We start from the raw sequence: 144179 nt of genomic DNA, 5'->3' as shown, positions 1-144179 counted from the left end.
GTGAAACTTCCTCTCCATCTTGGAAATTGTATTTCGGTGACGCCTTCAGCTCCTTCACTTGCCGTATGATTCCTTCACCCAGAAGTAGACCCTCACACTAAATAAATAAAAGATGGTAGAAACTTCTGTCGGAGTTAATTTCGCTCCGCTCAATTATACAAAGGCCCGCATATTGAAAAGTTTGAGCCGAGGACGATTCTAATAAATTTGAGCTTTAACACAGGGCATTTAATATCAGCACTCCTTAATGGGGTCTTGGTGCTGAATTATCTATAGGACTTCTGTGATTCAAAAAGGACCATCAAAACCCCCTGAACTTGAGAGCTCTGTCTTGTAATTGAATAATACATTACATGTGGCAATTATTTTAGTTAGTGCCAGACGGAGAAAATCAATAAGCAGAGGGGCAGATCAGTGGCTGCTGCGCTCTTGTCTTTTCCCCTTGTGGCCAATTACATCATCACAGTCCTAAACACCTGCACGGTGTCCACACGCCAAGTGTTAGGAGAATGGCAGATGAGTGTGGCCTCACTGTGGGAGGATGAAGAGAATTGTTGAAAAGGGCTTATTTCTGATTGTTGGTTGCAGAAAGAATCTGTGCTGCTTTACAAAGTCTTCTTGTCACAGTTATCTTATTTTGTTGAAGTTAAAGGTTGGTGGTAAAGGTTCTTCTTTACTGCTATTTCCGGATTTTTTTGTTCATCTATGTTCTCTGCAGAGGCAGACCTATTAGTCATATTAGTGACTGGCATTACCTGGTTGGGTAATTGAGTAAAATTGGGGAGGACAATTCAGTAAAAACAACAAAAAATAAAGCCAACCAGTAAACCAGAAACAAAGGGCAAGGCAAAAGATGAAAAATTACACAGGAAACACTCAGGTAAAAATAGCAGGCAAACCATGCTCAATTTTCGAAGAATAAGACTACTAAACAAACAGGCTCATATACACAGGTGAACATTAGTATTCAAATGACAAAGATCTGGAAAATGTGTGATTATGTGTGGATAGAGAGTGATTGAGAGGTGCATTTTAGGAAAGTCCAGACAGTCAACAGTGTCAGTTTGAGAAAGGGCAGGATCGGGAAGTGGAGGATATAATTGTTAGTCTGTATTTCTGTAATCTGTGCTGGTCTGAATTGTTTTTTTTTTCTATATACCTATATATTCTACAATAAATATGAATATATTACTTTTTAATGTATTGCAATGGAATATGTTACTGAATATATTTGGAACAGTGTATTTAGCACCCATCCATCCATCACCAAATTCTATCCAGCTCTGTACACAAACTGTCAGCTTTATGATAAAGTGTGTTTTTGTAATATTAGCAGTTATTTAAAAGTTAAAGGGCTAAAGGGTACTGTGTCACAGCTAAACCCTACAGACATGCAAACTGTTCTCCAGGGAGAAAAGGTTAATTATGAAAAATTATCAATGCAAATCTGTGTTATTTTGTTTCTAAAATAGATCAATATCAAAATGTCAATAAAATAATTGATTTTATGCTTAAATTACTATTTGACACTGCTGGTCCCATTAAGCCCTATAATCCTTTTCTAGGAATTTGTCGATAGATTTTGAAGGGAAGCCCAATGTCTAAGAAACACAAAGCTTTTTACTCTTTTTATGTTCAGGGACAAACCGTGAGTTGGGCAGAATTACTCTGGTAGAAGTACTATGGTATTTGACAACTTTTTTATTGCATATCTTAATGCAATGTTATATGTCTCCAATTTGATATGTCAAATGGATATGTCTCCAATGTCTTCAATTTGATATAACAGTGCCTCATATTTTCCTCAGATATATTTTTCATAAGTAATATTTAAAGCTGTAGGTAAAATGCCACTTGTATAATTTACATTCCACGTTTTTAGAATCAAGTTCACCTCCATGGAAGGTTTTAGTAGAATTTACATTTACGACTCACTAGCTGCATGACTCAAACATCCATTTACAGACGTATCTAAAGCTTGGCTAAATAAGGAAAGGAAAAAGGAAATCACACTTTACCGCTATTGCAAAGCAGTACAACAGAATTCAATCTTTACATTTAACCCATCAGTGGCAGTGAACACTGCCACAGTCCCGATTAAAATTACCATCCAGTCCCCTTTGGTATTTATAAATACATAAATAAAGTATAAAGTATAAAGTGTTGATGAAGTGTGATGTTGTTAATATTGGAGAGCAGCTCACGACCACCAGACTGCTTGTTATCGGAATATGGATTTCCATGCAAACCAGGTCTTGATACCACCTGGCTTTTCCTGTGTCAGCGTACGCAGAAGAGAAGCTCAAACTGGAAACAAACAGAGATAAAACCTAAAAGCTAATGCTAGCCGACTAACTTATACCATCTTTTTTTGTTTCAAAACTAATTGAGGAAACAAATCTCAACCAATTACCAGTAATTAGTTTCCAGTAAGACTCGAGAAAGCTAAACCTGGAGAAACAAGTAGGGGCAAGGCAAAAAGCTGTCCCAGGTATAATCTCTTTAGTTTTCTAACCACACAGTGTACTGAGAGGACACAATGAGAGGAAATTAGTGTTTTTGTTACAAAGTTTGTTATGGTTAAAAATATGCTATTTGTGGCGCCAGTGAGCCATTACAGTGATGAAAAACAGTCAATAAAAACAGTGCTTTCCTTTTTCCCCACAAGTCCACTGTAACACGAAAACCATTGAGACAAAAATAACAGGGTGGTATATAGTCTCGGGCCACACTTTCACCCCGACCAAAGGGAATTAAATGGGAAGGCTGATACAATAACATATTTTAAAGTAACACACTGCCTTTCCTTTTTTTATTCAAATATAAAGGAAGGGAGCACAAGCATGTTTTTGTCCTCCTCCATAAAAGTATGGGTTTAGATGCTCCATTTGGCCCATTAATTATGTACGTATATACTGCTATAGGTATATATCTTTTTACATTTTTTATAACATTTACATTTTTTGCAAGAATGCAAAAAGGTGGATCAAGTTATCAAGTGCAACAAGAATGAGGAGATGTGTATCTTTAATAGAAAAATAGATGCTAGTTGCTGGAGCACTAAATCATACATATGTATTTAGCCCCAGGCAGTATTCAGCCATGACGTATGGTCATTTGACTGAGTGGGATTAAGAGAGGCCTGTGCAACGAACAACCACCTTTAAATGAAGCAGCATGCATAAACAACATGTATTAGTTGTGTGTGTGTGTATGTGTGTGTGTGTGTGTGTGTCCCCAACCTGGCTTAGCGCCTCTGTGCAGCAAGGCGTTCTGTTGGTGTAACAAATGCAATTTGCTTTTGTCTGAAATATTCACGGCTATTAAAAAGCAAGATATCAGGTCTCATTAAATGTTGATGTGACTTGTGGGTGAAGAGACCACTGGCTGCATCAAAGGCTGGCTTGGTCAGTTGAATACTAATAGCTGCTACCCATTTCTGGTCTCCCAGCAGCCGTCAGCTGTTTTGAGTCTGTTTTGAGCTGTTTCAGATGCCAATGCCTGGCTCTAGCTTTATCATGATACTCTTGTGGCTATGCTATGGTTATTTCATAACCAGGCTTGTGTAGCAGTAAAGGAATACGCGTATCAGCATTGAGAACTGTGTTTGGTTACCATTAAAAAGATAAAGATAAAAATAACACAAGTACTAGAAGATTTTACTATTTGTGAACTTTTGCAGGAAATACAAACTCACCCCACCAGCCACTGTTGTCAGTGTAGTTGGCATAGCATAGCATAGCATAGCATAGAGTATCGTCTTGGCTCATCAAACCATGCAGTTTTCCAGTTTGCGTCATCTTGTTGAAATTAGTTTTTACCATTTTCAACAATTTCTCACAACTGCATAATTAAATGGCTAAAGATATGTAGTTTAGTGGTTTGATGCAAAGTGCTCAATTCTAAGTACCAGGCAAAATTGTTATAATTCTATAATTCTAAAAAACACACCACATTAAGCTGTTTCATGAAATGGTTATGAGTGTATTATCAGACAAATTGCCCTAAGAATTGTTTTCTACCACTTTTTTCTACCATTATCAACATTACACATATAAATGTTTACTGGCTGTTTTGAACAACTTTGCTTACATCTCAGTGCTTTCATTTTAAAACAAAAAGTATTGTTAATTTTGTTGTTTTCATATAATTATATGACTTTAAAGAGAACCCCAATTCAAGAGCAATGGATTTTACACTTTATTATACAGTAATCGTTTGTGTTAGGCAACGGTAAAGGCCCCTCCAACCATGCTTATGACTGGCCTGGATATATATAAGTGCAGCCAACACTGGAATGGAAACTTAAATGAGTCATTCTTTTATCCAAGTTGAACTTCTACCAAGCAGCGGGTTCTCAAAGCAATTTCTCTTGATTTCATACTATGTAGTTTACGGCGTCATCTTGCAGTCTGCATATGTTCCGCAAGGACGAGGTGTTCCTATCTCCTCTTCTTGTTTAGATGCGCCGAATGTCAAAACAGTTTGACAGGCACAGTTTGAGATGCTCTCATATTTTTGCCACAAAGAAAATTGCTTAAGAGAAAGTGTCAGAAAGAGAGTGAGACATTCCCAGGGCAGAAATGAACACTGAATCAGGACAAATGAGCACCACCCAGCCACACATCTCTCCTGCAAATGCTCCTGCTGCACTGGGTCTCTGTACAAGCTAGAATTGGGCACTCACTAACAATGCAGTTGAATCAGCTATAATTAAATTGGGACATTTTAAGATCAGAACCATATCATCATATCATCCATCTGTTTTACAAGTTTATCTGGGAGAAATAGGCATTTTTATAATGTTAAAGACAGCTGTGGTTTTAAGATGTACATGTCTGGCTGTAGACTGTAAATGAATAGCATACTTCACTACAAAGTTTTTGAACAAACAGATATTTTACTTAAATAGTTACGACTTTACTTGAGAATTAACTGTTTAATTATTCAGTTTAAAGGAATTTCTAGACTAAACATTTGCAGGTTACAGTGTACCTGAGTTGAAACATTGAAATCTGTTTTGAGTGAGTGGTTAAAAATCATTAACAATCGCCAAACATTTTCAAACATTTACAAACATTTACAAACATTCCAAACATTTCTTGCAGTCTTTTATTTATTTATTTATCTATTTATTTATTTATTTATTTATTTAAGCCAGCATGTTTTCATTGTAATTACTCTACTTATGAAATAATACAGGGTTCATCTTGATTCTTTTTTTTCCATTTTAAAAACTACATTTTGTTATAGCGGTATGAATTAATGAAATTATCAGAATGCATACACATATAGTTTATTCCTTAGGCCCCATTTACACCTGACATTAACTTGCGTCTGGCGTGATCTGATCATAAGTGGCCAGCACAAAGTACAGGTGTGAACGGGGTACAATGTGTATCAAGGACAAGTTGTAATCTGATCAATCAAACCACATTCAGAAATAGTGAGAGATGCACATAACTACATTATTCTTATAGTGCGAACACCAAAGCGTCTCGTTGCATCCCAACAGCATCATTCCAGCCGAAAACGATATACATATATACATACACCGTCCACTGTGCGCACGTGTTAGCTGAGCACAGTATAATAACAAACTAACTTTGGATAAAGGAGATACTTGTGGATGGTATTATAATTATTATTATATTATTCTATTGGTATATGAATGTATACCATACCCCTCCTCTGTTGGAAATTCTGTGAGAAATCAAATCACAAGCGGCCACAGGAGACACCTTTAAAATGGCAAGTGTGTACGACTAGGCTTTTTGGTGATCGGATCACCCGAGACGCATGTTAATGTCAGGTGTAAATGGGGCCTAATGAATAAACTACTGTATGCATTCTGATTATTTAATTAATGCATACAGCTATAACAAAATGTTATGTTAATGCCAGGTGTGAACAGGGCCTTAATGCTAATGCCAAAAATGATCTGATCTTTGTGTTTGTATAAACAATCCAGCCACACAGTGTAGATGAGATGAGCTGCTAATAAATACTGAAGTAAAATCCAAAATCATTATTTTAAGTAACAGTTTCTATAATGAAATATTCTGGACTGATTGATTTAATTTAGTAGACTTTTCTTAAAATGGCTGTTTTATAGTGTGTTTAATATTTTATCAGCTCCCTGTTCCTTTAAAGCACTGCAGTCAAGTTACTTTGTGTATGTGTGTGTGTGTGTGTGTGTGCATCTGTGTGTGCAGTGATACACACTCTGGACTGGTATGCTTATGGTCAGTAGAGCTGAGAAAATGGACAATGAGTGTAAAAAACAAGGGTTAATGTAATGGCTGACTGCATACAGAACACAATCAACTATTTTTGTTAACAATGTGTTAACAGTGTTCAAATAAATATTACCATTAATAATTTATGATGACAGCACTATTCCATGCAGTCACTTTCTCAGCAGAAAGGTAAAACAAAAGCCCAGGCAGCAGGACAAGGTGCATGGAGTGAATGCTTCCCAAATTAATGGAACTGTTGACAACACCACTCCAGTGACCAGTAATATATCCCTTTTCTTCTGAGAGTAAAACTGTTATTAACATAATATTCATAATGGTCTTTTAGATAGAGCTTGGAATTCTTAAATTACATATTTTCTGTAGGAAATCACCTGGTGAATCATTGGAGACTCAGGTATAAATGTTATATGGTATAAAACCTGGTTACGGAAGATTTTCTGTTTATATTATGTATTTTGTAATAAAGTTATCATCTGCAGTTTTCTATACTATGGAAAGACACACAATCATACAAAGAGTCTGAGGTTAAGCAGGTTTGCTTCAGCTTTTGACCATGAGTGTAATTATGGAGGTTGTGACTCAGTAGGATCGGAGCCCTGCGAAACACCAATAGAGCAACAAAGGCTTCCAAGAGTGTGGTGTCTAAGGTGGAGGACAGTGAGATTCTGCTGTGGGCAGCGCTGAACAGAGGAGAGAAGGGAGACTCATGAAATAAAAATCAGGGGCCAGACTGCGGCACCGCATTGCTCTGATGTAGAGAGCAGAAGAGAGAGGGAGTGAAACAGAGGGAGAGAGAGAGAGAAGGAGAGACATTGGAGAGAGTTTTAGAGAAGGTTAAAACATCCACGGGCTACTTGAATGAAGACATGCACAACCAAAGGAGTTAACATCAAAAGAACCTGTGTTTTCAGCTATTCTGTGTGGTGCCTTTGCTTTGCATATTTTATGAAGTGTGGGTTCATGTTCTTGCTCCTTGCTGTATTGGCACAGGCACAAACCTTGTTACAGATCATCTGGCGGTGAGGGGAACAAAAAAAAAAACTTTTCTTGTAGCATCCCAATTGTTTAAATCTCAGCGAGGAACCAAAACAACAAGTGGCTCCTCGACCATGATATGTACACAGGCCTGAAGGGCTGGAGAAGAAAGAGAGGACCCTGGTCTGGTATCTCCACATAAAAGAATTCAAATGACCTATAGTTGTGGCCAGGGCTTTAAAGAAACAATCAAAAGGACAAATGTGACCAGGGCTCCCACATGACCCCGCGGCACGGCAGCGAAACGGCCCTGGTGGTTCTGTGAAGTCTTTGACCTGCTAGTTCAAAGCTGCCGATGGACCTTTGGACCTCACTCGGCGTCCCTCGAACAAAGGCTTTGTTCATACTTAAGCAAAATGCCGGCATTGTTCCCTTTGAGCCAAGCAGCACCTGCAGAAATCAGGCAGACGGTATTGACGGGAATGTGGGGCTCCTAGACACAAAAGCGCTGTCTCACCTGGCGGGAATGCCAAGTTGACCTTCAGTGCATCCTGATGGATGCCTGTTTTTTTTACTCTTCAATCTCAGAGAGTCCAGTGATTTTGAATGATGCACAACTATGTTCCAGTGATGAACTTTTCCTGTCCCCCCTCCTCACTGTCTAATGTTTATTTAGTGTAATACATCCCCTTCAGCGTGGCCTTGACAAGATCGGATTCAAAGCCGCAAATTATGAATTATCCTGATAATCAAGAAATTTGTCTGCACCAAAGGGAGTGCTTGCTCTTTTTGATGTCTGTGGTGCTAAGCATAAATCTAAGAGTCTGTCAGGGGAAAACACAGACATTCATCAAAATACCTGTCATAACAAAACCAGACCATCCAGACAGCATTCAGAGCATGAAACCCCATCACTATAAACTCTTAGGAGCCACTGTCATCTGCATCAGCTTCTAGAAGTCTTGGATGTCGCTGGTGGTAGCAAAAAATTCAGGTATAATTTGATGCTTGTTGTTTCTCACTAGTTGCTGGATGTTTATAGCTGAATGCTGAAGCTATAACATTTCACAAAACAAAAATATTATCTTCGCTTTAAAAGATTTCTGTCTCCATGAAGTCGTGTACTGTAACTGTAAGTCATCAAAGCTAGAATCAGATTTTTTATTGCCAATTCTTTCTTGCAGACAAAGCTTTTTAGAGGTTTATTCATATATCTTTACCGATGTTTAGATTGGGGAACTGTGAAGGGCCTTGTGCCTCAAGTTTTGCCTCTTAAGTAGTCCATTATGGATTTCGAGGTGTGTTTAGGACTGTTATCCTGCTGTAAAAAGCACCTTCTTTACACCGCCAGCTTTTTTACAAACTGTGCAATGTTTGTTTTCAGAATTTGCTGGTATTTAATTGAACCTATTTAATTAAAATTGAACACATTTTCTTGAAGGTCATATTTGTGCAGGTGTTGCACAGTAGAATTGTGCGCCACCACTCCATGATCTTTTTGTAGTCAAAAGGGTTTGATTTGCTGTTGTAGCAATCTCCAACGCCACAGACCAAACTGAGAAAACAGCTAAAATGTTTTATGTTTAATTGTTAACATTGCTAGGCAGCTGCTTAATGGAGTCCATGGATGCTGATTGTTGTTGTTTGAGGAGTGTTTATAAAACTTTGGAATTGGCATCACCTGGCCTTGCATGTTATTTTTCTTTTTACTTTAAAATTGTATGAAATCAAGATAATACACTAATCTTGCTTACAGTGGAAAAAAATGAAACATTTAGATCTGTTTATCTGTTTATTTTCCATTCACTTAAGTAACCTAACTCTAACCTTAACCATAACCTAACCTTAACCTAAACTTAACCTAACTCTTAACCTAACTCTAACCTTAACCATAACCTAACCCTAAACAAAACTTAACCTAATCCTTAAAACTTAAACGTAACCCTAACCTAAACTTAACATAACTAAACTTGACCTAACCCTAACTTTAACCATAACCTAAACATAACCTTAACCTAAACCTAACCATAACCTAAACCTAACATAACACTAAACTTAGCCTAACCCTAAACTAAACCTAACCTGACCTAACCTAACCTAACCTAACCTAACCTAACCTAACTTAACTCTTACCCATAACTTTACCTTTACCCTAACCATAACCTTAAACTTAACCATAACATAATCTTAACTAGACTCCTACCCTAACCCTACCCTTAACCTTAATACTAAACATGACCATAATAGAATGTGAAATTTCTACACTTTCCTATAGGGTTTCTGTCCATTAATACATTTTTAGAATCTTCTTAACAGAGAAGGGCTGCAGAAAGCTATGCTGCTGCTGTTTTCTAATTTCTACATGACAGGCTGGGCTGTGTGTATTTGACAAAACAGCAACACCAGTAGACAGGAGCTGCTTTTTTGAATTGTAAAATATGTACAAAATCTTGGACACAGCTTCTTCTTAATTGTAAAGTCTGTACAAAATTCTTGGGGTAATATCTTTCACAGAAAGATATTGTTGTCACAGACACCTATTAACTTTTATTTTATACCACATCTGTATTGTAAGTAAAAGAGGCAATTCTGGATGATTTGAAAGTGATGAAAAGTTATTGATGAGTCTGGATTTCTAAAAAAGAAAAGAGGCTCAGTTTGTAAATCGGATGTAAATGTAAGTAGTTGCAGAAATTACTATGTGATAAAATACATAATTCGGAAATTTGATTAGTACAGCAAAGAGTAATTAATAACTCTTGACTTCTAAGGGTTACATTCCCTCCTGGGTGGTCATCCACGTATATAAAACCTGGACCTGTGGCTGCATTTTTTAAACACAACCTATAGTATTCCCTATAGTATTCAGTCAACCTGCGAACAAGTGGTGCTTTGTGAAAGGGGTGTACAAGCACACCTCTGTATGCTTAGTGACAGTGTGCTGGGGAGAGGAGTCAGAATTTCAGCTACAGGACGTCTAGTATACTTGTGGCTTTGGTAGCCTCCGGTGATAGTTAGCCATGTCAAAGAAGCAAGACACAGCTGAGCTCTGTTCAGGAGCTTCGGTTGCACTGCCCCTGTTTCTCCAGAGACACTGTCCGTTTGATGTTAAAAGTGTGGCTGGAAGACAATACGGAGTGCATGTGATCTTCACAGCTCTTTTGGTCTTGCTGTGGGTGAATAAAGGTACGACAGGCAGGCTCCCTACTAATGATCTTCTGTAGTTCAAATTCAAAGACAAAGAGGAAAGGTCTGGGTGTACACCGAACCACTATTTCATCATGGCAGCATAAAAAAAGTGTCCTTACTAGGGGTGGGACAAATTCGATACAGTATCAGCATATTGAAAAACAGACATTGGGTATTTCACTATAATATTATATTTTGGTATTTGAATAAGGCGTTTAAAATGTGAATATTAAACCATGTAAAGCACCTCATGGACTTGGCCTGAGTAAAAGTTTCCATCACACTAAAGCATGCTGCAATGGGTTCTTTGAGGAATGCCATTGAAGAACTATGTGTGCTTCCATAAAGGACCATTTTGTGAAAGAGACATACACTATATGTCCAAATGTTTGTGGACAACCTTCTAACAAGATGTGAAACTTTACACACAGCAGAATAAACCATTTTTAATAATAATTTTAATTTCAGAAGAAACAATGAATGAGCAGGTGTCCCAGTACTTGTGTCTACATAGTGTATGTGTAAATAACTTTTTGAGTTAAGGTTGAAAGGAGTAAATGTTATTGGCCACCCTTATTAGGACACCCTATGAAAACTTTTTAAACATATGAACATTTGATCTTCACCTCAGCAATATTGGAAGATGGAGGAAATATAAATAAACACTTAAAAGTCTAAATAAATGTATTTAAATAATAATTAATAACAATAATAATTAATAAAAAATAATACAAATCATAATTATTTAAAAAGGAGGAAAATGTTAGGACACCCTTACATTTATTACTACTTCAAATGCCTAAAAGCAGCTGTGAAGCCTGGAGATGAAAATGTCATTGTTTGAGGCTGCTTTTCTGCAGTAGGGCCTGGAGAGCTCTCTAACATAGAGTAAAGTATTTTTACATTAAGTAAAAAGATGGTCTCTCAGTCTAAAAAGTAAAGCTAACATGTCACACAGCTGAAAGAATTCTGCATGGAGAAGTGGGAAAACCTTTCTAAGAAAATTGCATTTCATTTAATTATACTTTCTCTAATGTTATGTGTTTAGTTATATTACCTCCATCTCTTAATAGTGTGTAGATGCAAATGTCCATATGTTTAAATATATTTGACTGTACATCACATAATTGTATATTTTAATGTGCTACTTTGTTCCATAAAGAATTAAAATTTTTGTAAAAAGAGATGCAAGTGTGGGAAACATTTAAATTGTAAAAGAACTTTCTAGATTTAGAGAGAGCACAACTGACTGTGCTCTCTTGGGGTGGGTAGAAGGTGCTCTCTCCCATCGTCAATCTTAGTGATGTTGGCTAGCACAGTCGTCAGTTAGCTGGTGTGGTTGAGCCAGTGGCGGTTCTAGACTATTTCAGCTGGGGGGCAGTCTGAGTCTACTGCAAATCAGTCTAAGTGGTTATGTCACAGGGGCTGATTGCTTTTTAGCTTATGATGCTTTGCAGGCATTAAAAAACTATTGTATACATTCAATATTATTCAGTTTAGTTCAGTTAGAATTTCACATTTTACAATTTTGAATAATCTGAAGGTGATGTTTCACCTTAAAAAATGATCACTTTTTAATGTCTTTTATATGATTTACAATGTTCAGTTTCATATTTCTTTTATATCAGCTGTCTTCTATGGTTTGTATGTTTTCTTGCCAACAGAATTCTTACAGGTTATTTTCCCACATCTTATCCTAACAGATTAACAAAAATCACCCTTTAAATAACTACAGAGCAAAAAACAATTGTTAAGCCACCACTACGAAGGGATTGCTGTGTTAGCTTTGCTTTTATTTCCTTCTGGATCAATAAAGTATCTATTTAGCTAGATAAACATTAAACACATAGCTTTGTGTTTTAATGACTTAATATTCAACACATTTTCAAAAACACTATCCTAATTATAACTAACAAAGCAGGATTAGATGAACAGTTTTGACAAAACATTTTACTTACTTTTACTTAACCTACAGCTACTTCACTGAACATAGTGGCACAAGTCAAAATAGTTAGATTCAGAAGGTTTTTTTTTTGTTTGTTTTTTTTTAAATGATTTTATAGTTGTATGATATGTGGTCATAGGGAATTCTGGGTGCTGTTAAGCAGGGAGGTTTTATGGGTTTTACCTACACCATGTTTCATATATGGTTACATGGTTTGCTATGTCTTTTGTGCCATATTGCACTTAGGCAGATATTTTGGGTCAGTTACCGCTTATAGAAAGCCTGTTCCAGTTTTGTGAGTCAGCGTTTAATGAGTCAGCCACCTTCTGATTCACAGTCTGACATGAGTTGAGGCATTCCACCCAGCTTCATTAAAAGGGCTCTTTGTTTCCAACCAAGCACGGCTGTTTGAGTTTTTACTAGCGTTACAGTATATTCTCACTGAAATGTATGAAAATGAGAAGAAATGAAAGTTGGATAAGTCTGATTAAATATGCTTGGGTTGCTGTCAGTATACTATTGGGGGGATAGCCTGTGTTTGGTAAATACTGCATATTTTACATTCTTTACATTCTTTTAATCTGTTAGTGTCCATGTATTCCTTTTGAAATGAGATTTAAATCTTTTTCAAACTGCTGCAACATCATTTATTAATGATTTATTGGATCTTCAGGCTCTGTTTGTTCCTCAGGACACTACATGAGGCAGTGTGTTCCTTTTAATTTATTTTTTTTAATTTTATTTATCTAGGTAATTAAATATCAGCAAATATCAGCTCATAGGATTAATAGCAGCAGCAGTAAACACAATAAAAGCAACAATGGAAAATAAAGGATTAAACAATGATAACAATTGTATGTTTTAAGAACAAACTATTTGCATAGCACACTTTAAATGCTCTGTATATGCATTATAACTAACTTAAATTCAGCTATTACATTCAAGCGTTTAAATATGAACCTCACTCCAACTTTAAATGCAATTCAGAACCCAAGCTTAGTCCAAAGTGTTCGTATATTTTAGTGGCTTCCAAAAACATAGTGCTGAATTTTCACTGTAACACCATAACATTCCCAGAATGGACCACAATAAGAACTTTACAATTGACACTAACGGACATGGAATACCCAAAACGCTTTGCATTGTTTTGTTTGAAGATTTGAAGCTTCTCTGCTGAGACCTTATGCACATGTAATAAGGTGCCAGAAATCGTTCACTACCTTGTAGATTGTGTTCCTTATAATAGTGCTCTATATAGTGTCTGGATTTTAGTAGGTAGGGAATAGTGACTAGTGGATTAGTTTAATTCCCTCAGTTTAATTTAAGACACAGCTGAGTGTTAAACAACTTTTAAAGTTTAACACAGCTTAAGGCTTATATATATATATTTTTTATTAAGTTTAATTTTATTAAATCTGTTAACACTTCACATACAGTTAAAGCTGCCCCCCACTGACCACCTTGCACATTTGTCACAAAACCCTAAAATAGTTGCAACATGTAACATATTATAAAATAATAACTCTTATTTCATATTTAAGGAAGCGTGGAGATGTGGCTAACCTGAAAGCAAGGTGAAAAAGTGAAAAACCTAACTAACTTTTGCTGGTACCATCACAGATAATAGAGTTGAAATCTCATTGTTCAAAATGTAAAAATGTACTTTTTTAAGCAGACAGTTTCATTATCAAGACTTTCAAAATATAAACTGGAATCATTTTGATGGATTAAATCTTGACCTAAAATGTAATTTGTACCAAACCTTGTACCAATATGTAGCAACCCTAGTCCTGACTAAGGCACACAGGCAATAGATATATTACATATTTTCTAAGCAAAAGAGACACTGGAATTTCTCACATCAATAACATAATTTTGTAACTAATTTCAAACTAGTGCCAAGTGCTAGTCCAGCAGCATGATCAGACAGCTATGGTCATGTCTCAGCCTAACAGGCAGCTAGGACTGGCCTTAATGCATGTGTGATCACAAGAGCCTCTCTCACAGCCCAACGGTCAAAGCATCACAACCGATTCATTATCAGCACAGGCATCGATAGAGGCCTGCTCTAATGAGAAAGCCCGGACAATTAGACCCGTGCCTCTCGAAGAACGCTTCAAGACTTCAGGACCTCCAGAGGCCAGAATGATACAGGCCACATCGGTTATGGCTGGGCTATATCAGAGATGGTGTAATGTACATCATACAGTAAGAATCTCTATGGACTGCCTCAGTATATAGAGAATCAGTGTATATTACATTACTTCATCAGAGTGTGTTGGAAGTTCTACTTTTATGCTATTTTCTTTTGTGCTAATTGTTTTTAATGCAAAGAAGGGTCATGTTGCTGTAATTGCCTGATTATTGAGTGAACTGTATTGATGGCTATAATAGCTACATGAATGTCAATGTGTCAGATAGAAAGTGAAAAAAATCAGCAGCAGCTGCAGTCAGAGAGAGCACAATTGCGGTGCGGTGGAGCTGGGGACCCGTCACTTTCCTCTGAAGGTGTCAGCTGCCCCACAATGCCACATCAGCAGTTTGAAAAGAGCCAATGGCTTTGCATGTATCCGAGGATACACATGTTAAGTCCTTACCCTCCTCGTTTCAGGATCATTTACTTTGAAACATGAACTGTTTTATGCCAGAGAACCTTGCATGACCTGTAACATGCAAAACACTTGGTTTGATTTTATGCAGTATATAATATGTATTGTGCCAGCAATAAAAATATAAATGACGCCAAACACCTGCAAGCACAATTACTTTTAATGTGACGTTGGCGCGGTAGTGGCACGATGGTGTTTACCACTGTATGAAGTTATTAAGCACAACAGTGCTGCTGGTGTTTTTACACATGTTGGTGTCTAGTTGTGTCTAAGCTTAGAGGTGTCTTTGAAATTCTATTCTATTCAAACTAGCTAACGTTATTAGGTAAATAGTGAAGCACTAAATGCCGTAAATGTAAATGTAATGTAAAATGTGACAAGTGATGGATTATTACAGGTTGATAGTGGTTCCTCACCCAAAATATCTAACCCAAGTTTCTCTTTGGTCCCCTATGAGCATTGATGAAGTACTAGAAGAGGCTGACAGTGACTGAGCTTGGGAACAGATGTGTATACTGTGCACCAGTAAGGTGGACAGGGCTTAAGTTAGGATTTAGGATTTCTAATAAAGTGGCATGTGTGTATTAAGCAATGTTGGCTTTACACCAAATAACTTTTAAGGCGATATCACTTTTTTTTGGAGGGTTAAATTTTTTTCTACACAAACGAATGTACACATAAGAGCAGCTGTGGCCAATAGCTGCTCTGTTTGCTGTTCTCTTATTATACGTCTTTATAAGGAGCATGATGGGAAATACTCTCAAAAGGAATCTAGCTGCAGTCTTGTTAATTGTGATCCTGCAAGATTCTCAGTCTTTGCAAAATCATTTGGAGCAATGACAGATTATCTCTAGATGTGAGAAAGTGTCAGACTTTAGTTTTATAACAGGATATTTAAAGTCTGTGTATGTGGTTAGTGTAAGTTGGAGTTAGCAGGCATTATGTAGTCCTCTATAGTTCCATACACCAGTCAGTGAGTCTTGAATGCTCTGAAACATGGTTCTTTGCTGCTATCTTGAGGTCACTGCAGGGAATTGCAAAGAAAATGGCAATGTCCCACAAAGCCATAATTTAACTGCTTAAATTCTTTTGGTGTCTGTATTAAAGTCTGTACTATAGACACTCAAGGAAAACTGTAAACCTAATGTCACTTTATGAATTTGTTTGCTAATGTAAACTGCAGTGCTCTAATGAAAGTGACAATAAATGATTTCATGAATCCAATATATACACAATTTAGAACTGACCTTCTCCTAAAACAGCTGTTAGATACAACATCTTTGATGCAAACCCTTTTTTATCTTCTGGAGTTTACTGTGTGAGTTATATGTTCAATCTTGACATCCCTTTCAAATGAAAGGTTTTGTTGATTTTTAAAAAATGAAAGTAAGTGTATATAAAATGTTTTTCATTCTGTCATGCATTTTTCTTCCACTATATGGTAAAATTATCAAATACTATAAATTATAAATGTGTATTAAAATGTGCAGAAGTGTTCTTTGTAAGTGTTTTTTTAATTTAAATGACATTTATTTTATCTTAGTGTGCTTATGTTCACTTAAAATACCATGTTTAAGCATACATTTGTTTCAAGGGTGAGAGAGATACACACAAAGACGTATATAGTTCACCATTTACATTAACTATAGTACATTTTCATTCAATTAAATATTTTTCTCTTTAATTGCTTTTATAAATGGATTTTTTTTTTTAACAAAAAATATAAAACAAATGATAAAAAAAAATCAACAGTTCTACAAAGTAATGTAAATTTAAAAAAAAAATGTATTAAAAAAAATTAGGGATTGCTTAAATATTCAACCCATTTAAAGTCACTGACCTAATTCAACATTAGTTCAGGCACTTGGTGCTAGTAGTTTCACAGTTAGTAAAATAAAGATCACCTAAGTGCAGTGAATGTGTCTAAAGTGATTGTAGAATAAAGACATCTGTCTAGATGGTTCAGTCACTGCCTAATCAGTATTCCTGACTACAAATACACCATGAAAACAAAAGAACACTCCATGCGTGAATATTGTTTTTGTAAACTCTTGCATAAATAAAAGCAGAGTATATTGATCATGATTCCATTTATAAAAGCAATAAGTGAGGAAAACATCCAAGGGGGGGAGGGGGGGTACTTTTTATAGGCACTGTATAATTATTTTTTGTAAATATCTCGAGATGTTTTTGGGAACATTAGATATAAGATAATCCCTTTGCAGAAGAAATGGTTCTCCATTTAATGAAAATAAGTAAAAACAAACAAAGTAACATTTGGATTGGGAGAAATTCAGAGAAATTACTCCTAGCAACCATGCAAGCCCTGGTTTGAACCAAAAACTTTCTTCCTTCAGAGCTGAATGTGAATTCCACATTAAAGAAGCTTTAACTGAGAACAGAAAACAAAAATAATGTAATGAATAAAATTACTAAAACTGTTTTGTTCTTAGAACAATACAAGCCCAAAAACCCAGACCTCAACATCATTTACTGTGTTTGGGATCAAACTACTATTCATTTTATAACACAGTCAGAAGTCACAGAGATGTCTTTAAGCTTTAATAAAGCACACTATATAGAGGCTCTAGATTGTTACATTAATTTCAGAAAATCCTGCTTCACTGTACAGCATTATGAATATAATATGAATATGGTGTATAATTGAATGGGATTCTCTCACATATGTGGAATACTGAGTAGTAGAGGCTGGTGGAATGAAGAGTGGATTATCTGTGAGTCTTAGATGCAAAGAAATGGGGGGAAAGCAGGTTTTAAATAAGAAAATGATTGAAATAATTAGATCATTTTTGAATGATAAACACTGGCAGATTAAAGAAAATATGTTGTATTGAGTTGTGCAGATGTGTTAATGAGATTTTAGAAAGCATCCCATCGCAGAAAAGCACATCTGAACATCCTTGCATGCATTCATCATGTAGCGAAGATCAAAGCTATGTTGGTTTTACATGATACACATTGAGTTAAAAAGGAGAAATGTATGCATGTTAAAAAGCTTTATTGCAACATCTCTACTTGCGCGCACACACACACACACACACACACACACACACACGCTCACACATGTTCATCCGTCCAAAATATGTTTCTGAAACAGCTTATCTAGATGTTGTTTTGCAGACTTTAAACAGTGACTTTCGTGATGAGGTCACAGAAAAAGGCTTTATTCTAAAGACTATTCTAGGCCTTGTTGGCCAAGCTTTTGGAAACAATGCTGCACAGTAAACCACTACTGCTTTGGCAGCTAAATGTTTTTTCAGGTTCCTTGCTGTTATATGAAGGTTTTGCTTTGTCATACAAATATTGTCTTTCTGGTTTTGCCTTTCCCGGAACATGAGCATTTTTAAGAGTTTTGACTTCCATAGTTTCCATTAACTCTAATTAAAATCTTAATGATATTTGAGACAATGAAAATCGCAAGGTATGAGCAGAATCTGACTGAAACCAACCAACCCCACCCCAAACGTGTTACTCCTGGGGCTAGAAACAAGCAACATGCCAGTAGGAGACAGGCTACACAACCAGGACTATACAGGGCGATGGACGGAAGACTGGATGGTTGACGGAACATGAACCTGTACTGGATACGAGACACCAGGCTGAAACAAAGACAGGATAGACATTTGTAACTAGATGGAAACAACCTCAAGAACAGACACAACAACTGTTATGGTGTGGAGTTTGGACTTATTATGATTAAATTAAACTACTCCCCTTATGGCGTGTGCTTTGTGACTGTGTTTGGCTGGGTGTATTTATACCATGCCACACAGGTGGGTCTGGTCAGCGTTGATTACCGTTGGGGATTCTGGGGCTTGGAGTTCTTTGCTCCAACCCCACCAGCCTTCATACTTTGCTGGCCGGGCCCCCTGCTGGTGGCTGACGATACATGCTGCCTGCTCACAACAACAGGGTTAACCCCTGTTATTATCTGGCTGCAGTGGCACCTGTCAAGACAGCAAGTGAACAGGCAGTTCTTCCAGTTGATGTGTTGGATTGACACACCCATGGCAATAAAGTTGCTTTGAATTTAATTGCTGGCATTTAATTATATCCATTAATGCCTTTATTATGCCAACCCATAATTGATCCACTTCCACTGGAGAGGTGTACTTTTTTCTCCGAACATACCTTTACGTAATGCGGCCAAAAAGTTTGAAATAAGATGTTTCAGCCCGCATTAGTAGATAGCAAAATGCACCAGGCTTGTTTATGTGTCCCATTAATTCACAGATGCTGAATTTTTGTGGTTATGATGCAGGAAAGGTATTCTTCTAATGACTCCTCTATGAAGGTCATACTGTGAATGTAGAGTATTTCACCACTGCTCCAGAGTCTGCCAAGTCTTCCTGAAGAGCTTTAGCAGTTAAGTGTGTAATTGCATTTTTAGTAACCCTAAGTGTTTTTGGTCTTTCAGACCTTAAATTGTCCTCAAATGTTTATGTTACCTGCCATTTCTTATTTATGTTATGAATTAAGGTAATGGTTACTTGAAAATGCTTGGTAGAAGTAATTGGAGAGCTCAAATCTCTTAGAGGGTGCTGGAACCTTTGCATGGTGCTCCTTTTTCACTTTTAAATTGTACATGATAAAAATAAAACACTAATCTTGCTTAAAATACCTCAATGCCTTAAACATCTACACATAATGCAGTAATTATGAAGTAAAAAAGTAAAATTTTATTTTACTGACCAAAATAGTTATTTAAGGGGTTACATATCTGTACACAGCCTTAGCCTAATACTTGTTTGATGCACCGTTGGCAGCAATTACAGCTTCAATCCATCTTGGGAAAGAAGCTATGAGCCTAGCACACTTGTTTCTGGATTTTTGCCTATTCCATGCATCTTGCTGAGATCTGCAAGACCAGGAAAACTCTGAAAGAGAACTGCTCATATGCTAGTCAGACAGGCTAATAAAGACTCCCAAATGACTACCACAAACCTGCAAGAAAAGATCAATAGAGTTTCAATGTTCTGCAGTACTAGTACGAACATAATGGACAAGTCTTATGAAGGAAACCTTGCCTGCAACCTCATCACAAACTGCTTGGTGTGTGCTAAAAAACATCTAGAGATGCTCAGTAGAAATAAGTTCAGTAAACCAAGGTGAGATCAAAATAGAACATCAGTAAAGGTACACTTGTGAAACAAAAGAATTACAATTTCAGGGGAAAAAACTCCACCAACGGAAGCATGGGGAGGGCAATCATGCTTTGGGGTTGTGTTGTCATCAGTGACAATATTGCACAAGTGGAGGAATGAATGAATTCTGAAACCAGCACTGGGTCATAAATATACATACAGGGTCCAAACATGTTTATTTTTTATATTATTTATTATATTTATATTTATTCGTATATTTATTAAAGATAAATGTTTATTTAAAACCTACATTACACATGTGAAAAAGAAAGTGCTTCCCTTAGCTACTAAATCAACCTGGTAAACAAATGCAATTGATTTTGGGTTAAATTTTACTCCCCATACCCAGACACAATTACTGCAAGACCTGTAAAATCTAAATATTACTTAAAGAAAACACAAACTAGTTACAGACATCTAGCTAATGGTTTGAAGCTAAGCTAAGGAATTTTAAAGTGGTTATTCATTATTCCATCCACTTTGTCCACACCAAAGTCCAAATACATTTAGCCCAAAAAAGACTACCATTTAATAATCTAATAACACAATAACTATTCTTTTTTATAATAGTCTTATGTGCATTGTTGCTCCTGGCCATAAACATGGTCATTATTGTCTTCACTTGCAGTAGTTGTCCTTTTTGGAAATTACAAAATAACTGAATAAGGAAGACTTGATAGAGTTCTATTAAACTCAGATGATTCTCAATCAAAATGGGGAACTATCCATGTCCAGCCACTTGGTGGCACTGAAGTACAGTGCTTTCTATCTACTGAGGGCCAGAGGAACTGAGGGCGGGAGTCCAGCACAGTTTGTGTGATTCTAGACCTGGCAATTAAAGGGTCTGTATGTAGTTCTATGCATAAATGGTTCTAAATTATCTTTAATTTTGGTATGAAACAAAGAAGCACAATGTATAATATGACATTTGTGACAGAGCTGGATCTGATTAATAAACTTCCCCTGGTCTACAGGGGAAAAATCTTTGTTGACAATAAAAACACTTAATAATGTATTGTGTTAATGTGTCATTAATTTAATTGATCAATTTTCTTTATTTTTATTATGTATTTATATTATTCTATATTGTACAAAATGTATTGTGTTTGTGTCTGGTAAATGGATATTTTATAATTTAACCTCTCTTTTTTACACTTTTATTACACTTATTATTGTTTAATATAATTTTCTAAGAATTTCTACCCTGAAATTACAACCTCAAAATAATTGTGATGCTCCACTACCTTGCACTAAGGAGGCTATATCTGTTGTTGCTAATCCCTCTGATTTTATGCCACAAAGTATATCACTGTACACACATGGACAAAAATGTTGGTACCCCTCGGTTAATGAAAGAAAAACTCACAAGGATCACAGAAATAACTTGAATCTGTCAAAAGTAATAATAAATGCTATGAAAATTAACCAGTGAAAGTAAGAGACTGCTTTTCAACCATGCTTCAACAGAATTATTTTTTTAAATAAACTTATAAAACAGGCCTGGACAGAAATGATGGTACCCTTAACTTATTATTTTGTTGCACAACCTTTTGAGGCGATCACTGAAATCAAATGATTCCTGTAACTGTCAATAAGACTTCTGCACCTCTCAGTGGGTATTTTGGCCCACTCCTCATGAACAAACTGCTCTAGTTGTCTCAGGTTTGAAGGGTGCCTTTTCTAGACGGCATGTTTCAGCTCCTTCCAAACATGCTCAATAGGATTTAGGTCAGGGCTCATAGAAGGCCACTTCAGAATAGTTCAATGTTTTCCTCTTAGCCATTCTTGGGTGTTTTTAGCTGTGTTTTGGGTCATTATCCTGTTGCAAGACCCATGTCCTGCGACTGAGACCAAGCTTCCTGACACTGGGCAGCACATTTCTCTCTAGAATCTCTTGATAGTCTTGAGATTTCATTGTACCCTGCACAGATTCAAGACACCCTGTGCCAGATGCAGCAAAGCAGTCCCAGAACATAACAGAGCCTCCTCCATGTTTCACAGTAGGGACAGTGTTCTTTTCTTGATGTTTAATTTTTCCGTCTGTGAACATAGAGCTGATGTTGGCAAAATGTTCCATTTTTGTATCATCAGTCTATAGGACATTCTCCCAGAAGCTTTGGGGCTTGTCAACATGTAGTTTGGCAAATTCCAGTCTGTTTTTCTATGATTTGTTTTTTAATAATGGTGTCCTCCTTGGTCGTCTCCCATGAAGTCCACTTTGCTTAAACAACGACGGATAGTGCGATCTGACACTGATGCTCTTTACCTTTACCCTTAACAGGCTTTTCTATAATTTTGTTTCTAATCCCCTGAAACAACTCTTTCTTTCGCTTCCTCTGGTCCATGTTGAGTATGGTACACACCATGTCACCAAACAGCACAGTAACTACCTGTAGCCCTATATATAGGCCCACTGACTGATTACAAGATTGTAGACACCTGTGATGCAAATTAGTGGACACACCTTAATTTAACATGTCCCTTTGGTCACATTAATTTCAGGAATACCATCATTTCTGTCCAGGCCTGTTTAATGAGTTTACTTTTTTAAATAATTCTGTTAAAGCATGGTTCAAAATCAGTGTTTCATTAGTTCATTTTCATAGAATTTTTATTTATTATTAATGTTGTCAGATTCAAGTTATTTCTATAAGTTATCCAACATTTCTGTCCATGTGTGTATATATGACTCTATATCAGCACTGCTATTCCTAAGTGGTTTGGGAATTAAGTTCCAGATGAACCAAAATAATTCTCTTCATCCATCTATCCATCATATTTTACAAGCACTTAAATTCAACATCTTGCTAATTACATCTCTTACAGTGAAGCTTAAGTGATGTAGTTGCTTTGGTTCAGTTTCACTGGAGAATCATCAGGGTCTTCTATAGGTCTTCAGAGAAGCCTAAGATAATGTATATAATTTTTGGTTAATTTTGCTTCAATAGAATCATTATTGTATTTAAAAGTATTACAGTGCTAGTCTTCCATCCTAAAGTTTACAATACAATTTCATGAGAAAACACATTACTCTAAGCCATACCAGCTTTCAGTCAGTTGTTAGAAATATAAAATGGTGGAGTCTGGTCTATGCCAGAACTTTTTACTGAAAGAGTCACTGTTAAACTGCTGTCTACAGGTAAACAATATGTCAATGTCTGTTGCAATCTTCAGAACAAATGTATGCAATGTCTTTTACCATTTTCAAATGCCAGTGTTTGATCTAGAACAGCCAAAAATAGTCTAGCTCATAGCCGTTACTTTAGTGCCAACATTGTAGAATCCCATAGGATGGATTAGATTTGTCCAGAGAGCCTTAATCCTTAAAGACCAAGCTTGGCTGACATGAATACTGAATCTGACTGACACCACTGGTCAGGTTTAGTGTTCCAAGAGAGTGGCGCCAATGGGACCCTTTGTTTGTGGTGATGCATAGACAGCAGGCTATGTCAGGTATTCACATCAGAGACTTCAGACTGTTCCCGTGATCCCAAATCACACTCCAAATCATTGCCCTTTGCTCTGCCAACCATCTGTTTTTCAATTTCTGTTAGCTACACATTGCAAAGGAAAAGGAAAACCTTGTTGAAGCACTATTTATGAACCGGCTACTAGTGCTGTGCGGCATGCACACTACCTGATGCTATAAGTGTCTCAGTGAAGGGAAGAGCTGTGGTCATAAAGTAAAGTTCTAACTTTTTAATGTACCATGTAAATTGACTTGTGGCTTGTTTATCCTAATGCATGGTATAGTTTATATTATAGTAAGGAAAGCATCTCTGCCTGGCCTCTTTATTAGAAACACTAACTTTGTAGGTAAGTTATAGATTATAGCCCTGTTCTGTTCTGTGGATTTTCAGTTTATCAGATTTCAGTTTATCAGAGAGCTGCTGGTTTGGCAAATTTGGGTGAAGGACTACTCTCATACCTCCTAAGCAAGCTGTGACAACCGCAACTTTGTTGTACACTCGTACCAACACCACACACTACCATGTAAATACTGTGTAGTATGTACAGCAGATATTTACTACATTCTGACACTCTGTTCAAATGACTCTTAGTTTTTTAGATTTTTAGTTGAAGTGAAGTGAACAAATTCTCTCAAGAGAAAATACATAAACAGGGTATCTTCCTGCCAGTTTTAGAGCACCTAAAAATCACACGTAATTTAAACAGAGTGTCAAAATGTAGCAAATTGTTCAAAAGAATTTTACATTTTACATTTTGGGGAAGAAAATAACATCAAGCAAAACATAAGCAAAAACTAATTAATTGAGTTAAGCAAAAATAGATATTCAACAGTCCAAGCACTGGGCTATTGTTTACAGGGTTGAGAGTTCGATACCCGAGTCCACTGTTCTGCCACTGTTGGTCCCTTGAGCAAGGCCTTTAACCTCTCTGCTCCAGGCACACTGTAGCATGGCTAACCCTGCACTCTGACACCGGCTTTATTGTTATTATTTTTTATCACTCATTATTATTTTTTTATTTCACTTCCCAAATGACAGTCAACTAAAGTAAAATTTCATTCAGATCAGCAGATCTTAAAAAAATACAGAATGAAAAATGCTGCTAGTAAGTGACCAGAATGATTTTCCTTTCTTTCAGGCGAATTTGCTCCAGGTTGTTCAGGTTAGTTGGGGGACACTTAGTTGGCCTGCCATTTTCAAATAGTGCTACAGATTCATTGATTCGGTCATTGCAAAACATTCACTTTTTTGTTGTTCTACCTCTCATGTTGCTTTGGGATCACTGTCCTGCTTAAAAGTTACTGTTTTCACAAGCTTGATTATTTTAGCAGACTAGATCAGCTTGTCTCCCTGTATTTTCAAACATCCATCTTTCCTTTTTTACAAAAGGCCCAGTTCACATTGAGGAAAAGCACCCAAACATGATGCTGCCACCCCCATACTTCTCTTTTGGTATGATATTTGCTGAGGGCTGTGCAGTGTAAGGTTTGCTCCAAGCAATGTTCCAGGCATAAAACAGTCTTGCATTCAGCAGTGAAGACAAGTTTCTTATGTGACGAATCAGAGATCATGTGTTGTAAGCAGTAGTAAGTGTCATCCTTGCTTTCACTCCCTTCCTACTTTTAACTTAGACCAGTAGGTTCATGCTTATCGTAAAGTTAAGTATAATGCTTTCAAATATGGTCATTATTGATCAGAAAATGATTTCAGCTTTCTGTGGGCACTGCCTTATGGTATGTCCACTCGCCTGGTCTGTGTGTCTCTAATGCAAGTGGGTAATATTGATCTTGAGGTTGGATGTATGGTTTAAATGGCAATAGACTCTTTTCAAGGACACAGTGGTATTTGTGATCCGCTAATGGTCTGCAGGACCCTGTGTTTAGATCAGCAAGTGAATGCAATTGCAATTTCCTGACCATTTCTAAGGCAAGTATGTAAAATCTGCAGCCTTTGAGCAATGCTTGTTATTACTGTGGAAATTATGTTCAGTGTGGTACCAGTTCCTGTGGCAGGTGTTAACATGTATACCCTGACAGATAAGTCCCAATTTGCCAAGTTGGTGCAGTTAAAACATGAAACCAGATCAGTAAGCCACATCTACAGTGTTTTCATAATGAATATATACCCATAAAAACCCTACTGGCACACAAATAATCCATCATATTTGTTGTCACAATCAAATGCCAGAAACAAGCATGATTGGTAGAGTGAGCTCATGGTCATCAAATATACACATTTGAATTAATTTAATGATGTGATTAAATTGCCTTATTTTATTTTCCACATTTTTATAATCATACAGATAAAAATATTCACTTCCTTACACTCTTCAATAACGTTTTAACGTGTTGTGTTGCGTGTTCTTGTGTCTTCATAGTGGATTTGTAGCCAGGAATACTGATTAACCAGTCACTGGACCTTCCAGACAGGTGTCTGTAGGTACTACAATCATTTGAGACACATTCACTGCACTCTGCATTTCACTTTTTGTGGGGCATCAATTGCTTATACCTCTGTTGAATTAAGTCTTGTGGCACATAACTTGAAAACATTTGCTATAAATATGTACTAGCATATTAGTTACCCTGGAAAAAATCTTTGCTTTTGCCTGACTATTTGAAATACTGACCAACGACGTCTTATAAAATTCATTAGGGTTAGGTTAAGTTTAAATTAAGGTTAAGGTTAAGGTTAGAGTCAAGCTTAAATTAAGGTTAGGTTTAGGTTTGAGGTGTAGGTTCAGGTCACAAAATTTCACTGGTTTATTTGTAACATTCTCTGTTAAAATCTTGTGATTTCTGCAACTTTTGCAAAGTCCTATGATTAAACATGATTAACTATACATATTTAACAAATGGATCGTTAACACTGGAGATTTGATCATGTTTCAGGCCAGTAACTGGACATTCTCCCCACCCACGGTACTGAAATGCGATCCGATTTCATACCTGCTCACTGATTCCTCCATTTCATGGCTTATTGACATTTTAATGTGAATTGACCGAAGGATGAGGAACAAAGTATGAGTCACTCTGTCAATTTAATGGTTCAAGAGTTCACCACCAGCCATCAGATCGCAACGATTGTGGAGGCCAGCACACCTGCACAGAGAAAGTCCAGCCACTGTGTAGAGTGCAATACTTCTGTTGAGCTATTAAACAACGGTGAGTCCTTAACTCTTTATCTGAAGCATTATTCATGCAGTTTGGGTAATATCTTTTATTAAAGAGGTCTAATTCAAAGCTACTAATTCAAATTCCCTGGCCCTTACAATCCCCCACCCTTTACTTCTTCTCCAATACATTTCCAAGAGGAGAATAACTTGAACAAAATGTATTATTAAAACACCCAAGTACTTTACTTTACTTTTACTTTACATTTACGTTAATTCCGGTAGATTATTGCTTCTATACTTCCACTTTTACACATACTTTCACTTTCAATAAACATTCTCAACACCTTTTCCACCCCTGTGTTTATATTCGTTAAAATGGACAGCTTGGAGTGTGGATGTGCTTTTGCTGCATCTCTTTGGGTCTGCAGTGACCTTGGGGATATTGAAAAATTCTTGGAAAATAAAATTATTATATTATTTAATGTACGGTGGCTTTAATGGACAAAGTTGAGAGTTGAGCTGTTGATTTGTACACCCTTAAACGTGACTGTTATTCAATATTGATAGACTAACATTAGAATTAGCATTAACTCAGACAAACGCATTGGACAGCAATTTTGAAGGTTGAGTCCACCTCACCCCGAGACTGGGTCAAGGTCGAGGTGAGACTGCTTGTTTATGATCTTGAGACCAGTCTGGAATACTTCAACACTAATTCATTGTACATTTCTGTTTGAAGCATCATTTTATATAAAGAAAACTGTTATTAAAGACTTATCATTTATTAGCATGATATTATAAGCATGATTGATATTTCACATACTTCAAGCAGACATGTACAATGTATTAATGTTGTAGTATTCAAGACTGGTCTGGTCTCATCTCATCTTGGCCTTGTCTCAGCCTCGGGGTGAGGTGGACTCCAAAATTGTTGTCTGATGCGTCTCTCTAAGGTAACGTTCATTTAGAACTTTGTTTCTATCGTTATTGGATAACACTCATGTTTAAAGGTGTACTAACCAACATGCTGAACAGCTCAACTGTCTACTTTCTCCATTAACTCCACTGCACACTGGGTAGCGGACGGACTGCACAATGTCGTTTAGCATCACAAAACATAACATAGCAGATATAGAACAAATCAAGGCTATACCACCCAGAATGCATTGTTATGAGAGTGCTGATAAACGCCAGGTTCAAGCTGGCACACGCATTTGGTATGAGTTTCTACCCTCTCTGAAGCCTCTGTTTTCACAGTGAAAAAAGGTTAGTTAGGTGAGGTAACAGAACTTGCAGCATTTGGTGTGTAAATCTCTATGTAAATGTCAAGCCATGCCATCTACTTTAGCTTTCTTTAATTGATTGAGCTTCTCAATATGACTTTAATTTACTGTAGTAGCAGAATGCAGACTGGAGCACAGTGATGTGCTGAGAAATTAAGCAGTGATTGGATTGTATGACCTCCCTACAACGCCTGGGCATGCTCCTGATGAGGATCTCCTCCCAGACCTGAACTAATGCATTCGCCAACTCCTGTACAGTCTGTGGTGCAACGTGACGTTGATGGATGGACCAAGACATGAAGTCCCAGATGTGCTCAATCGGATTCAGGTCTGGGGAATGGGTCCATAGCTTCAATGCCTTCATCTTGCAGGAACTGCTGACACACTCCAGCCACATGAGGTCCTGCACTGTGTTGGGCTGTGAGCACAACCCCCATCTCTGGATGTTGGGCCCTCATACCATCCTCATGGAGTCGGTTTCTAACCGTTTGTGCAGACACATGCACATTTGTGGCCTGCTGGAGGTCATTTTGCAGGGCTCTGGCAGTGCTCCTCCTGTTCCTCCTTGCACAAAGGCGGAGGTAGCGGTCCTGCTGCTGGGTTGTTGCCCTCCTACGGCCTCCTCCACATCTCCTGGTGTACTGACAGACACAGCAAACCTTCTTGCCACAGCTCACATTGATGTGCCATCCTGGATAAGCTGCACTACCTGAGCCACTTGTGTGGGTGGTATAGTCCGTCTCATGCTACCACGAGTGTAAAAGCACCACCAACATTCAAAAGTGATCAAAACATCAGCCAGAAAGCATAGGTACTGAGAAGTGGTCTGTGGTCCCCACCTGCAGAACCACTCTTTTATTGAGTGTGTCTTGCTAATTGCCAATAATGTCCACCTGTTGTCTATTCCATTTGCACAACAGCATGTGAAATTGATTGTCAATCAGTGTTGCTTCCTAAGTGGACAGTTTGATGTCACAGAAGTTTGATTTACTTGGAGTTATATTGTGTTGTTTAAAGTGTTCCCTTTATTTTTTGAGCAGTGTATAAACAAATAATTTTAATACCAGTTACTCTGTATTTTTAGCATCTAATTTACCAGGTACTTATATAACGGCTACTATTTATAGCAGCAAATGCCTCTAGAAATTGATTTTGGCAGCACATTCATGGTTCCTTCTTTAAATGAAAAAGACTTTCCATTTATGGAAGCCTTCTCCAATCCACTCTTAGTTTAAGAAACTGCTTATTCATTTGAATAAAAAGACAGGCCTATTCATTTGCACTGTTGTATCAGCACAGAGCGGGATCTCCTTTGAGAGCAGGCTACTGTATTTTGTCTGGTTTTGGGCCAAAATGGCCATTTCATCTTCCATAAACAAGGGCTTCACCAAGAGCGATGAGGAAAGAATTGATTTTTGTCAGACTTCTCCTGTTCCTCTAAAAATCATGTTTATATATATATATATATATATATATATATATATATATATATATATATATATATATATATTTTACCATTGATCTTATTAGAGAATGTGCGTCACTTTGCCTTCAATCATAGCGATTGCTTTTCACAGAAGGCCTCAGCCAATAGTAACAACACATACACACACCACTCACTCACTCTGCCTGCAAGTGCATATTTGAAGTTACAGTAAACATATTTTACATGATCAAAGTCAAATACTATGAAAACCCCAACCAGGCATGTTTTATGTTTTTTAAAAGAAGTGTCAAATTCCAGCTGCTTGTGTGGTCACTGCTTCTTACCAGGTCTGATTGTACTCTTATTACTACACCAGGCGATGACGCACAGTTTCCTAGTGCCCCACACCTCATTGCAGCATTGCAGCATGCTACGTCATGAGCTCCACCACTCCATGCTTTACATTGTTGCATATTTTCCCCCTGCATCCATGTCTGGATCATATTTGTCATAGCCTAATGGATTGGACCGCTGCCATTTAGAGAATGCTCTTAAGTGGCTGCGATTTTATTTGCTCCGGGGTGTTGATGGCTTCCATTTAGATCCATCCATTTGTTTTAAGTTTAAAGCACAGAACTGTGAGTTTAATACATTTAGCAAATTACATCATGGCCTAAGCGAACTGCACAAGTACTGGTGACTGTAAACTCTTCAGCTTTAAGGCTTCCTGTCGCTATGTGGCCTGCTCAGAACTTTCTCAAGCACTTTTTAAAGATTATACTTCTTTTGATATAAAGCTTCATATTCTGATTTCTTTCTAATCACAAAATGCAGTTTACTCTGCACCACAGGAGGAATTGTAACAGTGGTTATATGTAATGTGGCTTCCCTTTGTGTATTCAGTGACTGGAAATATAAATGAGGTGAAGTGGCATCACAAAAACATTAACACAGATAAGCAATGCAAGGCTTTGGGTTTATGCCCAGGACCAGCAGAAGAGGAGGGGAGGGGAGACTGTATATTGCTCATGCTACGTGTCAAACTCCACGCATTGCCATGAAGGAGGGATGAATGAAAAAACAGATATAGAGAAGATCTCAAGAACAAAGCGAAGAGCCATGTTGACCCCAGTAAGACATTTCAACAGTGAAGATTACTGTTACTGTTTCTGCCTTAATATGAACTTATTTTTTCAGTCTCACAGAATCAATAGGTCAGTATTGTTTTGTCCTGTTGGCAATGTTTGTGAGAGCTAATCTTTGCAGCAGCAATTTTAGCAAGAGTTTGCTTACCCAGAACCTGGCTAATGTTAGTTACATCACTCGCTGTGTCGTGGTTCGCTCTAATGTTATGTTTGTCTGTAAGTTTGGAAAGGGATTTATGTCCATGTTTGGATTGATGCAGAATTTAAAATGCAATGCTAGGTAACATTAATTTCCTTGTTAGCTTAGCTAACCCACGGCCGTCTCGTCAGTGGTTTTAAAGAGGCAATTTAGCTAAACTAGGCAAACTCTTGCTAGTTTTACTCCATTGTGTTGTGGTTGCTGCTCATCATGGTGTCTGTTTACAGATTAAGTCTCGCCCTTCAACAATCAGCTTGCTGGTTATGCCGTGAGCGGAGGAGGGTTGACGTGCTAGGTCCATGTGGAAATCTGTGTAACCTAATTTTTTGTGGATGTTTTTAAAACTGTAATTTGACCTTCACTTTTGAGTATTTCGGTCTCTCTCTATTTATGAACAGGCTTGCCTATGAGGACCTTGTGCACGTCCACATCCAGGGGCTTCTGAAGTAGCACTGAAGGTAGGGGTGTATATAAACAATCTTTTCCTCCAGACTCCCCCTTTAAGCAGCATTTTAATCAAGTTGCCATACATTTTAAATGAGAATATTTATGTATTGCTGAACCCAGCAGAGATCTGCTGGACTGTGCATGGTGTATGATCTATGTGGGCTACATAGCAGGGCGGCTACACAGGGAAGTGAATAAGGTCTTTTAACACAAAAACGTCTGACAATATATGTCAGACAGTAAATATATGAAGAAAACGTTTGCTATTTTTTAAATATTCAGGTCAGTTTAGAAATATGTCTAGAAATATGATTTTATTGCAGAGCTCAATTAGGCAGTGTTATTGTCACACTACTAGAGGAAACCGCTGATGTCCGGCTGCATGTGAACACTTAACTGAAATATCCTTTCCTAGATTTTGTCTGTTCTAGTAACCATGTAGATCCATGGGTTAATCAGCTCAGACGCCATATTTACTGAGGCCAGGAGCCACAGATCAGGCAGAGTCGAGCAAAACAAACAGGAAAGGAAGATTAAGTCAATTATTTGCTCCAGACAAGTGGACAGAGTTTACAGTGAATGTCGAGGTCAGTTTCTGGTGTGGAATGGAGTTTAACCCCTTAAAAAGCTTAAAGTCTAAAGCCTATAAAGGCCAGAAGTGTTTTACAATGTTCTATTACCAAAGAATAGCCGCACAATAAAAAAGAAAACAGTTAATAGTGTATCTCTTATTTATATTAGTGATTATTTGTATGTATCTGTAGGTGTTTAAAATGGTATTGTCTATTGTCTTTCATATTTTGTTACAATGCTAATATGCACAATCTGTACAATGATCAATAAGGTGCAAAAATCTAATGTAAAAGTTTGCGGACAATTATAAATTGACTGGCTGGCTCTTAGCCTCTGCTTTTCAGTAATTGAGGCACAAGAGGATACGATATCTCCTTATTAGCAGAAAGGGATGGGCTGGGCAGAGAAGACAGTAATATGAAATGAGTCACTCCTACTATAGGGGCACAGAGGTTAATTAACAAAGCATCTTACTGGATGGGCTCCATTTGGACTGTGTGAGAAAAAGGACGTGAAAGGAACACTTGGTGATATGCCATCATCTCCGTTTAGAAAGACACGATGGGAATCTTGGATTAGTGCTTTTAATGCTCTGTGCTTCATTCATTCCTTTTGCATGGAGGGTCGTTTCACATTGTCCCCTCCTTACTTAAATGTTATATTCAAACAAAGACCATTTCAAAGCATTAAGGTCTTTATGTTCTGCACGAGTCAAATGTCTGAACAGATATTCATTCTGGGTTTTGTTATCTGGGTTTTTTAGAGTGATAGTGGAGGTATATCCAACGTGTCTTAAACAAATCAATATGTCAGTCAATATCAGTATATTATCTTTGTTCTTATACATTTAAATTTTAATATTTTTTTAGTTCTTGTTTTGAAAATAATTTCATAAGAAATCATTGCCTGTTTTGTTTACATCTGTTAGAAATTTTTTAATGTACTTTACACTTGAAAATTCCCTTAAAAAGGCTTTAAATCAAAATGTCTTTTTGATTTTTTGACACAGGTGTAATGGATCAATTAGCAGGTCAGCCCATACCCCTTTGTCCCTAAGCCCCCTAATGTGGAAACACCCCTAAATAAGTGTTACATATAGAAAATCCTTCTGTTACCTTCTATAAAACATTATCCATCATGAAGAAGAATAATTTAACCTGACAAAGAACATTAGCTTTTTTTTTAAAAAATCCTTTATGTTTTATAAATCATTTATGGTGATTCCATTGATAGAGTACCATTTGTGTCCCAATTAAATATTATATTTACGCATACTGTATGTGTAAAAAAGAGATAAAAGATATTAAACTATAGGTCAAATGTCCTTCACACTAACCTCTGTGCAAATGGCATAATTAAGCTTTTTATACCAATAAAACCTGCAGCATTAACTTATAATAAAATCGCATGCAGTTAGACCATTTACTAGACCATTTTGTTTCTTTGCCTGTAAAGCTGTTTTTCTTTGAAATATAATAATTCTAGATAATTTTCGCATTAATAGGTGAATGTGTTTGACAGTAATGCTTGAAGCATTCTTTTTTCATGTCTCGTCCATTATGGATAATGAACACTACATTTTGTTGGTGCTCAACATTGACTCAAACGTTAGCTCAACCCATTCACCCTTATGAAGTATACAAAACATTCCACGAGTCACAAAATTAGATATCTGTATTTTTTATGTTCAGTGATAGTGATATATGAAAGAACAACCCTGTTACTTAAAGCAGCATAATGTGAGCATTGGTATTTCTTGCTCCGAGGCTTCCCCTACAGTCTGGATGTGTATATCAAGGTTTGAGCCACCCCTAAAGGATATGCTCTACACATGAATTTCTGAACAAGCAGAGAGATACAGAATCAGCATTTAAAAGTAAAAGAAGCATGTGGACTGATGCGGTAGAGTAACATTACCGGATTATATATGAATAAGGGTGTTATTTTAATGTAAAAATGCTACATGTTGAGTTCAGTTGTAAATAGAAAGCATTTGTTTATTATTTTAAGTAAATAATTACAATTTGCCCTAATGCCTTTCTATTTATTAGCATGGGAGAAAGTTGTCTTCTTCATTTGCTAATTCTATGCCAAACAAAGCCCTGTTACTTTCAGCCCTGTATCTGTAACAAAGGAGTAATGGAGGCAGGCCACATGTAATTTCATTAGGGGCAATTTAATCCAATATGTATTCAAACTTTATACCCCTAACAGAAGTTTTGGGATTTTTTTCTTTTTTCTTTTTTTTCCTGTGTACAGTAAAGCATGGTGGTGGCTTGGTGATGCTCTGGGACTACTTTGCTTTTTCTGGAACTGGAAACCTGTGTATGGACATATCAGAAAATTGCAGAGTACAAAACATCATCTGTAAGGTAGCTGAAGCTTGGTCATCATTGGTTTAAGGCTTGGTTTTAGAAGTCCTGGAGGATTCAGGAGTGGCCGGCACAGGCGCCTGACCTAAACCCCATCAAAAAACTTTGGTGGGATTTGAAGAAGGCGGTTTCTGCAGCAAACCCAATAATTTTTGTAAACTAGAGGCCAATGCTCATGAGAAATGGGTTAATATTCTTTAAAAACAATGACAGAAGCTGTTGTTCACATTTGCAGCAGGTCGTAGCAGAAAAGGGTGCTGTACTTAGTACTAAAGATGCTTGTTATGAAGGAGATGAATAATTCTGAGACAATGGCAACAGCCATTAAAAGTGCAATTTTGTGTTAAATTTGGAGAAAGCACTTGTTCTATTTGTTGTGTTGAGCTAATTAAAATGGTGTTTGTTTGATTGGTTTATTGCAAGCAGATGAAAGTTTGTTTGCGAATTTGCAACTTAGGTTGAATAACCATTACAAACTTAAATGACACTTGAGTGGCCTTCTCTGGAGAGGGCCACTGAAGAGCACAACTCTAATAACAGCAGTTTGAAATTAATTCTGCTTTGTGTCTGGGTGCATTATCATGCTGGAAGTAGCCATTAGAAGATGGCTAAATTGTGGTTATTAGAGGATGCACATGGTCAGCAACAATACTATATAAGCTATAAGCTGTGGCCTATTGATTGGTATTAACAGGCCCAACATGTGCAGAGAAAACTAGAACCTGCTGCTGGAAACACATTTCACTACCTGTGTGTCTTAGCAGCATATCTCAGACTTTATAAATCCTCAGACTCTTCAAACCTTGTCACTACAGTCAGCACTTATTAGCACTCATTGCAGAAGACTTCTTCTTTATCTTCAACTGTTGAAGAATGTCTTCCTTAAGGGTTGACATGTTGTGCATTTTGAGAGGCTGTTCTGCTCGCCACAATTGAACTAAGTGGTTATCTGAGTTACCCCCCCCCCCCCTAATTTAACTCAGGTTGGCGCCCATGACTGTATACCAGCCTTTTGAAGTACCATTACTACCAATACCAACAAAAATACATACATACAAAAGACAGTTTGGCCCTGTCCCATTATTCACTCTTGCACCCTTGCATCCCTTATTTGCACACACACACACACCATTTCTTCAAATCTTCCCAATAAGGGTGCTCACAAGCACCCCCTTTGAGTACTTGTCTCTCAAGTCTGCATCAGATCACACTTTTGTCAAGGCAGTTACCCATGTTCCACTGCGATTCAGTGGTGTTGCTTACATAAACCAATAGAAAAATGGAAACCCAGCATCTTGGCAACAGCAATGTCATAACATAAGGAGCAATGTAAAGGGACGTAAGACATGAGGCAAAGTGTGCAAAGTGTGTCCCAATACAATTCTAAGCTCTCATAGCCTTGAACGCTCACTTCCCTTTTACCCGCCCCTCAACAACTTCATAAAAGTGCACTTCCAGGATGGGTTTAGGGTGATAATTGAGACAGGGCCATCTTGTCAATCGACTACAGTTGACTGCTTCAAAAGGTAAAACTCTGCATCTACAAAACAGATGTTCGCTACAGAATAGTTAATAGTTAAATAAAAACACTAAGCAAATAAAACATGATTTGCTAGCGTGCACATGATTCTGGGTGTAACTGCAGAGAACTCTGTGCACAAAAAAAAACATGCAGCATATCAGTAAGCTAGCAAACAAGAAAGCTAATCAGCCAGTTTAACCTCATCTGCCAGTCTTGGGTAAGTTATAGCCAGGCTCAGTTTGAGGGGAGATGCAGGGGGAGGCCATCCTCGTTAAAAATGAGAAAGGAAACAAAAAATGCTCATCCAGCCTTTCTGTTGCCTTTGCCTTTGAAATAAACAAATCCACAGTAAAATCACCACATGCTGTTTATAGCCTATTTATTGCCGGCTGCAGCTTACAATAAAAAAATGGGTGCTAAAACCGTAACATTAAAAACATCTGATTATTATCTCAGCAATCCAATCACAGTATGAGTTTTCTTACAGTTCAGTACCACTACCCCCCATCCCCTAAGAGAACAATTTGTCCAGTGCTAAAATGGCTAATTATTACTTTGTAGTGAGCTGTATCAGTGTTTCACTTTGTGAATGTGCACTCATACATTTAATGGCTCTTTAAATGGAATTCAATAGATTTAATGGAATAGTTCAGAACACATTTAAGTGATGAAAGCAGTCAGACACACTAACATTAGATGGCAGACAAGATGAGAGAGTTCCTGTAGTATTTAGGATTAGAACAGGGACAAAAAGATGCAGTTCAATTCTTGCCAGTAAGGTAGCACTAATACGGCCAAACCAAGCTGCTGATGACTGTCTGAAAACACTGGGCTTATCTAGTTGCTTCATCCTGCTGAAATGCAGAACATTGTACTGGAGGCTGGGTCTGTGTTGCCCTCAGTGAGATCAGGATAAGGAACTATCTGGTCAGTAAGCCTGGTGGATTCTGATTGGTCCAGTGACGTCAGTGTTATGGATCAGTGCGTCCTGCTCAATTACTGAGGAAGTTTGTTAAGTTAACTTGATTTCCCCCTTGAGGTGCCCTTTGTCTTCTGCTAATGCTTTCCTTTTCTTTTTCTTCATCTTCCTACCATATCATTCTTTACTTTAAAAAAAAGAGTCTTTGCTTGGATTCCTAAGAAATCGATTTGCATGTAAACAACAAGCTCTCATGGGCAGAAACTGTCAGCAGTGAAAAAGTAACTTGTTAATTAGCAACAGAGCCGCACTGACAAAGAGACTAATGACAAGCCGTTCCCGGGGGTGGGGGGGGGTGCATTTGTGTGGAGAATGACATTTTATGATGCTCAGCGGGTCTAATAAGCAAAAAAAAATTTGTGCAGGTCTTTGAGCCTGCCGTCGTTCCGAAAGAAAAATCAGCTTTTCAAGAGGGATGCACACTGTTGCTCTTGTCATGTTCAGACCCACAGACAGTACTGTTATCATCTTTTGTTTTAATTTACAGTAACAAGATGACATTGTTGTTCTTTACATTACATTAAATATTGATTATGAGTTTGAACAGCTTGTTCTGTAGAACAATCAACAACAATTTGCAGAAGGTCACAGTGCAGTCCAGCCGTTTGTAGATGAACGTGTGGTTAAAAGGTTCCTGTCTTTGGCCTCTGTATTTAGGCATTTAGAATTTAAAGATTGGCTAGTGTAAGAGGAATGAGAATATGTGTGTTCTCTTGAAGGCCAGCTTCATCCAGTGTGACTGACCAATCCCACTTCATTCACCCAGTCCAGAACAGTCTTACAGGACTTCAGTATTTTAATACGATCATCTGCGTTTTCCAGGGATAAAATACGCTACCATGTGTAGTGAGTGCCACGTTATGCAAATCATTCTTGAAAACAGGCAATGAAATGAGTACCCCAATCGTATGTATCTAAAATACATTTTAATCTTGCTCAGATTCACAATTGTTACAATTTGTAAGTCATTGATTGTACCTCCCTCGTTTGCTTCACACATTCTGTACAACAGCATCATGTAAAGTGGTTTACATCAAGGCACAAGACACGTCCATAGTCAAGGAAGCCTTTTTCGAGGCACTGCTTTAATTTTCATCCCCACATTACTGCGATGTGCTGAGGAGACACAGGAAAAGAAACATGGGCCAAAACCAGACTGTACACAACTATGTGCTCTCGGTCCAAAAGAAAAGAACAAGCGATCAACTTTCCCTCCACTTTCATATGAGCAGAAAGACAAGCATGATCACATTTGAATGGATGCAAAACTTTCGCTATCTTTCTTTTTTTCTTTTTTTTTTCTTTTTTACCTTTTTTTGTTTGTTTGTGATTTTGAGAGCAGAAATGAACTGTTTTAGAATGAGCCGTGTGGTTGGGTTCTACAGATCAGTGCAGTCAACAGGAGTCCATTCTGACAGGGTGAGGAATGTCCATTCCCAGGGGTCTCGATGCAGGTGGGCATGGGTTTTCTCTCTTGGCCGTGGTCAGAGCAGAGCTATGGATGTAAAAACGGGTGACCTGCAAAACATTACAATGCAAATTACTATCACTGAGCTACATTTCAGGCAGAGAATCAACATCTGTTATAAAAAGAGGACCTTCAGCGGTGAAAGAGAAAGGGTAGCTAAATCCTCACCATATTTTTTAAGGTCCACTCAAACATCTACTCCTGACTCAGTCTCCTTCGTCGGCCGAATGCATGGGATCCCACGTTGGTGGGGACGAACTTGCTGTTTCCAATTCCGCCTGAGCGGCTCAGGAAGTCAGCCAAACGGTGGGTCACACATGTGGCTGTGTTGCAAGCTCGCTTCTGCGCTGTAATGCTGGAGGAGAAATTGAAGGGGTTGCATTAGCTATGAGGACTGAAAGCAATGGATGTGGACGTATTTGAATATATTGAACACTGAAAAACAGTTCAAGTGCATGAGAAGTGGGATATCTTACCTATGTATATACAATGCAACACCACATTTGACAAGTCATTTGGGAAAGAGCTCAGCAGACAAACGCTTCTTTGTAAAAATATGTTTATTAAATGATAGTCAAGTCAGAGGAGAGACATTTTGCACTGCTGTGAGAGCTGCCCAGGCGGGCTGGGTTATACTAAATGGGTTGAAGAAACTAAAGGGATTTTAAAGAGTTGGAAAAGACTAGGTTTGAAAAGGTACAGTCTATCCTGTCACTCTGCCAAGGAAGGTTAAAAAACAAAAATGAAAGAAAATTGAAATTGTCAAGTTACTCAGGCAAGCCATGAAATCCACATGCATCGAGCACTCAAATGATCAGGATCAAGCCAGCCCAGGATGCTTAGACGCGATCGATCGCCTCTCTGTAACCGGCGAACACGCTGCCGGCCTCAGCGCTGCGCTTCTTGCCCGGGGTCCCCGCTCCTACATTGGTGCGAGGGTAGGTCTGCAGCTTGTGCAGCTCCTGCGACAGCTTGCCCAGCACGCAGGTGCTGAGGTTGGAGCAGCGCTTGGACATTGGTCTAGCCAGGCTGTTAGAGGAGAGATCACATGCACAGCTCACAGTAACACAGACATGCAAAACATCATACTTTGTTCTGTACAAAAAAAACAACAGCAACAATGACAACAGTTGCAATGAACAGTAGGATGCACATCAAACCAAGCATGCTCCTAAGTTCCTAAATAGAATTACCTTCACAGTTGTACTTGCCATAGCTAGAGTAATGGTTGCCACTGGTACTCTGGCTAATTTAATCATGTCTACAGTTATCAGAGCACTGAACCGATCATGCAAAATTTTTTTTTTTTTTCTTTCAGAGATCATGCTGTCCTTCATGCTATTTGGTATTTTTTATCGCATGCTTTGCAGGCACAGGGGCGTAAAGCCCTCATCAACCACACAGCTAAATAAATGTCCATGCAAAAAGCTAGAATGGCAGAGAACACGCTGAATGAGGGGCAGGTCTTTGCTCACGTACCTCCCTTCTAAAAAAGCACTGGCACCCCTTACAGCTATGTGGAATTGCTCTCACGTTGAAGCCTTTTAAGATCCCTCACTTCTTAGATGTGAGAGAGAAAATCAGTGCAATATCCTCCAAATATTGGAATGTTTGGGATTTCTTCTCAAATCAGAGCTCACTGGCTGTGCCTCCGTCTGCTCACGGAATGGGCATATACCTGTTCTCTTCAGTTTCTTGCTGATCTAGGTCTTCTGCAGTCATCTGCACAAACTCTTTGATGATGGCATTTAGTAACCGTCTCGCCTCATAGTCGGTGAGTGTCGCTTCATCTTGTGAGGGCTCCAAAGCAGGCCTGAAAGCACAGTCCGGAGTGGTTACCTCCCCTCTTCTCAATGGATCATAAACAAAAAAGCATGAGCCCCCCCCCACCTCCTCCCAAAAGAACATTGCTTTACATCATGTCAAAAGAGGTTTCTGCTTGCCGCAAGAGAGTCTGATCATGATCAAAACAATCTGCTAAGAGCGTGCCACTTAAAAGCTGTCCGCTTGCCAAGTTTAGATTTATCGCCAGATCGATACTGTCGTAAGCGGAGTGGGTTTGGCCAGGATTCATCTGATGTAATCAGAAGACGGATGCACCCAGATAACGCAACCTCCAATAAAATCATCCGCACACTTACGGTTAACCGTCGTAATTATGTCCATAAAAAAATGAACTTCACTTACAAGTTGGATTTAGTAGTGACACATCAGATACTTCTCTATTATTAGCTTTGCTGTGAATTGTTCAACCATATTTCATTCTATTGTCAAAATAGTGCTGAACCCAGACAGCAATGCAACATAATTATCAGGATCGTAAAAGGTCTTACCTGGATGGAGCTGCATTAGAGCAGTACATCTGACAAATGATCAAAGCGTAGGCAACAAGGAAAGCAGAAATCTTCAGCATAACCATGATTCCCTGTAGCAAAGAACATAGTCTTAGAGATAAAAGGTTTTCTGTGAGGAAGAAAAATTGAAAGTTCTTGTTCACAAATACCATCTAAACTTCCAGCAGTTTTCTATGAAAAGAGATCATTGCTCCATCCCCCATCAGAATCTCCTTTCAAAAATTATTATTCCATCTAACTCACTTTCCTTGAAACCTTTATTTTTTTTCTTCTGGAGAAGAAGCCTCAAGCTAAAATAAACTAGACCTAAGCTAAGTCCCTGAAAGTCCCTGCATGTTCTCAGTATCTGCTCGGGTTTGTTCGGTTCATACTGCGATCTCCTGCTGCCATCAGCCTGTAAGTAAAGTATTAGAGATATTAGAAGGATTACAGAAGCTCCTGACTGCGCCTCCCGTGGGACCCTGTGCATTAGTGTAATGAGCTGCTGTTCCGCACCCCCATCTAGCACCGAGAAGCATTCCAAGTCTCCTTGAAAATTCACAGAGCCTGCATTTCTCCAGTCTTGCATGCCCAGTGCACTGTATGAACCACCCTATTCATTTTTTAATAAAGCTTCCTAAAGGCTTTCTCTTACAATCAGAAACACTAGCCCACAAATGTCCCGCTCTGTAGATGAAAGGAATGGTCTTCTCAATGGTGGTAGAAGGAAGCCGTGACTTACCTTGTAATTTTATAGCTTGCTTGACGTAGAAAAGGACGGTTGCAAAACAGAACAGGTTAATTCAACTTGAATGAAATTTAGAGTCTGTTGCATTCAGCTGCAGGGGAACTGCCTATATACCCACCATGAGGGTCTCACTATTGACAGTGTGGGTGTTTAATGATTGCCCGTCAGCCAACCAGAGCCCTCTGCTTCAGGAGGCAGCCAATCAGGGAGGCCTTCATTCTGGAAAGTGATGAAGAGTATGTCACGCCAATGACGTCATTCTTCAGTCACAAACTGCCCCATTCACAAAATTTCGCCAGTGATCAGCAATGTTCCCCCTTACAAGGAAATGTTTGGAAAAATAAATAATCTATCCTTCCATACGCAATCAGCTGTCGCATGATGAACGAGCCAATAGAAATGCCTTGGAAATGACTTGGAATTAAATCATCTTATATTTACTTGCATTTAAGGTTAAGTAGATGTCATTGCCATTTTCTAGGTACATATTTTTTCTGTTAATATCGAGCATGTGTTAAAATGTGGTTTGGATGGCACTTGAAAAATAAAATAAAATAAAAAGAGAAACTGTGTGAGGAACCCACACTTAGATAAACAGTAATGAGACTAATGAGTAGGAGCAGCAGAAGTTTACATTGATCTGCTGAAAGTCATGTTGTGAAAGCTACAGAGACAATCGAATATTGTAGCCTATAACAATGTGTTTAATCGATCGCCTCCCCCCTTGCCTTATTTGGGCTTCCGTCGCGACGTGACCCTTAGTGGAAATCAAAGAAAAGGTTGACAATAATGAGCCTTGCATCTCAGCCACTGGTTGCACAACTGTTTGTCTTTGAGCATCGTCTGCCTCTCCTTTTCATTATTGGCCAGGACCTCATAAAGTGTCTCTGCAGAGAGGCTGTGTTTGCGTCACATAGGAACCCCATTAGTACAGACAGGCCTTTTAGTGCTATCGAACTCAGCACAGCGCCAATGACTGAAGCAGTAAATCAGGGAGACATGACGGGAGCGGGGACCCCAACTCGGCCCCGTTATAGACGCAAACTGCACTCGTGTTCTCAAATGGCCCCTTCAGTCTAATGAATCGCTACTTCCGGACGAGCGGGACCTCGCTAAGGCATGGCTCGTCCATAGATCAGTGAAGCTGGCGTGCTGGCGAGTGCGGCGGCGAGCCCGGCTGTAACTTTCCATTTCTTGCATCAAACTTTCCAAGTCAATACAGTAACCTTTCCAGTCTGTTCATGCTCCAGCATCTCATGGTGCACTCAGCCTTGTGTAAGTTATATCAAGCGACAGATAATCATTTGCATTTCAAAGGCGCTGCAGTATGGATGCTGGCTTCGTTTCTACCATGTATGTAAGAAACATCCTGAAGGCCTCTGCTCTTCATAAAATGTCATGGAGAAATCTCTGTCACAGTTGTTTGCGGATGAAACATGTCTGTGCCTCTTCATGCGGTAAAAGGAATATGGTGACATCCGAAAACAGCCAAACATCCTTATTTCCATTCAGTTCCCTTCGACCACATCGGTCACTCAGACGGACTGTTTGCACACCTGCGGAGGGAGCAGAACAGGGATTAAGTCAGATCTGTGTGGGTTTCGAGAGGGAAACCAAACACGATCCATAACCCTTGGTGAGACAGAGCCTTGCATTAAATGGTGAAAGGGGAGCTTGCACAGTCCATCCTTAGACATTAAGGAAATGAGATTTAATCACTGAGTGTTGGCCATCAATCAGTGAGCGCACACTGGAGCCTTCCCAATCTCGGTCTGTGTGCTTAACTGATCACATGCTCTTCTTTTATGTAGCCGCCATTAAAAACCAATGGGACGTGTTGAAGTGATTCTGCTTACCATGATATACTCACTTATTACCTGGTGGTGAAATGGACAAGTAAGAGGCTTCTGATGATAAGGACATAGGAGTCTTTATGGCCAGCCAAAGCATTTTCCCCTTTATATGAGTTGCCTATTGTTTTATGAATAAATCGGTTAGTATGATATTATAAATATGATTTAAGTCAATTGCTTGGCTCAGCAGCGCTGTTAGAATAGCTCTTATTTATCCAATATTTAGATAGCTTACAAAAATGAATTACAAGACATCTGATGTATGAAATCATACCACTGCCTATTACAATAGTTTTTGCACTGTTTTAGGCCTGTATGGACATTTGTATGAAGGACCATCAGGCACCAGTCCTGTTGCTTGCATTGAATTAAGAGGAGGATCTTACTACACTTACCTACAGTGTTAATGAAAACCATCAAATCACTAAGCCACAACAACCTGAATATGGAAAAAGGAAGACAGGACCATACCAGCTTGTATTAACAGGACAACAGGAGCATTTACAACAGTGACACTCATTTGGTGAGTATTAAATGTTGCCTTATGCATAATTTTCAGTATTAACTGTTAGAATAGAGTAGATGCACTTCAGTATTTAGAAAGATTTTGTCTGCCGGTTGCATTTTGCAATTTTATTAACTGCATGATAAAATTTGAAGGAATCCACAGTACAGTGAAAATGTTAGTTCAGCATTAACAGTGCCCAATATCTTAGTGTTCTTTGTTCATTTATTTCAAATGTAAAATGAAATTATAAGAATACTATGAATTCATTTTATATAACAAGTACAATCCATGGTTTTTAAAACGGTATATATTATGAAATTATAATAATGGGCATGAATGAATGAATGATGACAACTTTCTCTAATAGTTCAAAGTGTAATGTTTACTGCCCAGTCTATAAAGTCCATGTACAGAAGCTAAACTGTTAAAACTGTTAATAACAGTTATTAACAGTTAATAAAAATGCGATATCCTGAAAACCAAATCATAATATCTGTTATTGGCAGTAGCTAAATGAATAAAAGATGACTGGATTTCCAAAAGTTTAAGATTAAATATTTCTTTATTTAAAAAATGATTTTTGTAATCATTTAGGTTGAGGGATTATGAGCACCATTGCAAAACCTCCAGCTTGTGCCTATTGAAATAGTCAGTTGGATTGTGAGATGCATTTAGGATTGGTGTCCTGTATTAAAATGTCCCCTTTTTTCATCTTCAACTTTTTTCTTACAGATGGTGTGATGTTTGATTCCAGATTTGTACCCTCATCAGACTTAGTTTCTTTAAAACAGTTCCGACACAAACGTTCATGGTAAAAACACAGGAAAGGTTTTCTTCTGATGACTCTTCCATGAAGATCATATTTGTGCAGGTGTCACTACCCGGTAGAACAGTGCAGCACCACTCCAGTGTCTGCTAAATCATCCTAAAGGTCTTTCGCAGTCAAACGAAGGTTTGGGGGCATTGACTTGTCTTTCCTATTTGTAGTTGTCTTGCAAACATTTTCTTGGTCTTCCAGACTAGGACTTTACTGCTATTCCTTAATTATAGAACGGGCAGAGGAAAAGCCTACTTGAACATTTTGGCACTTTACAATGTTATTATGGTCTTCTCCTGCTTTGTGGCCATCATTTATTTAACAATTTATAGTGCTTGGAAGCTTTGAATGGCTGCTGATTTTTAGGACAGGGTTTGAGAAGTGAAACATTTATAAAGCTTTGAGATTTATATCACCTGACCTAACAATAATAATAATATAATATATAGCCCTAACAAGCTAGTAAGCTCTTAGAGTTGTCCAGCTCTATCAGGGCGCTCAAACTTTTGAACTGTGCTACTTTCTTTATTTAATTTGATGCCTTTCGGAGAACATTTAATCTTCTACTTTCTTAACTATTCACAGTAACAGAACTTTTGACTAGAGGTACGCAAACCTTTGTATGCCACTGTACATCTGCTTATTCAGCATGCCTGTACAGTAATTTATCTCTGCCTATTCACAATGAAGTTAAAAGAAGGAGGCACAATAGAAGGCAGCCAATCAGAACAGTCTCAAAAAAAAAACAACAGATACTGGAACATTGGTGTGTAAAACAGAATTATGACTGTTTAGGTACATAAAACCAAACAAAAGTGGACAGCAAATTAAAATGCAAAGAAATGGCTTTTGAAAAATTGGGCCTAGTTGCTATTCAGTCACCTGTGAACAACTAGACTGGATACTATATTTGAATCTTTTTCAATGGCAACTGAATGGCACTAAATTAACAATGCTCAATGATTATTTAATTCACTAGAAGTAAATGATTAGCAAATGGCTCAGTCCATCTAGGACTTGAGCTAGTCATCTGGAAATCGAGAAGCTAGCTCTTACCTACCTTTTCCTTATGTCCTACCAAAGCTGGAAAATGGGAATTCACTACTTAATGGATAGCGTTCAACCTGAAATCAAACATCTTTTTTTACCTTTATAGTTAATGTTCTTAGTCATATTAAGCATGGCTCATTTGAAAGACAAGATTTGCCTAAAGTCTTCTTTCGAAATGTAAGAGCTTAAGCAGCTTTGAAATGGTCTCTTTTAGACCTCTGGTGACTGGTGCCCATTTGAGAAATTCTGAGAAATTCTCTATGAGAAAAATAAATGCTGCTGATCATGCTCTATGGACTACACAAAATATTCTAAACCCAATATGGCAGAGAATCCACAAAATTACAATTAGTAGTTGGATTAGTCTAGATATTGCAAGATCACAGGACCTTATAACAGTACAATTATTGTTATCTATTGTTTAAATCTGGTAGAAATGCATTATCTCTGCATGAATTAGTGCAGGCCTTTATTACTTCAAGGCTAGTCTATTGCAATGCACTATTGTCAGGATGTACCAGCAAGAACCTAAAAGAACTTCAACTAGTTAAAAATGCTGCAGTATCCGTACTAAAATCAGAATGTGATATGAGCCCAGGTCTATCAGCAATGCAGTGGCGTCCAGTCAAATTCTGGGTTGAATACAAATTTATTTTATTGACATATAAAGCCCTACACAGTCTCGCTCCTGACTACCCGCGAAATCATTTCCTAACCTTTACGATTACTCAGATTACAGGGAGCTGGCTTCTTCCTAGTTCCCAGAATTCAGAAGGTTTCAGCCAGGGGAATAGCTGTTTCTTATAAAGCCTCCCAACTCTAGAATAACATTCTCAGACAAGTCTTCAAGTCTAGGCAGAAAATATAACTGTTTGATTTAGCTTTTGGGAGTTAATGTTTCCCTTTAGATCAAGGTTGATGGACACAGGGAATCGAGGTAAACTGAGACGTTGATGCTGTCGTCCTGACACTTGCACACGTTTACTCAGGTTTGTGGATGGTGGGGTGGATGGATGCCAGTGTTTTAGGGTGCTTCCATGTCTGTGTTACCTTCTGACTCTCTCCTTTGATTTAGGCTGTTATAATCAGATCTGCCGGAAACACCAGCCACACTCTGATAATTTTCTCATTCTCTGAACTCCATAAATCAAACAGAACTAATTCCATCTCTTTACCTTTGTGAGTTAATGACTGTGCTTCTGTCCAGCCTAGTTGTGATGACTGAAGATTGACCTGTAAGTATTAATAAAAATTATTATTACCGTTAATTCATTATTGCTTGAATAATTCTTACCATCACTACAATTACATTTGACTATTAGATCACTATACCTAAGCAGAACAACTTATGTGGTGGTATAGTGACTTTGTACCGATCATTAATAAGTGGTTTTGACCAGAGGAGTTTGGGTCCACCTTGAGGGTCTGCAGGTTGTCCTGAGCTTACACTGAAATACTGAGCGCAAAGCAGCAAAACAGAAAAACAGACCAATTTGGTCTGACTAAAAGAGGTGGTTCGGTTTGTTTTGTGAAAGGTTCAGAGCTCCCTGCTTTATCATTCTGTATACAGATATACGGCTTTAAACAAGTTTGTTGAAGCCCCACCTTCTTACTGCTACTATTGGTCTACATTCACAGACTAAAAATGCCTAAACACAAATGTAAATCAATTTGACTTTATCAGACTTTATTTTATTAATGTACTTATATATTTCTTATATCCTAGCATGGAACCCCCCCCCCCCCAACTGAATATTACAGGTGAATGGATTTCATCTAAATACAGAACAAAAAATGTCATTATTGTATTATTTTGTAATTTATTGTAGAGTAAAAGCATAGGGTATGTTTTTAATTGTGCTTCATGGACCAGCTGGTCTATCAGCAAGACCACCTTGACCAAGCTAGTCATCAAGCTGACTGAGACATCATACTGACAGCTGGTAATACTGACCATGTTGGTCAACCATGGTCAAACAGGTCAAATAGCTTTCTCAAACTGGTTGGCTAGCTTTGTCAGGTTGGCCATGCTGGTAGACCAGCTTAACCAAGAAACACCAGAGCTAAGCTGGTCAAACAACTTAGCCAGCTTGACCAGATGAGTTAAAACACACTTTTGACTGTTCTGACTTTCTGAATAGGAATGACTTTTCCCAATGGGAGGTTGGATCTTCTGGGTTATGAGTGAATATCATTATTACTAAGTACAGGTACATGACGTTTTCTTCAAACTAACTAGAAGAATCTACCTGAAGACCAGCTTTTTGTAGGGAAGTTAGTTTCGGATGGTCTAAGCTGGTTTTTGGTGGTCAAGGTGGATGAAAAGCTGGACATCCAGACAAAATATACCTTATAATGGTTAGCTAGCAGGTTAACCAGCTCTTGACCAGCATAGCATATGTTGCATTGGATTTTGGTCGTGCTTGGTCATTCTGGTTATGCTTGGTCATGAAGTTTGGTGGTTTAGCTGGTCTACAAGCATCTTGGTCAGGTTGATCATGCTTCTAGACAAACTAAACCCTCCAACTATCCCCTTTGCCGGTCAACACCCCCCAACCACACACACACACACTTTCACACGATTGTAAATTTAATTAAGGGTAATATACAATGAACAAATAAATATTTCGAGCTGTGTAGCTGTAACTTTGCTGTAACCCCCTCAGGGTTTGCAGAGTCGTCAGAATGGTGGAAAAGGAATGTCGTCCGTCCCGTGAAACTTTGGGGCTAGTGGAGGAGGGGAGGGGAGGGGAGGGGAGCGTTCAAAAGCACGAGGTCAAAGTTTGTGGAGAAGTTATGACCCTGTAGCCTGAGATAAATGTGTTTGCCAGTCCACCCCAAACCCCTCACTTACTCAACATTAGGCTACAGCCTCGTACATTTTATGAAACGGCCACAATTAACGAAAAAATCCCCCATTAAGCACAGGCTATTTTTAGCGCTAGCTGCCATACACATTTTTTTAGCAGTGCTAAACCCCGTTGGTCAGCGGGGGGTTACAGCAAGCACGGTCAAGAAACACAGCATAAACGTCCGTCCTATGAAGTTGTCCAAGGCTGCAAGTTTGGTTTTGCACCCTATGGAGTGAAACGAGCCGCTGTTTATTCAGACAACAAATCCACGAAACGTGATCAATAGTAAAGTACCGATCCTGTGTGATCGTCTGGCCAATCTTAGCCCTTCAGAGGCGGGGGATAGCGAAATGCTGGACTCTCACTGAGAGCAGAGAGAGAGGCGTTTTAAGAAAGCAGAGGTTGCACAGCTAGTGTGAGGATGACAGGAATGGAGGCGACGTACAGCCCGCTAGCTCTCGTCTATGTGTCCTGCGAAAAGGGCGTCTCGTACGCGTGCAGCCTGATTTTGACCTGCTTCATTGTGCTGGTGGCTCGGCAGCTGGTGAAGCAGCGCAGACCCCGAGGCTTCCCCCCCGGACCCACTCCTCTGCCCATCATAGGGAACATTCTCTCTCTCGCCGTAGAGCCGCACGTCTATATGAAGAAGCAGAGTGAAACCTATGGACAGGTATGGACAGGCTTCTGATCACTGTAAAGTCAGCATTAACACAAGCCGGGGGGGAATTCAGAACTACACCAGTGGCAGTGTGTGAATAATGTGGGGATGATGGTGGAAACTGACTTCAGCACTTTCTCTGCAGAAGACCTACAGGATATAGTTTTAGAGGGGGGTCCTTTTTTTCTTCCATATTTAACTGGGCATAGCTGCAGACAAAGATCCACGGATGGATATTTGAAGTGTGTCACACGACCCTTCGACTAGCTCTCCACTGCATTAGAGATTGCTTAGAGGAGAACAAAAGATTGCATTGCCATTTGCAGTTTTGGCAAGCGAGCTGCACACAGAGCGAGCAAGGCGTGCTGAGTCAGCATGCCTCCCACTGAAAGAGCCGCTGCCACACTGAACTGTATCCTCCGTTTCTGGTCAAATCCAGCCACCCTTGAGAGACATTCTCCATTAAGGTATCTGGCAACCTGATCGTCTTGCGTGAGGCTCAGTTAATCAAGTGTTTTGCCCCCCCCCCCCCCTCCTTCATTTATCTCCAGATCTTCAGTCTGGACCTGGGAGGAATCTCAACCGTCATTCTGAACGGCTATGATGCCATTAAAGAGTGCCTTTATCACCAGAGTGAAGTGTTTGCAGACCGACCATCTCTGCCCTTGTTCCAGAAGATGACCAAAATGGGAGGTAGGACTGTGGTGACACTCTGTTCTTATACCTCATAAAAAGACAAATGTCTTTGTCTGCATTTTTTTTTTTTTTTTTTTGCAAGTCCCAGCCATTGCAGAAAGAGTTTGGCAGTCACAGGGAACGTCTTCAATTAACCAGAGAGACTGAAATCATTAGGATTCCCCTGCTGGAAAGAAATCTTAGAAACCCATTAGAGGTTGCAGTTGGATCCTGGTGGTTTACAAATATGTTCAGGAATGGTACTTTATGGCATGATAGGACAATATAGATGGACCGGTGGCTGAATTCTGATACTAGCTGTCTCTCGTGTAAACCATTAATCCAGGTTTCATTTCTGAAAACTAGTGAGAACTGCTTTTAATGCTCATCGTTAGAGGAAACACGTTTCCTGTAAAACATCACACGGGAAGACCACCGAATACGTCAGAAATGAACCGCCAGGAACCAACAGAAAACTTTCTATGAATTTTCTTTCCCCCAGCAGGGAGGAAAGAAAGTCGTAGAAATTTCAGAAGTAGACAGAATGGGTGGGGTGAGAAAGCTGAACTAGAGATGAAAGGTCAGTCAAAAGTATCATGCAACCAGGTTATAAAAATAATTTAATTGTTAATTGTGTGAAACGTGATGAAGTTCAAATGCTGTGGAACTACAAGGATTAATAAGGGAAAGGAAATTTTACAAATTCACATTTTTATAAGACATTTTAAGTTTTTTCAGCCAATGTGTGCCAATTGTTAAGGACCTTGATCATTACGTGATTATAACTTCCTGAATTATTTGCCTTTATAATGAGAATGAGTCATGATGCAGCTCCAGGAATTGACACTGCGCCATTGATCAGACTCCAGAGACCAAAGCAAATAAGCATTTCTTTTCAGTGAACTCTTCCTTCACTTTATTTCACGTTCCAGGACTTCTCAACTGCAAATACGGTCGTGGTTGGATCGAGCACCGCAAGTTGGCCGTTAACAGCTTCCGCTACTTTGGCAGCGGAGAGATGATGTTTCAGAGGATCTCAGAGGAGTGCATGTTCTTTGTAGATGCCATTGACATGCACAAGGGCAAACCTTTTAACCCCCAGCACCTGGTCACCAACGCTGTCTCAAACGTCACTAACCTTGTAATATTTGGACAGCGCTTTACTTATGATGATCGAGACTTTCAGCACATGATTGAAATCTTCAGTGAGAATGTGGAGCTGGCAGCTAGTGCCTGGGCTTTCCTGTACAACGCATTCCCCTGGATCGAGTACCTGCCCTTCGGGAAACACCAGAAGCTCTTTCGAAATGCCAACAAGGTGTATGACTTCCTGCTGCAAATCATCGAGCGTTTCTCCCAGGGCAGAGTGCAGCACTCGCCAAGACATTACATTGATGCCTACTTGGACGAGATGGAACAGAGCGCAAACGACAAGGCCACTTCTTTCTCCAGGGAGAACCTCATTTTCTCAGTCGGGGAGCTCATTATTGCAGGCACGGAAACCACCACCAACACCCTGCGCTGGGCCATGCTCTACCTGGCTCTCTATCCCAGCATACAAGGTAGGTGATCTGTACACCATCTGTGTATTTCCATCATTATCAGCCATTATCAGAATGGTGTTCTAATAGGTGACATCCATCCCTGGCTTCTCTTTTGTGCAGAGAAGGTTCACAGGGAGATTGACACAGTCTTAAATGGCAGAGCACCGACCATGGAGGACAAGCAGAGGATGCCGTATGTGGAAGCGGTACTGCATGAAGTCCTGCGCTTCTGCAACATCGTTCCTCTGGGCATCTTCCGGGCCACATCTCAGGACACAGTGGTGCGTGGCTACACCATTCCTCGAGGTACAATGGTCATCACAAACCTATACTCAGGCCACTTTGACGAGAAGTATTGGAGAGAACCTGCCGTCTTCTGCCCCGAAAGGTTTCTGGACAGCAACGGCAACTTTGTCAGACGAGATGCCTTTGTTCCATTTTCAGTGGGTGGGTACCGTTTTGTCTGATTTCTGAAACTTCCTCAGAGATCTAATGTTAGAACCTAATTATTGACCACCTGTTTGTGCACATGCCTAATATTCCTGTTGTAATGTTTCCCAGGCCGACGTCATTGTCTTGGCGAGCAGCTTGCCAGAATGGAGATGTTCCTCTTTTTCACCACATTGCTCCAAAGGTTCCGCCTGCAGTTCCCTCAGGGCTGCATTCCCAGCCTCAGACCTAAACTGGGCATGACTCTGCAGCCTCTCCCCTACTCCATATGTGCTGTCAGGAGACAGCGGTAAGACTTCCAGCCACCGATGGCACATGTTCTCTCACCTCAGGGGACTTTACTGAGAAAACCTATGCAGCCCAGCTCTCTCGCACTTTCTGCAGAGAATAATGACCTCTGCCACTGGCTGGCCTAAACTCTCTGTACTCATCCCTTACATGGTTTCACAGAACTTGAGCAGAAAGTGATGAGAGCTGCTATGTACAAGGCATGGAAAAGTACATGTACAGCTGGACTCATTTGCGTATACCCCACAGCAAAAGTGGATCTCACATGTCTTTCGTAACTGAAAAAAAAGGAGGGGGGGGGGGCAGCACTGTGTAGCACTGTGTAGCACGCAAGGCACTCTAGTGGTCAATGTAAGGGAAGGCGTGTTGTGTCAATAATTTACAGAGTTTACCTCTCTGCCAGTTTTACAGACCTCTTTTTCAACATTCCTTGAAATGAGAACACACGGTTCCCTCATTTCTGCAGTAGGCCAAGCAAAAGGAGAGCAGCTGCCTTTCCCAGAAAGCTTTGCACACTGCTCAACTCCTGGGATCACAGCCATATATCAGCACTGAACCAACAATGGCCCACAGATTTATCTCAGTGGAAATCGTCTGGCAGGACGTTATCTCCATATTCCTGGTGCTGTCATTAGTAGCTCTATTTTATATATATATATATATATATATATATATATATATATATATATATATATATATATATATATATATATATATACACACACATATACATATATACATATACATATATATATATATATATATATATATATATATATATATATATATATATGTATTTACACACTTTTCTATGTATGAATAGCTTTACTTTCATATATCATGCTTTGTACTGTAAACCATGACTCTGTTAGGACCCAAAACAATGAATAAACAGACAAATAATCTTTTTTTGATAGTATACAGTACGAGTTGAGTGTGCTTTAATGTGCTTCTCCATGGTGGCCTGTGGTTTTGTTCGTTTCCTTAAATGACCTCTTCCCCACGCTTCTGCGGCCAAGTTATACCGAATCCAAAACCAAGCTGGCAAGAGTTTATACAGCTTCAATCCTGCTGGGACTTTTGGCATACTGTTCCTACGATTTACAGCAAGTTACTGCAAATCGCTAATTTTATTTCCAAAACTACTGGCTCACGGTCATGGTTTATTGCTTAGAGAGGCAAATTTAAAAATGGCGTGCACTGACGAATTCATATTATACATTTAGCTTTTCACATATTTTTTATCATCATACAGAGTAAACTAACTGTATATCCTGTAATTGCAAACAGTTGGTTTAACGGGAGAGCAAATCCTCTAAAGCTGAGGTGCCTAGACATTTTGTCTCGGGAGGCCAAAGTGCAATATTTGTGAAAGGTTGATGTCCAAAAAGACAAGACAAACTCGATCCCTAACCATACTCTGAAAAAAAGTAAAATGTAATATCTTACTAAATTACAATCGATTTTATTTATTTATTTTAATCTGGAGACTACTTGTACAAAACGATTTATTATAGATTAACTCCTATTAGAGATGCTGAAGTGGAGTGGCAGAAAGGGCAGTTTGGCTGAAGCTAGGTTGTCACAGTAACGCAGCCTACAAGGAAGATGTGGACAGTCCAGGGTAGACCCTGCAACTAGGGACTCATCATCCGCCAACTGTCATCCTACGATCAGCTCTACCCAAGAGGATGACTGGGATTTCCTCTGTGAGCACAAGCTAAATAAACAGCAGCATGTGAAGAGAGGATGCTCGGCTGCATCATGCTGGCCATGGAGGAGAGAGGGTAAAACATGTCTGTAAAACGCTTAGAGGCTGAAAGGCTACACCTCTACATGAGACTAGGCTTTCTCTACAGCAGCCCTTTTTGAAGACTGTACGGCTGACTGCAAACAGCAAGTAAATTCTGCATTCAAAACCACACACACACACACACACACGGGTCTGAGAGATGACACTGACATTAAAGTTATTTTCAGGGATGGTGTTTTTATGACATCTATAAATAATGAGAAAAAAAGTGAAAAATTTTCCCCACAACTTCAAAAAGGCTGAAACGGTTACATCAGACACTGCTATCTAAATGCTACATAAAAAGGTGACAGCTGTTCATAAATGTGGTGGTGGCAACAATGATGATAATGGAGGGCACTGTGGCGTACGAGAAGTGTGAGCACAAAAAGATGCACAGTGAGGAGCCAACACACAGCTGGCTTTAATAGACAGACGTTAAAACGAAGGGAGAAATGAGGCCGTTCTGCGGGTTCAGCGTTGCCCTACCCTGACAAAGGCTATGAAGCATGAGGGCGGAAGTGACAGCGAGTAGTACCCACCGGAGTCCTGGATGCAGGTGAGAGTGAGTGTATCTGAAGGAAGTGATCAAGGGCTGGTTCAGAAAGAACCCCCTTCCACCACTCCTAAAATGAAGAACATATGCTGAACACAGGCCAAAGTGCATGACAAAAAAACTGGCAGCAGAGGGGAAGAGAGAGAGTGAGAGAGAGAGAGAAAGAGAGAGAGAGGTGGGGGGGGGGCTTGGCACTGTCACAGTGAGCTGACTCACAGCAACCAGCTTTGAGAGTGAGGGTGGGAGGGGGATCTCAGCAAAAAGTGGTTATGCAGAGGAACACAAACAGTGCACCCCAAAATAATAATAATATTATTATTATTAATAATAATAATAATAGTAATAATAATAATAAACACCACACCCAAACACATAGTATTAGATTAAAAACAAAGTTGATAATTACAGGTTTCCCAAATGTACAATATATGCCGGCTGTATGTAGAAAAACAGACGCAATCAGTTGATTAATTAAAAAATATAACATTATATATATATATATATATATATATATATATATATATATATATATATATATATATATATATATATATATATTACACACACACACATACATTTTATTATATATATATATATATATATTCAAAAAAATGTATGTATGTATGTGTGTGTATATTATACATATATATACATATATATATATATACATATATACATACATATATATATATATATATATATATATATATATATATATATATGCAGATACTCTTTCTGTGCAGAGATTAAACACTTGTTTGGTAGTAAAATGTGCACATTTATATTTCTTTTTTCTTTAAATATACTATCTTGATTTACATTGCCTACTTGAGAACTTTCCAGACCAAAAAACCCCCAAAAACAACAACAAAAAAACTAACGCAAAAAAACAAACAACAAACGTCATGAAGGAGAGGGACGTGTCAGTCTCCCACTCCCACCAGCACTCATCCTTTTTTTTCTAGTGGAATGCCTAGAGTTCTTGCTTCAGACAAAAATATATAGAACTATTAGTATTAAACCTGCCTTGTGGTGAAGAATAAGAAAATATAAAAAAGTGTACAGCTTTTGAGGTGAAACCCTGGATCACTTCAAATTTATGCACTGGCCTGGTTGTGTTTGGCAATGGTTATGTTCAGTAAAAGTGTGTGTGTGTGTGTGTGTGTGTGTGTGTGTGTGTGTGTGTCTGCAGTGTGATCAGAAAGACAGATAAGGAAAAAAACAAGGAAAAACAAAAACAAGAACCAACAATTGTGTATGTTAAACATAATGCCAACGTTAATGCAACTCAAAGCCAAAGCCAACCCAAATCACAGACAGCTGTTACGTCAAACGCTTCATCATCAAATACATTCCTTGGATCCCACTTCTTATCAAAGACTTTTTGAGGGGTTAGGGGTAGGGATACACCAAGGCTGTTCTAGTTTGGGGGCAACTGATAAGGGATAGTGGTCACTGTGTGGGATGACGCTCATGTGGAGCGCATCTTTCTTCCGTATGAATTTCAAGTTCTTCACATACACACGCACACATACACAAAAAACAGAAACAAATACCCCTTTCCCTACCTCTGAAATGAAAACTGTCAGACATACAAGAGTGTTTGAAATTGTTGACTCAAACTGTCCCAACAGAACGATCGGTCCACTTGAATCCTGAGTAACCGTGAAAAATATATATATTTAAAAAAACAAAAACAAAACAAAACTAAGCAACATCCCTTCATTAGAACAGTTTTCCTGTTCTGTACTCCATGCTTTCAACACGGTTAGACTTCACAGAGGGAAACTCAACAATTGGCAACTCAGCATTCCTGAAGAGGAAAGACCAGAAAAAAAAAAAATAAATCCTTGAGCGCACACACAAAACGTCAAACAAACATACAACAACAAGACTAAAACAAAAGGCAGGTGGTACACATGAATAAAAAAGCATCCAAAACGATGCAGGAGTAAATGTTCGTTTTTTTTTTGTCTTTATCTTTTTTTTCAGTCAAATGTCAGCATTTCCATGTACGAGTTCAGTGATACAGTGTTTCGTGTCGCCAGCATGAGGAGGGAACTGCACACACAGTGCAGCCTGCGTAGTCCATCACTTGGACCACATAGGAGAGGGAAAAGGGAAGAAAAAAAAAAAAGAAAAAAAAATCATGAAAAAGTTCAGACAGGCACGTTTGATTTATGCTTCTCGAGTATTCCTGACATTGAGCCTGAAATGGTCTCGGCCTCATGTTTTTGAACTGTTCGCTTTGGTAACAAGTGACAATTACTTGAAAAGTCTTACGCTTTTTCATTCAAATCTTGAATGCTTTGTCTTTAAATAATTGTTAGAAGTACCTACAGGAGAGTTAGGAGCTCTGCATTCAAGGCAGCATCACAGCCAAGTAATCATGGAGGGTTTCTCTAACTCCTTTTTTCACTTATTTCTGTTCTTTTTTTAACATCACGGCACACAAAGTCAGTGTCCTCAAAGCTGTGTTCGTCCTCCGTTGATTCTCCATGGGGTGAAAGTGCATAGTAGTGGGGCTCCCACCATTTGCAGCAAGGATGCTCTCACAGTAGTAAGGCCTTTGTTTTGTTTTTTTTTCTTCTTCTTCTTCAACACAACGTGAACTGCATTAGCGTCAGAGAGTGTCGGCACAGTGACGAATTTCAGTGTGGGAGATCCGACAGGGTCTTCCGGTGTGTGTCAATTTGGGCTGTGTGTTTGTGTCCTATGTAGAACAGTTAGTATATGTGTGTTTTGGTGGATGAGAGGGAGGGGCAGAAGTGATCACACCCCTTTGATTAGGCCCCTCCCACAGCTTCATGACTCAGGCCAATCATCTCGTTCCTGCTGCTACTGACGCTCCTCCTCTTCTGCCTCCTCTTGAATGACCTGGATGTCGTCAGAGGACGAGGAGGAAGGAGGAAGGCTTGGGCCATCAACCTGCTGCTGCTGCTGGAGACCCAGCTCCTTGCTCTTCTCTTCTTCCTCTATGATGTTTTTCCACTCTTTATGGTTCTCAGTCAGGTGCTGCATTATGTTGCAGAACAGACGGCGCCGGCCCTTCTGGGATTCTGCAAAGCACACGGATCAAACAGAAGCACATCAGGTACAAATCTCTCCTTAAGTCATCTAGAGCTGTCATTTATGGAGGTTTCTAACTCCTGGCTCCCCTTACAGACAGGAAGTGTAGTTTGCACTTTAAGCCACATACATTTTCTGGGCGAGCTGAGACAAACAGAACCATCACAGAGAGTGAACGAAGCAGGTGGAGGACAGATTTTACACAAATATGACCCTGGTTACTCAGTGTTACACAGTTCTCACAAAAATTATCCTGCCCACTTCTTTACAGTTACAGGCCCGGAACAGCAACAGCAGAAACGTATTTCTCCCTTTACAAGTCAGTGGAGAATCAACATAATTTTGAAACTGCTTTTTTAAGATACAAATGCTACATAGAGTTGCTTTAAACACATCATTATTGCACAGTTTTAGATTTTTATTTTTATTTTGTGATAGTTTGATGTAGTAGCCAATCAGAAGAGGCGGTCATTCAAAAGTCTGCAAACCCCTAGTCAAAATATCTGTTACTGTGAATAGTAACCCCTTTGGCTTCACAGCTTGTGAGTGATAGCAACAGTCTTTCCATTCTTGATAAGGGAACTTTCTGTCGCACATCTGTGCAAGCATGGGTAATTCTGAGTCAAGTCACTGATGCTTAGCGAAACATGCATTCCAAAATGATCAAAATGCATCAAGGCACAGTGTTAATTATGCAGATTACCTGGACAGTACAGACATAAGGTTAGAGGAGAAAAAAATCCTTGATTGTGCAGACCATCATAAACATTGGTAGCCACAAAATGAAGCAGGGTAGACTTGAGTAAAATGCATAGATGGTAGACTGGGTTTAGTCTTATGCAGAAGCTCAGGCTGAAACCAATCTAATACTTTACAAAACAGTGATTTCAAACCTGCAGGGCTCACATGTCAGACAACACATACTTAAGTGAAGGTCTTCAAGCTCTTCATCATCAGTTTCAGTGTCTTCAGCCTCCTCTTCTTCCTCCTCCTCCTCTGAACCCTCCTCATCGATCCAGTAGCCTGGGAGCAGTCCGGCTGCATCGTACGAGTTGCAGAGAGGCCCAACAATGTGCGTGATGAAGGACTCCTGCAGCTTAGCTAGCTGTGGTGTGGAGCGGTCCATGAAGGGGCTGATGGGTAATCCAAGACCTGCCTCCTCATCGCCCTATGAATCAGACATTTAAGAAATTACTTTTTTTAGCCATGTCGCGTGACCCAACATCTTACGTTTTACATCACAGGCACATGTCCTGACTTTCTGCTGATACAGCTTGCTTCATTTGTTTCTTAAGAACTGCGAGCCCTCCAGGCCATGAGGCAGCAAAAGCACCCCCACACCATTATACTTTCTCCACCATAGTTTACAGATGGAATAAGGTTTGGTGTTGGCAAGCAGTGTTTTGTTTTATACAAGCTTTTGTTTTATCTGTCCACAAAGTTCCTGTAGGGCGTCCAGATGTTCAATTTGGTTCTGGAGAACATTATCTCTGGTCACCTCCCATGAATGCCACTCTTGTTCAATGATTTTCATATGGTAGACAGAGACCATTAACAAGTGTTAAGAAATGCCTGGGGATACTAAGCTGTCAGTACGAGGCTCCTTGTCACTTATTTGAGGACTATACAGCAGGCAGGCCATTTCACTGATCTTTGCAGAAGCAGAAATGGTACAAGATGTTTCTCTCCCAGATTGCAGGCTAATGAAAATTTAGAAATCCCTTTGCAATGTTACAAATTTCATTAACTTTTGAGGTTTCTTATTAATCGATGTTTATTTAGTATTTGAATTATATGTGAATTAATCATGTACCTGGCACCATCCCAGGTCGTTATACTAGTTTCACATTACAATAATAATTTTAATTGTTCAAATTATTGTTATATACATGTTAAGCATCTTCTTAAAGACCGATTTCTGTAAATGATTTCGTATATCAACACTGCTGCACATAGTTGTCATACTTCTAATATAGGAAAAGGAAAAAAAAAAAAAACAACCTTTTATTTATTTAGGGCCATTGCTTTTGGTCTATTCATCATGAAATGTGGCACAATGTAAAGAACTGCCAGATTCACATTATGTCGAAATGAAACGAATAGAGACACAAAGTTCCTTCCCACCAAAATACTGGTTTAAGCAGTTTCTTTAAGCAGGGATGAACTAAAACAGACACCCCAACTGTACCAAAAAAACAGCAGTTTCACAATAAAATGAAATGTAATTAACACATGACTTCTCACAACTGTACAGCAAAAAAACAAAAAACCTAAAAAAACCAACAAAAAAAACACCTACCTGCTCATAAAACTCATTCACTATGCCCTCTGTCCACTTTAAATGAAGGCTGCGTTCTTTGGCAGGCCCATTGATGTCTGCCAACTTAATGCACACTTGACATACCAACAACCTGTCATTTTCATTAGTCCAGTCAATACCTGGGCTATTCACATCATTAACCTGTTAACAAGAAGGGAAAGGTTAAAAAAAAGAAAGAATTAAAACTTGGCAATGTGATTGTGGTTTACTAGAGACAAGATCCAAATTTTACAGCAAAAAAAAAAAAACAAACAAAAAAAACAAAAACATAACAAAACAAAAAATATTTTAATGTCTGTTCATCACCTTGGAATTGAACTCAGCTAGGAAATCAAAGTGCTTCTTTAGGTCTGTGGCGAGGATGGCCTCGATAACAAGAAAGCGAAAACGCTTGAACTCGACATGGTCCAAGTTGGACAGGAAGTTGAACTCGGGCTGTGACAGGAAAAGGCTCCATGCAGAGGCAGCATGGTGGTTCTCAAGAACTGAACGATCATTGTATAGCACCGCCTACCAGAAGGATAAGGAAGAAAAAGAATGAAAGGTATGAATAAATGTTTCATCTGCTGATCACAGAATCACCATTTCATTTAGTTGATGGTGCTGACCTAGGAGACCTGATGAGACATAAGTTCTCAGTGCCTGAAACCTACCTGAGGGGCATTAGTAGCTACAAGAAAGGCGTTTGTGCGACCTGGGTGATCATAGTCATGCATAGCAGCTGCTACATATAGTGCCATTAGCTCAAGGGCAGGGACATTCCAGGTCAAGCAACCATAACTGTTGTCTGAAACTGAGCAGCTTTTAGAAGAGGCATAGGACACTCTGCCTGGGGAGATGCCGCTGTCAGAATCTGAAAAGAGAAGAACAGTTATTTTCACATTTTAGTTTTCTTTATTATCATACAAACCATAATTCCAAAATATGCTCAGCAATGGACCACGTTTTATGCTACATAACTGCATGTGTAAATACCATAATAAAGTAATCACACTAACAAGTGTATAACATGTTCTTGCCCCTTTGTGGACCCATTTTCAAAAGATTTTTCCATAACAATTTTCCACACTGACAGAAAACTTCATTATTCTACTGGCATACTAGCGTATACTCCACTAGAATAGTTAAAATGGCCAAATGGGCATCATCTGCACTGCAGAAGCATGTGCCAGCAAGTGAAGTCACTTGTTACCGTGTGATTCAACACCTCTAAAGCGCAGGCCCCTCTTGCTCTCCCATGCAGAGTGGCTACAGCAGCCGAGTGACTCAGACTGCACTCCATTTGAGAAATTAAAAGGGCCATCAGCAACCTTAAAATAAGTCCTGAACATGCTGAGCCAGCAGCAGCGGCAGCAGCAGCCTCTGATCTCAATCACAATGGAGGCTCTCTTATTGGATGGCAGCTATTGCTGGCCACAGTCACACAGACTGTTTGATTTATTCCCAATAGATCAGAGGAACTTGTGATATTATTAGCAGAGAGACTACTGGGCCTATACATTTTTAGACCCCTTGAGTGAGAAAAGAGAAAATAAAATAGTAATAGTAATAATAATAATAATAATAAAAAGGAAAACGATGTGGTATTATTTGTGGTACTGATTACTGGAATGGCTGACTTTGGCTGCAAGCGACTAGGTACCTGTGTCACTTCCTGTCACATGTTCATTGTGGATCTGTTGAAAGCCTGGGATTGGCCTCGTGGTGAGATACCAGACCGCATGGAGGACGTCTGTCGCGTGGACACGATTATGATCTGAGGAGGAAATACATTGGTTTTTGCTGCTAGGCCTCAAGTCTGCTGTTAAACGACATAATTTCATCTACAATTTTCAATGAAGCACATTCTCTACTGGTGGTATTACCAAAGCAGATGCTTTCATGCATGTCATTTCAAAGTTTTACTTTTGACAACATTAATTTAAATCTCACAGGGAATATCACGATAGCCGTTCTCCAGAGCGCAGAAGTACGTCATGAATTCCCGGACGGGGATTTTGAAGATTTCAAACAGACCCGTGTCCTGGAACAAAGTGTACGCCACCTGAGAGACAGCCAAACAAACAAAACTTCATTAAGACAGACACAACAGGCTGTCACTGAGGCGTAAAGTCCCTGATGAGCAGTGACTATTACAGACTAAACACAGAGCACAGTAAAGGATCATCACCATTGTGGCTTATGAAATAATACAATGTGCCAATCACAAGCAGAGACACTGAACTGCAATTAAACTACAAGTGTTATAAATGTCTTGCGCAAGATTAACTTTTCTGGCTTGAGTTATTCTTGGTAAATAAAACCAGATATAATTAGGAACAGAAATAGAAGCAAAAAAAGAAAATCAAGTAAACAATTAAAAGTTAAAAAAGAAAAAAGAAAAAAAAGGGTCCTGAGTGGCACAGCTGTCTCAGCGTTAGCCTTATCATCACAGTCACCCTTCCATCCAGGGCGCATAACGGGGGGTGGGGGGGTGGGTCCTCTGCTCCCATCACTCAGAAGGATACTAATGTACTTTATATATTTATTTTATTTCTACCTTCATTTGTGTAAAACATGCCATAAATACAGTAGCCCCTACCTTTAAGATCAATATACTCTGATAAGAGCTTTAAAAAAAAAGACATTTCGATTTCTTTGGAGTCTATTTACTGACCCACATAAGAAACCCTCTTTTCTACTTATTTTATCATGAGGGATTTGGGTCTGGACAGTTTGAACCTACAGTTTGTCACTTTAACAAATAAATTATTGTGTAAATTTTGTTTCGTACTGCATTATGTAATAACCTACATATTATGTTTGCTGTTCTCAAAATAAAATGAACTTAAACTAAACTACTTAGTAAACTGAATATCCAAGACTTCCAAACATCATCAGTAAAGAATATATAGTATTGTGCCATCTCTAGTTGTAGCTCAGGAATGGGTGAGTGATCAAGAAAAACTTTATTTACTGTGTCAAGCCACAAGTTTTCTTTGTACTAACATAGCTGAGGATTCTCCCTGTTTTCCCTCCTGTTCTTTCCATTAGATCAAATATCTGGAAGTTCCAGCTATTGAGCTTCTCCATCAGAGCTTCATGGTCCTCCAGCAAGGGGTCCAACTTAAACTCCTGCTCGCCCTGCAAAATAAGCAACAGATGGCAATTTTACACTGATCTAGAACCAGTTTCTCCCACCAGAATCCCTAACCAAAACATTACTCAGCAGGTCATGGATCAGCAAAAACAGAAACCATCCTGCAGTCAACTCACACATGGCCTCATATGGCCTAGTCCCCCACCAACCTCCCCCAGGCCACTTCATCAGCTGCATGCTTGTTCAGAGACCTCAGTGCTATAAATCCGGCTGCCACATTTAACACAAAAGCATGAGAACCAGGACAGAGACGCAGGGCTGGCTTCCTTTCTAAACTACAATTGCTTAAAAACCTTTTTTTTAGTTTTGGTCTGGCTGTTCAACAGCTGGCTGTTTTAACGAGGACCAGATTGGCCAATAAAGACTGTGCAGAATGTGCTGAATCAAAAAGAGGCCATTCCAGGTCATGGACAGAATTTTCTTAGAAAAGTGAGAAAACCCTTAAAACCAACTGGACTGAGAAAACTGCTTTGATTAATATTATGGATGCAAATTCTCTAGCACAAAAAATGAATGTTGTCAACAGTACTAATTCCGGATGTACTCGTGAAATCAAAGGGTGTGGTATGAAAGCCTGAAGAGGGGATTGGCTTAAGTTGAATGAGGTGTTTCAAGCATAATAAAAACACAGCCCTCCAGTATGAGTACGAAAGCTCTGACCTAGTTTTACTGCTGCTTCAAATCATTTGACTCTTGTATGACCCTTAATTTACCCTATGCATTATGCAATAAGTAAGCTTTGAACAGGGCTAAAAAAAGGCATGTGTACTATTCCAGTGTGGTCACTGTACCTCAGGATCTGATGGAGTCTGCTCCACATTCAAGCTTTCTCCCTCCTCCTCCTTGTCCTCCTCAGACTGTCCTCGCTCTCTGGCCTTTCCAGCAGCTGCAGTGCCTTCTCCCTGAGCCTCTGCTTCCATGCTCTCCTCCCTGATCAGGCTGTCCCCGCCATATTCTGTCCCCTCAGCTGTGGAAGGTCCATTATCAGTCATCACTGAGAGTATCACGGATCAGTATTAAAAGAAAGATTTACCAAATCTTCAAAAATGAACAAATTTGTTGTGACAAATATGGATCCAAACTCCAAAAGAGTAAGACAGCCAAAAGCTTGATGAAAAACACTGGGAGAAACAACAACTAAAGCCTCAGGTCGGAAGCAAATCAGCACTTGCTCTGTCATAATGCGTACATTATTAAAAGACGCAATTTGAAAGCTCTCCTAGTGGTCATTGATGCCTTGGATTCATCTGTCCAAAGCACATTGTTCCTTAAGTCCTGGTCTTTGTCTAGAACTTTAGTCTTGCTTTGAGGGTAGGGTTTCCTCCTTGCACACCTCCCCAAACGTGTGTGGTCTCTTTCAGTAGATCCTATACTTTCACATCAACAGTGACAAGAGCTACATTTAAGTCCTGTGATGAAAGTTTAGGGTTATTGGATACTTCTTTATGCATTTTGTGGTCTGCTGTTGGACCTGCTGATGCTGGCCTTTGTTTTTAATGTTCTCCACTTGCAAATTATTTTGCTTACAGTGGAACAGCTAACTGTTCTGAGATCTTTTTAATCTCTTTCCAGACTGAAATACATATACAATCTTCTTTCAGGAGGACTTTTTGGATCTGGTCATGGTGATACCACTCACTCACTACCAATCCAAGAGCAAACCAAAACTCCAAAATCATCTGCAGCTGCAGCTGATTCTAATTTTAGGCGTTTTAATTAGTAATAAATGTGGGGGTGTTCAAACGTTTTTCAAATGAAGAGCAAATGTCCTTATGTTTAAAAAGTTAATAAAGATAAAGGTTTCCAATGGCTGCCCTAATTATTTCACATGACTGTATACAAACATCTTTAATCATCATTTTGTATCGCTTGTCTCTTACGGACATCCAATTACACGTTTCAGACTGTAGGGGGAGCCCAGGAGCAAGAGATACCAATAGTGATGTTTTAAAGCACATTACTGCTTTTCAACTCTTTTTTAACTCTCAACTATTTGCAATGTAATAGTAGTGATGCTGGGAAATAACATGAGGGAAAAAAGTGAGGTGATATGGTCAAAGCCTACCTGACCGTCTCCTCTGCAAATCAGCTGCTGACGGCAGGTGACTTTCACCCACTTCCACGCTTGCACCGCCTTTTAGCATCTGCCTCCCACAACTGACACAAAAAAAGGTTATCGTCAAAATACAGGGCTCATTTCATGTAAAATTAAATACAACCTTTCAAACCCAAGGCAAAAAAATAGTTTGACAGGGTTTTAAACACACTGTTCACTACCATATTCATATAATCCATGTTTGGACACTAAGAAGCAATTAAAAGGCAGTTAGGACAGAACAGAACAGAACAGAGATCACGTTCATATGTCAGCCTTAAAGACACAGAACCAAAAACAGATTGTTTAATTCTAATTCTGCGTTCAGTACCTCACAGCAAAACTGGTGTAAAAACAGAAACTTACACAGCAGCCATGCTATGATGTTTGAAGTTTGACATGTTTTGTTTTCTTTTCAAGTGAAAATAAGCACAATCTTTAAATACGCCAATCAGCCATAACATTAACACCACTGTCAGGTGAAGTGGAAAACACTGATTATCTCCATCTAAAGTGGCACTGTGACGGGGTGTGTATATATATATATATATATATATATATATATATATATATATATATATATATATATATATATATATTAGCAAGCAAACATTTAGGTGATGTGTTGAAAGCAGAAAAAATGGTGAAGCATAAGGATGTTAGCGACTTAGACAAGGGTCAAACTGTGATGACTAGATCACTGGGTCAGAGCATCTCCAAAAGGGGTGTTTTTGGTATACAGTGGGTAGTACCTACCAAAAGTGGGAATCACCTGTGAACTGGCATAGCTGACTCATTGATGCAATCTGTCTATAGCCTTAGCCCCCACCTCACATCTTACAAGACTTAAACGGATCTGCTGCTAATGTCTTTGGACTAGATACTCTAGGTTGCCTTCAGAGGTCTTACAGAGTCTAGGCCTTGAATGGGGGGGACCTACTCAATATTAGGAAAGGGAGTGTTAATGTTATGGCTGATTGGCGTATTAGCTGAATTTAAAATATGAAAATTTATGTATAATGAAAAACATGTTTGTGCATAAAAAAGAATAAAGAAATAAAATAAAATACAATAAATATGCAGGGACCACACCTTTATAGATCCACACAGAACACAAGCCACTTGTCTACTGGTTGCTCTGGCTCTCCTTATCACATTAGCTGAATGAAAATAAATGCAGCAGGCCAGGCTACAGAGCTGCGGTCACGAACGTTCCTCCTGGAGATGCAGCTCTCTTGGGGTTTACCTCCTATACATCAAGCTCACATACCTGGTCCAACTAATAAACAACTAATGGCTATAAAAGCCAATGGCTGTGTTTGAAATAGCACACAGTGAACTGTATACTGCAGCAGTATATAGTGCATACCTAATGCTACTCTTCATATCAGTATGCCACAACTACTGTAATGTACCATTCTCTGTACTATAGGACAGGTGTATGACTAGACACTACCCATCTCTACCCAGACTCTACCCACTTCAACCGACCAGAACTATTTTCTTAGTGTCAAGTCTGCTCAGCAACCATTGCGAGCCACTCTTCCACACTGCATTATAGGATGATATATATCTTGCATATTGCGCTGGCTGCATACTGGAATAGTAGGTAAAAGAATGTATTAAACACGGAACACCACCTACTACTTTAGAGAACAATGTAGTAGGCTATTTTTAACACAGCCAATCACTTGCATCAGGTGTGACCTGATCAGAGGCAGAAATAAGTTACATATCCAGAAGCAGGGTTGGTGATCACTGTTGAAAACAGTAAGAAAAGGTGTAGAAAAGATCTGAGGGTGGTAATTCTACTGCATCATAATCTGTAAGAATAATATAATCCACTCTGTAATAAAATTCCATGATATATGCACAAATAAGGAGAGAGCAACTGCAAAAATGGGTATGGCACACCAAACAAATGTTTATGTTTGTCCAGTTGGTGAACTTTAGCTGTAAGGGGAAAAACATCTTTTGAACATTTTCTAAAGAATCAAGGCTGTTAGCTGGTACCTGGTGCACAGCAGGGCCGAGGCCGGGCTGCGGTATTGCTGAAAGTCTGGCGAGCTGAGTGTATAGCCCAGTGGCTTGTGCAGATTGATGCTGGGCTTGGTGAGGAAGTCAGCTGTGTCTGGAAACTCTACTGGAGAGCGGGTGACCAGTGAAGAGCCAGGAGCTCCGGGTGGACTGTGGCTTGGAGAGTTGACGGGACTCAGACTCGGAGATGCACCTGAGAAGAAGGCTAAGGTTATTTCAATATCAGAATAAGTGGTATGAACATATCTTTCATATATAGGTGCTTCTGTAAGTAAACTTAAATTCATCAGGGCTGTAAGCTTTTATATGTTAAGACAAAATAAACAATATTATTATATTATGTGATTTTATATGAGTCCCTGGTTCAGCTAATCAAACAGTAAATTGTGAAGTTAATTTAATAAGTTAATAATAAGCTAAATCAGGTGTGTTGGTAAGGTATCAAGGAATTGATGAATTCAAAATGTATCATCATTACTTATAGTATTATTATTATATACTTAAAGGTCATATAATGTAATAATAAACACACTTACTGCCTTGATGAATACAAAACTGACCTGGTCTTCTGGGAATGGTGTGGCCATAAGACAGCGTGACAGAGGATGATCTTTGTTTGGGGATGGTCAGCAAATTGCTGTTGGGACCATTGGAGAAAGACCCCTGACTGTTGGAAACATTGCAGTATAAATTAGACAGGTGATGTTCACAATACTTGCATTTATGTTTCTTGTTCTTGTAAGATGCTGCACATAAAACAATATGGAGAGAGTTTTCTCTCTAAAACCAATTATTATCAAACATCTGTTCAACACTGCCACCTTGAGGACTAACAATGAAACAGCACAACTCAAATACCACTACAAACAATAGAAATGAGGTATGACAAATTTATTACAAAAAACATGTTTTGGTAAAATGCCCTGAAAATGTTCTATATCACATGATTTAATCACAGGTATTATAGTCACACGATGAGATGATTATAACTTTTCTTGAACACATTTACTGTATTTATTTTACAATAGAAAAATAAATAAAAACATCAATATTTATACTACTATCTACAGTTCTGAACCCTTTTCAGATCCAGTTTACAGCTCACATACTGTTTAAATTATGTTTAGAGTTACCAGTTATGATGATACCAGTTGATGATACCAGTTTTTCTGATACCGATATTGAAAACTTGAGTATGGACCAACTACTAAGGAAGGGAGTGATGCTAGAAATCTGGTATCAAAACAAATGGCATCTCTACTTATAAATACAATAATTAAAAACTGTCCCATCCCCAGTTATATTTGTGACGTCCTACAGAGCAGCTGAGGCTGTCTCTGAGTAGGAACGGATGGGCCTCGTCCCTCAGGCTTTTGTCAACAGGTACAACAGTGGAAGTGGCAATAGTTTAGTAGGTAGTACTGTGAGTGTGGCGTGTATTCTGGTCTCCAGAGCCAAGGCTAAGAGGCTGACCTGCCACCACTGAGCTCAGCATGAGGTCTCTTTCCGTTACTGCGTTCCCAGCGAGGGGACGAGAGCGTCTCTAGAGGAGGCAGTGAGGAGGAGGCAGAGCTCCGTCTCAACTGAGGAGTGGGCAGACTGTTTCTGCTGCTCAGGCCCTGAGAGGGGGTAGGAAAAAAAGAAAAAAAAAAAGTTAAACTGAAACTCTTGTTATGGACATTTACAAGTCATGTCAAGTTTGCTTCAAAATAATCCGCCATTGGTTGCACACTCATTAATCTTTACTTGCGAGAGCTTCAGAGCTTTTTACAAAGAAAGCTTTATGTTCACTACAGGGACCAACTGTCTGAGGCTACAAAGGCAAATATATTCAAATTGCTTAATTCAAATAACTTAATTAAAGCAATACCAGCAATTAACTTGACATGGATGCGGATTAGCTCCTGGATCTACTTCAACAGAATTCCTAGTTGCTTCAGTAAAAGCAAGTTGTGTACATGTGTGAAACAATCACTGATGTAGTAGTAGTATTTTGTGCTTTATGGCTCCTCTAGTTTTTTTTTTTCAGAAGCTCGGAGAGGCCTTAGCATTTGTCTGCTTTCCAAAACAAATATTTTAAGTAACATTTGATCTACTGTGGCTTTCATCAACACATGGTGCCTGTAAACAATAGTTTACATTTTTTTTTAGCAACAGGAAGTGATGGAACATTTCTTTGCCAACATGTCATTTCACTGGAAGTCCTCCTGCCACCATTGCCACTGCACCCGCATTGCTATCCGCCATTTTTTCAAACAAGAGTAGCTTCTCTATTTTCATTTCGCATTGCATTGTGGGACAATACTGTCCATTGTAACCACACTCAAAAAACGACTGGTTCTGTGAGTGCATCATGGATATATTTTGTATTGACACTTATCTATACCACATAGGCAAAAACAAACAGTATTAGTACACAAATGGCCAGTAGTTTGCACAATGCTAATAAGTTATAAGCTTTCATTATTTGTTAGCTAAATTAGTTAAACTACAGACGTAAGCCTCAGTAAACAAGCCTAAATTGATGCTAAATCCATTTACACCATTTCTCAACCTAGTTTGCTCTCCTACCTTCAGGGGCTTCCTCTCGCCCCTTTCGGCTGGGTCTTCCATCTCGGCGCAGGGGTAGAAGCCTGGGAATGGAGTAAAGGGGTTGACACGTGGCCGGCAGGAGCCTGAGAAGGCACCCATCAGGCTGCTGACACTGCGCAGCGAGGAAAGAACGTGCGGAGACAGAGAGGAGTCCATCAGCAGCTCCGCCACCACGCTCCTTGCCTCATTTATTACTGAAAGGTCCACACCGTTCCCACAAGTAGCACCCTGCAGACACAACACACACATACACTAGCCATATTACTGTCCACAAGATGAGACCCACTTTAGCAAGGAGCACAGTATTTTGATAGGCATTCTGAGAAAGTGACTGACTTGGATACTGTCTTGAATGTCAGTCTGATGATCAACACTGGTAAAATAAAGCTCTTTTAAACTAGACTTAGTCTAGATATAGTTTAGACTGGTCCTATCTGCATGTTTCTGCTGAATTGCCCTTCTGTCTAGTTTGATGCTGATGTAAGATCAATATTGACTGGGTGTCCCTGATTGACCACCATGGTGCCACCTGCAAGTCCCAAGAGCAAGCTCCACTCATGCACAGATAAGATCACTGAAGCCACTGACGCCATTACTGCTAACACACTTCACATAATGATGTTAACATGTCAATGGTAAATGTCCTTCCACCCAATAAGACTTCTAACATTAATCACTGGTTTTCAGTGACTATATCTGAGCAATTCTGTTGTATTAGGCTCACTTCTATTCCTTTATTAATTTAATACAGTGTATTAGATTGATATTTATCATTTCTGCATGCTTTTTTTTTGTGTGTTTTTTTTATCCACTGCCGACCTTTTGAGTCTTGGTTCCTCTCAAGGTTTCTGGCTTTTCCTTGCCACAGTTGCCCCTGGCCTACCCACCTAATGCTTAAAGCTCTTAAAACAATGGCAATTATTATAATTTTGTTTTAATTCATATATATATACACACTACGATGTGAATGAGACATTGAGGACATAGAACAACAGAACAAGAAATAATGCCTAAATATGTATTTCACACTGCTCAGATACACTAGATGCACATCTATTCTGCATGTTTTTCTGGTGACAACTGCAGACCTACACTTGTTTTGACAGTCTAGGGGTCGTCTTATGTCCCCTAGTGGAAAGTTGCAGCTACAGCAGCCATCGCAGGAATTTTACAGGACAGCTCATCTGCTAAAGGAAGACTTTTAAGACTAAGCACTTCTAAAAGTAGAGCACTTTTGTGATGATGAAAAAAACAGGACATTTTGTTGGTCTGAAATCCACTCACAGAAACATAAGTTTAATGATATTATAGCAGAAGTGCAGCTGTCTATAATCCTAGTTTGGTCTAATCCATCTTCCGGCCCGTGAGCACATGGTGAGTTCATTACACGAATTGTGTTTGATTCCGAAGTGCGGGTTTTTGTAGCCGGGCCGTGATGCCATGAAGCAATAAAGCAGAGTGCTGGTATGGCTACAACCTGTGTGTGCGTGTGCATAGTGAAAAGCGCACAGCGAGCACTTCCTCTGAGCTCTGACGTCAGTTGGCAGGCCTTATGTAAGCCACCTTATGTAAGCCAAGCTGAGGGTAATCCACTCGGCCTTGTTGCAGTTTTCAGTGCAGGCCAGATGGAAGGGGCTAACAGGCCTCTGCATGCTAACAGACTAGCTGCTAGCCTGCTCTTCTATTGCGCTTATGAGACCCTGCTGTTAATGACCAGAGCCTTAAGAGCTCTGGTGCAGAACACCATGTATGCCCTCAGGAACACAAACAAGCACACAGAGAAAAGAAAGAGCAAGAAGAAGAGACATGCAAAACACAATAGCATAAACATGCAATACTTACAATTTGGACTGGGTATTGTAAATATTTTTACAGATGCCAGTCCTGATACCGCAACTGTAATGCTTTCTGAACAACAGTTTACACTTTTCAGCCCTCTTACAAAATTTCATACACACACAAAAAAATCTCTGTGAGACTAGAGATGTGACCCTCAGTGTACAGCTGCTTTAACATTCACTACCAGTCAAAGGTTTTCGAACACCCCATTTTCTTTCTGCCATTTTTTGCCCACGCAAGCATGCTTTGCTTGTTTTGCCATCTTAGCGTTGACTTTTTTTCTGCCAAAAACCTGCAGCTCCAAGTCTTCTTCTCACTGTTGAAAATGACACTTGGTCCAGTGTTAAGATGTGCTACCAGGTGTTGTCATGTGAGCTGCTGTCATCACACAAGCTATTGACTCTCAGAAACTTGATGACGTTATGCATGAGAATCTGTCAGACCTCTTCCTGTACCCGATCTCTTTAGTTTTCTCTAGTTTTAAAGAGCTTTTGGCTGTAGGAAACTGTCCCTCTTAATCTGTAATTTCTCAAAGAACAGAGCAACACTTTAGGAGGTCAATATGCCTTTCTTTATTAAGTGTCTTATAATTATAAGAGGAATCTGAATGCACAATGACCTCAAAATACTGAGGTGCAGAATGTTGTAACATTTCCTACCCTTTTTAAATTAATGTAGATAAGGGGGTTGTAAATTATAAATTATTTACATTAGCTGTCAAAGCCTAATTTGACTAGCTGTATATTGTTAACCAATGACATCCATAAACTGGTTTTGTAGCCCTTTTTCCTCCCACAATGTAAATCATTTTTTAGTAGTTTTTAGTTGATTTTACTCAAAAGCTCCAGCAGTTTGCTGCATACCTTTGTATATTTTAGGTAACAGGACTTTGTATCATTGCAAGTTATTCAATGGACTTAAATGTCAAAAAACAATGGAAAATTCAAAGTGTTCTAAAACCTTTGACTGGTAGTGTACACAAATACAAGTATAAAAACAAGTCTCTGTACAGATTTTATACATATATAAATAAGTTACAATTACCAATTACATAAAACGTTCCAGCAAACGTTGGCAACTCTGGTGACCTTTTTATTTAATTTTATATCATATACACATATATACAGATATACAGATAGATAGATAGATATACAGATAGACAGATAGATAGATAGGCTCACTAATACTGATAAGCCCATATACTATGGTACAAAAGTAATCTGGATGCTCCAATAAAAGCACAGAATTTCAACACCTAGCATCACTTAAAAATCACACAAAACCTGAAAAAGGCAAGGAAGAAAAATGTAGGGCCTGTTATAAAGTCTGTCTCAGACTTCTAAAAGTTCAGGAAATTTTTTTAATCTACTAAAACATTTAAGGAATGTTACATGGATTCAAAAGGAGATTATCCAACTGCATGGCCAATATTAATCTTAAGAAAATAAAGCCTGCCCGCAGTGACGTAAGTGCACCGTGGTTAAACAATGAGTAAAACTAACCCTTTAAAATCAGGGAGAGCAAACACACCACGGCACTGAGCAGAGAACCAAACATGGAATAAAGGCTGACCTGATACTGCGGTTTGTACCACTGTTTAAGGTCCCAGTCCCACAGGATCATCTGGAGGAGACACAAAACAAAGACTATTTAGAACAAGAACTATTCAACAGATGTCACTGAACACAAAGCCTGTGGAAAAGCAAGATTACTTATTTAGAACTATAGTCACATGGTCACAAACAAAATACATTTAAAAGTATGTATTTAATTGATACATTAATTGCCCAAATGTATTCATGCATGTATAGTTTGAAGTAAAAACAAAAGTTTCTGCATCAGCATGCAAACTATGCTTGTGATTTTTTTTCATAAGCTAAGCAGCTGTTGCAAGTTTGTGCCTTCGCAGAAAGGAAAGCAAAAAAAAAGAAAAGAAAAAGAGGCAAACCACTGTAACCACAATGAGACGTCAACAATGGCACTCTTAGATCTTATCTGGTCAAACTACGTCATTTGAGTGCATTTCCACATTATCTGTCTCACAGAAAAGTCTCAGAGCAGGGGCCAAGTCCCACAATACAATCACAAAGCTGGTTCACAGATAGGCAGACTCAAAGCTGCAGAAACTGCTGTCAGAAATTCAAAGAAAAAAATACTTATACTTACAGTGGGGAAAAAGTTACCAATTGTGCAAGTTCTCCCACTTAAAAAAATGAGAGAGGCCTGTAATTGACATCATAGGTAGACCTCAACTGAAAAGAAATTCTGAAAATCACATTGTCAGATTTTTAAAGAATTTATTTGCAAATAATGGTGGAAAATAAGTATTTGGTCACCTACAAACAAGCAAGATTTCTGTCTGTCACAGACCTGTAACAACCAGGGACTCAGATCTTGCAGTGCCAGACGTGTTCCCCTGCTTAAGCCAGTACATATCCGGGCACGTCTGAAGTTTGCTAGAGAGCATTTGGATGTTCCGGAAGAGTATTGGGAGAATGTCTTATGGTCAGATGAAACCAAAGTAGAACTGTTTGGTACAAACACAACTCATTGTGTTTGGAGGAGAGTGAATGCTGAGTTGCATCCAAAGAACACCATACCAACTGTGAAGCATGGGGGTGGCAACATCATGCTTTGGGGCCGTTTCTTTGCAAAGGGACTAGGACGACTGTTCCGTGTACATGAAAGAATGAATGGGGCCATGTATTGTGAGATTTTGAGTGCAAACCTCCTTCCATCAGCAAGGGCATTGAAGATGAAACGTGGCTGGGTCTTTCAGCATGACAATGATCCCAAACACACTGCCAGGGCAACAAAGGACTGGCTTCGTAAGAAGCATTTCAAGGTCCTGGAGTGGCCTAGCCAGTCTCCAGATCTCAACCCCACAGAAAACCTTTGGAGGGAGTTGAAAGTCTGTGTTGTCCACCAACAGCCCCAAAACATCACTGCTCTAGAGGAGATCTGCATGGAGGAATGGGCCAACATACCAGCGATGGTATGTTGGCACAATCACAATGTGATTTTCGGAATTTTCCTTCTCATTTTGTCTCTCATAGTTGAGGTCTACCTATGATGTCAATTACAGGCCTCTCTCATCTTTTTTAAGTGGGAGAACTTGCACAATTGGTGACTGACTAAATACTTTTTTTCCCCCACTGTATATATACTTACTTATATATATATATGATAAAGAAATATTGAAATTTCTTTAAAAACCTATGTTTGTGTATATATGTATTAATTTATATATATGTAATTTCTTTATTTCATGTATTTAATAATTACAAAAATATAAAAATCCTTTCACTCAATACTGGCTGCATAATATCGGAAACACAGACATTGCAATATTTTTTTCATTTTATATATATATATATATATACAGTGAGTCCAAGAAGTATTTGATCCCTTGCTGATTTTCTTTGTTTGCCCACTAATAAAGACACTATCCTTCTGCACTTTTAATGGTAGATATATTCTAACATGGAGAGACAGAATATCAAGACAAAAATCCAGAATATAATTTTAAAGAATATATTTTAATTAATTTGTATTTCAATGAGGAAAATAAGTATTTGATCCCTCTTGCCAAACACACTCAATACTTAGTGGCAAAGCCTTTGTTTGCAAGCACAGCGGTGAGACGTTTGTTGTAGTTAACCACAAGTTTAGCACACACACCAGGGGGAATTTTGGCCCACTCTTCTTTGCAGATCCTCTCTAAATCATGAAGGTTGGTGGGCTGTCGCTTGGCAACTCTGACCTTCAGCTCCCTCCATAGATTTTCGATCGGATTGAGGTCTGGCGACTGGCTGGGCCACTCCATGACCTTAATGTGATTTTTCTTGAGCCAATCCTTTGTTGCCTTTGCTGTATGTTTAGGGTCGTTATCATGTTGGAAGACCCAACCACGGCCCATTTTCAGATCCCTGGCAGAGGGGAGGAGGTTGTCCCTCAGGATTGTGCGGTACATGGCTCCATCCATCTTCCCAGTGATGCGGTGAAGTAGCCCTGTACCCTTGGCAGAGAAACACCCCCAAAACATTATGCTTCCACCTCCATGCTTGACGGTGGGCACAGTGTTCTTGGGGTCATAGGCAGCATTTTTCTTCCTCCACACATGGCGGGTGGAGTTGAGGCCAAAAAGTTCAATTTTGGTCTCGTCTGACCACAAAACCTTCTCCCAATAACTTGGTTCATCTTTCAAATGATCATTGGCATACTTGAGGCGCGCCTCCACATGTGCTCTCTTCAGCAGGGGTACCTTTCGGGCACTGCAGGATGTGAATCCATTGTTGCGCAAAGTGTTGCCAATTGTTTCCTTGCAAACTGTGGTCCCAGCTGCCTTCAGGTCATTTGCTAACTCCTGCCGAGTGGTTGCAGGACGATTTCTGACTGTTCTCAGCATCATTGCCACCCCACGAGGCGAAATCTTCTTTGGAGCACCGGGCCGAGGTCTGTTGATTGTCATGTTATACTCTTTAAACTTTCTGATAATTGCACCAATAGTTGTTACTTTCACATCCAACACCTTACTAATCTTTTTGTAGCCCATTCCAGCTTTGTGAAGGTCAACAATTCTGACTCTGAGGTCCTGTGACAGCTCTTTGGTTTTACCCATGTTGGAGACTTGAAATCTGTGTGATCTGTCTGATTCTGTGGACAGGTGTTTTTCACACAAGTGATTAGTGAGAACAGGTGGCTTCAGGTCAGGTAACAAGTTGATTGGGAGTGTCTAACTGGTCTGTAAAAGCCAGAACTGCTAATGAATACTAAGGGATCAAATACTTATTTCACTCCATGAAATACAAATCAATTAATATATATTCCTTAGATTTATTTTCTGGATTTTCTTTTTAATATTCTGTCTCTCCATGTAAGAATACATCTACCATTAAAAGTATAGAATGATCATGTCTTTATTAGTGGGCCAACGAAGAAAATCAGCAAGGGATCAAATACTTCTTGGACTCACTGTGTATATATATATATATATATATATATATATATATATATATATATATATATATATATATATATATATATATCGCCATTTTTTGTCACTTGAATCAAATCAGTGCCATCTCGCGCCACTAATACCACACACAGCAACGATCAAATAGTCTGACTGCTGTTGTAAGCTACAAGTATAGATAGGTGAGTGTTCGCCATGTTAATCCCCAAGAGCACAGTCTGTCTGAAAGAAGGCACGGAATCAGACCACACGGGGGAGTACTGGCAATATATGACAATATATGAGTGTGTGCTGAGGGGGAAAAAGAAGGCAGATCAGACAAAGCAGTACTCTCCTGCACCTGTGCTGCTTGTCTGACCTGTCGATGGCAGCGGGACACTATTCATTCTGGTGCCAAACCTGTCGCAACAGCATGTCCTCTGACTGGTCCTCAGTTCATATAAACAGCTCTCAAAGACCAGCAGATGGAGCGAAGGCCTAGGGAGAGGGCAGCAAGAAACTCCAAGAAATCCCAGCCCAGAATCTGGAACATTTCAAACAGCCTAAAAGAAACCTTGGAAAGCAGTGGGAAGGCTAAATTTGGCTTAAAGTGGAAATGAGAAAGCACCCTGATTAGTATAAGCCACAACATCATGCCAATCTAGTAGCTAGCCAGAGCTCTTCTTCCGGTCCAGACCCCTCTGGTTACTCTGAGCTCAGATGTTTCATTGACCAGACAGAGATGATCCCTGTTTTTCATCAGCATCTGCTTAACGCTATCAGACATTCACTATGGCAAATAAGCACTGCCATGGCAACCTGACAGAGGCCTGCAAATAATGGTACAAACACCATGGCAACCAGGATGGCGGGAGTGGACCAGGGGAGAGACAGGTCGGAAGGAGAGGAATTGTTTACGGTAGATGACGTTGCAGACGCTCTCAACTGTTTCTTGCTTGGGTCATCACTGACCCGCTTCAAGACGTCAGGTCTGACGAGGACAGCAGCCATTCAGAGTGGACTCCGCCTAGTACACACGCTAGCCTACGTAAACACAGCCAGACACAGACGACACTTCAGAAGTATAGAGTGTGAGACAGAATGCAGGCTCAATAGAAGCATACGGTTTGTTTCATCATGCTCTTTACTTATCCATCTAGTGCTGAAAACTATACAGACCACTGATAAGACATTCAAAATGTAGTTTTTTTGCTTATTTATATATTTTCACTTTGAAATATGTTTAATATCATAATATTCTGATGAGGCTAATGCTGGTGTAAAGTGATATTTTACAGGTAACATTTTGAGCATATTTTGAACTTAATTGTTTTATCCACCTACATTGACATTCTGTAACAGATTTAATTTAATTTTGGTAATATGTTTATTTATTCATTTATTTATTCATGTGTGTTGTTTTTGTCACTTTTTTCCCCTTTTTCTTTCAATTTGGTACTGCCAATTAAGCCACCTCTTCGTCACTCCCCCTAGCACTAGCAATCCCCGGGCTCAATACTCAAACGAGCTGTGGCTTTTAATTGATGGCTGATATTACATAATTACACCACCTTCACCAGCCTAGACTGTTGACACAAGGCAAGTTATGTTGATGAATTACTGCTGTTGCCACCAAATTCTGACCCTACCATATGTCTGCCTCAGATGACATATGGTAGGGTAGATTCACAAAAATGTCCAGTTTTGGTGAACCTGTGCTTTTGGTTTAATGTGTAGTGCATTCTAAAACTTTTTGTGCTCAACAGACAACTTAAAGATACAGTAGCCTGTCCCTCAGCTTGAACCAATCTGTGCCATTCTCTGTTGACCTTTTTCATCAACAAGGCGTTTCTGTCTGTGGAACTGCTGCTCACTGGACATATATATATTTTTTGCTTTATTACACATTCTGTTGTGCTGCAAATCCCAGATGATCAGCAGTTCTACAAATACTTAAACCAGCCTTTCTGACACCAACAATCATGTACGCTCACACACCCCCTCCCTTCTGATTGCATGCACTGCATTGCTGCCACACAACTGGCTGATTATACTTGCCTTAATGAGCAGATGTACAGATCTTCCCAATTAATTGTTTGATAAATGTTTATACATACATACATACATACATACTAGGACTGTCCCCTGAAAGTAGAGGAGTTGAATCACTAGATGGAGACCAGTCAGTCAACAACTGATCAGTCAAGAAGTTTGATCTTTTTTGTAAAATAGACAAAAGCTTACAAAATTGCACAATGTTGCATTTTAACAAATAATTATAAAAAACTGGAATCATAAATACATTATGTTCTAGTGGGTCTTTTTGGAGCTTACTAAACTGTTCACTGTTGAGGCAAGCTGAAGCTGAGAAGCTTAGGCAGAAGGGTGGTAAGTTAGACTAGTAATAATGATGTTTCAGAAAATGTCTAAAGTATGAGGGGGCATTTTTGAAGGAGAACCCTAATGAACCCTAATGAATCCCAAATCAGATCTGTATATCTCTGCTGGGCCCGTCTTAACACGGGAAAGTAGGACCATGCATCTGCCTTGTGATTTATATTAGACAGGTCAGTTTAATTATTTATTTGTTTACATCTAAGGTTTTTTTTATTTTATGAAAAATACAGTCATCTAATAAGCCTGTAGACGACAAGAAATTATTATTTCAAAGTGGAAAATGCTGCAAATATCTGACAGGCCTACCATTTTTCTTTTTATCTGAAAATTCAAAGCCTGACTCATTTCTTTTGTTAATTTAGTTTCATGTTTAAAGAGAAATAAAGAAGCAAAATGATCCTGTTAAGAAAGTGATTTTAATGTGTAAAATATAGAGAGCTTATTTTAAACATAAATACATGCATGCTGTCTGTCTCAACATTCCAAATCCATTTGGCAGCCCGACATTATTTGTCTGTAATAAAATAGTCTGCAATTTTTTTTATCATATACAGCATCTTGTTTACTCATTTTAAAATACTTAAAAACATGTTCTCACATGGGAAATTTTCGTATTAAAAGGCCAAATCTGCTTTGACTGGGTGTAGTACAGCCCTAGCACATAGAGTACATGCATCTCATTTAATGCCCTCACACGCTCATGCTTTCCTGGAAAGATGAAATGCGGGTATATAGTGCGAATAACAGTAACTCAAGATGGAGTCCATTCAGTCATGCTAAATTTTTAAAGTGAGGACAGGAAAAAGGATTGTTCCAGGGTATGTCATTTACATAACTGCTCCTACATTGTCCAGTTTGTCCCTGCCATTGAACAAGCTAATATAACCCAACTGATGCCACCTGCTATATATTAACATTGTCCAATAAGCCACAGCCCCTCAGAAACTTACTACAATGTGATTTTCATTATGATGCAAATTATAGACCTCGCTCATCTTTCTAAGTAGGAGAACTTGCACAATCAGTGGCTGTCTAAATACTTCTTGGCCCAAAATACAGTAAGAGTAAGAGTAAAATGCGTTAAACACAGTCAGTTAAGGGTCAAATGCTGCATCCATATGGCACAGTCACAAAGCAAAAAGTCATCTTGAACTGGTTCCAAGAACATGACAATAAGTTCAGTGTTCTTCAGTGGCCTTCTCAGACACAGGATCTGAATCCAACAGAACTTTTGGGGTATGTTAAAACAAGAGATTCATGCAGCATGAAACTGCTCCTAAAAAATCTGCAGGAACTCCATGACAGAATAATGTCAGCATGGACCAGAACCCAGCATGGACCAGAACCTCAATGGAATGTTTTCAACATATTGTGAAATCCATGCCCTGAAGGACTGGGGCTTCTTTGAAACCAGTATTAGTGTAGTGTTTCTAATAAAGTGCTCAGTGAGTTTAGATGCACCAGCAGCAGTTTATGCATAACATTTCGTGTGTAAACCAAAGATGAATGTGCAGAGAGTGCTGTTGTCCCAGTCTGCGCTTCTGTGGGTGTCAGTCCGCTGACGTAAGCCTAACACCCCTCACAGCACACTGCCTTACTGCAGCTGCTGTGAGTGTGGGAAAGTCCTGGCTCTTGCAGTCAGCCAGTTTGCCTTCCAAACACAAGGTCGACCGTCCGCCCTGTCTTTGCTGACTCCAAGAATATCAAATTACTGCACGCCTATTACTATTATACATAGTGTTTTCCAGATAAACCCTGTGTTTAAAAAATGTTATTTAATAAAGCAGCTATAGACACTAAAGATTGATGATTTTGCAGTAACAGACTACTTGCTTGCAAGTGACAGCCCTTGTATCTGAATTTGGGCACAGAACCCAAATAATTTTTGGAATAGTCAATAGCCAAACAGCAAAACTATGTAACATACAAAACTGGGTGCAAACAGCTAATTTATACCACTGTTTTATAAACTGCCAATACACTTCATGTAGCTTTATCAGTCTCAAAATTTAATGCCATGGAATTTCCTGGTGATGTCTGGATTAGCCTGGATCCAAACACGGATGGGGGCTGATGAGTGAAGACGTGCTGGCTTGTAAGAGTGGAAGGGCGAATCTCACAGGAGTGTGGAACATTCCGACATCGAGGGTTAGACAGTAATGTGTCTCCTCTCACTCCAGGTGTTGTTCAGAGATTGCATTTGATGGCCTGCAAAATAGTCAGTGTGCACTTACGGTCAGTCAACGTTCCTTTAACTGCCCCTCCTATTCATAAGGGGAATCTTTAACAAATTACAGAAGTGGGACTTTTGCTCACAGTAAAAAGTGTGTGACTGCTTCTTCACACCAGATGACTTATGCGGTCGCTCACAGCCAAACAGACACTGCAAATGGGTTGATGCATCACTTGCTGCTCTATCAATTATTAACACCAGCCATGATGAGGTAATGGACTGTGCTCCACAGGGACAGATTGAAAGTGTTTCTGTGATGACATCACATACGGGACAGTGTTGGTTTTGCTTTCAGCAGAAAACAAAGCCCTCCACACAATGGCACATTATAGGTTCTAAAAACAAAAGTCCCAAATAGATACCTAATGTTGCTGTGACCGATTCAATCAAGGTCAATGCTTTAAGTATGGTCTTCTGGCCATGAACTTAGCTGGTATTTGCAGCCTTCGCAAATCATTGTTTCTGAATGTCCTGGCTAGAAGCTGCTTTGGGCATTGGCATTTATTTGGGAGAGCATGAGTGTTTAGGGCGGGTATCAAACAGTCACTGCCACTGCTCATGAGATCTAGGTCTAGTTTCGGAGACTTACAACAACAGAAGTGACACTAGGTGGCCCAGGATGCACAACAGAATCAAAATAAAAGAATGTTAAATGTGACAAAGGCCTAAAAATAAACAGAAAAAAAAGAAAAAGCTGAAGTACCTTTATCTGTAAAACACAGCTAAGGACTAATCAAACTACGTTAACTACTAGCTGCTGTCCTCCATATGGCCCAAGTGGCCAAGTGGAGCCGGTCTTGGTAGGCAGCTTGGCTGGCCTTTCCATTGCCAAACTCCAGCACACAGCTGGCCTGCTAACTGGCCTTTCGCCACTGTTTTGGCATGGCCCAGAAGAAAGGGCCCTCAGGGGTGGGGAAAGCTCCAGTGCATCTGCTCTCACAGGGCTGAAATGAATACCCTGACTGCAATGAAGTGTGCGAGGGAAACCAGAGCTGCTCACTTATAGCATTCGTGACGTCAGAAGAAACAGAAGTAGTCGAGTTGGCGAGAGAGCGAGTTTAAATTTGCATGTGTGTTTTTATGACCCATTTCCTGAAGCGTGGTACACATATTATTGTTCTTGATCTTGAAGTTTTGGTTATTCTTCTCCTCAGTGCTTCTCACCAGCACAACCATGAAGTTAACTTACAGTACAGCTACAGTCACAGGTGGGCTAAGATTTGCATATAGTACTGTTTCTGTGTCTGTATGTAGCACTCATGTTAAAAGGCCCATCCCCAAGTGTGAACAGCTGCTTCGGCAGTTCTCTAATTTACAGCCAGACTCTGTGAGGCCACCTGCCTCCAGTACAACCAGATGCTGATGACGCAAGTTACAGGGCTGGCCAGCAGCGTCTAACCTAGCAGAATAATGTTCAGCAGCGGCCAGCCCAGCGGCGTGCCGTCCAGCAGGGCCCAGCCCCTTTCACAGCTGCACCTCTTTAGGGCTCTCCTTCTCTCCCAGCCACACCTCCCTTTGGGCAGATGTGGAGCCTCTGAGAGCCCCTGTTTCTTCCTCTCTGACCCCTCCACTTGCAGCACTGACTTCGGGAGTGCAGCCTCAGGCCCTAAGGCCTTTTCACAGAGCGGTTCTCCGTCTCTCTCTCTCTTGGTCTCTGACACGAGGCAGAGTGTGTTTGAGTGACAACACAACACACTCAGCTCACTGTCAGGGTGCCTCAGACATGAAGGCTGGGCTTTCAACATCTTTTTCCCTCTACCTTATTCACTTCCCATTATTCGATTATGTGTAAACTGTGTGCTGGGACACTCGCTGAATTGTCTCAGACACCAAAAAATACTCCACGAATTCAACAATTACTAACTGTTTACTAGTATAATACTTTTGCATAGTCTTTTCAAATTTAACAAAAATATATATTTTAAATATCTGCTACAATACTAATTTATGCTACAATACAGATTTTTTAAAATTTTTTATCATGCCACTTATTCCCTCCCATCATTGTCCAACACATTCCATTTTTTTCTGCATTTTGGGAAAAGGCCTGCAGAAACACAAGCAGAAACAGATTAAGCTGCCACTTCACAGTTCAGAGTAGAAAAGCTACTAACTCGGTGCGGAAATCTCTGCTAAACTGTCAGTCTCCCCCGCGCAGGCTTCCAGTCTGGGCTCTTGGCCGTGTGCCAGGCGGCGAGGAGCTTGCATAATGACAAACACGTGTTTGCAGGAAAAACAAAAATGCCACAAGCTGAGGAAGGTCAACACTATTACGTCAATGATGAACTTTTTCCCACAATGGCATGTTTCAGGCTCAAATGGGCCATTACCATTACGTCTTTGTTCAGTGCCCTCAGTAACAAAAAATAGCACCGTCGAAGCAGACGACTAACCAGCGCAAAAGTGAGACAATGCAGAGCAAATACCCATGAGAGTTTTTGGGTCATAAACTACTCATGTGAACGGTTATAAGCCAGTTTGTGGCTTTTCATCCACTGAAAGCACCAGTAGTTTTTGGGTGGCATTTGTAAAATCATGTCAATGAACAGGTCTAGAAAACAAATGATACACAAGAAGTGTTACTTCTACTATTTTTATGCAGTTTTTCAAAGCTGAGCTAAAATGTTCCTGCACCAGAAAAGAGAAGGCAGAAGACTCTAGCATTAGTGTGAGACATATTGACTTGCTATACTAAACAGTCTCCGGCAGTGCTGCGTGAAAAAAAAGCCTCCAGCCTGCAAGGCTCTGCTGCTCTCTCAGCCCTGCGCATTTCTTCCTGTTTATTCGTGCAGGCCAGAGTCTTTCCTGTCTGCTTTTAACAGTTTACTTAACCTGCTTCATTCTAGAAAATCATTTTGAACCATACCAAAGGACCCCGTGTTTTGACTGCTTGCGAAGCTTGCAGGTTTGGCTTAGTAATTTACCCTACGTCAAAGATCAGCTATAATCTAGCTTAAATTATTTGCTGCTTGTGTGCTTCATTTGTCTAGATTAGATTAGGCCGCAGAGTCCTAATCTAACAGAAAAGATGTACAAATATATCAGAGAACAGTAATAACACCCACACAAGACAAGTACACAACAATACATATCTAGATCACACACACACACAGAACTGAGGGTGCCTTGCAGACAGATTTGATTCAGACATGGAGTCTGATCCAAAGTTTACTGAAACACACTTACTAAATCAAAGTGCCATAAATAGCTGCAGACAGGTGGTGTTTGGTGCAGGTAAAGTTTTATCTGAACTCAATATCCTCTGCTGACCCAGACTTCAGCTGTGCTGCCGAGCACAAATGGGCTCACACAAACGGGGCATTGGCCATGTGCCCCATCCACACAAATATCTTGAACAGTTCTGCCCAAGTTCTTTGTGCTCAAAAATGACCTACTGTAATAATGCACTCGACTTGTGCCTGGTGATGGAACAGGACTCGTCTAGTATGTTTGCACCAGCATGGGCTACAAAGCATACTGGTTTGAGATGTACCTCAGGTAAAACTAGGTGGGCAATTGATGTAACATTCCTAAATTTGAACATGGCAAAAATATAGCATAATGCTTAGACCCATTAAGACACATTACTATATGTATTACAAGTTTTTGATACAATGTTTTTCAACAAATTGGAACAGAACCTCTAGGGAAAAAAACGAAACTACTTAACAAAGAACAGAAAGGGGGAATATAAATAGTACAATAGGCTGAGGTTACTATGCATTTACTTGTTACTATACATTTTACTATACAAACCTAGCAGAACGACATTTACTCGCTTTAACACACACTCACAATTTATTGGAAAGAGTGACTTTGCCACAATTAACGCTAGGTATGCGAAAGCCAACAAAAGGAGTCATGATGATCAACAGAACGAACAACTGCCACAAAATGATCCCTATAGTAAATTCTAATGTAATGTTAGGAAACAGACATTAAATATGTTTCATGTTTATTTTATTTTATTTTTTTGATTTCATTCATATAAAATATCACAAATTGACAACTATTTGTGTCCAATCTGCTTGCCTTTCAGCTCTGGCCTTATTTTTGGTTAAACAGCTATGGTGTATGTATGATGACCAGACCAATAGAAATGCCCAAAAAGATCTTAATTCCCCCCCCATTCACTTCTACTTGCTTTTACTATAAAGTAACTATTTAAGTTATTTTTTTTACCGTGATTAGCCAATACATACATAAAGTACAAAAACACAAAGTCTCTAGAGTAAATGTACCTATTAAGCTCATGTACCTATAAAAGTATGCTACCACCTTTGAGCTTACATGATATCTTAAACAAATAAGTGTGCTTGTTACTACCTAGTTCCTGCAATTGTAAGCCAGTCAGATAACTGCACATTAAGACATGGCTATCCATGTTTTTACACTTGCTGTAGGCCATTTTGAAAGCTGACCAAAAAGGAGTCACTGACATTTTTTGATGATTTTTTGATTTACTGACAGTTGTTTAAACTTCTAATTTGGGGGTCACTACTTTTTGCAAATTTAAGAGATTGATGCTTGAAACTATGACTTGGATCATACTTGGAGCTTGTATTTGTGAAATAGTTAAGAGTTCAATCAAAACACTTTAAGACACAGAACAGCTGCTACAATATGTAGTTAGTATACTAGTCATATAAGATTGTGTGCTACACCAATATGGCTTGTATTTTAAAATCCATAATACCATAAATTTTCATTTTTTTTTTAATGGTCAAATAGCTGTAGATTGCCCATATATTAAAGGATTCATATTATTGTGAGATGAACTTGTCCCCTTATGCCCTGTGACTTTTATTACACCCCAAGTATTACTATAATTTCTTTCTAAATTATAACAGTGAGGAAAAAAGCAATCAAGAAGAAAAAGTATAATTTAGTAGACATCAGTATTGTTTGTTCATATTAAATGCATAGTGTTTTTTTTACACTAATTTTCTAAAAATAAATAAATACTTAAAAAATTGCTGCAGCTCTAGTTAAGATCAGAGATCTCCCTTTAGTCTAATTTACATGGAATCTCTAAATATTTCATGAACAGACTTAAATTAATTTAGTGAAAAGTTTAAAAATATTAGACCAAATAAAAAATATTTCACAGCCTTAATATGACAAAAGATAATATATAAATCTATTTACTAATGGATATGTAATTTGTCTACTACACAGTGGGGAAAAAGAGAGCGAGGTAAAAGCACCAAATTTCTTATTTAAGATAAACTTTGGTGCAGAAAAAGGTAAATTTTCACAAAAGTGAAATATTCTAGCATAATAAAAGCACTTTCCACACAAATCCCCTTAAATGTCCATAGCCAATCCATCTAGTTAATGCTACATGGTACTATTAGTTTGAATGACCCTACACAGTGTGAGTGAAATAATGGCTCTGTGCTGGATTGTAGTGGTTTGGTACTTGTTATAGACTTTTTACCTTCAAATAAAATGTTCTAAATATTTTTTTAAAAACCTATTTAAATCAAATGTATTGTTGTGAGCTTATTTGAAAAATAATAGAAAAACTAATATTTTTGTCCAAAGGTTTTTATAAAACCTAAATGTGAAGGTGTAAAGAAACACTTATCATTATGTAACTTAGCACACTCGTGACAATGGATGGTCTCTGTACTGGCCCCATGCAAAACCTCAGAAATAACCTTTCTGGTAGTGAAAATCATGGGAAATCTTTCAGTCTACACGTATTTCACAATTAATCTACCACAGTATAATCCTAATACACCCACTAAATCTTTCCACATTCTTAGTAGGACTTTTTTGCTCAATTGCACTCAGATACACACAGAATTGAAAGTCACTGTTACCAGTGGATAATAGAGCTCTGCTATTTCTTCGATTCATTGGTCAGGTAGGCCTGTGGAAGGGAGGGGACAAACATACAAACAGGCCTGGCACTGCTGCTATGGAGCACACTGCTGGTAGAAGACAGAGCGCAACAGGAAGGCTTTACCTGATATAGCAATGGCAGCCAGATCGTCCCGGGCCTTGTAAGGGAACATCTGGCTTTATTTGGAGGTGGGGTGAGGGGGGGTGTGAATCAGTGAGGACAGACTGCTCACATAAACAGGGCTGCAGCATGCGCCTTGGGGCCAACAGACCTCCAGCCAACAGCAACGCCGCCGGCCGAGCTGCCATTTATCATAGCACCCCTTGAGAAATCGCCTGTTGACAACTAAAATCATTTACAACCAAGTGTCCCGGCCTCTTGCCCCAAGGCACACTGTTTTCATAGACAATTTTCCAAGCTGACCCATAAGCCCTAGTCCAACCTATTCTGAAGTTTAGAAGTGATTGACAGCATTCCAAAATTCAAATGTGGAAGTGTTCATTTAAACTATATTTGGATAATTAAATACCATGTTAAATTGTTATTCTAATAAATCGGTCAATTGGACAAAAACAATTATCAACAATCACTGTTGAGGCACAAAAGGAAAGTTGCACCAAAAGTTTGGGAAACATAGCAGCTCAAATGTATGTTTAATATTAAACATTTATGTTTAAATACAAAACAATCATAATAATCATAAAAAATTAAAAGCTATTAAAAGATTAAAAGATATTGGGTTTTGGTAGACACACACCAGAAAAAGCTCTAATGATCTATAACCTAATTATAAAGCCATTTCAAATATTAATAATTTCACTTTACTGTTTACTGGAAATAATTTTAAAAAAAAGTACTGCAATACCTGTGCAAGGAAAACACAATGTGCTTTTAAAAACTGCAGGTACATCAAAAGTGTGGAACAAAAAATAAATAAACCAAAAGGTCTATTAAGAGCTATAGTTAAGTGAATACAATGCATATGAGCACAATACCTCAATAATACTGTGAAGAAATCTCTGCAGAAACTGTTAGCAGCCCCAAACAAGCTGTGTGGTTTTGTTTTGCTGAAGGAAATGCCATGCTAGAAAAGGAGTACACTCTCTCGCTCTCTCCATCACACACACACACACACACACACACACACGCTCTTATGGCATGCATAACCACGAGCATAAGCATCCGAGCCAAACTCACCTGCTTAACTTTTTCAGTCTTGCTTGCACACCTGCACTATAAAGTGGAGCACGCTTCCATCCAACAACTACAGACGTGTCAGAACCTGTCTTAATAGCCCATTGACCTACAACGTCACAACATACCATACGTTTGTTTAACTGCCTCCCCATCTGCGCATTCTTAAATGAAAATTACAGTTTATTGTCAATCAACTCATTCTGTGATCTGGCCAAAATACTTTGGAATTGCCATAATTTAATAGATGTTGAATTCTGCCCAAAGCATGGCTTGCGAAACACCTTAAAAATGCCAATTTGTCGCCAAGTGAAAGTGTAATGACTTATTTTATGGGAATAATAAAACAGTCCTGCGCTGGCAAGCAGTAATGTGATATCAGTAGGATTTTTTTTGTCTTTGCCAAAACCTAGCCGACTAAGATGAGATTAAAAAAGAAGAGCATTAGAAGAAAAAAAGTAGAAGAGAAAGAGAATGTGCAGGAGTACGTAGTATCAGTGGCATTTTGGCCTCGGATAACACTCTTATGGCTTCCCACATTTTCTCAGGCAAGCAAGAATGGTTTATATCCCAAAAGTACGACACGTCTAATGTGTGAAATGTCTGTTCTGTGTCTAGTACATGGCCAAATATGTACGTCATTAAATTCTGTAAGTGTCATTTCCCTGGTGTGTCGTCCAAAACCCAACATCAGCTTTTTTGTTTTTCTGTTTGTACTTAAACATAAATGTTTAACATTAAACATAAATGTAAGTTGCTATGTATCCCAAACTTATGTAGTATTTATACAGTATTTATTTAGTTTGGCCAATTGACATTTGTTAGAACAATTTAAAATGGAATTTAATTACCCAAATATAGTTTAAATAAACACTGCCACATCTGAATTTTGGAATGCTGTCAATCAAAATTCTAAAGTGCAGAATAGGTTGGACTAGGGCTTATCTGTCATTTTGGATAATAGGATGATAAATAAGCTTATCCCCTCATGTGCATTTAACAGAGCAACAGGGTGGGAGCACTGTGGGAGCTCACCAATTGGTGAGGTCACGCTCTAAAAACAGGTGGAAAAAAACAAGCCCACCATTGTTTCGAGTTTAGCAACATGCTGAGCTCAATTAGAAGGAAAAGCTGCGACTGCTCAACAGGCAAGAAAAATGGGCAAGATATTAAAGCAACTGCTAAGCAACCGGAACTGGGCCCAGATGTTCATAAGCATGGTTGAAGATAATAATAATAATAATAATAATAATAATAATAATAATAAAAAGTAGTGCTCAACTTTAATCTGAAGCTACAGAGGACCACAATCAATATTAATGCAAACTAATTAAACAGTCATATTACTAAGCACACAATTCTATGAAGACAATGTGCAAATGATAAGGACATACCAGATGTATTTTGTCTCATCATGGCATTAGCTGAATTCATCATATTAATTATGGAACAACACTGTAATGAAATCCAGCTTGCATTCTTATCTTTTCCATGTTAGCAAAATAAAAAAATGAAAAAGAATGTGACCTTAATTCCATGCTTCTTGGAATCTGAACACACATTTAATTTACAAAAGATAACACTTGTTATTTTTGGAGATTTACACAAGGAATCCAGAAAGGGATGTTATTCTCCTTGCTCATTGCTTCTAAGGAAAGACAGCACTACAGAAATGTACTTCTCCCACAAGTTTTTATTTATATATATCTAATTTTTTTCCATTCTTGTTCAGAAGTATTTGGACAGTACCAAGTCTTTTGTGTACACTAAATAAAATAATGTGTTTTATCACATATGCAAATTCACCCCTTGCCTTCACCAAATGCTGAGTGTATTGCCAGGTCTTTACTTGTATTTGGGTCCTTCCCACATGCTCAGTTTCAAAAATTCAACCTTTCAGCAGTAATTTCAATTAACACCAGGGACCCAGTTCCATTGACCTTCCTTAATGACATGATGCTAACAGTGCTGGACCTGTTTGTAGGTGCTTTCTCTGAGTCACATGAAATAAGCCACCATATTCTGACCGGACAGCCAAATTAGCTGCCAGTTTTGTTACATTACCTAAAAGATGCCTGCACTGGCTTGCATTACGTGAGTAATTGGGGGAGAGGGAGGGCCATCCTAAACACCCAACAAGTGTGAGGTTAATTGTGCTCACTGGAAATCCCAGCCATGGAGGACTGTGACGTCACCACGGACTGGGCAATGCTTTAGATGGCTGTGCCACTTGGAATTCCCTGCGTCCTTCATGTTTGTCAGATGATGTGAAATGCTTTGGACCATGAGCCTTTTCTTTTTCCATCCTCTTCCAATTCAACCGTCCAAGAGATCTTGTTTCAGAACTTCACTAGCTTTGTATTCTGCAATCGTCAACTTTGCTACACTAGGCATTAAAGACTGTGGAAGGCAGCTAGAGTTCGCAAACGCTTTTCTTCTTTTGAGGAATGCACCGAATTGCTTATTTGGACAACCCTAAAATTCCTTCCATCTCTCGGACACATTTGTTTTGGGGTTTTAGGGTCACCCTAAGGAATTGAATTCCATTCAAAAAGGGAAACTTGTATATTATATTCATTCATTACACACAGACTGATATATTTTCAAGTGTTTATTTATTTTAATTTTGATGGTTATAACTGACAACTAATGAAACCCCAAATTCAGTATCTCAGAAAATTAGAATATTACTTAAGACAATACAACAAAAGGATTTTTAGAAATGTTGGCCAAATGAAAAGTATGAACATGAAAAGTATGAGCATGTACAGCACTCAATACTTAGTTGGGGCTACTTTAGCCTGGATTACTGCAGCAATGCGACATGGCATGGAGTCGATCAGTCCGTGGCACTGCTCAGGTGTTATGAGAGCCCAGGTAGTGGCCCTCATCTCTTCTGCATTGTTGGGTCTGGCGTATCGCATCTTCCTCTCGCAATACCCCATAGATTTTCTTTGGGGTTAAGGTCAGGCGAGTTTGCTGGCCAATTAAGAACAGGGATATCATGGTTCTTAAACCAGATACTGGTAGCTTTGGCACTGTGTGCAGGTGTCAAGTCCTGTTGGAAAATGAAATCTGGTCATGGAAATAAAGTTGGTCAACAGCAGGAAGCATAAAGTGCTCTAAAACTTCCTGGTAGACGGCTGCTTTGACCTTGGACTTCAGAAAAACACAGTGGACCAACACTAGCAGATGACATGGCACCCCAAACCATCACTGACTGTGAAAACTGTACACTGGACCTCAAGCAACATGGATTCTGTGTGTCTCCTCTCTTCCTCTGGGACCTTGATTTCCAAAAGAAAAGGCAAAATTTACTTTCATCAGAGAACATAACTTTGGACCACTCAGTAGCAGTCCAGTCCTTTTTGTCTTTAGCCCAGGTGAGACGCTTCTGACGCTGTCTCTTGTTCAAGAGTGTCTTGAGACAAGGAATGCGACAGCTGAAACCCATGTCTTGCATATGTCTGTGCGTGGTGGTTCTTGAAGTATTGACTTCAGCTGCAGTCCACTCTTTGTGAATCTCTCCCCACATTTTTGAATGGGTTTTGTTTTGTTTCATCCTCTCTAGGGTGCGGCTATCCCTATTGCTTGTACACTTTTTTCTACCACATCTTTTCCTTCCCTTTGCGCCTCTATTAAATGTGCTTGGACACAGAGCTCTGTGAACAATCGGCCTCTTTAGCAATGACCTTTTGTGTCTTGCCCTCCTTGTGCAAGGTGTCAATGGTTGTCTTTTGGACAACTGCCAAGTCAGCAGTCTTTACCATGATTGTGTAGCCAACAGAACTAGACTGAGAGACCATTTAAAAGGTCTTTGCAGGTGTTTTGAGTTAATTAGCTGATTAGAGTGTTAGAATATAGTTAGAATATTGAACCTTTTCACAATATTAAAATTTTCTGAGATACTGAATTTGAGGTTTTCATTAGTTGTCAGATATAACCATCAAAATAAATTAAAAAAAATGAACACTTGAAATATATCAGTCTGTGTGTAATGAATGAATATAATATACAAGTTTCACTTTTTGAATGGAATTACTGAAATAAATCAACTTTTTCATGATATTCTAATTTTATGACCAGCACCTATATATTTTAATCTCCCTAATTCGTCAGGTAACTAGGGAACAGACATTATCTGGCAATAAACCTGCTTATTGGTCAATTGCCTAATTACTTTAAGGTTGTGAAAATGGAGGGCTGTGTAAAAAGTGACTAAAAGCCAGTAACAAGTTAGCAACATGCACTGCTGAACTTAAGCTCAAACTGACTACATTTGGGAATTTTTGTTGCTCATTTGCTGTTGTACCGAACTTGTACTAAACCCCAATATAATGCACAGAGTATATTAATAGCTCATATTTGAAAGAGACAGTGCAATAATGTATAATAATGTGTTTCAAATTTGTTAAATATAGTTGAGATTCATCTCTGACCACCTCTGAATGTGGTTTGAATGATCCAATAATAATTTGTTCACAATGCACCTTGGGTGTGTTCACGCTTTGCATTAACATGCGGTTTTGGTAACTGGCTCACTTTCACTCGACCACATGAAAAGCCAGGTGTAAACAAGAGTCTTGTCCAAAGATTCTATTACATATCATATGTCCCAATATTAAATTCATAACCAATACAGTCCCTAATAGCCTTGGGTTCCACACAGTCAGGACCAAATTGTAATTTATGAAGTGCTAGAAGATCATCCCTAAATATAAAGGCGGTTTATGATGCAAAGGTCCTTTATCAGCAGGTTAGCATTATGACTCATTTTGGCAAATTCTTTAGCATTCCAGAAAAGTCGCCAATCCATGACAACAGCAGTTCAAACAAGAAACAATTCATCACAAACCCCATTTAAAAACATTTTTTGTATGTGGCAGACTCATACTGTCTCACACACACACACACACACACATACACACACACACACATACACACACACAAACAAAAAAACCAAACAGAAGCAGGTATTGCATTTGCCAATGGCTCAGAGAGGCTGGGAGAAGAGGAACCAATTAGTGGAACTGCTGTTCCCTTGGTGAGTACCTTAGATCCACATGCGTCATGGAGACTAATGCCTTCAATAGCTGTTTGGGCAAAGGAATTTATCTCCTTTAAACAATTATTTCAATTAAAGAAAGACACTTGCTTAAATAAAGTAAATACGTACTTGCAGATGGAGCTCACACATGTATAAATATGAGGAACATTGAGATGGAGGATAGTAAATGATCAGTGCATTAAACACTAAACCTTAATGGCTGCAGCCTTGGACTATAATAAACCCTCTAGACTGGACTTTTAGAAATGACCGGGGCAGCAGAGGATGATAGTACAGAACTGCATTTGCAATAGCAATTCTGTGCAAAGACTCACGCATGACCTTTGCATTACTATCACTGAGGTTTGCAAAACAGTGTGGCGAATGATGCAACAAGAGACAATTTAGTGTCCGACTAGAACAATTTCCCATTCATTTATGACCAATAGTGACACTCACCACAAGTTTATTTTGTCCCGAAACATTTACCAACTCATTATTAGATGATAATGCACCTCACAGACATGTATACAGAGTCTCGGCAGAGGAGCATGAGCCGTCTCTGACTGCATAGGTGTTAGATTACCATCGAGAATTTAATTTATACCTTAACCCCTATGCTTAATTACGACATTGCTTTTAAAACATATCTGGTGCTACTGAACATAGCCTCATAGCCTACTTGCAGTTTCTGACGTGCAGATTGCAGTTTAAAATGCAGTACATGTACTTTGTGCCAGTTTGATGTATGCAATAAGTGAAACACTTTTTTCAATGATTGTATTGTGAGATTGTTTATTTAGTCAGTTGTTCTCATGTTCATACACATTTCCAAATTATGCTTTAATTAAGGAAATAACTAAAACCTGATATTTAAAAGTGTGGCACTCCTCCAAGTTTTGGGAAATAAGAAGCAAATGTAAAACCTAACATGGGTAAACACACAAATAGAGACTACAATACTGATGTGTATATATATTTTATACACACACCTCAAACAGTCATAACATTACCGTCAGCCTAATTGTGGTCCCCTTTGTGCTGCCACAACAGACCTGCCCATTCAAGGCCTGGACTTCTGAAGACCTCTAAAGGCGTCCAGTGGTATCTGGCACCAAGACATTAGCAGTAGATCCTGTCCAAGTTGTGAGATGGGTCCTATATGGATCACATCAATGAGTATTAGGTGCCAATGACCCTGTCACCAGTTCACAGGTGGATGTTTGTCCATTTTTCCTGCTTTTAACACATATGGCTGTTATGTAATGGCTGATTAGTATATGGCAGTAACCAATTCAATAGGGTCAGGGAATGGACAGAGGGAAGTGGTGCAGAGTCAGTAACTGATAGCTAATGTTTTGAAACTGAGTGTTAAAAAATGTGTGCATGAGATTTAAAAAAAAAAAAAAAAAAAAAAAAAAAAAATCACACCTTAAATACTATGCCTTTTGATGATTTTACCTGCTTTGCTACTGTCAATAACATTTTGCCTGGGTGAAAACTCCAAACCACTTCATAAATTGTAGCTCCACAAGTTTGTGAGTGGCATAGTAATGTCATTTTTGCCTAATTCCACCCCACAGTATAAACTTTCTGTTCAAGACAAAAATTTAAAGTTTATAGGAATAAAGCAAAGGCCATGTTTAGTCTCTCGTAAAAGAGTTTCAATGCTTTATGTTCCTCAAAAGCCCTCAGGATTCGCTTCCCTTAAACTAAACATTTGTTGATGCCATCTTATGATTAACTGACTGTAAATATCATTTTGTATTTTCCCAGCAGCCATTTTGAGACACAAATTACTCTTTATCTTCTCCCAGAGTAGTTAGCTCGTACATGTGGTGTCAATTTGCACTAACCAAACAGCATCGCTAATAGAGCAAGGCATGTAAAGAATGCAAAAGAATACTTTCCACTTGATCCTCAAGGGTCTTTGAAACTATTATCACCGTACAGTTTTTTGAATTGCACTTTAATGAAAACAAAAACAACATGAACACGGTGTACAGTCATCTCAAGAATTATAGGCGGGGAGAACATCCCCTTAGATAATGTTATGGTAGATGTTATTGGCGCAGCGCCGGCTCAGGTATTGACTAAATCATTTTAAGTAGTCCAGTCTTCATCTAAAGTTCTTCAAGAACATATATATAAAAAAAACTTTAAGTTCTAAGGGTTATCTGTAAAATGCAGCACATTCCAAAGAATAGGTCATTTTGGGCTTTTTTTTCTTTCATTCTGATATAGGACATATAAGGACATCCCAGTTGAAATCTCTTTAAACATATTACTTATGAAGTTCTGTATATTGGGTCATCACATTCTTAAGCACTCTTATGGATTTCTGTAAGCAAAATTACTTTATATAATACATAATCAGCTGTAAACCTTTCTAAATAGGTATAGCAACATATGAACTAAGTAGAACAATCAGGACTAGTCAACCCAAAACAAGAAAGTTTTCACTTGTCATAAAACTTGAACTTGGAGTTAGCAATTATTTCTCTCTGCTGTCCAGTGAAAAAAATATGCATCTCTATTTCTGTCGGCTTAGTTTTCTCTATCAGTTGAACCATCTAGCTACTCTGGAAACTGTATGAATAGACCAAAAGAAATTATCTACAATTACTTGGAATAAACTCTTATTGTACATTGACTTCCATTCAAAGTTAAGAATATGTGCCCTCTCCTGTAGAGCCACCATTATGGAGATAACATTATGGAAAAACTTTTTTTAATTGAAAAACCACAAAATACGAACTTGGATAAATGTTCAAGAAAGCGCCTAAATGTACTCAAAAAAGCAGAGCTGTGAACAATTCTGCAGTATAAAAACATACTGAATCTGACTTTAGAACTCCTCTGTTTTTATTTGATACAACATTACAGCACATCTGTCTCTTTAGAACATCACTGTGTTATATATATATATATAAACCAAATAAAAAAAGGAGGGTGAACTGCATGGCTTTAAACCGCTTTAGTCATTTAATGTGCACAAGATATTACTCACAATTAACCAACTCGCATTTTCAGACCCAAGGTAACCTGGCTGGCCCTGCTAATTACATGCATAGCTACATGCATGTGGCCGTCAAGCAAAAGTAACAATCCCATTTGCTACTCTTTCAAAGTAATTGTTTGTGAAAGGTCACAGGGTCTGTATGGGAAGCATGTTGCTGTGTAATGTTACACCACTTAGCCCAGCATCAACGCCATCTCTTAGCAGGTTTAAACTGTCAAGCCTGTCATCAACAGCACACAGGAGCAGCATGTGAAGCACAGTCAGGCTTTGTCTAGTGAGCTGCATTGCCTATGGTGAAAATGACATGGGGAGGGATACGGCTCGCTGTTCTACATCTGAGCCTGTTGGTGTCTACGAAGGCCTGCCTCTGTTGTCATCATGCACTGGTGATCAGATCTGCTTGTCTATCAGGAAAGGGGCAGATGCCAGAGAACTTTAGCGACCCAGGGCACATGGCGTGCACACGCGAATACACACTCCCTCGCGCCATACCCCTGTGCGTGTGGGAGGGACAAAGCTTTGCTGTACTTCTACATCTGCTAGAGTTATCCCTCTTTGAAAGCGCTGCTGAAGCCCTCCAGCTGCTGCAGTCCTTCTCCGTGCGCAGGCAAATACAAAAGCACAACAAAATATTCTTTACACTCCACATCCCAGGAGGCTACTAAAAAGGCCATTCCTTATTAATCAGAAGTTTTAAATAAATTAATTAATATTTATATGTAGAATTTGAAACTTGTATATGACTATTTAAAATAATATTTACAGTAAATGAGAAAAGAAAAATGACAAAATATTCTAAATCCCCAAAAATGCACACGTTACGCTGCTGAAATGATTAAGTTGCTTTACTGGACTTAATATTCTATAGCTCAATTTTAATGGTCAACCACTTTCAAATGCTACAGTTTCTGTATGGTTTTCCTTGGTTTTCCTTGGAAAACTAAACAACAACAAAATAATAATAATAAAAATAAAAGCACACAAAACCAAAACACTAAAGTCACACAGCTGGCAACTTATCACTTTGACAGAAGAGCAATTCAGTCTCATACAAGTCAGTCTGGGTGGGCAACAATTATTATCTAATACAGCGTGCAGCTAACACCGTTGGAGTGTGTGTTTACAAAAGTATCAACCTCTCTCCCTCTGCACTAACAGCCACGTGATTCCCACAGACGCCTATCACACTCTTCATTAAGGCACATGCTTGAGTGGCCTGTTTATCTCTAATGACAGCTTGTGTCATTTACAACACACACAGAATCCCAAAGTGACACACACACACACACACACACACACACACACACACCTCATCATGCTCAACAGACAGCTCTCTAACGTCTCATTACTTAAATAATTTTTTTTCTGCCCATATGTACTGCTTATGGAGGCCATTTTGGGACTAACAATTAGGTATATATGAAAGGGTGTGTGTCAGAGCATTGTCAGAACTTTGTAACTGTAAACACAGCCGTACAGAACATAATTTTTTTTAACTCAAATTGTTGGACTGAAGCAGTCATATCTTTCAAGATATGTCTGTGCTTTGTAGAAAAAAGGGGGAAAGAAATATTCTGATGGCATTTGTATATAATCTTAATCACTAAATTCTTGGATCCGGTTCGGTTCACACCATGGGTTAGAAATCATGGCACAAATTCGGTGCACCAGAGAAGAAAAAAAAGCCACACAAACACACACACACACACACACACACACACACACACACACACACACACACACGAAATGCATGAGGCAAGAAATCAGTTAGCTTAATGCCAAGTTAACAAAATGCTATCGGTTCCGGTGTTTTTATTTTGGCACTGTACTGGTGAGGATTATTTTGACATTATTTTAGTGACCGGGCGTTTGCAGCAAAAGCAGACTTTTACACAGCACACGCTTCAAGTACAGTCATGCGTGCAAGATTGACCATGTGTAGCAACTGCATGTCAAAAACATACAGTGATGCAGTTTCCTCATCAACATACACACTTACAGTAAAATTTCCATACAGGGAATACTAATGTGCACAACATGTGCGTCCTAAAAACATCCAATAAAACAAAATGAGGAAGATCAGAACATATGTTAAAAACTTTCCAAACCAGCTTAGCACGGCATTCTGAATCTATAATAATTTATATAATAATAGCAGTGTTACCCAAAAAAGCAAAGCTACTGTTGATCTATAAAGACAAAAGCGACACACTTCAGGATGTGTTCGAGTGTACAATAAGACACCACACAAGCCAAATTCAGGAGACCTCCACAGACACAACAAGTGATTGATTTTTTTTTTTTTCCCCTTCTGCAAAATCTCACCTACGTCATCAAAGCCCGAGCCTTGCATGATAGAAGGGGGAGGGGAGGTCATGCTTGGCAGTTTGACAAGGGAACAGTTTTGGAGTAATTTGGAGTATGCCATTCACATAGTCATCATGTGAGGAGTTTTCCCAAGAGAAACACATTGGGGCAAGCACTGTAGCTTTGAAGTTGGGAGTTTTCTAGCTGTGGGGAAAAAGCGCGGTTGATAGTTTTGTCCGCTTTGGTCGGGGTTCGCCCTCGGCAGCTAAACACACAGACCTTCCTCTGTAGCCACAGCTGACGTCAGCAGTCACCTAGCAACAGTCTTTTGGTGTAAAAGCAGCAGTGCTGACACTGTTTTCAATTGAGAGAGAGGGGGGGGGGAAGGGGCAGGAGAAGGGGGAGGGGTAACAATTTTTTAAGAAACTTTAACAAAGCATTCACAACTTTGATAAGCATGACTTTTTGTAATTATTATAAAATAAATCAAAATGATTTCTGTGTAGTTATATGTCAATTGCAAATCAGACAACAGAACCTCAAACTACACCTTTAATATTTTCACTTTTAAAGCTTGCAAGCACCTGTGCATCCTCAAAAATCCTTAAACCACTTCACACAACATTTTGGAGGTTTCCCTACCCCACCAACTCATGCATTACCTTCCCATATGTTTCAACTGACCCTTATTTCCTAACCAACCAAGCCATGCACTCCCTCTCGCTCACTGAAGTAAAAAAAGCCCCTTTGTAGGCTTAAAAGCTACAAGGCCACCTTAAATGTTTGAATGGCTGATAACCTTATGGTGCAATAAAACTTTCCAGATAAACCATGCAGAAAATCCCAGCTCCACTTAGACCAATGAGAAGCGTGTACTGTGTGGTTCATAAGGAACGAGAATTGCCCCCTTGCCCCCCAGGCCTCAGACCCTCAGAAAAGGTGCGAAATGGGGGATGTGCCACTTTAACAGTGTCCCAGAAAAGACGCTTATCACAGGTTGTGACCATTAATGACCCCTTAACGTCAGAGTACACTATACTGACATTTAACAGGTGTTCAAGGTATGCACACGCACACACACACGCACACACGCACGCACACACGCACACACACACACACACACACACACACACACACACACACACACACACACCCCATCTCCTAATGAACAAATAACTAAAATATGAAGGAGTGTAATATATTTTACCACTAAAACAATGTTTAAAATGTTTTAAATGTCTTTGAAATTCAGGTCCAGTAGCCTATATGTAACATGAGCCACTTTCATTTATGACAACACTACTCCTATACTGAAATTACAGCCGTTTCACCTTAATAAATGAATCCTGAAATACATTTAATATTATATTTTAGGAAGTACATACGTGGGAATTCTGGGCCGACACTGGTGTGAGATATTTTTTCAAGTGTGAATGACACACACAGAAACTGTACACTAGTATGCAGAGTGGTTCTATTGTATCAACAATAAATGTGAAAAATATAAAAAATATATATAGGCCTTAATCTAAGAATTAATCACACATTTTCTTTTTGTCAAACATGTTGCAATAAAAATAAATAAATAAAAAAGGTATGGAACTGTGCTCTTAGATGTACATCCAAAATACACTGAAGTTGGCGGCTTTGTAGAGGTATATATTTATTTTCACATATAAAATCAACTAAATTATAGTTATTTGACCAGGCTCGCGCCAATTTTTGCAAAATAAAATCGCATTTGGTTACAAACAAAGGATTGTAATTTGCAAAAAATATATCTCATGAACAAAGTATCTTGTGACGACAGCTTTACAAAAAAAAAAAAAAAAAAAAAAAAGAATGTACAGGGAAAAAAGTTCAGGGTAAAGATTTGTGAAGTGATTGAGAAGTGATTTTGGATTTTGACAATATAAATAACAATGATGCTGTCACAGCTATTTTCCTTTCCTTCTCAAATACTTTACAGGAGAAGGAAAATAGCTTTCATACATTTTTTATGGATGTGGGAGTAAAAACATTTTACAAGTCATTGTGAAATGACGCTCACTATGTGAAAACTGGACATACATGTTTTTGTGTGACTGATGATTTTATAAAGTTGTATGTATGTATGCAAGTATATATAGCAAACTGATGAATGGGTGGGGATATAGGGCAAAGAATATGAATGGATAAAATGCATATACAGAATGTGTCATGTTTCAAAAATGATGACTAAAATTTAAGCCAAAAAAAAAAAAAAACAAAAACAATAATGAATAGACAAGTACATTACAGTGTTTACATTTTACATTTTACAATTTCTTGTCGTTTCAAAAATACTTTAAAGATAGTTTAAAACACACCTTAGGGTGGCTTGTTAAAATTTTTTTCAATATGCACTGTATATGGTATTTTCCAACAGTTAAGAACAAAAATGATCAATATAATAAGCGACTCCAAACATTTAAAAGCTGTGTGTGTGTGTGTATATATATATATATATATATATATATATATATATATATATATATATATATATATAAGTTGAACGTTAAGTAGAAATGAGGGATCTGAAGGCAACTCCCTTATAGAGCTGCTAGTTCGCTGTTAGCAACTGTGGCTCAGCCCAGCCAAGCAGCGCCAGCATGAAAAACTAAAGAGCTGCAACCTAATTGCTGGTGATCGTGACGCAAACGGTTTCCAAGGTTACAGAGTTTTGGAGTAGCCGCTCCAGCATTTCCTCATCTGTTTGCACTCACACAAGCAGGCTGACAATGCAGTCGCTGCATCCTGTTTCAGTCTGCAGGCAGGCAGATAGAAAGAGAGCGCGAGTGCGAGAGAGCACATTATCTCTGTTAACCCCTTCCAGCCCTCCAGCACAGGAGGCCCTCACACACAGGCCAGGAGGAACTCTTCTGCAGGTACGAACCACCACAGCCCAGAGGGAAACATGTTTGTATGTTAAACAAGCATATAGTAAGAGGACAAAACACTTCCTTATACTGCACTGAGAAACTCACCCCCAATCCCCCACTAACCAAAAAACTAAAAAAATTCCAAATCAATACAAAAGGGAGAGTCCTGCGTCATGTCTTCGATATTCACTAAAATACACCCAATGGCCGACGTACAGAAATACATCTTACTACAGAACAAACAAACTTTCTCTCCCTGCCAAACATACTCACATCCAGTAAGAAAAAACACAGATGTAAATATAGATCCTAATAATATCTAACTAATACATTATAAATAAGAGAATGAAGAAAAACAACCTACACAGACTACACTTGATCTTGTTAACTTATAAAAACAAAAAAAAAAAAGAAAAAAAAAAGTTAAATGTTAATTCTAAGAGTTAAACATAAGGTTGCAATCATGTGAAGCCACTGCTCTCTACCAGGTACACAGATTAAAAAGGTATGGATAACATAAGACATGTTTTAAACACACACACACACACACACACACACACACATAAGTGACTTTAATTTCGAAAGGATTAGGGAAAAATATTTTAAATTAATGCTAGTCCATAAAGAAAAGGCATCCAATAATTTCACATGATTTTTTTTTGTAAAGCAAATCTTTTATGGCATTTACACCTACAGGCTTTACCTCAGTCATTTACAAAAGACTGAAAACCAACAGCCCCCCCCTCATGTTTAAGGATATGCTGCATTTAAAGATAATGGTGAGGCCTTCAAGCAGTATAATCATGTGTTGTATGCAAAACATGCAGAGACTGAGTGCCCTCAGGAGAGACCGCGTATTCCGCAAAATGAACATGGTGCAGAGCAGTCAGTAAATTGTACAGGGCAATAAGTAAAACTTGGCTTTTTTCTGTAGTCACACTCTTGTACGTCACCGCTTAGTGACGTCAATGTTATATCATTCCACATGGCTTTAGAGCAGGAGAACGTGACAGCTGAGAGGCGCTCTACTCCGCTGTTCTGCTGCCTCACACTCTCTCCCTCACACACACACACACACACACACACACACACACACACACACACACACACACACACACACACAGCCATCCTATATTGTTTGACATTAGTGACCCTACATCCCTCTTGGAAATATTAAGCAGACTTACATTCACACAGATGCACAATACAAACTTAACTAGAACAGCAAGATCAGTGATCCAAGTATTTAATCTATTAAGTTAAATCAGTTTTGCTGAATAATAAACACAACTGACAAAAAAAGATGGAAAGACCTTTGGTGTGTATATGCAGTTTATTATTTATTTATTTATTTATTTTAAGTAAAGGATATTTTTCTGAATGACTGAATTTCGTTATTTTGTACATCACAGCAGTTATTATTATTACTGCAAAACAATTAGTAGTCAGACCCTCCATTTTAGAAACGCTGACACAAAGAAACATGAAAGCAAAATAGTAGTACTGGTTAAGGTCATTAACCTCTGACATTATAAACCTACTTTTTTAGACCTGGGTTCAGATTCCATTATGAAGTATTTCTTAGCAGTTTCTAAAAGTAAAGGTTTAAAAAGAAAAGTCAACCCTAACCTTCTTGCTTTGACCTTTTCAGGGAAAAAAGTATTCAAGCAAACAAATAAAAAAAAAATAAATAAATAAAAACAAAAACAAAAGCACACAAAGGTTTATGCTGCCATCAAGACATATTAAAACACTGCAGTAAAAAAAAAAAAAAAAAAAAAAAAAAAAGGACGACACATCCTGACCTGTTAGCTTGTTTTGTTGACTACTTTTATGTCATATAATTGATTATTTAATTCAAATTATTTGTAATTTGAATTAAATGTAAAACTGTTCAACTGTTTTGTTACCTTCGGAGGACGCTCTGCACTGCTGTGGGTTTCACTTTGTTGTAAAAACAAAGAACTGAATTAGACTTAAAATAGCATAAACTCTGAATCTGTCCTAGACCTGCCCCAATCTGGATTTATTGGATTGGATCAGGACACCCCTAGTAAACATTGTCAGGACTGCCTACAATGAGCAATGTCAATTTATAGAAATGTGGAACAGTTTGGCAGCCTCCCATCAAAATTATTGTTGTTGTTGTTGTTAATAATAATAATAATAATAATAATAATAAACAACATGACATGCATATATATATATAATTCCCTAGCCACAGTTTTTCTTGTGGCAATTAATAAACATATGTGCAAAGACAAATCACTGATAATCTCTCAAACTTTATATCAGCTGACCAATAATGGTTGGGCCTCATTATTAAACACATCAAACTGAAATTAATCTTCTCTGCAGCCCTATATGCATAAGGCATCCACTACTCAACACATGGTCAAGGGAAGCTAGAGCTTCATAAGGAGGTATTTTAATGAGATCTTAAAAATTCTTAAAAATTAATTTACTAAAAAAAAAAAGAAAGAAGCATGCAAACAAATGTAATCAAAAGACTACAACTGGAATCAAAAAGAAACAACATCTTATCTGAAGATGCTATATTTAACATTACATAGATGCTCAGGGATGTCCTGATCCAATCCAGAGGCTTGGGACTGAGGTGATGCAGGAATTTCTCAATGGATAATAAGCCTGATGCAGTTCTAATCCTTTTTCCCCCTTTTCTATCAAAGTGTCCTCCAGTTGCCATTATCAGACATTACTTACAGCCGGCAGTAGTAGAACTTTCTCAGTACACACTGTGTTTCAACAGTGAAACAAGAAAACTTAACATAACATTTGCATTTGCTTGATCCACTTAGCCATCAAACTCTTGTCCATGCTGCCAAAAACATGTGTGGAAATACACTTTCCTTACATCTTTACTGTTAAATTATGGTTGGTCAGAAACAAATCACACAAACGCTTCATTTTACTGGATGAAGTACCATGGGCCTTTTTTTTGGTTTAAAACCAGCACTAAACAGCACACTCAAAACTCAAGGAGAGGGCTAATACATGCATATTACAGAAAAACAAAATGATTATAACATAAAAATAAATTACAACAAAACAATCAGTGAGGTCAGTCATTTTGTACAGTGGGGAAAAAAAGTATTTAGTCAGTCACCAATTGTGCAAGTTCTCCCACTTGATGAAGAGAGAGGCCTGTAATTGACATTATAGGTAGACCTCAACTATGAGAGACAAAATAAGGAAAAACAAATCTGAAAAATCACATTATCTGATTTTTAAAGAATGTATTTGCAAATAATGGTGGAAAATAAGTATTTGGTCACCTACAAACAAGCAAGATTTCTGTCTGTCACAGACCTGTAACAACTTCTTTAAGAGGCTTCTCTGTCCTCCACTCATTACCTGTATTAATGGCACCTGTTTGAACTCGTTAACAGTATAAAAGACACCTGCCCACAACCTCAAACAGTCACACTCCAAACAGCACTATGGTGAAGACCAAAGAGCTGTCGAAGGACACCAGAAACAAAATAGACCTGCACCTGGCTGGGAAGACTGAATCTGCAATAGGCAAGCAGCTTGGTGTGAAGACATCTACTGTGGGAGCAATAATCAGAAAATGGGAGACCTACAAGGCCACTGCTAATCTCCCTCGATCAGGGACTCCACGAAAGATCTCAGCCCGTGGGGTCAAAATGATCACAAGGCCGGTGAGCAAAAATCCCAGAACCACACGGGGGGACCTAGTGAATGACCTGCAGAAAGCTGGGACCAACGTTACAAAGGCTACCGTCAGTAACACACTACACCGCCAGGGACTCAGATCTTGCAGTGCCAGACGTGTTCCCCTGCTTAAGCCAGTACATATCCGGGCACGTCTGAAGTTTGCTAGAGAGCATTTGAATGTTCTGGAAGAGTATTGGGAGAATGACTTATGGTCAGATGAAACCAAAGTAGAACTGTTTGGTACAAACACAACCCATTGTGTTTGGAGGAGAGTGAATGCTGAGTTGCATCCAAAGAACACCATACCAACTGTGAAGCATGGGGGTGGCAACAACATGCTTTGGGGCTGTTTCTCTGCAAAGGGACTAGGATGACTGGTCCATGTACATGAAAGAATGAATGGGGACATGTATTGTGAGATTTTGAGAGCAAAAAAGCTGGGTCTTTCAGCATGACAATGATCGCAAGCACACTGCCAGGGCAACAAAGGAGTGGCTTCGTAAGAAGCATTTCAAGGTCCTGGAGTGGCCTAGCCAGTCTCCAGATCTCAACCCCACAGAAAACCTTTGGAGGGAGTTGAAAGTCTGTGTTGCCCACCAACAGCCCCAAAACATCACTGCTCTAGAGGAGATCTGCATGGAGGAATGGGCCAACATACCAGCAACGGTGTGTGCCAACCTTGTGAAGACTTACAGAAAACGTTTGACCTCTGTCATTGCCAACAAAGGATATATGTATTGAGATGAACTTTTGTTATTGACTAAATACTTATTTTCCACCATTATTTGCAAATAAATTCTTTAAAAATCAGACAATGTGATTTTTCTGAATTTTTTTTCTCATTTTGTCTATTATAGTTGAGGTCTACCTATGATGTCAATTACAGGCCTCTCTCATCTTTTTAAGTGAGAGAACTTGCACAACTGTTGACTGACTAAATACTTTTTTCCCCACTGTATCATAAGATATGAAACACACTATAAAATGCCCATAAGAAAAAGGCATGTAACCAAATAAAATGAATCAGACAAGAAGTCACATTATATCAATTGTTTACTACACAAAGGGACTTTTACTCAGTATTGATTAACAGCTACGGGTGTAAATGGACCACTTTGAATTGAACAAGTGTGGTGCATGCAGACATATGGAGAATACTAGGAAGCTTTGGATAAAGTGTAGAAAAAGATTGGTGAATGTAATGAAAAGCCAAGTTTTAAAAGCCTAACCTTGTGCATTTGTAAGATTTTGGTGTTTTTTTTCCCTCAGCTGTACTGAAACTGTATCAAGTTGTGATCTCCAAATCACAAATTGTATTATCTAGAAAAACACATATGATCGGATCTGTATCTACTGATACTCAACATATTTGGATTGGGGACCAAAAAAAAAAAAAAAAAAAGTTTCTAAACTATTTAGTGCAGGGAAAACAGACATTTATCTTAGTCAAATTGATTTGCAAAGCAGATAGTAAAAGCTGTGAAATAGGTACAGTTAATGCAAGCAAATCTGTACAAATATGTGGGTTCATGTAACACTGCAAGTGAGCGACTTACACCTACAAATAAATACATACATTTAAGCAAGACTGTACAGAACACCACCATTGTTCCATATGCAAGGAGAAATAAAATCATGTGCAAACAGAAAAAAGGTCACTGTTAAACACATGTGAAAGAACTTGAGTGTGTGGTGTTCTAGTGGTCATGTAGTCGCCGTACTTGTGAACTATTCTAATGACTTGTGGTGTGCTATATCAAACATTTCCCAGCTGCCACACAGCAATTTCTTCAAGGTCGGTCTTATGTGCAAACTTTACAGCAGGCTACAGTACTGGAGTTCATGAAATGAGGTAGTTCTAAAACTACATATGATATTCTGATGTTTGTTTAAAACAGATTTCAAGATAATGTACCTGAAGGTGAATAATAGTAAGCAGAAGTTCAGTTTCGGTCTATAATGCAGATATTACAGGAATTTCACCATTACACATTTGGATTGAGCTTTCTTAGTCCTATGTAATTAATATCCTCTTTTAGAGTTAGCCAATTAAATTAATAAAAGACAATACATCTCATTTAGTTGCAAGTGTGTAAATAAAAAGAGCTTGTGATGCTATGCATTAAAAAAGGTTTCCGAAAAAGGCACTTTTCCAGCAGAAAATAATATAATTTCAGAATTTACCTAGTCAATTTTACAACTTATCTGGACCATCCACACATATACGTTATACTCTTAAAGCACAGGAATTGTCTTCAGACAGTGGGGGAAGAGCAGACCACAACACAGAACATTGTTTCAAAAGTAATATAGGCTCAGATCATCCAATCTTCCGCAGCCCAAGCCACTAGGAGGCCCTCGTCTGCAATTAAGAAGCAAATCTAAACAATTGCCCCAACTCACAACGCGTTAAGCTTAAGAATCCAGAACAGTAGGTTTTAAGGTTACTCATCTTTGCGAAATGGAAGAGGAAAATAACCTGTGTAACCTGTTTAGAAGGATTCTGATCTCTGCATCTATTCTCTTGTACAGTTTTAACATATAAACTATAGGAGAGATATAAACTTCTTTCATGGTTTACTTTGAAGGGTCTTAGTTGTAAATGTTAAGGCTAACCCTGTCGTGTGGAGGCTGTAGTTAATCCAGGGAAGCTCACTGTGTAATGCTAGAAAGCTGTTCTTTAAAAGATGATTAAAAACATGGGTTTGATTGCTGTAACTTTCTTTGGCATAGTTACACACATGCACGCACACACTTTTTCAACTCGGTGCAACAGTATTTTGATTTGTGATGCAGTATCGGTTAGGGGTGGGCATACCGTATATGGCTGTATTTTTAATAAATAAATAAATAAATAAATCAAAAACAACAAAAAACTGTATTTGTACACAGTATTTCAAAATTACATATTGTGATTGTGTCTGATATGTCAAACTTCTGTTCTGTGTCAATTACACAGCCAAATAAGCTTATTTAAGAGAGCCACAGAGTGGGAGCGCTGAGGGAGCTCACTGAGCAGTGAGGTCATGCTCCAGACACAGCTCTGGGGTAAAAAAAAAACAACAAAAAAAACAATTATAAATAAATTTAAGTAAAACAAGCTGGCAGTTGCAAGTTTAGCGACACAGTTAACTAGTTTCTTCAGTGCGTCTAAAAACATTTAAGAACACACCTAAGACACATTCACTCGACTTCGTGCTCTCTCAGATATGAGGCTTTATCTTCTAAATGTGTGTGATCTGAGCCTCAGTTAGCTGGAACATGATCTGTGCTGTCGTGTTTAGCCTGTTAGCTAACTTATCTAAGTCTAGAAGCCAGAGTCCAAACACAGCAGAACTGGTCTCACTTTGCTGGACTTTGCTCTCTCAGACACAAGTTTTAATAGTTAACACTTGTGTTAGTAGTTCAGCAGTAATTCAATGGCAGCTGCACTGGGCTGTCTGAGACTCGGTGGAGATGTAACCAAGCTAGTTAAGCAAAGGCTAGTGTAGCAAGGAGGCTACAGATCCAAAAGCACACAAAAAAACCCTTAAGATGCAGCTTTCTGTCCTTCCAACAGCAGTCTGACATTTTAACGTGGTAGCCTGGTGTCTTATACATTCCGGTCTTCCACAGTAAATGTCTTATAACATTATTTTTGTTTGTTTTTTCAATACTGAACATGCCCAACTGCCAATTAAGCATCAGTCTCAATTATGAACAGCTGAGTACTATTCCAGTGCGAAACAATCTTAATAATTAAGGCAATAAAGGCCAGATGAAGCTCTGTTGCAGCTATTGCTGGCAGCTGAGGTTAGCTGCTGCTGCTGTCAGCATTGGATGATGGTAGTAATACGTGCAGAGGGGGGGGGGGAAGAAAAAAAAAAACAAACAAAAAAAAGAATCTGACTTGCCTACATTCTTTAAGACACATGGCCACAAATGACATATGTGATGACTAGAGCTGGGGCAATATGGTGATATTTTATCATATTGTGATCAATTTTGTTTTCATAAAATACAATATGCTTTTCTTAGCACATAGAGGATATGGTCAGTGCTTTAATAAGACTGGTTAGCTGCATGTTTAATTACAAACTGTGAATTAGTCCTGCTTAGATGGATGAAGTGCAGCTGATTTTGATGATCACATTGTCTGATTTTTAAAGAATTTATTTGCAAATAATGGTGGAAAATAAGTATTTGGTCAATAACAAAAGTTCATCTCAATACATATATTCTTTGTTGGCAATGACAGAGGTCAAACGTTTTCTGTAAGTCTTCACAAGGTTGGCACACACCGTTGCTGGTATGTTGGCCCATTCCTCCATGCAGATCTCCTCTAGAGCAGTGATGTTTTGGGGCTGTTGGTGGGCAACACAGACTTTCAACTCCCTCCAAAGGTTTTCTGTGGGGTTGAGATCTGGAGACTGGCTAGGCCACTCCAGGACCTTGAAATCCTTCTTACAAAGCCACTCCTTTGTTGCCCTGGCAGTGTGTTTGGGATCATTGTCATGCTGAAAGACCCAGCCACGTTTCATCTTCAATGCCCTTGCTGATGGAAGGAGGTTTGCACTCAAAATCTCACAATACATGGCCCCATTTATTCTTTCATGTACACGGACCAGTCGTCCTAGTCCCTTTGCAGAGAAACAGCCCCAAAGCATGATGTTGCCAAACCCATGCTTCACAGTTGGTATGGTGTTCTTTGGATGCAACTCAGCATTCACTCTCCTCCAAACACAATGAGTTGTGTTTGTACCAAACAGTTCTACTTTGGTTTCATCTGACCATAAGACATTCTCCCAATACTCTTCCGGAACATTCAAATGCTCTCTAGCAAACTTCAGACATGCCCGGATATGTCGCCGAGATATCGATAACAGGGTTGTGGGTTCGATTCCCGGGCTCGGCAAGCTGCCACTGTTGGGCCCTTGAGCAAGGGCGCTGGAGTTGGCTGCCCACCGCTCTGGGTGTGTGTGTGTGTACTCACTGCCCCCAACACATGTGTGTGAGTGTGTGTTCACTACCAGATGGGTTAAACGCAGAGGACACATTTTGCTGTACAGTGTCAAATACCTTTAAGCGGGGGAACACATCTGGCACTGCGGCGTAGTGTGTTACTGACGGTAGCCTTTGTAATGTTGGTCCCAGCTTTCTGCAGGTCATTCACTAGGTCCCCCCGTGTGGTTCTGGGATTTTTGCTCACCGGTCTTGTGATCATTTTGACCCCACGGGCTGAGATCTTTTGTGGAGACCCTGATCGAGGAAGATTAGCAGTGGTCTTGTAGGTCTTCCATTTTCTGATTATTGCTCCCACCGTAGATGTCTTCACACCAAGCTGCTTGCCTATTGCAGATTCAGTCTTCCCAGCCAGGTGCAGGTCTACAATTTTGTTTCTGGTGTCCTTCGACAGCTCTTTGGTCTTCACCATAGTGGAGTTTGGAGTGTGACTGTTTGAGGTTGTGGGCAGGTGTCTTTTATACTGTTAATGAGTTCAAACAGGTGCCATTAATACAGGTAATGAGTGGAGGACCGAGAAGCCTCTTAAAGAAGAAGTTACAGGTCTGTGACAGACAGAAATCTTGCTTGTTTGTAGGTCTACCCATGATGTCAATTACAGGCCTCTCTGATTTTTTAAGTGGGAGAACTTGCACAATTGGTGACTGACTAAATACCCCCCCCCCCCCACTGTAAATGTATATGATGACACCTATTGATCAGTAAAGCATTAAACAAAGGAGACAGTGATGCTAGTTCAGTTCCTCCAAACTAACTTCAAACACTTCATTTACTTACACTAGGGTCACTGGTTTATCGATCTGAGGTTAACCTTGAGTTGGAGCACCTTTTACTTAAAAAAGTATTTTTACAGCATAACAATGAGTCTCAAAATTAATGGATTGTACCTGTGCCTGAGGTACCTGTGCAAAAATAACACAACTTTAAAAACGTGTGGTGACATCGAAGCATGAGCACTCTCAATTTTAATTGCACCAAACTTGTGTAGACATCAGGACAAAATTGCACTCTAAAAAACATTTTAAAAAAAGGGGAGCAAACAGAAAAACATTGGGTCCTACTTATAAGGCACCGCAGAGTAAAAGATCAGATCTAGGTCTCATTAGATGTCTAATAGGAATCAGTAAAAACCTTAACTGATCCCTGATCAATATTTCAAACTGCGACTTAATAAATATGGGCCACTGTTGTCAATCGTGTTTAATTGCATACTATAGAATTGCTTCTGCCCTTATTTTGACATTCTCTGCATTAACTGCTTACTAAATGAGCCTTAAAGCAATTTCAAACTTGGTGATGTGACAGAACAGCAAATCGACACTGCCCCATGACAATTTTTAATGCACTGTGAGCACAACTCACAAGTGGAGAGCACTCATCACTGCAGATTTCTAAGCCTTCTTATTGTAAATGTAATGTGTACATAATCAGGTAATCATTACCAGTGTTACCATTTGTAAAAGGAATACATATTAACTATTTATATTTGTTACAGTGCATGCAACTAACTAGCCATAACATCTTACATGTTACTGCTGTTTAAGAGTCAAGTATTTGCTGCAAGACATTCTAATTTTGAGTCTAGACTGTACCACGTGCTGTTTGTTTTTCTGCATCTTTTCCATTTATGACATCACCAATCAGTGAACTCCCACAACATCTCTGTGGCCCTCTTAAAAGCAGATGGGTGAATGTGCTTATTTGGCCATGGACCAGATGAAAGCAATCATAAAAACTGTGGTATACCTCATTACAACTCTTCAGCTACCTACAGTGGGGAGAACAAGTATTTGATACACTGCTGATTTTTCAGGTTTTCCCACTTGCAAAGCATGTAGAAGACTAATTTTTATCATAGGTACTCTTCAACTGTGAGTGATGGAATCTAAAACAAAAATCCAGAAAAATACATTGTATGATTTTTAAATAATTAATTTCCATTTTATTGTGGGAAATAAGTATTTGATCATCTATCAACCAGTAAGAATTTTGGCTCTCACAGACATGTTACTTCTTCTTTAAGAAGCCCTCCTGTTCTCCACTCATTACCTGTATTAACTGCACCTGTTTGAACTCGTTACCTGTATAAAAAACACCTGTCCACACACTCAATCAGTCAGACTCCAGCATCTCCACAATGACCAAGACCAGAGAGCTTTGTAAGGACATCAGGGATAAAATTGTAGACCTGCACAAGGCTGGGATGGGCTACAGGACAAAAGGCAAGCAGCTTGGTGAGAAGGCAACAACTGTTGGTGCAATTATTAGAAAATGGAAGAAATGCAAAATAACGGATAATCTCCCTCGGTCTGGGGCGCCATGCAAGATCTCACCTCGTGGAGCATCAATGATCTTGAGGAAGGTGAGGAATGAGCCCAGAATTACACGGCAGGACCTGGTCAATGACCTGAATAGAGCTGGAACCACAGTCTCAAAGAAAACAATCAGTAACACTCTACGCCGTCAAGGATTAAAATCCTGCAGTGCACGCAAGGTGCCCTTCCTCAAGCCAACGCATGTCAAAGCCCGTCTGAAGTTTGCAAATGACCATCTGAATGATCCAGAGGAGGAATGGGAGAAGGTCATGTGGTCTGATGAGACAAAAATAGAACTTTTTGGTTTAAACTCCACTCGTCATGTTTGGAGGAAGAAGAATGATGAGTACAACCCCAAGAACACCATCCCAACCGTGAAGCATGGCGGTGGAAACATCATTCTTTGGGGATGCTTTTCTGCAAAGGGGACAGGACGACTGCACCGTATTGTGGGAAGGATGGATGGGGCCATGTATCGTGAGATTTTGGCCAACAACCTCCTTCCCTCAGTAAGAGCACTGAAGATGGGTCGTGGCTGGGTCTTCCAGCATGATAACGACCCAAAACACACAGCCAGGGCAACTAAAGAGTGGCTCCGTAGGAAACATCTTAAGGTCCTGGAGTGGCCTAGCCAGTCTCCAGACCTGAATCCAATAGAAAATCTTTGGAGGGAGCTTAAAGTCCGTGTGGCCCAGCGACAGCCACGAAACCTGAAGGCTCTGGAGGAGATCTGTATGGAGGAGTGGGCCAAAATCCCTGCTGCAGTGTGTGCAAACCTTGTCAAGAACTACAGGAAACGTCTCATCTCTGTAATTGCAAACAAAGGTTTCTGTACCAAATATTAAGTTTCTTTTTCTGGTGTATCAAATACTTATTTCCCACAATAAAATGGAAATTAATTATTTAAAAATCATACAATGTATTTTTCTGGATTTTTGTTTTAGATTCCATCACTCACAGTTGAAGAGTACCTATGATAAAAATTACAGTCTTCTACATGCTTTGCAAGTGGGAAAACCTGAAAAATCAGCAGTGTATCAAATACTTGTTCTCCCCACTGTATCAATACAGTTGACTAACAAACAAGAAAACACAAGGTCACTGATATGAATCTCCAAAACCTATTTAAGTAACAGCTAGCCATTCTGACAAGGATTTTGCTTGATAAACAAGAGTGACTAAGTGAGTTCCAAGCCAGGTCCAGGAGGTACTTTGCATCTACAAAAATCTGGTTCTAATTGTGGTTATGTCAATAATAGAGCATTCACAATACAAACATGTTAAAATGACCTTAAAAAGAGGTGTGATTTCTGTATGCCGCAGTAAAACGTGTATTGCCGAACAACATTCTTTAAAGGTCTTACCACACCGTAGTAGCATGGTACAACAGCATACTTCAGGCCAAGAGCTCAGCCTGTATAACCAGTTCCACTTCACGGCATGATGTTCTTAAACCATGCTACTTTGCCCATGCCAGAGAATAGCATACCTTTCTACGATTTCCAGGAGAGGTGTTCCCATTTGTTCTTACTGTTCCTCAGGGCTCATACGCTCAACAGCAGATGTTCGTCACTTGTTGCATGATTTATTGCTACAATATGCAGGACTCAACATTAATGATTGTCCGATTGCCCCGGGCAGCTATGTTAAAATCACTTGCCCAATCTGGCAAATGTGACATTCAGCAATTAGATAGTTTAGAGTTTTTAAAAGGAGACAACTTAGGCAGTGAATAACTTCATACAGCGTTTATTTACTTATAAGCAAATGCCTCTGAGGAAGTCTTATCCAATGTTGCACATAAATCTAAATTTATTTTTTGTAACTGTCTGAGTGAATCATGACTCCAAATATTAACATTGATGGTGGGGGCAGTGGTGGTTTAGCGGTTAGAGCGCCGGGCTATCGATAACAAGGTTGTGGGTTCGATTCGGCAAGCTGCCACTGTTGGGCCCTTGAGCAAGGCCCTTTACCCTCTCTGCTCCCCGGGCGCTGGAGTTGGCTGCCCACCGCTCTGGGTGTGTGTGTACTCACTGGCCCTAGTTCACTAGTGTGTGTGTGTGTGTGTGTGTGTGTGTGTGTGTGTGTGTGTGTTCACTACCACAGATGGGTAGGACATGGGGAGGACACAAATACGTGCACCTTTAGATAACAGAGTGAGTACCCAGTTTAAATAAATGTAAATTTAGACAAAACGACATTGCAAACCGAAAAACACATGAGAGCATCACAGAGCCTTACTTTATAGCTTACATTTTGCAATATGATTAGTAATATAATTACAGGTCTAGCTTCTGAGATCACTTAATTTAAAGCGATACATTAAATCAAGAGCCAGTTTCCTTGTCTGTTTTGACCCTGGATTGAAAACTTGAATGATTGAATAGTTTCCTCCCCCCATGGGAACATATTTTTAAATGTTTATAAATCAGTCATAGAGACACTGCATATGATGAAAGACTGCAAACTATTTTATTACAGACATTTAATATCAGGATGCCATACAAATTCGGAATATTGAAACAGACAGCACGTGTTTAAAATGAGCTCTTTTTTCAGTTTAAACATTACCATCAACTTTAGTATATAACAATACTATATTAACAAAATCATGATTAAATAAATTAGTCAAGATTTTAATTTTTTTTTTTTAGAAAAGGAAAATGGTGGGCCTGACAACTTTGTGGCACCACCCGCTTCAAAATAACTTCTCATCTTCTTCAGGCTTATTAGACTTATTTTCCATTATATAAGAATAAATATTAGATGTATATTAGTTAATAATCTCTAAATCCTTGTGATTTAGATTATGAAATTTTTAAGATGGAAAAGGAATGGGTTAGTCTCTTTTCTGTGCAACAAATAGAATTGAATTAAAATGAAAGACAGGCCCGTCTTATATAAATCACGTCAGTCAGATGCATGGTCCTACTTTCCTGTGTTATGAGAGTTATGTTATGTTCCTGTGTCATCAGAGTTATACATAACATATATTTTGAATAAGCATGTAAATAGAGACTTATTGTCTACATTAAAACTGCCCAGACAATTTTTCAAGCGATTTGCAATGTTCAGTGTTGTAGAATAAGAAAGTTCTAACAGAGAGAACTTCATTCAGAAGTTCATTAGGGTTTTCCTTAAAAAATGCCTCCATACTTCAGACATTTTTTGAAACATTGTTATTGCTGCAGTTACCAACCCCTCTGCTTAAGCTTCTCAGCTTCAGTTTGCCCCAAAAGTGAACCACAAGTATTTACAAGTAGTTCTATAATTACAGGCTGCAGTCCCTGTTCTTCAATGGTCAGGGCCCCACAGGATCACCACAAAGCAGGTATTATTTAGGTGGTGGGTCATTCTCAGCACTGCAGTGACACTGACATGGTGGTGGTGGTGTTGTTAGGGTGTGTTGCACTGATACGAGTGGATCAGACACAGCAGTGCCGCTAGAGTTTATAAACACCTCAGTGTCACTGCTGGACTGAGAACAGTCCACCAACGAGAAACATCCAGCCAACAACTCCCTGAGGTCAGCGTCCTGTGACCACTGACGAAAAACTAGAGGATAACAACACAAACTATGTGTCTAATAGAGTGGACATTGAGTGAACACAGTATTTATAAACTCCAGCATCACTGCTGTGTCTTATTCACTAGTACCATCACAACACACACTAACACGTCAACACCATGTCAGTGTCACTGCAGTGCTGAGAATGACACATTACACAAATAATACCTGCTCTGTGGTGATCATTTGGTAGTCCTGGTTATTGAAAAACAGGGTAAAGAGAGTCAGACAAAACTTGAAAAACTTGAAAACGAACTAGAGTTCAAACCCAGGCACAAAGCGCATAACATTCATTCTCTTTTAAAAAAAAAAATATATATAACCTTCTTTTTGAAATTAGACCCTTTGGTGTAATACACTAACTACCTACAGCAAACAAGAGTCTACCACACCATGCATATTCATTAACAGTAAATTCAGCTCACCTCCTGCATCACTCTACCTGCAGTTTAAAAACTCTGTGTGGACACTGCAAAATGAACAAAGTAACAATATCTTTCTGCCCAGTTACAAATAACAACTAAGACAGCTAAAATTTATTTGCGAGTCAGTTGTGAACTTTTGTTTCTTTCTCTGGATGCTTGCCGTTTTTGCTTCATTTCCATAAGCTGTAACAACAAAAGATAAAGCAGGAGACCTTCCAGTTCATGAATTTACAATATATAATAATGATGCTGTTTCAACCCTGTAAATAGCAGTGGTAACATACTTCCATTAGTAACTATTCAGATTTCACCCCAAAAAACTGCAAACAATTGAACAAAGTTAACAATGTTGTTCATTTACTTTTCCTAGGCTCTACTGCTTATTTTTGCAGCTGTCGAAGCTTGTACGGCATGCAGGTCTTAAGCCTTTCGTAAATATGAAAACTTTGTCTTCTGAAGATAACGAAAGTTGCTGTTCAGTTGCTGAGTTTGTAAACCAAAATCAAGTTCTTATGTAAATAAGAATTCAAATACACTAATAAAGTGTACATATCGGAACATCCACACATTACATCTACAGCAGCTTTTATGTCATCCCATTCTAAATCCATAGGCATTAATATGGAGTTGGTCCCCCCTTTTGCAGCTTTAACAGCTTCCATTCTTCTGAGAAGGCTTTCTACAAGATTTTGGAGTGTGTCTGTAGGAATCTTTGCTCATTCATCCAGAAGAGCATTTATGAGGTCATACACTGATGTTGGATCAGAGGGCCTGCCTCGTAATCTCAGTTCGAGTTTATCCCAAGGTGTTCAATGAGGTTAAAGTCAGAGTTCTGTTTGGGCCAGTCAAGTTCTTCCACACCAAACTCACCAAACCATGCCTTTATGGACCTGGCAAAGAAAAAGGAACAGTTTTTCTCCAAACTCTTCACAAAGTTGAAAACATACAGCTGCTCGGCCATGGGATCCCGGTATAGTTGTTGCTTAAGTTAATTCCAGAGTGGGTTGGACAGTTATTGAGTCAGTAGAGCATTGGTGACTCTTACACTGTGCGCCTCAGCACTCAACGACACTCTTAACTTCACGTGGTCAACCACTTTGTGTTAGGGTTGCTGTGGTTCTTAAACTCCTCCTGTTTTCAGTAATACCACTCACAGTTGATGGTGGAATATCTAGCAGGGAATAACTTTCTACTAAAAACTTAAAACTTAACTGGTCACAACAGTGGCCCCATATTGAGACAAAGACAGAGCTTTTTGGTACAGCACATCCTTCTATGGTTTAGCGAAAATGGAATGAGGTCTACAAAAGACACAGTACCTACAGTCAAATATGGTGGAGTTCTGAAGTGGCCAGCAATGAGTTCATATCTAAATCCCATTGGAGACCTGTGGACTTAAAATTGCTTTTGGGAAGACACCCTTTAAATAGGAGAGACCTAGAGCAGTCTGCAAAAGAAGAGTGGTCCAAAAGTCGAGTTGAGAGGTGTAAGAAGCTTGCCAATGGTTATAGAAAGCAATTGATTTCAGTAATTCTTTTCCAAAGGGTGGGCAACCAAATGTTAAGTTGAGGGTGCCAATAATTGCGTGAAGTTTGGAATTTAGCTTTTTGTGTTATTCCAATAAACACAAAGAAAATAAACGTGTGAAACAAAACATGTTACACATGTAATTGCAATAACTGTCTGGGAGAAATATTCCATTTTCTGGAAACATTTCAGGGGTGTCAACACTTTCGATCATGACTAACATTTATGAATGATAATGATAACATTAAACAAACAATTGAGAAAAGAATATAAATAATTTGAACTCATTTAGAAATCTGATGTATACTCTAGGAAGAAAACATTTTGCACATCGTTTACCAGAGATATGAATTTTAGTAGTTCACCCAGCAAACTTAATGAGGTCTGAACACAGTAAATTTCCCACTGAAAAATCTTCAAAGACAGCTCAACGCAAATATAAGGCAGTGCTCAGTAAACCTGCAGTATTTAACTTCATGAAGGCATCTCTTGATTGTAGATTTTAACAACAATACTTAAGACAGCGGTCTTAGACAGCTTATTAAGAGTTCCAAAAGTTACCATAAAACACCTAATATTAGCTCCAGACCTTTTACTTACAAATGCATTGTGGCAGACATAAGTAAATACAATAGGTAACAAAAAAAGGTTTTGCATCCTAGCAGAAAATACTGAGGCATTCCAATAAAAATGTGTTTCAGTAGCTTCAGCTAGTCAGTAGTTTCTAACTATACCTGGCTATATCAGGCAAAGCTCAAAACAGAGCCCAGTGGGCTAGCACTATGTTTAACATGCACGCCATACCGAACCAGTATGGTCCATAACACGGTGTGGACTGAACCGTGACACCCTTAACACCAATAGTTAAATGCAAGTCTACGCCTGACAGTCTAACTATCTAACTAAACAGTGATTATGTAAACAAGGTGACCCTCATTGCCTTACAAAGGTCTTACTCAAACCAAGCTTGGCCTGTTTAAAAAGCATGTCCCAGTCAACAACAAGTTTGTTGCTCATAGTCTTACTAAGGTCCGAGTTAAACTACAGTTAGCCTGTTTAAAAGATGCAATCCAGGCCAATTCAATGTCCACAAATCAGACACAGAGCTTTTAAAACATTTTCTTTTTCAGTAGGAACAAGACTAACCCAAGACACTGTTTTATTATTGTCTACATGACCTTGCAAACTTCCACTAAACACTACAAAGCGAACAACAAGGAATAGATTGGAACATATTCAAGAACAAGTCACAGAAGGCGAAAGAGCTGCACTTTTGCAGAGCGGAAGAAATGTGCCTCAAGTTATACATTAGTAAGAAAGAGACATTAGATATTTAAAGGGAAGGTGAAAAAATTGATGCAGGCTTTTTAAACAGCGCAGAACTTATGTGGAAAAACGTCAGTGCGCCATGAAGGATGCTTCTCACGTCATAGAGTCAGACTACATGTTAGGGTGCATGTAAATAGTACTATCAGTGGACTTTATACGGCTCTTGTAAATGTCTTGGTTCAGCCTAGCTTCTTAGATGAAGAACTCAGTCAAATTGTTTTACTATCATTGCCCAATATAACAGCAGTAAATTACACAGGACTGCAGATGAGTGCAGATACATGACAACTTTGTAGACACAGGACAAACACAGAGGACAAGAAATATGATTAATACATCACAGTAAGTAAACAGGACAACATTACAATAAACTGAACAACACAATAAATAAGGTGTGTGCATGTACATATGATTAATAACTCTTACAAAATGTACTTTTAACTTCACATTCAAATCTATTACAGGAATAAGTTTGACAGCCCACGTTAAGACTAAGTAAGAGAGAGAAAGCTAGCAAACCTTGATTAACCAGTCTACTAATTGTGCCTAATACGGTCAAAAACACTCCTAAAACTATTAACTCAACTTTGTGCTCGCAGATATGAGGTTTTCTCCTCTAAACAGGTGTGATTTAAGCCTCAGTTAGTTAGACATTCCTGGCTACACATCACTGTCCACTGACCATTAGTTCTTTGGTCTTTTGAACGGACAACAAGGTAAATGTTCTGGAGTGGCCGAGTCAAAGCCTAGACATCAATCCAACAGAGAATGTGTGGTTATCCTTGAAAAAGGGCTTAAATAACAAAAAAAAAGAAGCCATATACAGTATTAAATACTCCAGTTATAAAAGCAATAAAATGGGGAAAATTCAATAACAAGTGTGCGGGCATAATGGCAAAGACAGGCATAGTGAAGAAGTTTCATTTCTTCCTTAGCATAAAAGTGACCATTGTTGAACATCACTTGTTTTGACAAAAAGCTACAATAAGTATGAATGTGAAAATGTCTGTAGATACAAACTAAGTGTTCAACTAACACACCAATGGGATGTCCTTAACTAGACACACAGATGTCCAGTCTAGAAGAACTTTTAAACTGAATTAATCATTGTGATTAAAATTCATTAATTGCTTCCACATCACCAGTAATTAGCATTCAAGCGACCCCCTAATCAATACTCTTAATTCCGAATTCCACTTGCAGCAGAAAACTTGTACTATGTCCAAATCCTAAAGTGTTATGCAAACTCAATTCAAAACGATTGAGTTGTGAGTACAAAAACTGGAAGTATAGAACGACCCATGGTTCCTTGGAGGTTTGATGTTTAGAATACAGTCTGAATATAAACTGAATGTTTTAGTATAACATTAGAACACCTGATCTTAAATATTAAGATATGGAGATAATATAAACCAATAAACGGAATAAATACATTTTTACATCATTTGTAAAAAGTTAGGAAACCCTATTTCCCAATAGCTGGTATTTTGGCTGAAATAACTATAGTTAGACATTTCTTATAATGATCTACCAGTCTCTGACATCAACTGGAAGAAAGTTTTCCCACTTCTCCATGCATAATTCTTTCAGCTCTGGGATGTGTTAGCTTTGGTTTTTAGACAGACACCGCCTTTTTCCTGAGCACCCTCTGATAGAATACACTAGGAATTCTTTATTGTATGTTAGAGAGCTCTCCAGGCCCTACCTCAAGCCATTTCCACCTCCAGGCTTTACAGCTGAGGCATTTCTTTAGTTTTAAGTAGATATTGAAACATAGCATTATATGTCTCAATTATAAATACCTAGGTCTACCTAGGAGACCTGAGCAGACAAAAACTGTAAATGTAGAGAATAAGAGCTCTTCAATCACCTCCTGACCTTACATGACTTCAATCTGAAGTCAAAGGCTCCAGATGCACCAAAATGTTTAACCTCATCCAACACAGGATGTCAGCTCGTCCAACATGCCCTTTTTCATAGCGGGTATGACAAACATGTCCAACAACGGACAAAAATAGCTGATGGCTTGATTCCAGGACCTGTAAAACAGCCTGGTTTCTTTCATGCATCACTCACACCCTCAATCACAACTTCCCAGCCACAAAGTGCTCCTAAGACAAAACAGATTCAATGGCAATTCATCCAAATATTAGCCTTAAGCCTGAAGACTTGTTATTACTTGATTATTTTAGAGACTGACTTAACAGTGTTTTTATGAATCAAAATAAATTCATAATAATACATTGCACTCTTATGCTGTTTACATACACTACATGGACAAAAGTATTTGGACATCTATGGGAGCTTTCGAGACATCCCATTTTCAATTCAATGGCTTTAATATGCAGTTGGTTCCCCCCTTTGCAGCTCTAAATCTGGAAGTTATTGAGTCAGCAGAATATTGGAGATTTTAATGCACTACATGTCTTAGCACTCCCATTCTTAGCGACCCTGTTCTGTAACTTTACATGGTCCGCCACTTTGTGGCCGAACTGCTGTGGTTCCTAAATTTTTCCACTTTTCAATAATAGCACTCACAGCTGATGGTGGGATATCTAGGAGGGATGAAACTTCACAAACTGACTTCCTGCATTCTGTTACAGTACCACGCTAGAATTTAGTGAGACCTTTGGAACAATCCATTCTCTTACAATGTTTGTAAAGGCAGACTGCATGGCTAGCTGCTTCATTTAAACACATGTGGCAATGAATTTGGATTAAACACCTGAACTCACTCATTAAGAGGTGTGTCCCAATACTTTTGTCCACATATTTCAAGTCTTTAAGTCTTTAACCCCTGCAGACTACTACCTGGTAAAACCATGTTTTGCTGCAATAACAGCTTGGTTCAAAATTGGGTTTGAATCAAACATAGCACATTGAATGTTGGCCAAAAAGCTGACCACAAAATCTCAACCGGATCACCCTGATACCTTCTGGTAAACTCCAGATGTGCATTTCTGCATTTTTTTTCAGTAATGGCTTCTTTCAAGCCACCTTGCCAATACAGGCCAGTTGTATGCAGTGCTCTTGATACTGTTGACTGGTGCACCTTGACTCCAATCTCAACCACTAAACTCTGTAGTTCCTTCAAAAGGGATTACTGGCCTCTTTGCGGCTTCCTTCACAAGTCCACATCTTGCCCAGACACTGAATTCTGAGGGACAGCCTTGTCTAAGCAATGCCTGAGTGGTATGATTTAGTTTCCACATTTCCTCACATTTCATCCAGAAGTGCTCACTGGGGTATCCAAACACTTGGATATCATTCTGTAGTTTATCCCCCACATCTTGTGCATGTCTACAACTTTATCTCTAATTTTAATGGATTTGCACATCTTTTATACAGATTGCCTATGTAATTGAATGTACTTGAATTTAGAGGATTTTTACTTGCTAATTTATAATTAACAGCAAACTTACTCTTTTAACATGTAACATTCCATGATTATTAACTGTACATAGTGTTCACATTGGGAGCAATAGATCCTCAGGTGGCTCTTAGGTTGCCACCTGAAGCAGACCATTCAGTCATCTCAAATGAGAATGCATTTCTGCTTAGTACCATTACTCAGTTTATGAAAGACATGTAGTTCCATTTAGAAAAACCATGACGCTTAAAAACCGGAAATAGGTCGGAAAAAAAGAGCATGTAAAAGTTACTATTTCTTTAAAATTGTTAATGCTTTAAAACATACAATACTGCTGATCAATATCTGCATTTTATTTTGTAGTCCATTACTACCCTTTTCCCAGTCTAATCAAATGAAAAGTTTGAGATCCATGCCAATTCCATCTAGAACATTTATTTAAAAGAATAATAAAAAAAATAAATAAATAAATAAATAAAAACACACACAACAATGCTAAAGGTTGGCCATGATCAGGTTCTACTTACAACCAACACTAAGGCCTGTAGATTTCAAGTGTCTCACAGTAAGCACACAAAACATGCAAGAGTAAGCATTCTTACTCTAAGAAATTTGAGTAAAAGGGCAAAGCTTGTAAGTCAAAATATTAAATCACACAAAAAGGAAAATGTTACTTTTGGGGAGGAAATGCTGCCTCTTCAAAACACAAAGCATCATTAGCAAAAAAATAAAGGTTACAAATTCAACTAACAAGTATTAGTGTATAGTGTATCCTATTGTTATTGGGTCACTCCACCAAGACTATCACGATTACTACTAACATTAGGTACAATAGATTAAGCTAAAATTACATCATGAGTTACATCATGGATTAAAAATACACATTTGTGACAAAATAATCTGACTACAGCTTAACTTAGAAAGCATTGTTTTGCCAGGTCAACCAGCAGCCGTTCGTCACATCGTCGGCCCTTCTCTCCAAGTTTAAAAGTGATTGGGCTTTGTTATGGTTTTACGTGATTTAAAGTTCTCTGCCACATAAACATTTCTAACAGTCTGGCCACTCCATAGAGGGGTCCACCTTAAAAGCGCCATAATCCTGCCACTGGTTCTAAACACAGCTCAGCCTGTGACGAACACACGGCTGCAAATGCAATGAGTCACAGGTGCCGGGCTGTTTCTCACTCTGTGCAAATGGAAAAGTCATGAGGCCACACGTGAGAGAAAGCACTCACCAGAACATCACCAGAACCTTCACACATTACATTTTGTCAGGACAGAACAGCACAGTGTACTAGGTGGTCAATGTTAAGCCATGTTTATTTTAATACTGTAAAAACAAACAAAAACAAACAATACTTAACTTAAAAAAACATCAAATGCATTTTAGGTTCATTTCACTGAACCACCCTAACACTGTTTATTATTATTAATAATAATAATAATAATAATAATAAAACATACATACTACTTATAAATGCAAACCAATTATTGTATAAAACCTATTTCTGTAGAAATGTAATGTTAATATCTCAAGCTACTTGTAGATCTAAATCAAGTTTAAAGCTTACTGTGCATTTACACACTTCACTGTGCAAGTAGAAACACAAACTTGAAACAACACATCCTTTTGGATGACAAGTACAGGCAAACCACAGAATAACATAAGTAGATTACATATTTCAGAAGATGCATAAAATGTACAAAGACCACATTCTTTTACAAAACACTGAAAATAACTGACCCCCCCCAAAAAAAAAAAAAAAAAAATAAATAAATAAAACATGTACAGTACAACAAATACGCTACAAACTAATTGAATGTTTTGCTTACAGGTATAGATCAGGGAGAACTGGCCTTGCAAAGACTTCACTTCATGACCAATGCTGGAACAGTGCACTCAAAAGCACACTCAAACACTTGGAACACCAAGTGAAGAGGCTTATAAGCAAATAAGCACCACAGAGTTTCACTACTCTTTGCTATAGTGAAAGCACTTTGTTTACTCACATTTTCACTTACAATTACTCTCAGTAAGAGCCTTGTCCCAGACTTGTTTCCATTTCTCCAAACGCACCACTGCAGCCGACAGTATATACACTCTCCAGCAGTTCCGGTGACCTTGACTCTAATATTTCAACCAGACCCTTGACCTAGGCCAACTGCCAATTCACTTCACAGGTTAAATAAGGTCAACTTTGACTAATACAAATATAAGTAATATAATACAATATAAGTAAAAGCTGATTTTGAGAGGTTAGTGCACAAAGGTCACCCATCTGCTGCTGGTAATTCTACACCCAGTTTAGTGCATACACCTACACCCCCAGAACTGCTTGTCTTTTTTGCCACCTGAATTATACTGTATTTCTGATTAGTTCACAACATCCAGTCATTTGCAAGCTGATGAGAGTACAGCAAAAGAATAGCGTGCACACTGACTCAATATTCTGAAGTGCAAGAACGGCAACCCTATTTAAAAAGTGTGCATTTGTGCATGAATTGGCTTCACCATTTCCACTGCTTGAATTTTGTGAAACATTCACTTCACTGCTTTTTCAGAACATCATGGTTAGCATTTTTCATACATTTCACTCATTAGAGACCTCATGCTCTGGATTAATCCATATATTTATTCAAAGCATTCATTCCTGCTGACCTGACAAGACTGTGCACCCTTCCTAAACTAGACAGAGAACACAGGACATAAATGCACCTCTAAACCACTTGAGAAAAGAAAAAAAAAAGTCCCAACATGATCTAAATGCATCCAGGTGCAACATCAAAGTTCAGCTTACTAGAGCATAACAGATCTCTGAACTGTTCAATACAACAATGTGCCATAGTTTGCCTTGCTAAAGCCAAGCTAGAATCCCAACTTGATTATGATGATGATGAGGAGGAAGAAAACAAAAATGGATGTTCAAGTATAAATGTCATCATCCACAGTTCAGATTACCGGAGCAGAAACATGCTATACACCCCTAAACCTATTGATGCACCAGGACAGTCCCAACAGGATGATAGAGTATTAAGTGTCAAGGTCCATCTTTCCAGAGCAAGTGGGGCCAAAGTGCCAAACAAAAACCAGCAACAAAGCTGTCATGTCAAACCCTCTTGCCACGTGCCAAACCAAAACAAGCTCAACACGGTATAGATAAAATACTGGAAATGACTCCGTCTGTGCCTACCTGTTCTCTGGATATGCACGGCAGCGAAGGCCGACGAGGCATCTTCCAGGCTCCTCCGTAGCAGGCGCTGGTTGTTTCCCCAAGCGCGGCGCAGCTAGATCTCCTTCTCGGCCGCACCACGGGCACTTTCTCGTCCGTTCCTGCGCCGCTTACGGCCTGTCGCGCCGGGTAGCGCCGCTCGAAGCCGAGCGCGAGTGCGGCGCCCCCCGTTCCCGCCAGCGCGGCGAGCGCGGGCCTGAGTGCGGGTGGCACACGTCCCAGCCCGCCGAGCGCCACGAGCCAGGCTGCGGCGGCCAGCGCGAGCGCCAGAACGCTGTGGCGGAGCCTGAGAGCCGCGGGTGCCAGCGTGAGCAGGCCGGCGCAGGCCAGCGCTAGCGGCAGTCGGCTTGCCGCCACCACCTGGGCTTCGTCCTCCGTATCCTCATTCTCCACGAAACGTGCCAGCAGCCAGTCTCCGAGGTGGCAGGACGCGGGCAATGCGAGTAGCCAGCCGCGGCCGCTCTCCCGCTCTGCTCGCCGCAGGTACAGCGTGAGGAAGAAGTAGGCGCAGCCGATGCTGAACAACGGGCTCGCCGAGTGCCACGCGTCGGCCGCGAAAGAGCGCAGTCCCGCCGCCGCCGAGCTCCAGCGCGACGTTGACGAAGAAGACGATGACGGCGAAGCAGTCACCAGCAGCCACGCGGCGGCGAGTGCAGCCAGTGCTCCGCCAGCGCAGGCCGCCCAGGCCCGCAGAGGCTCCGAGGCGCCGCACAGGCGGCACGCGTGAGCCAGGAGCCCGCGCTCGCCGTCCTGCCTCAGCGGCGTCACGCAGCCCTTCACGTAACCATTCCTCAGGCTCTCGGCGGCGGCGCCGTCGTGCTGCTGCTGTCTGCTCTTACCGCCGCGCTGGATGAGCTCGCCGTCCTCCCGTACTGCCATGCTTGGGTTCTTTTTTCCTTTCCCTCTTTTTTCTTCGGCTCTATTTAAAGTTTGCTCGCGTCGCTACCGACGGTTTTAGCACTCGACGGGCGAACGCGCTCCATGCTCACTCAAACGGGCTCCAGCATTTTGGCTTACGAGGAGGAAAAGAAGGTGAAATGTTGTTGTTGTGGTTCTGAGGGCTTTTTTTGTAAGCGAAAGGCGGAGCTCTACGGCACCGTCTAGAGGCCGCGGTGGGAAAAACCGACCGAAGCTCAGCGGCTCTTTGTCATTATAATATTCCAGTTATTGCAGGCGACCTTAAATACATCGTGTTTCAAACATGCATGTTATTACAGTGCATTTCCAAATGATTACCATACATAATGCGTCTATTTTATACTGATCCAGATCCCAAGTGATTAAAGCTGATGTCGTCAATTACTAGTACTTCCTGACACTTCATATCCTGTAGTTACACTTAAGACTCAGTTCACTGATCACATATACTGCGTTTACAATTGTCTAATTTAATAATAAATAAAATTTGGTTAATTGTGCCTATTTTTGTCTACACTTTATAATTGTAGTTCTATTTATGGCATTTTTATACTGTAGATATTTTACAGAAATATCTACAGTATAGGAGCATATAGATTATGCTCCACTGTCTGGTCTGTATTGTGTTGTAGACTTATTTATTGCATTGTATAATAATATATTTCTCTGCAATAACAAAACACAGAATTTACAAGACACCCTTGGTCAAATTACACATTTTGTTGATTTTTTTACTTGCCAGACGAACTGGTTTAATCTGATTTACATGCACAGAAATCATGCACAGAAGTTTTTTTCAGAACACTGTAATAATAAAATGATCTTTGTAAAAATCTTTGTAAACTGGACAGACTGGTTTAAGCTGACAGAAAAGCTACAGTGACCCAAATGACCACTCTTTATAACTGTGTGGAACAGAAAAGCATCTCAGGACACAATGCAACTACAACAGCAGGCGACCACGTCGAGTTCTACTTCCTTCAAGAACCACCATGAACCTAGGTTGAGGCTGCAGTGGCCACAAGCTCTATAAACATGACAACTAAACAAAGGAAAAACATAGCCTGATCTAATGAATCTTGATGTCTGCTGAGGTACACACATCACAATGGCAGAATTTAACACCAATAGCATGAATCCATGGACCTAACTTGACTGTGTCAACAGTCCAGGCTGGTCGAGGTGGTGTAATGAAGTGGAGAATGCTTTCTTGGCACACTTTGGGCGAATTAGCATTTGAATGCCACCACTGATTTGAGTATTGCTGCTGAACAGGTGCATCCTTTAATGTACACAATTTACCCATCTTCTCATGACTGCTTCCAGCATGATGATGCACCATGACACAAAGCAGAATTCAACTCAAATTGGTTTCATGAATGTGACAATGAGTTCAGTGTTCTTTAGTGGCCTTTCCAAACACTTCATCTGAATCCAACAGATAACCTTTGGGTTAAGGCAGAACCTGATATATGCAGCATGAAAGCGTTCCTAAAAAGTCTGCGGGAATTGCATGATGCCATAATGTCAACTTGGACTAGAGGCTCAAAGGATGAGCCATACAGAACTGAGGCTGTATTAGTTCCTAATAAAGTGCTTAGTGTAGAAAGATTTTAGTGCATTACCCTCCACTACAACTGCTGGGTACAACTGGTGTTTAAACGACCTCTATTTTAAGGAGCTACGCTGAGCACAGGCTCCGTTCATTTTGCAGTGCGCTATTGCACATGCATACAAATATAGCTATTGTTTTTACTGCATGATCGAAGTGGGTATAGATCGTGTTTTTCATTGAGAGACCTTTTACTGGCCATGCATAGTAGTGCTAGATATGGACGTAATGGTGGATTTATATACAAAAAGACCCCAAGCATTGGATCAAATATCTAGCTAGCTGTCTAACGTATGGCCATGTTAGCTAGCTAGCTACAAGACGTGCAGCAGGCGGAAAATGCTAAGCTAGATAGCTAGAAAGCACTAGCTAGCTAGTTAACTAGCTATATATTTCTAGCTAGCTAGCTAGCTAAGGCTAGCTGTTGCCGAGTAAGGATTAACACCACACAGCAAATAAATTAGCATTCAAAATATCTAAGATTTGATAGCTAGCTATCACAAAAGTTGCTAAAGTAGCTAGCTAGCTAGCTAATACAAATCAACTCACCGTCACTTTTCACCTTTCTCAAAATGGAACTCAGGATAGCTATCCTCCGGTGGTCCAATGACTTGCTAATTTTATAGGAGATAGTATAAATGTTGCTTAAATGTATTATTTTTATTAGAACGATATTAACTACTAGTTAGTATTTGTGAAAACTACTATGGAAGATAAACTGTCCAGCTGCAGCAGTTCTACGAACCGCCCACTCTAGCTCGTGGTAATCCGTTATTTCCGTTAAAATTTGAATTCGCACGAGTGTGCGTTTGTGCGCGCGGACATCAGTGCAGTAGTCACTGACTGCCTTCATTAAGCTCTCATTCCGTTACTCTAACGCAGTTTAACCATCATTAGGATTATGGCTGTCGGAGTCGGACCGTTTTTAGTGAGTCGATTCTAAAAAGAGTGATTTGAATCAGTCAGTTCCAGATCTCTGTACTCGATTCCACGCGTCTTTACAAGTTAACGTGCTTACACACACACACACACACACACACACACACACACACGTACGTAGTTTCACTTTATATAATTTTTGGAATTTTGGTTATGCCCTTATTTGGCACTCAGGGTCTAAACTGGATTTTTGATTGCAAAAATGACCGTTTTTTTAAAAACTCCTCTTTCACGTTGTGTGGTAAAACGTCATGTAGTGTGTACATTCTTCTCTCTAAATCATTAGATCTTATGACTGTCAAGGTTGTTTAAGAGTTATTAATTTTTAATATCGCTACATGTACGACAATGCTGCTCGCGCATCAGTTAGACGTCGGTAAACTACTACAAGTAATGTGGGCTATAGCGCTCATGTCACTTTGTGGATCGTCATCCTTCAGATGAAGAGCAGAGAGAACTGCTTAATAACCTAATTTACTTCCCTGCTGAAAAATCCAGCTTATGCTGGTAACTGGTTTCAGATGTTCGAAGCTGGTCCTTGATGGTCAAGGTGGTTGAAAAGCTGGTCATAAAACCGAAAGATCCGTTCTGCTGTCCTGATGATGCGCTGGAGTCCGGCTTGCTCTTGAGAGGTGGAGGAACCAAACCAGATGGTTATGCATGATGTGAGGATGGACTAAATGACCGCTGTGTAGAACTGAATCATCAGGGTCTGCGGCAGGTTGAATTTCTTAAGTTGGATATGGTGATGCCCAGGAACTTGAATAAGTCCATAGTGGAAACTGCAGAGCCGTTGATGCAAAGGGGGGCAAGGGGGGTTGCGTCGAAAATCCACCTCCACCTCTACAGTCTTTTCTGTGTTTAGCAGCAGGTGGTTCATATCAATAGGGGATAGTGATACAACAAATATTGCCACCCCTACACTAGTTTCAGAAAATGCACCAGCATAAAAAGTCTAATTGGATATCAGTCCACACAGAGCACCAGAAGTTGAATGAACTAAATTACCTTTTTAAAATTGTAGGAATTTGTGGCAAGTAACAGGTGCTAGCACTATAAAAATCCCACATTCAACTAGTTTAAATGGAGAAAAGTTGTCTTTGTGTTTGAGCATGGAGGAAAGAAAAAAGAGCAAAGAAATTGTCTTAGGGCGTTAGAACTAAAATTGTGGAGAATAGGACGCTATGGTTGGAGACATAAAAAAGCCAGATGGGAGGTAGCCAGAATTTAGGAAGAATTGAAGAACCCCAATCCTTTTTGAAGAACATCCTGTGGAAAGATGAGACCAAACTCGAGTTCATTACTGATACCATTTACAGAATGGTAACAAAACAATTTTTGCTTTTGCCACTGGATGCCTTGACTTGGCATGGAATCTAAATACTACCAAAGAATTTTGGAGCTCAGTGTAGAGCCAGTGTCAGAAGGCTAGGCCTCCATCAGAGGTCATGGGTCTTCCAGCAGAACAATGCTGGAAATCCAAATAATGCTTTAAAAAGCACCCAAAAATGGTTAGGGCAAAGTGCTGAAGAGTTCTAAAGTGGCCAACAATGTGTCCATTTCTAAATCCTATAGAGCATCTGTGGAGAGATCTCAAGCACCCTTCAGTTATGAGAGACCTGCAGGAGTAAAAGAAGAGTAGTCCTAAATTCCAGTAGAAAGGTGAAAGAACCTCAGGAAGTGATTGAGTTCAGTTACAGTTACCCAAAGGGTGTACTACCAAATATTAAGCTGCCTGGAATGATATCAGATTTGACTTTTTTTGCTCTGATTGCTAAATTCTTGAAATCAGAGCATCGACTCCCAATAGGGCTGTTTTGAGTTTGAACAGCCATACTGGGAGTCGATGCTCTGATTTTTGACTCCATCGGCTCCCAGTTACTTGGAGTTGACTTAAAACTTTCTGCAGCTGAACATCACTGCTGAGCACATGTCCAAGAGGCTCAATTCAGTTCACTATTGCACAATTGTAAATGTCCACAGGTCATATAATTAAACAGACACCCTATGTTGCTTAAGATAACCAGGTGTGAACACCTTAAGTTAATGTGTTCATTCATGGTGTCAATCATCGTAGATTTCTTTTCTGATGTCTTTTATTATCAAGAAAAAATTAGAAAATTGTGAATCAGCACTGTTTCCCATTTACTTCAAATTTACTCCGATTCCAAGATTTCTGTAATCAGATGCTAATGCCATGCCAAATCTAGGTGGCTCAGCGGTTAGTGCTCTGGACTATCGCTGACAGGGTTGTGGGTTCAATACCTGGGCTTGGGCACCGTTGGGTCCTTGAGCAAGGCCCTTCACCTTCTCTGCTCCCTGGGCACCCACTGCTCTGCTTACTGTGTGTGTTCACTGCAGAAGCAAAATTCCACCTGTTTCTGTCACAAATAGTAAATATGGTTGTCTTGTCTTGCCCATTACAGACCTATATGGTTGGAAGTATCCATTCTCCTAAAAACTTTCTCCACCAAACCAAGCACATTTTAGTAAGAAGGAAAGAAGTAACTTGTAAAGCCCTTCTAACTTAAGTAAGCCGACCTAAGCTTGATATTTCAAAACTTTGGCTGTGACCAAAAGGGGTCCCTACTCAATAGTACTGAGCTATGTAGGGACAGACGATTTAGTACTGAGTAGCGATAAAACACAAGATGAATTCGGACACTTCCTCATCATCATCTATCAGAACCAGTTGTATAAACAACTACTTGAGTGGCTGAGCCGTGTGTAAGGCTTCGCACACACACAAACTGAATTCTGAATTAAAGTTAGTAAAGCACTGTACAGTTGATGGAATAATATTTGACTGTGGTGTTGCGTAGAAACATAAGCCTATCATTAACAAACTACATGAGAAAACATCTGTAATTCACAGCTTCCTTATTTATGTTTTAGGCTGCTAGTTGCTCATATGAGCAAACATCATCAGATGCAGTTCGTCCTGCTACCTGTCGCAATGCATTTTGGTCCCTATTCCGCCGATGTAGTGAGCTACAATGGTCGATTCTCAATCTGCTTTCAAGTCTGTCCTGATGTCCCTGTGAACTGTGAAACATCATTAGTTGCAGTCCAAGTACTGTTCCATTCAAAAGTTCACATTCAGCCAAGTACAGTTTGAATGCCTCAATGTGTTCTTGTTCTGCCTGTGTTATCCAGGGTGCATCAGGATGTTACTTGTGTGGACTTGGCACAGGCTAAAAATCCCAGAATGCATTATACACCACTCTACTGTTCCAATTGCAAGATTACCGTACTGCGCCTTCCCGTCCTCGTCAGTACTACTGAGTATTGAGAATCCCCAAATGTTTCCTATAAATGATAAAGATGCACAAATTTGTCACTGTACTATGTACAGCAAAATGCATCCTCTGCATTTAACCCATCTGTGGTAGTGAACGAACACACACACACGAGCTAGGGGCAGTGAGTACACACACAGCAGTGGGCAGCCAACTCCAGCGCCCGGGGAGCAGAGAAGGTAAAAGGCCTTGCTTAAGGGCCCAACAGTGGCAGCTTGCCAAACCTGGGAATCAAACCCACAACCTTGTTATCAATAGCCCAGCGCTCTAACCGCTGAGCCACCATCACCACACTCATACTTATTAGTGCCCTAAAAGGTAAATATGGAGCCAGTCCAGCCTTTGTTTTGAGAAGTGCACTCATAATGAATTGAGTAATAATTAGTGCTCATGTCTCATAAAGCAAAGCATTTTCTGTCCAAAAGATTCTGGCTGCATGTAAAACGACACATTACTATACAACGCATACTACTGTAATGGATGCACTTTCAATGCTGGTTCACTATCTCGCCATGCTGTTCGCTAAGGCAGTGTGCGGTTGTGGACTCAGCCTCTTTCGCTCCGCCCGGCTAAACACACGCGTATGTCCCTTCTCGCTGCCTGTAGTATTGATGTGGCCGAGTCCCTGAGCTTCCACGTCATTCAGATCCTGAACCGCATCAGACTCAGAGAAGAAAAAGGGGAGAGCGGAGGAGAGCACAGACTCGCCATAAAGGTACTAAACACCTCTTTACAGCCTTAACCGTTCACTTTTAAGCGGTCGCAGAGGTGGTTGTTATTTTATATCTTGCGCAGGCGGTGTCTTGCTCGTTGACTTAGTCGACGTAATTAACGTTCGGTATCCACGTAGGCATCAGGCGGCTAGGCTAATGCTAGCTAGCTAAGTTAGAAACAAATAGCTACCGCAATGCGTGTATTCCCTTCAGATGATAATATAAAACAATATAAAAAACTGAATGATATTGATTGAGAATTTTAGTACTGTTTATGTTTCTCGAATTCACTGCATTAACGCTAGCCAACCAAACTAGAGCTAACTTTAGCTAACTAGCTAGCTGGTACTGTCAATTAGCTACTTGTCGGCTAACTCATCTAACTGATTCAACAAATCCCCCAAACCCGTTTTATCCAGCTTACTGCAGGTCAACAGCACCAAAAGTAACTGGCGATGTTAAACTGTGTTAAGATATGTCAGGGTCGATAATGCAGTCCGCTACGGTAATATATTACACGTATAATGGGTTTAAAACTTCCGTTTGAACACCTCTGCATAATGTCATCACTCGCACGATTTGTGTACTCTAATGGTTTGTCAACCCTTCTGATAGGAAATTACCATAAACACTGCCTGGTGTCTCCGGAAGGGAACAGGATCTGCCTGGCACCATGACAGCAGCGGAGAATGTGTGTTATACCCTGATCAATGTACCCAACGACTCAGAACCCCCATCAGAAGTCAGCCTTAAAGCTGATTTAGGTAATCAAGAGCTCTGTGTTCCAGCCTTTGTTACAGTGGTGGAATTTTACATGAATAGCCTTCAGTTATATATAGTTTTAAAGATCATCAGTGGAGTTTAACTGCTGTTTTTTGTTATGTGCCAAAAACAGAAAAGGGGGAGATAAAAGCCAAGACAGAGGCTTTGAAGAAGGTCATCATCATGATCCTGAATGGTGAAAAGCTGCCAGGTCTCTTGATGACTATCATCCGATTTGTGCTCCCTCTTCAAGACCACACCATCAAAAAGTTGCTCTTGGTCTTTTGGGAGATTGTTCCCAAAACAACACCTGATGGCAAACTGCTGCAGGAGATGATCTTGGTCTGTGATGCCTACAGGAAGGTAACCGTCAGTTAATAGCATCAAAGCATTGCAGCACATCTTTTAGGGTTTGATGTTTTGGTAGCAACAAGAGCTCTGAGAGTACTATTCATTTGCCTTTTTCAGGACCTGCAGCATCCCAATGAGTTCATCCGTGGTTCCACGCTGCGCTTCCTGTGCAAGTTGAAGGAGTCTGAACTGCTGGAGCCACTGATGCCAGCCATCCGCGCCTGCCTGGAACATCGCCACAGCTATGTGCGCCGTAACGCTGTTCTTGCCATCTATACTATCTACAGGTTGGTGCACAAAATGAGTTTGGGTTATGAGTGCAATGCTTGGCAGTTTCATTCACAGTATAAATGATTAAATGACTAGTTAGCACTGCATACTGGGTAACACTGCAGCTCTTCACATAATAGACTGGGGTTCGATTACCCACCTGGCCAGGAATTCAGGTGTTATACCTGTGCAACATGAACAAATTATAAGTTACTATGGATAAGAACAGTTGTCAAATACTATAGATATAAATAAATGTTTAGTTTAATATAATTGTAGGGGTTGGAGTAAACAATATTTACACAATACACAATATTTATCTTGTGTTCCCTTTTGTTTTTAAAAGCAGTAATTGCATTCTCTGTATAGGAACATGCTATTGTCAGTGTTGTTCATGTACATATGGTGCACAAAAAACACACATTTAAAGTTTAATTCTGTTTGCATTGATACTGCTGCACATTGGAATAGTCAGCAGCATTAATTACAACATTTGCAGTGCATTTGGTTCATTTTGCTTCCTGCCACTGATCCCCTCCTCTCTCTTTATTCAGAAACTTTGAGAATTTGATCCCAGATGCCCCGGAGTTGATCCATGATTTTCTTGTAAATGAAAAAGATGCAAGCTGCAAGAGAAATGCTTTTATGATGCTGATCCATGCTGACCAGGTACATAGCAATACACCCAGAAGTAACAACATTTAGTACTTAGTTTTGAATGCAAAATAAAGTCCTAAAATCTGGTTTTGTTGATTTTTGCCTATTTCCAGGATAGAGCCCTTGATTACTTAAGCACCTGTATCGATCAAGTGCATACTTTTGGAGACATTCTGCAGCTTGTTATTGTTGAATTAATCTATAAGGTGAGTTGTGTTAATCATCTTTAAACTGATGTTCAGTTGGCATAATCTGTAACCGTTTTTCCCCTCTCATTTTGGAGCATATTCCTAATTGTTTTCTATCCTGCCATTCAAATTGTGTAGGTATGCCATGCAAACCCCTCTGAGAGAGCACGTTTCATCAGGTGCATCTACAACTTGCTGCAGTCCTCCAGCCCAGCTGTAAAGTATGAGGCAGCAGGCACACTGGTTACCCTCTCTAGTGCACCCACTGCCATTAAGGTACTGTGTTCTTTTCCCTTTCATATACAATGATCATTCAATAAGTTGACTCCCAAAGTCTCAAACTGTCCCTGTATCTATGTTTTCAGGCTGCTGCTCAGTGTTACATTGATCTGATCATTAAAGAGAGCGATAATAATGTGAAGCTCATTGTCCTGGACAGGCTGATTGAGCTGAAGGAACACCCCACCCATGAGCGTGTTCTGCAGGTAAAGATAGTCCCCTATATTTGAACATGTATTGGGGACAGGGCGTATGAAACATGGACATGGCTAACTGCTGTGCTTGAACCTTAGGATCTGGTAATGGATATCCTGAGAGTTCTGACCACTCCTGACCTCGAGGTCCGTAAGAAGACGCTGCAGCTGGCTCTGGACTTGGTATCATCTCGAAACGTGGAGGAGGTTAGTCATTGTGTGCTATGTTGCTGAGATTGCATCTTTTAGCCTTTTAGTGTTGGAGGGTTTATTTTTCAGGACAGTGGAACTGTGGCAGTCAGTAGAACATGCAATCCTGACCCTATATAGTTGTTCTTTTTAAGTAGTTTAATAGCGAGTTGCATACCAATATTCACACAAAATTCTACAAAATAAAATACGTCAAAGTAAATGACTCTAGCTACTCATCATTTAAGCATTATGAACCTCCACTTTTTGGCAGTTGGTTATCGTGCTGAAGAAGGAAGTGATCAAGACCAATAATGTGACAGAGCATGAGGACACAGACAAATACAGACAGCTGCTGGTACGCACTCTCCACTCCTGCAGTGTGCGCTTCCCTGACATGGCTGGCAATGTCATCCCAGTGGTGAGTTTGTGCCTACTGTACTGTTGTTGCTGTAACTGTTTCTACTTAGTTATACATGATTAAAGTGGTAATACTTAATGTTAAGGTTTCAGCTGCTTATATGACTATTCCAGATTGATGCAGTCAAGTAGTGTAGGGGTTACAGGCATATTCAGGCATATATATCTTGCCTGCACTGAGTGAATGATTCAGCACAAAAATAATTTTCGGCCCGACTCTACTCGTAGATCAGACTTTTTTTTTTTTTTTTTTTTTTTTTTTTTACATATGTTTTGGACAGAGTTTGCTTCTTCTTCAAATCTAATATCAATTCATAATTATTTGTAAAGCACTTTTTTACAACGGACATTAGAGGTCAGTAGTTACTACACTGGTACTATAATCATATAGTAGAACTATAAATACTTGCTCACACATTTGCCATCCCATTCAAACTACATCCAGCTCTTTGAGATGCTGTCGATGTGTTTTAGGACATTGTTGTGTACTTATTCTGTACTATAAAATGAAACAAAACGTCACATGCTGTTTAAGTTGGTTGAGATTCGTATATAAGTGTGTTGGCGGAAAATGATTTGGACGACTACTGACTAGTCCTGTAGCAACATTAGTTACTAATTGAACACCAAACATGTTTTGACTGATCTACTGCATCTTCCTTTTGCATTTACTGCTGATTCTGAGTAAAAGTTAATTGAAATGGTTTGTGGTGTGTGTTTGCGTGACTTCAGCTGATGGAGTTCCTGAGTGACACGAATGAAGCAGCTGCAGCTGATGTGCTGGAATTTGTGCGGGAGGCCATACAGCGGTTTGACAACCTCAGGCCTCTCATCATTGAGAAAATGCTAGAGGTCTTCCATGCCATCAAGACCGTCAAGTAAGTCTTGCCATAGTGAATAAATATTGCTATCTGTTGAGAGAGCATATATAACATATTTTTTATTATATCAATTTCTATTATTATGTTATTACCAGTAGCATGTGCATGTATGTACAGATTATCATGTAACCTACTGGATTTGCATTTATTATTAAATGCACTGTCTTTTTTTTTTTTGCCCTAGAATTTACAGAGGAGCTTTGTGGATTCTTGGAGAATACTGCAGCACCAAAGATGACATTCAGAGTGTCATGACAGAAGTGCGACGATCACTTGGAGAGGTATGCTATTTAGGTCAGGGTATATATAATGAGTTTAGAGAGTTTGCAGTCTATCACAAAATATTGTGTTCTCCCATGTAATAATAAAAAACAGTTTCTGAGTATGTCTGGGTCTGAAAATCCAGCAAGAACATAATATCTCAGTATTTATACCATTAAGGGCAGAACATACTGAGATTCCACATTAATTTTAATTAGTATGGTGATAGCAGGGTTCTAACAGATCCTTTAAAAAGCCTTTAGAGGAATGGTTTGGCACCCAGATGAAGACACTCAGCCAAGAAGTTTCACCAATCTCTTCTCTGTAAATACCAGAAATCTCCCTAATCTCTTCTCCATAAATACATGTCAGAATCTTAATTTATTTATGTCAGGAATTTATCAAAAAGCTGTGTAAACAAGTTAAACTGTAGTGATATCAGTCCATATTAGTCCATCAGTCCATATTAGATAATGCAAGAGTAAAAAGATTAATCAATTGGCAGCTGAGCACATCCTAACTAAACTATGCAGCTGTATTATGATTGAAAATGTAAATGTCCGAATCAGATTCAATATTGGTACTTAGAAATAAAGTGCTTAGGATCAGGTCTATAGTCTATAGTCTAAATGCCTAATGCCTAAAGGCCAGGATGAAAAGAGTCATTGCATTGCAAATGATCAGAAACTGACCATAAAGGCAAGAGGATGGCAGTACTGACAGTCAAACTCTGAAAAAAACTTTAAAAGATGCAGGTCTTTGCTTTTCTTTCCTTGCTTACTTACTCACAGCAAGTTTGTCCACAAGGGGGTGCTGTTTGTATGCTCATAGCTTTGGATATTTTGCGTCAATGACACCATATGCCTTTGTTTGTTAAGGTCTTAAAACAGTATTTAAAAAAGCACTGAATTTGCTTTTATCATCGTAGCTTGGTTGCATCGTGTGTGATGGGACGAGACCTAGCTAGTGGGTGGGTACAGGACACATCAAATTTGGGGAAAAATTTATTTGATTTGATTAACAATTCAGCAACCTACATAGAAATGATAATCTGCATTTAAGGCAATCTTTAAGTATGTTGGTATATAAGTATAGTTGGTATTGATGACTGTTCTGTTGCTCATATCTGCACATCAGCAAAGAATTCAGTTGAGCATTCTTGTGTCTAGATTCCCATTGTGGAGAATGAGATAAAGAAGGAGGCTGGCGAGGTGAAGCCAGAGGAAGAAGTTAGTGCAGCACCAGCCCAGAAGTTGGTCACTGAGATGGGCACTTACGTCACTCAGAGCGCCCTTAGCTCTTCCAGACCCTCCAAGAAAGAAGAGGACAGGTACAGCTTCCTGAAATACTCTTTCTCTTCTCAACTATGACTAATATTTAATTGCGAGAGATGGTGTTAACCCTCTGTATTATCTGACTACTTTCTTTGTCCTGCAGACCTCCACTGAGGGGCTTCCTCATGGATGGAGACTTTTATGTTGCTGCATCACTTGCTACCACACTCACTAAAGTAGCCCTGCGCTACATAGCCATCGTTCAAGACAAAAAGAAGCAAAATGTAAGAGATCTTTGTGACTCATGATTTGTCTTCTAAGATTGCAGTAGGTTGTCCATGTTCTAATGCAGTTTTTTTTATCTCCTCTTCAGTCGTTTGTGGCAGAAGCTATGTTAATCATGGCCACGGTGCTCCATTTGGGCAAGTCTTCCTTGCCAAAGAAGCCAATCACAGATGATGACGTGGATCGCATCTCGCTGTGTCTCAAAGTGTTGTCTGAGTGCTCACCCCTCATGAACGACATCTTTAACAAGGAGTGCCGCAAGTCTCTGTCCCACATGCTCACCGTACGCCTGGAGGAAGAGAAGCTGTCTCAGAAGGTAAAGATGCTAACAGTTTTACCCAAATGGAATTTATCTCTTTTTTTCCCTCTTAATTTGTGGTAATGTCACCTGTAATGATGTGCTTTATCTAGGAATACATTAAGGTTGAGGCTGAGCGATATTAAATAAATATTATATCACAATATTTGAATAAATTTACAGAAACGACAAGCATCTGAGAAAAAACAATTTTTTTTATTGAACATTTTAAAGACTGCATTGCATGAAATCCTGTGAACCGGGACTAATTATGCTGTTTTTGTAATGATGCATGCATTTGGTCAGTGTTCTACAAATGTTAAAGATCTCCACAATTGGGCATGCCACCAGAACGAACACTTCAGTGCCAAGTGGCAATGGTCAAAAGCTGATCTGCACCAAGAGCCCTTCAAGCTTCAAGTACGGCTAGGCTTGACCCGCCATCCCTTAAAATCCGTGGAAGACAAGCGTCCAGGCTTTTTCCGGTCCTGGCACCGAAGTGGTGGAACGAGCTTCCCCTGGGTGTCTGAACAGCAGAGGCACTCGCTGTCTTCAAACGCAGACTGAAGACCCTCCTCTTTCGAGAGTACTTGGGCGAATAGTAGAGTACTATGGTCTCCATATTGACTTGTGTTTAGTAGTGTCTAAACTAAATTTTTTAGTCTATTCAAACTAGCTGAGGTTTTTCCTGAGTAAATAACGAAGCACTTTTGTAAGTCGCTCTGGATAAGAGTGTCTGCTAAATGCCATAAATGGCATTTAGCAGACACCCCCCCCCCCCCCCCTCTGCTGTGACAGAATAAAAATCCTAAACACGCATATGTAGATATTTTGAGTTTGAGTCGGAGGATGGCATCCGAAAGACAGACATCCAGCTCTGTACACAAAACCCAAGCTGATGAGTTTCAATTGTTGCTCACCTGAAATGTGTTCGTTTCTGAATTGCATTTAGAAAGGCAAACATTAGCTTGTTTATGTTAACAAAATGCTACGTAAACAGCATTTGTATTTACACTAGTAGGGTGTTGACATGCTATGTGTAGCACCAATGGTGGGTTTTTAAAGATTGTAAGCTAATGCTGGACATACTAAACCAGATCAGTGTTCTTGTTCTAATCACCAAGTTTACTTGTGTGTGTTCAATGTCCAGGCTAGGTACCACTGTTGGCTTGCTATGCCGCAACAGGTTAAGTGAGTTTTATAGTACAGTATTGTTTGCTTTAAATACAAAGAAAGGCCTCATGCCACTGGTGGCTACCAGATTTCTGATATCATGACATTTCCGTCCAACCTACTGTTTTTTGTTTTTTTCATCACAATAACAATAAATATCATCATATTGCTCATCTCTACTTTTAGTTGGGAAATATATTTTCTGCTGTTGCTTGTTCTAAAGTTTTTTCCTGATTTTGCTTCACAGAAAGAATCAGAGAAGCGTAATGTCACAGTGCAAGCAGACGACCCCATCTCCTTTATGCAGCTGACTGCAAAGAATGAGATGACCTCTAAAGAAGACCAGTTCCAGCTCAGCCTGTTGGCTGCCATGGGCAACACACAAAGGAAGGAGGCAGCTGACCCGCTTGCCTCCAAACTCAACAAGGTACGAGAGCAAGGTGTTCTGCAGTTTGAACTCTCAGCACGATGAAATGCAAGGATGTCTAGTGTCTGGTGTTTGGCCAGCAGATGGCGCTGATTTGTCAGACAGTGTTTCAGTAAAAGTGGATTGAAATGGTTTGGCAGGTGATTTGAGTCCTTTAGGAAAAAAAACAAAACATATGGTACAGATATTCCAGCAGGGATTGACTTCTGATATGCCAAACATTCTGTTTTGTGTTTCCTTGTTCTAACACTTGCTGGCTGTTAGCTAATGAGTAGATTCGGGCCTGTTGAAGCAGATGTAAATCTGAGACCCACGTGTGCTGGTATATATGAGAGTATATGCATGCTGAGTATGAATGATTAGGGGAAAAAATTAGAGGTAATTTCAGTTAACAGTTCTTACTAAATAAACGTTATTGGGGCAGTGGTGGCTCAGCAGTTAGAGCTCCGGGTTATTGATGACAGTGCTGTGGGTTCGATACCCGGGCTCAGCAGGTTGCCACTGTTGGGCCCTTGAGCAAGGCCCTTCACCCTCTCTGCTCCCCGGGTGGCGTAGTTGGCTGCCCACTGCTCTGTGTGTGTGTGTGTGCTCACTGCCCCTAGTTCACTAGTGTGTGTGTGTGTGTGTGTGTGTGTGTGTGTTCACTACCAAAGATGGGTCAAATGCAGAGGACACATTTCACTCTACATAGTAGAGAATACTTGCACTTTTAGCTTTTTACCTTAGAGCATGTTTCTTAGAGCTTGTTACCTTAGAGCATTGTTCACTTAGATTAGCCTGTTGGTAGGTCAAACATGATGTTTTGGGTTTTAACACAGGCTTGTTGAAGCAGGTGTAAATCTGGTTTTGATAACCAATAAATAGGAATTTGAAAGAGAATTAAAATTTTTTAAGTTAAAATACATAAATAAGATTTAAAGCAATAATACATGCTTTTCTCAGAGTACTTCAATTAACTGAGATTTTGTTATGCTGCACCACCATTGCTGTTAATGTCAGTATTTTGCCTGTTCTGGCGGGTTTTTCTGCAGGTTACACAGCTGACTGGTTTCTCAGACCCAGTCTATGCCGAGGCCTACGTTCATGTCAACCAGTACGACATAGTCCTGGATGTGCTGGTAGTCAACCAAACCAGTGACACCCTACAGAACTGCACTTTGGAACTGGCCACACTGGGTATATGTTTTGTTCTTAAAACAAAGATCTTCTCATTGTCATGGAATGGGTTTTACTAAACTAAACTGTCATAATGTTTATTTGTGTAGGTGACCTTAAACTGGTGGAGAAACCATCTCCTCTCACTCTGGCTCCACATGACTTTGCCAACATCAAAGCCAATGTCAAAGTGGCTTCCACAGAGAATGGCATTATTTTTGGGAATATTGGTATGTGTTCCTAGATATTAGTCGACATTTTATTATTAGTATTATTGTTGTTAATGAATGCTTGCATTATTCAATCTGTCCTTTGATGCTTATATAATGTTGTGGTTGGCAGTGTACGATGTGTCAGGAGCAGCCAGCGACAGGAACTGTGTGGTCCTTAGTGACATACACATCGACATCATGGACTACATTCAGCCTGCCTCCTGTACAGATGCCGAGTTCAGGCAGATGTGGGCGGAATTTGAGTGGGAAAACAAGGCAAGAAAAAAGACTGCATCCTCCTGGAGTGGGATTTGAGTATGATTGTAGTGTCCCTTTGGATGAGACTTACTTTGTTCCTTTCTTTTTTCCTAAAGGTTACAGTTAATACCAACATCACAGATCTGAATGAGTATCTTCAGCATATTCTTAGCTCCACCAACATGAAGTGCTTGACTCCTGAGAAGGTAATGCTGTAGCTGTCTAGCTTCTTAGTTTTTCTCTATCCATGCTCAGACACATGGTGTTTATTGAGGTGCATACTCACATACTCACTCATACCTTTTGTTTCGGATTGTGTTCAAAAACCAGGCGCTCTCTGGCATCTGTGGCTTCATGGCTGCCAATTTGTATGCCCGCTCTATTTTTGGGGAGGATGCCCTGGCCAATGTCAGCATTGAGAAACCCATCCATCTGGGTCCAGATGCCCCAGTCAACGGTCACATTCGCATCCGGGCCAAGAGCCAGGTAAGCCACTGGCAATGACTGTACATGAGTGTCATTGGTTTGATATTCGGCTGACTAGGACTGACACTCAGACTAAGCTGTTCTCATGTAAACTCCATGGTTTGATTATCATAGTTTAACCAAGATCTTAGACTATGTGATCCGGGCCAAAGTTAGCCGGACTATTTTGTAATTGTAGTTAGAGAGTATATCCAAGCTCTGTATGAATGATTATGGAAAAAATGTGAGGTCATTTCAGTAAAACAGTTCTAGTTAAATTTGGTTCTTCGTGCTAGAGAATGTTTCATGTTTTTGTTTGGTACAATGTAAGAACAAATTCTTACATACATTGCCTCTTTATCTATCCCAGAGATTGACTTAGATCAGCCTGCTTTATGACTAATTTTTCCATATTTTCATTCCCCATAGGGTATGGCATTGAGTCTGGGTGACAAGATTAATCTCTCCCAGAAGAAAACTGTCTCATAAAGCTTTGAGGCAAACTTGGGTCACTTTGCCTAAAGGGAGGATTCACCTGGAATCGCTGTGGTTATCTTTATTTCCTGTGTCCTCTATCACTCGTCTCCTGTCTCTCCTGACTCCTGTACACACAGTGCTTTGTTGCCAGGCTCAATAATCCTGTGAAATATGTTTAAGGGGATTATGCAGCGTTTCTACAACACGACTCTTCTTAAACGCTCTCAGAGGATTGTGTCCTCGTTAATCTGTAATCTGTTTCAATAAACATTGCTCCACATAAATCATCCAAGTCTGCCATGTTGAATTCCTTTAGTCTATAGTTCTGTCATGTCTTGTGGTCTTTATAGTCTTGGACAAAGATTGCAGATTTACCCTTAGCCAGCCATAAGAGTCCAGCAAATGCTACGATCCACAGTTTTTTTTGGACGGATTTAATTAAGGTCACAAACTTTGAGAAGACTTTACTCGAGTTGTAGTACAGCACAGCTTGCTT

The 144179-nt window shown here is 39.3% G+C and overlaps 4 protein-coding genes across 4 annotated transcripts; 2 read left to right on the top strand and 2 right to left on the bottom strand.

The window, feature by feature from the left end:
* Nucleotides 1-38943: 38943 nt before the first annotated feature.
* On the bottom strand, nucleotides 38944-40561 carry calca (calcitonin/calcitonin-related polypeptide, alpha). Its single transcript, XM_072660569.1, has 3 exons — nucleotides 40476-40561; nucleotides 39821-39955; nucleotides 38944-39171 (listed from the first exon to the last, which is right to left on the bottom strand). The coding sequence occupies exons 1-3, from the start codon at nucleotides 40559-40561 to the stop codon at nucleotides 38982-38984; spliced, it is 411 nt and encodes a 136-aa protein (XP_072516670.1). The 3' UTR covers nucleotides 38944-38981.
* Nucleotides 40562-48686: 8125 nt separating this feature from the next.
* On the top strand, nucleotides 48687-52670 carry cyp2r1 (cytochrome P450, family 2, subfamily R, polypeptide 1). The gene is made up of 5 exons (XM_072660060.1): nucleotides 48687-48973; nucleotides 49513-49654; nucleotides 50569-51198; nucleotides 51301-51627; nucleotides 51742-52670. The coding sequence occupies exons 1-5, from the start codon at nucleotides 48725-48727 to the stop codon at nucleotides 51921-51923; spliced, it is 1530 nt and encodes a 509-aa protein (XP_072516161.1). The 5' UTR covers nucleotides 48687-48724; the 3' UTR covers nucleotides 51924-52670.
* A 2986-nt stretch (nucleotides 52671-55656) lies between these two features.
* pde3b (phosphodiesterase 3B) lies at nucleotides 55657-126807 on the bottom strand. Its single transcript, XM_072661238.1, has 16 exons — nucleotides 125688-126807; nucleotides 72930-72980; nucleotides 69498-69746; nucleotides 68400-68545; nucleotides 67487-67593; nucleotides 66903-67119; nucleotides 64860-64951; nucleotides 63586-63761; nucleotides 62644-62778; nucleotides 61588-61699; nucleotides 61298-61411; nucleotides 60309-60508; nucleotides 59962-60165; nucleotides 59635-59796; nucleotides 58260-58503; nucleotides 55657-57325 (listed from the first exon to the last, which is right to left on the bottom strand). The coding sequence occupies exons 1-16, from the start codon at nucleotides 126603-126605 to the stop codon at nucleotides 57105-57107; spliced, it is 3348 nt and encodes a 1115-aa protein (XP_072517339.1). The 5' UTR covers nucleotides 126606-126807; the 3' UTR covers nucleotides 55657-57104.
* A 6323-nt stretch (nucleotides 126808-133130) lies between these two features.
* On the top strand, nucleotides 133131-143970 carry copb1 (COPI coat complex subunit beta 1). Its single transcript, XM_072660605.1, has 22 exons — nucleotides 133131-133209; nucleotides 133823-133971; nucleotides 134103-134332; nucleotides 134438-134607; nucleotides 135145-135259; nucleotides 135361-135453; nucleotides 135574-135711; nucleotides 135801-135920; nucleotides 136008-136115; nucleotides 136372-136518; nucleotides 137250-137395; nucleotides 137583-137679; nucleotides 138829-138989; nucleotides 139097-139217; nucleotides 139307-139534; nucleotides 140937-141116; nucleotides 142148-142292; nucleotides 142382-142501; nucleotides 142614-142759; nucleotides 142858-142947; nucleotides 143072-143227; nucleotides 143636-143970. Exons 2-22 carry the CDS (start codon nucleotides 133881-133883, stop codon nucleotides 143693-143695), a joined length of 2862 nt encoding a protein of 953 aa, XP_072516706.1. The 5' UTR covers nucleotides 133131-133209; nucleotides 133823-133880; the 3' UTR covers nucleotides 143696-143970.
* Nucleotides 143971-144179: the final 209 nt, after the last annotated feature.

This window comes from Salminus brasiliensis, chromosome 17 (genome assembly GCF_030463535.1).
Source record: "Salminus brasiliensis chromosome 17, fSalBra1.hap2, whole genome shotgun sequence".
NCBI classification, from domain to species: Eukaryota; Metazoa; Chordata; class Actinopteri; order Characiformes; family Bryconidae; genus Salminus; species Salminus brasiliensis.
This window is presented reverse-complemented; position numbering and strand designations above follow the sequence as displayed.

What these genes read in the sequence shown, in the direction of transcription:
- calca (XM_072660569.1), bottom strand. Translation starts at nt 40,561, where the DNA reads ATGGTTATGCTGAAGATTTCTGCTTTCCTTGTTGCCTACGCTTTGATC. An exon ending in TCTAATGCAGCTCCATCCAG is followed by an intron (nt 39,956 to 40,475) that starts GTAAGACCTTTT and finishes CTGTGCTTTCAG; the next exon opens with GCCTGCTTTGGAGCCCTCAC. An exon ending in CAAGAAACTGAAGAGAACAG is followed by an intron (nt 39,172 to 39,820) that starts GTATATGCCCAT and finishes CTCCTCTAACAG; the next exon opens with CCTGGCTAGACCAATGTCCA.
- cyp2r1 (XM_072660060.1), top strand. Translation starts at nt 48,725, where the DNA reads ATGACAGGAATGGAGGCGACGTACAGCCCGCTAGCTCTCGTCTATGTG. An exon ending in GAAGATGACCAAAATGGGAG is followed by an intron (nt 49,655 to 50,568) that starts GTAGGACTGTGG and finishes TTCACGTTCCAG; the next exon opens with GACTTCTCAACTGCAAATAC. An exon ending in CTTTGTTCCATTTTCAGTGG is followed by an intron (nt 51,628 to 51,741) that starts GTGGGTACCGTT and finishes AATGTTTCCCAG; the next exon opens with GCCGACGTCATTGTCTTGGC.
- pde3b (XM_072661238.1), bottom strand. Translation starts at nt 126,605, where the DNA reads ATGGCAGTACGGGAGGACGGCGAGCTCATCCAGCGCGGCGGTAAGAGC. An exon ending in CAGGGAGAATCCTCAGCTAT is followed by an intron (nt 61,700 to 62,643) that starts GTTAGTACAAAG and finishes GCTGTCTCTCAG; the next exon opens with GTGGCGTACACTTTGTTCCA. An exon ending in TAGCTACTAATGCCCCTCAG is followed by an intron (nt 60,166 to 60,308) that starts GTAGGTTTCAGG and finishes TCCTTCTGGTAG; the next exon opens with GCGGTGCTATACAATGATCG.
- copb1 (XM_072660605.1), top strand. Translation starts at nt 133,881, where the DNA reads ATGACAGCAGCGGAGAATGTGTGTTATACCCTGATCAATGTACCCAAC. An exon ending in TCTGTGATGCCTACAGGAAG is followed by an intron (nt 134,333 to 134,437) that starts GTAACCGTCAGT and finishes TGCCTTTTTCAG; the next exon opens with GACCTGCAGCATCCCAATGA. An exon ending in CCCATGAGCGTGTTCTGCAG is followed by an intron (nt 135,921 to 136,007) that starts GTAAAGATAGTC and finishes CTTGAACCTTAG; the next exon opens with GATCTGGTAATGGATATCCT.